Here is a 106,004-nt window from a genome sequence, read left to right on the forward strand (position 1 = left end):
ATTGCAGGTGGCCACTCTGTCACTTGGGACAAAGTTTGGCCTCCACCACCCTCCTCCTAACAATCAAATGCATAAACTTGCACACTTACCCCGGGGTCCAGAGACATGTACCTACCTTGTGGACCCCCTCAAACTTCCAGATGGGGGCCGCTGTAGCTGCAGTCATGACCTCCTTGGAGGGCGAACAGCATCACCAGCCTCGCCGGCCAAGCCGTCCACCTCTGATACGTGGAGCTCCACAACACAGTGCTGTGACACATCCACCTGCACAGCAGGAGGGAGGGCAACCGCAGAGAAAGATGCGTCGCAGAGGGCACTACCCTCGCCACAGGGTCCACAGACCGAGGCTCAGCTTCCTGAGCAGCAGTGCACACGGAGGTTCAGAGTCACTCGACATGTAGTCGTGGACATCTGCAGCCTCCTTGATGCCGAGCTGCTCCTGGTTGGCCCGAGCACCATCTTCTTACCTGTCGCTGTCAAAGTCACCACTGCCCTCAACAACTTCTCCTCCGCATCCTTCCAGGGTGCCACCGGGGACATCGCCGATGTCTCTCAGTCGTTTGCACAAAAAAGCCCTGCAAATACACCTACACCCACTCTGCAGTGACACAATGGGTGGCATCAAGTGTGTGTGTTCATGGTGAACCCCATGAAAGGGACCTATTCCACAAGCCAGTCAAGAATGGGCAAGACGTGGCAGTAGTGGTGATAATAATAATATTTATTGTGCATGTGAAACAAAACAAATATAAATGAAAAACATGACAAATCGTCATACACCCTTGTGCATTCCCTTTGTGCTCACAAAACCTTCGCCTTGCGTTTCCGGGAACCCCTACGTGGTGCTACCCCTGTGGCTTCAGCAGAGATAGTGGCAGGTTGCTCTTCTCCATGCCCTGACCGATGAGATGCTTTGGGCCGACGCCCTCTGAGTTTGGGTGCCTGTGAGGGCCCCTCCAAAGACTGCTCCACCTGCACCTGTGCAGGGGCAGACTCGGCCACCTGGAGAGGGGGCAGCATTGCGGGTACTGGTTGAGAGGGGGGCAATGGGTGAGACGTGGGAGCGCTTTGAGTGGCGTCCCCACTTTCATGTCCCCTTTCACCATCATCATTCTCATGGCCCAGGCCCAAATCACTCCTTCCACCCTGCTGGATGGCAGTTTGGAGGACTTGTGTGAGGCCTTGGAAGGCCACCTGTAAAGTATCTGTTAGCCTGTTCAAGGCGGCAGAATGTTGCTCACCCTGAATCCGAATGGCCATTGTCAGGGCCTGAATGGACTCATTGTTGAGTGCTTGATGCTCGAGGGAGGCTAGCCTTTCCTCCACCGCAGACATTCCCGCACCTACCCGCGACACTATCGCAGCGATGCCTTCACGTCCCTGTGACACTATCTCGGAGATACCCTCCTGTACCTGTGCCACCATTCCCCTCATGCAGGAGTTGGACTCCTCCATCCTCTGCGTGATTGTGGAGAGTGCGCGTGGCACCTGTTACAGTACCTCGGCAATGTGCTGCTGCCCCTCGATGGCTCTCCTTTTCATGGCTGGCCCCCAGGGTTCAGCATCTGGGTCCAGCTGAGCAGAACCTGGAGAAGAGTGCTCCCACCGACGCGGACTCTCCATGGCTGCCCCTGCCACCAGGATCTGCTCGTGCTCACATGTGCGTGGTGACTCACCATGTGCAAGCCCAACTAAGTGAGGACGGGGACCCACCGAGGTGTGTGTATCTGCGCTGGTGGATGCATGGCTCAGATGTGACGATGGACCCTCAGAGACCGGCAGGTCCTCTAAGGAATCGCCCTCCATGGTCACGGCGCTCGCAGATGGCCCTGTAAGAGAACAGAAAGCAATATTAGGCATGTGGACAGATGTTGAGGTGCTGCAGATGCCAAGTGATGCTAAGATCATTCGCTATCATGAGTGCTGAGTGTTAGCTTTCTGTCAACCGGCCGTTTGTGCAATCCCAGCCTCGGCATCCGCCAGGGACAGGCACTCTAGCATGTGGCTGATGTCCAATGCCTGCTGCTCCGAGTCCGTTAGGACCACCTGGTGCGGCGGGCCCCCTCCGGTCCGTGCCCTCTCCCGGCCGTTCTGGCAGCTCTTCTCCTATCAAGGCAAAACACAGAGGTGTGATTGAGTGATGGTTGCATGGTGACCCACTGCATGCATTGGTGTGGGTGGGGGTGAGTGTGAGGGAGATGCATGGGAGGGTGCGTGTGCAACATAGCCATGAGATTGTATGAGGATTGGGTTGCGTGGTAGTGTTCGAATGGAGACAGGGGCGATGAGTACGTGCAGGCAAGGTGAGGATGATAGTTGAGTGGATGTGAGGAGTGATGCGAGAGCGTTGTGGTGGCAGTGCAGAAGGAGTTGTGCGGTGGTGGAGGTGATGTGGAAGACGGAGTGTGGGAGAATGCGTAAGTATACTCACTTTGGCTGACCTGGTTAGGTCATTAAATCTCTTCCTGCACTGGACCCAGGTTCGTGGCACATTGCTGCAGCTGGTGACCTCCTCGGCCACCTCCAGCCAGGCCTTCTTCGTGGTGGAGGGAGGGCACTTCCTCCCATCAGACGGGAAAAATATTTCCCTCCTCCTCCTCACCCCATCCAGCAGCAGCTGGAGTGAGGAGTCTGAAAATCTTGGGGCAGCCTTCCCTCTGGCCTGCTCGATGGTTCAGCATTGGTTGTTTGCTGCAGGAGGAGCATTGGTGGACTGCCCCTTTAAATAGGGCTCCTCCAGCTGACAGACCTTACTGCGCATGCGCAGTCCGCCTGCCGCGCAGCTTACCAGTGGGAAACCCGGAAGCAAAGGTAAGTGGCTCCAATTAGCCTGTAATTGCGTGCGGAGCACACTGATTTCACCAGGCGTGTTACCCACGCGCCCAGTCGACCCCCCGCTGAGAACCCGCCGCCTTGCTAATATCGAGCCCTCTGTGTCCAGAGCCTGCAACTGCATGCCATATCAATCTGATTTTAACCATTAACTGTATGCTACAGCAGCTATTGTTTTAGCAGTTATGTTGCGTGACATTCAACATTGAAAAACTCTATTACATTTGTCATACAATCAACATTCAGTGTCAAGATAAGTAAAAAATGGTGGAGGAGATTGTATTCTGTAGCTTGACCAAACATTTTGCTTCTAACCTCACCATTTTCACACTGAGGCAGAATTTTGCTCTACTGTCACCTATCATTAACCAAAGTTTGGAAGACTATTGTGTTACAAGGTTGAACGATATAAGTTTTATTATTAACCATCTGATTCAGACTTCCTAGAGTTTTTTTGGCTCAATCAGAGAAGATACCAACTGCTTCCATATACTGTAGAAACATACTTACATACAGCATCTGCCTGGCTAAGGGAGGGGCAGGACTGGCAGCTCAATGTTCCAGGGTACAGATGCTATAGGAAAGATAGAGCAGGAGGTAAGAGAGGAGGGGGAGTTGCGTTCTTGATTAGGGAGAACATCACGGCAGTAGTGAGAGGGGATATATCCGAGGGTTCGCCCACTGAGTCCATATGGGTAGAACTGAAAAATAAGAAGGGAGAGATCACTTTGATAGGATTGTACTACAGACCCCCAAATAGTCAACGGGAAATTGAGGAGCAAATATGTAAGGAGATTACAGACAGCTGCAAGAAAAATAGGGTGGTAATAGTAGGGGACTTTAACTTTCCCAACATTGACTGGGACAGCCATAGCATTAGGGGCTTGGATGGAGAGAAATTTGTTGAGTGTATTCAGGAGGAATTTCTCATTCAGTATGTGGATGGCCCGACTAGAGAGGGGGCAAAACTTGACCTCCTCTTGGGAAATAAGGAAGGGCAGGTGACAGAAGTGTTAGTGAGGGATCACTTTGGGACCAGTGATCATAATTCCATTAGTTTTAAGATAGCTATGGAGAAGGATAGGTCTGGCCCAAAAGTTAAAATTCTAAATTGGGGAAAGGCCAATTTTGATGGTATTAGACAGGAACTTTCAGAAGTTGATTGGGAGAGTCTGTTGGCAGGCAAAGGGACGTCTGGTAAGTGGGAGGCTTTCAAAAGTGTGTTAACCAGGGTTCAGGGTAAGCACATTCCTTATAAAGTGAAGGGCAAGGCTGGTAGAAGTAGGGAACCTTGGATGACTCGGGAGATTGAGGCACTAGTCAAAAAGAAGAAGGAGGCATATGACATGCATAGGCAGCTGGGATCAAGTGGATCCCTTGAAGAGTATAGAGATTGCCGGAGTAGAGTTAAGAGAGAAATCAGGAGGGCAAAAAGGGGATATGAGATTGCTTTGGCAGATCAGGCAAAGGTGAATCCAAAGAGCTTCTACAAATACATAAAGGGCAAAAGGGTAACTAGGGAGAGAGTAGGGCCTCTTAAGGATCAACAAGGTCATCTATGTGCGGAACCACAAGAGATGGGTGAGATCCTGAATGAATATTTCACATCGGTATTTACGGTTGAGAAAGGCATGGATGTTAGGGAACTTGGGGAAATAAATAGTGATGTCTTGAGGAGTGTACATATTACAGAGAGGGAGGTGCTGGAAGTCTTAACGCGCATCAAGGTAGATAAATCTCCGGGACCTGATGAAATGTATCCCAGGACGTTATGGGAGGTTAGGGAGGAAATTGCGGGTCCCCTAGCAGAGATATTTGAATCATCCACCGCTACAGGTGAGGTGCCTGAAGATTGGAGGGTAGCAAATGTTGTGCCTTTGTTTAAGAAGGGCGGCAGGGAAAAGCCTGGGAACTACAGACCGGTGAGCCTGACATCTGTAGTGGGTAAGTTGTTAGAGGGTATTCTGAGGGACAGGATCTACAGGCATTTGGAGAGGCAGGGACTAATTAGGAACAGTCAGCATGGTTTTGTGAGAGGAAAATCATGTCTTATGAATTTGATTGAGTTTTTTGAAGGGGTAACCAAGAAGATAGATGAGGGCTGTGCAGTAGACGTGGTCTACATGGACTTCAGCAAAGCATTTGACAAGGTACCGCATGGTAGGTTGTTACATAAGGTTAAATCTCATGGGATCCAAGGTGAGGTAGCCAATTGGATACAAAATTGGCTTGACGACAGAAGACAGAGGGTGGTTGTCGAGGGTTGTTTTTCAAACTGGATGCCTGTGTCCAGCGGTGTGCCTCAGGGATCGGTGCTGGGTCCGCTGTTATTTGTTATTTATATTAATGATTTGGATGAGAATTTAGGAGGCATGGCTAGTAAGTTTGCAGATGACACCAAGATTGGTGGCATTGTGGACAGTGAAGAAGGTTATCTAGGATTGCAACGGGATCTTGATAAATTGGGCCAGTGGGCCGATGAATGGCAGATGGAGTTTAATTTAGATAAATGTGAGGTGATGCATTTTGGTAGATCGAATCGGGCCAGGACCTACTCCGTTAATGGTAGGGCGTTGGGGAGAGTTATAGAACAAAGAGATCTAGGAGTACAGATTCATAGCTCCTTGAAAGTGGAGTCACAGGTGGATAGGGTGGTGAAGAAGGCATTCAGCATGCTTGGTTTCATTGGTCAGAACATTGAATGCAGGAGTTGGGATGTCTTGTTGAAGTTGTACAGGGCATTGGTGAGGCCACACTTGGAGTACTGTGTACAGTTCTGGTCACCCTATTATAGAAAGGATATTATTAAACTAGAAAGAGTGCAGAAAAGATTTACTAGGATGCTACCGGGACTTGATGGTTTGACTTACAGGGAGAGGTTAGACAGACTGGGACTTTATTCCCTGGAGAGTAGGAGGTTAAGGGGTGATCTTATAGAAGTCTATAAAATAATGAGGGGCATAGATAAGGTCGATAGTCAAAATCTTTTCCCAAAGGTAGGGGAGTCTATAACGAGGGGGCACAGATTTAAGGTGAGAGGGGAGAGATACAAAAGGATCCAGAGGGGCAATTTTTTCACTCAAAGGGTGGTGAGTGTCTGGAACGAGCTGCCAGAGGCAGTAGTAGAGGCGGGTACAATTTTGTCTTTTAAAAAGCATTTGGACAGTTACATGGGGAAGATGGGTATCGAGGGATATGGGCCAAGTGCAGGCAATTGGGACTAGCTTAGTGGTATAAACTGGGCGACATGGACATGTTGGGCCGAAGGGCCTGTTTCCATGTTGTAACTTCTATGATTCTATGATTCTATAAAGGAAGTTCTTGAGGTTTCACCTAGAAAAAAGCAGCTAAGACCAATCCTCTTTTTTTGTAAAATCTGTGTGTTTACTTCGGAGTTTGTCCTATTACCTCAGAGCCGGGAGATGGAGAAATCCCAGGACATTTTGTGATACCATAATGTACTATCAATAAAATCCCTTGGTTTATATAAAACAGATGGTGGTCCCAAGGCCAAGGTGCAGCAATGAATAAAGCTTGGGCTACGCCTTCCATAGCCAGGTTTTTTATGAAGGGAGTATTTTGGCAAGTAGCTTCATTCTTCTAAATGAAACCTCAAGAACTGCCTTTGTCGTGCACAAATACCCTGTGCAAGTATGTATACTTGGAGTGTGTGGAAGCAGGCCAGTTTCCTAGGAAACTCTCTGAATGCTTCATCATAGTATGATCATTGTAAAATGTGTGAGCTTACTTAGGAGTTTCTCAAACCGCTTTGGATCCAGGAGACGGTGAAATTCTAGGGCTCTTTGTGGTGAAACAAAGTAATGGGGATAAAACCCCTTTCTTTTCTGCGCAGAGAGAATTTTTTGTTTGAGCGTACAATAGTACATTCATTGCTTTGCATAGGAAATCTCCTCGAACTGAGATTCCTAGGCGATCCAAATGATAATTCCCGCAAATTTTGTAAATCCTAACTTACAATTTAAAAGTTAGTGCTTGTGGATTTTAAAATGGGACTTTATTGCTCTGAATACCTTTGCTGTAAACTGTGCATAAACTCTAGTTGGAATAATGGCAACTGTTAGGAGAGGGCTACTGAGAGTCCAACTCCCTGCATTGGACTGTGCTAAGAATTTTAACTACGGCAGTAGCAGTGGACCAAGAAACCCCTCTTGGCAAGCTCCCTCAACTCTTTTGCAAGAAAGACCCAGTAGCTTTCAGTCTTCAGATCCGAAAGACATTCCATCTGATTGTGGCAAAAACTTGTGAAACATGGACAGATCTTTTAGTTTTCTGTGCAGTGTCCGGTCTGGAGAGGGAATTTTTTTATTTTTATTTATTCATGGGATGTGGGTGTCGCAAAGTGAATCCCTTCCCACACATGGAGCAGGTGAATGGCCTGTCCCTCGTGTGAACTCGCTGGTGTGTCAGCATGTTGGATGAACAAGTGGATCCCTTCCTGCAAGCGGAGCAGTAAACGGCCTCTCCCCAATGTGACTGCGTCGATGAGTTTCCAGCTGGGATGGGTAATTGAATCCCTTCCCATTGTTCGATTTTCTTGAAACACACTGGGTCACTGGAACTTTTAACCAAAACAAGATGACTCAACTGCATTTTGCGAATGTGATGTCAATCAGAAATCTAATAAAGTTAGATATTGTACTTTTTGATCAATAAGTTGCAGATAATAGCAAACACTACAGTACTTTGTCTATAATGATAAATTATTTTCCAATAGATCTTTGCAACAGTGAGTGTATTCTTGAAAGAACTAATTTGTCAGCATTATTCAGTTGCTCTGAATAATCATCATAGGAAAATATAGATATTTAACAATGAATCCTGGAAAGAGCAGCCATAGATTGCACAACCATGGCATCATGGTTTGGTTCATAGGAAGATGGTTTATACATAAAGGACTTGCATGAATAACCTTTCTAAAAGCCAAATAAAAATAATTATAGGAATGAATGAATATAGGAGTACCTGTGGTAAGGAATCGGAGCACCTGAGGTAAGGAGAGTGGATCTGGTTGGAGTTCAGGGGCGGAGTGTCGGATTGCCGGAGCGGATAAAGAGCTAGGCCATGGGAGTAGGCCTCAATCGGAGCGGATAAAGAGCGAGGCCCTGGGAGTAGGCCTCAATCGGAGCGGATAAAGAGCGAGGCCCTGGGAGTAGGCCTCAATCGGAGCGGATAAAGAGCGAGGCCCTGGGAGTAGGCCTCAATCGGAGCGGATAAAGAGCGAGGTCCTGGGAGTAGGCCTCAATCGGAACGGATAAAAAGTTTGGGGCTTCAGGGAGTAGGCCTCAATCGGAGCGGATAAAGAGCGAGGTCCTGGGAGTAGGCCTCAATCGGAGCAGATAAAGAGCGAGGCCCTGGGAGTAGGCCTCAATCGGAACGGATAAAAAGTTTGGGGCTTCAGGGAGTAGGCCTCAATCGGAGCGGATAAAGAGCGAGGTCCTGGGAGTAGGCCTCAATCGGAGCAGATAAAGAGCGAGGTCCTGGGAGTAGGCCTCAATCGGAGCAGATAAAGAGCGAGGCCCTGGGAGTAGGCCTCAATCGGAGCGGATAAAGAGTTCGGGGCTTCAGGGAGCAGGCCTCAATCGGAGCAGATAAAGAGCGAGGCCCAGGAAGTAGGCCTCAATCGGAACGGATAAAAAGTTTGGGGCTTCAGGGAGCGAGGTAAAAAAAAATCAAAAGTGACTCAGCACAAGGGAAGGAGCTGATTGGTGAGTGTTTCTTTTTCTGGTGAGTGCGTCTTTTTTAAAGCTTAGTTTATTTTCAGTTAAGTTTAGTAATAATCTAATAGAGGCATGGCAGGACACCTCAGAACTGTCAAATGCACATCCTGTGCCATGTGGGAACTCCAGGACACTTCCCGTGTCCTGGACAACCACAGGTGGAGGAAGTGTTGTCAGCTGGAGGAGCTCGAGCTCTGGATTTCAGAGTTTGAGTGGCAGCTGGCGTCACTGCAGTGCATCCGCGAGGCTGAGAGCCACGTGGATAGCACGTTTCTGGAGAGTGCAGGCAGAGAGGGACTGGGTGACCGCCAGACAGACAAGAAGGACCAGGCAGATAGTGCAGGAGTCTCCTGAGGGCATCTCATTCTCTAACCAGTATTTGAATACTGGTGAGGAAGAGGGTTCCTCTGGGGAATGCAGCCAGAGCTAAGACCATAGCATCATGGGTGGCTCAGCTGTACAGCGGGGGGGAGGAGACAGGTCAGCAGAGCAATAGTGATGGGGGATTCTATACTTAGGGGAACAGACAGGCGTTTCTGCGGCCACAGACGTGTTTCCAGGATAGTATGTTGCCTCCCTGGTGCCAGGATCAAGGACGTCACTGAGCGGCTGCAGAACATTCTGGAAGGGGAGGGTGAACAGCCAGAGGTCGTGGTTGCTTTTGGTACCAACAACAAAGGTAGAAAGAGGGATGAGGTCCTGCAGGCAGATTTTAAGGAGTTAGGATAGAGATTAACAAGCAGGACCTCAAAGGTAGTAATCTCAGGATTACTCCTGGTGCCACATGCTAGCAAGTATAGAAATAGAAGGATAGAGCAGATGAATGCGTGGCTGGAGAGATGGTGCAGGAGGGAGGGCTTTAGATTCCTGGGGCATTAGGACCAGTTCTGGGGGAGGCGGGACCTGTACAGGCCGGACGGGTTGCACCTCAACGGAGCTGGGACCAATATCTTCGGGGGGAGGTTCGCTAGTGCTGTTGGGGGGGGGGGGTTAATTTGGCAGGGGGGTGGGCACCAGGATGTAGCATTGGAAAGGAGAAACAAGGTGCACAAAGGATTGCGAGAGAAAGATAGCACTAGAATAAGAAATAGTAAGATATTAGGTGGAATCAGACCAAGAGAGAGTATAAGAAAGTCTAAAACTGGTTTGCAGTGCGAGTGTGTAAACACACAAAGCGTGGTAAAGAAGGTTGGTGAGCTGCAGGCACAAATAGCCACATGGGAATATGATGTTGTGGCAATAACGGAGGCCTGGCTCAATAAAGGGCAGGATTGGGTACTAAATATTCCTGGATATAAGGTGTTCAGCAAAGATAGGGAAAAAGATAGCGTAGAGCATAAGAACATAAGAACATAAGAACATAAGAAATTGGAGCAGGAGTAGGCCAATCGGCCCCTCGAGCCTGCTCCGCCATTCAATAAGATCATGGCTGATCTGATCCCAACCACAAATCTAAAGAACACAAGAAGTCGGAGCAGGACCCGGCCACACAGCCCCTGGGCCCTCTCCGCCACCCACAGGGCATTGACCGATCCGAACTCAGCTTCATGTCCAATTTCCTGCCCGCTCCCCATAACCCCTAATTCCCTTTACTTCTAGGAAACTGTCTATTTCTGTTTTAAATTTATCTAATGATGTAGCTTCCACAGCTTCCTGGGGCAGCAAATTCCACAGACCTACCACCCTCTGAGTGAAGAAGTTTCTCCTCATCTCAGTTTTGAAAGAGCAGCCCCTTATTCTAAGATTATGCCCCCTAGTTCTAGTTTCACCCATCTTTGGGAACATCCTTACTGCATCCACCCGATCAAGACCCTTCACAATCTTATATGTTTCAATAAGATCGCCTCTCATTGTTCTGAACTCCAATGAGTAGAGTCCCAATCTACTCAACCTCTCCTCATATGTCCACCCCCTCATCCCCGGGATTAGGATCCGCGGGATTAGCAGCGGAAAGAAAGTGTACTTTAGACACTAGAGATAAAGTGAGAACTAGAAGGCGTAAGGCGATTAACCCAGCATCAAAGATGAAGGTCAGGCTATGGTGTGTGGCCAAATTAAAAGTTCTATATACAAATGCACGGAATATAAGGAATAAATTAAATGAACCACAGGTTCAAATTCAAATTGGAGGGTATGACATGATAGCTATTACTGAGACAGGGCTGCAGGATGGTCAGGATTGTGAACTAGATATACCGGGTTATAAGGTCTACAGGAGAGATAGGGAAAATAGAAGAGAGGGAGGAGTAGCAACTGTCAGAAAGGTAGTGAATTTCTTGAGTGTGTCCGGGATAGTTTTCCACAGCAGTATGTCCTAGAGGCAACAAGGGGGCAAGCCATACTAGATTTAGTAATGAGTAATGAACCAGATTTAGTTAACAGCTTAACTGTGCGTGAACATCGATCCAATAGCGATCATAACATGATCGAGTTCAATGTAGTGTTTGAAAGGGAAAAAAGGAGTCAGCTGCTAAGATTCTAGACTTGGGTAAGGCAGACTTCAATGGGATGAGACAGAGACTGTCCACAGTAAACTGGGCAAATCTGTTAATGGGTAAAACGACTGATGATCAGTGGGAAATGTTTAAAGAAACATTTAATGAGATACAGAACTGGTTTATACCCCTGAGGGGCAAATGCTCTATTTGCCAAAAAAACCAGCCATGGACAACTAAAGAGGTAAGGGACAGTATAAGACGTAAGGAAAGGGCATACAAAAAGGCAAAAAATGGCACAGATCCTGGCGAATGGGAAAGATACATAGATCAACAAAGGGTCACAAAACAGATAGTAAGAGCTACAAAAAGAGAGTATGAAAAGAAACTTGCAAGGGATATCAAAACCAATACAAAGAACTTTTATAGTTATATTAGGAAAAAGAGGGTGGTCAGGAGCAGTGTTGGCCCCTTAAAAACTGAAAGTGTGGATATTGTCATTGACAATGGGGAAATGGTGGACATGTTGAATAATTACTTTGCAACAGTATTTTCAGTAGAAAAAGAGGATAGCATGCCAGAAATCCCAAGAAAACTAATATTGAATCGGGGACAGGGACTCGATAAAATTAACATAAGTAAAGCAACAGTAATGAAGAAAATAATAGCACTAAAGAGTGACAAATCCCCAGGACCAGATAGTTTCCATCCCAGGGTTTTAAAGGAAGTAGGCGAGCACATTGCGGATGCCCTAACTATAATCTTTCAAAGTTCTCTAGATTCCCTCCAGATTGGAAAATTGCACATGTCACTCCGCTTTTTAAGAAAGGAGAGAGAGGGAAACCAGGGAATTGTAGACCAGTTAGCCTAACATCTGTTGTGGGGAAAATGCTGGAGTCTATAATTGAGGATAGGGTGACTGAACACCTCGAGAATTTTCAGTTAATCAGAGAGAGCCAGCATGGATTTGTGAAAGGTAGGTCGTGCCTGACAAACCTGATTGAATTTTTTGAAGAGGTGACTAAAGTAGTGGTCAGGGGAATGTCAATGGATGTTATTTATATGGACTTCCAGAAGGTATTTGATAAGGTCCCACATAAGAGAGTGTTAGCTAAGTTAGAAGCCCATGGAATTGAGGGAAAAGTACGGACTTGGTTAGGAAGTTGGCTGAGCGAAAGGCGACAGAGAGTAGGGATAATGGGTAAGTATTCACATTGGCAGGATGTGACTAGTGGAGTCCCGCAGGGATCTGTCTTGGGGCCTCAATTATTCGCAATATTTATTAACGACTTAGATGAAGGCATAGAAAGTCTCATATCTAAGTTTGCCGATGACACAAAGATTGGTGGCATTGTAAGCAGTGCAGATGAAAACATAAAATTACAAAGGGATATTGATAGATTAGGTGAATGGGCAAAATTGTGGCAAATGGAATTCAATGTAGACAAATGTGAGGTCATCCACTTTGGATCAAAAAAGGATAGAACAGGGTACTTTCTAAATGGTAAAAAGTTAAAAACTGTGGATGTCCAAAGGGACTTAGGGGTTCATGTACATAGATCATTGAAGTGTCATGAACAGGTGCAGAAAATAATCAAGAAGGCAAATGGAATGCTGGCCTTTATATCTAGAGGACTGGAGTACAAGGGGGCAGAAGTTATGCTGCAGCTATACAAAACCCTGGTTAGACCGCACCTGGAGTACTGTGAGCAGTTCTGGGCACCGCACCTTCGGAAGGACATATTGGCCTTGGTGGGAGTGCAGCGTAGGTTTACTAGAATGATACCCGGACTTCAAGGGTTAAGTTACGAGGAGAGATTACACAAATAAGGGTTGTATTCTCTAGAGTTTCGAAGGTTAAGGGTTGATCTGATCGAAGTTTATAAGATATTAAGGGGAACAGATAGGGTGGATAGAGAGAAACTATTTCCGCTGGTTGGGGATTTTAGGAGTAGGGGGCACAGTCTAAAAATTAGAGCCGGACCTTTCAGGAGCGAGATTAGAAAACATTTCTACACACAAAGGGTGGTAGAAGTTTGGAACTCTCTTCCGCAAACGGCAATTGATACTAGCTCAATTGCTAAATTTAAATCTGAGATAGATAGCTTTTTGGCAACCAAAGGTATTAAGGGATATGGGCCAAAGGCAGGTATATGGAGTTAGATCACAGATCAGCCATGATCTTATCAAATGGCGGAGCAGGCACGAGGGGCTGAATGGCCTACTCCTGTACCTATGTTCCTATGAAAGAAAGGAGGTAGGTGGAGGGGTTGGCAGTACTGATTAAGGGGAATATTGCAGTGCTGGACAGAATGTCCTGGAGGGATCAAGGACAGAATCTTTTTGGTTAGAGTTAAGAAACAATAGAGATGCTATTACACTACTGTGTGTATTCTATTGGCCACCAACTAGTGAGAAGGATATAGAGGAGCAAATTTACAGGGAAATTACAGAGAGGCGCAAAAGCTATAGAGTAGGGATAACTGTGGACTTCAACTATCCTAATATAGACTGGGATAACAATAATATAAGGAGCAAAGAGAAGGAGGAATTTTTGAAGTGTGTTCAGGAGAACTTTCTTGACCAGTACATTTCCAGCCCAACGAGGAAGGAGGCATTACTGGATTTGGTTCTGGGCCAAGTGGAGCAAGTGGCAGTGGGGGGAACATTTAGGGAACAGCGATCATATCATAAGGTTTAGAATAGCTATGGAAAAGGAACCACTCTAAAGTAAAAATACTCAATTGGAGGAGGGCCAATTTCAGTGGGATGAGAACAGATCTAGCACAGGTAAATTGGAATCAAAGCAAACTGTAATTGAAACAATGGGCGGCCTTTAAAAAGGAGATGGTTTGGGTACAGTCTAGGTACGTTCCCATGAGGGAGAAAAGTAGGGCAACTAAAGCCAGAGCTCCCTGGATGACAAAAGAGATAGAGAGTAAGATGAAGCAGAAAAATGGGGTGCATGACAGATGTCAGGTTGAAAACACAAGTGAGAACTAGGCTAAATGAAGACAGTTCAGAGGGGAAGTGAAAAAGGAAATAAGAGGGGCAAAGAGAGAGTATGACAATAGACTGGTGTCAAACATAAAAGGGAATCCAAACGTCTTCTATAGGTGTGTAAACAGTACACGGTTAGTAAGAGAAGGGGTGGGGCCGATTAGGGACCAAAAAGGAGGCAGAGGGCATTGCCGAGGTACGAAATGAGTACTTTGCATTTGTCTTCACCAAGGAAGAAGATACTACCAGAGTCTCAGTAAAGGAAGATGTCGTTGAGATACTGGATGGGCTAAAAATTGATAAAGAGTAGGTACTATAAAGGCTAGCTGTACTTAAAGTAGATAAGTCACCCGGTCCAGATGGGATGCATCCTAGGTTGCTGAGGGAAGTAAGGGTAGAAATAGCGGAGGTGCTGGCCATAATCTTCCAAACATCCGTCGATACGGGGGTAGTGCCAGAGGACGGAAGAAATTGCAAACGTTACACCATTGTTCAAAAAAAAGGTGTAAGGATAAACCCAGCAACCAAAGGCCAATCAATTTAACCTCGGTGGTGGGGAAACTTTTAGAAACGATAATCCGGGACAGAATTAGCAGTCACATGGACAAGTGTGGATTGATTAGGGAAAGCCAGCACGAATTTGTTGAAGGCAAATCGTGTTTAACGAACTTGATAGAGTTTTTTGATAAGGTAACAGAGAGGGTAGATGAGGGCAATGCAGTTGATGAATATGGATTTCCAAAAGGCGTTTGATAAAGTGCCACATAATAGGCTTGTCATCAAGAATGAGCCAATGGAATAAAAGAGGCAGTAGCAGCATGGATACAGAATTGGCTAAGTAACAGGAAACAGAGTAGTGGTGGTGAACGGTTGTTTTTCAGACTGGAGGAAGGTATACAATGGTGTTCCCCAGGGGGTCAGTACTAGGACCACTGCTTTTCTTGATATATACCAATAACTTGGACTTTCGCGTATAGGGCACAATTTCAAAATTTGCAGATGACACAAAACTTGGAAGTGTAGTGAACAGTGAGGATAGAGACAGACTTCAAGAGGACAAAGACAGGCTGGTGGAATTGTTGGACACGTGGCAGATGAAATTTAACGCAGAAAAATGCGAGGTGATAATGTCGGAAGGAGAGGCAATATAAACTAAAGGGCACAATTCTAAAAGGGGTACAGGAACAGAGAGATCTGGGGGTATATGTACACAAATCGTTGAAGGTGGCAGGGCAGGTTGAGAAAGCGATTAAAAACGCATTTGGGATCCTGGGCTTTATAAATAGAGGCATAGAGTACAAAAGTATGGAAGTCATGACGAATCTTTATAAAACACTGGTTCGGCCACAACTGGAGTATTGTGTCCAGTTTTGGGCACCGCGCTTTAGGAAAGATGTGAAGGCCTTAGAGAGGGTGCAGAAGAGATTTATTTGAATGATTCTGGGGATGAGGGACTTTAGTTACTGGAGAAGCTGGGGTTGTTCTCCTTGGAACAGAGAAGTTTGACAGGAGATTTGATGGAGGTATTCAAAATCATGAAGGGTCTAGGCAGGGTAGATAGAGAGAAACTATTCCCATTGGCGGAAGGGTCAAGAACCAGAGAAGAAGATTTAAGGTGATTGGCAAAAGAACCAAAGGTGACATGAGAAAAATCTTTTTTACACAACGGGTGGTTTGGCTCTGGAATGCACTGTCTGAAGGGATGGTGGAGACAGATTCAATAATGGCCTTCAAAAGGGAACTGGATAAGTACTTGAAGGGAAAAAATTTGCAGGGCTGCGGGGATAGGGCGGGGAAGTGGGATTAGCTGGATTGCTCTTGCGTAGAGCTGGCACAGACTCTGGGCCGAATGACCTCCTTCCATGCTGTAACCTTTCTATGATTCTATTGCTATGGATTGCTGACATACTTGTAGAGGCTGGCTGGAAGGAGCTACTGGGCCGAACAATGCAAAGGAGATCAATTATACATTAAGTCCGTTCCTTTATGATGTCAGGTTCAGCGACTCCTCCATCTTTCCTCCAATGTCCTTCCTGGCACCACGGGTAGCTCTGCTGCACAGGCTGGGAGGAAAAAGAGTGGCAGAGCTATAATGATAGGGGACTCAATTGTAAGGGGAATAGACAGGCGTTTCTGCGGCCGCAACCGAGACTCCAGGATGGTGTGTTGCCTCCCTGGTGCAAGGATCAAGGATGTCTCGGAGCGGCTACAGAACATTTTGGAGGGGGAGGGCGAACAGCCAGCTGTCGTGGTGCACATAGGCACCAACGATATAGGTAAAAAAGGGGATGAGGTCCTAAAAGCAGAATATAGGGAGTTAGGAGGTAAATTAAAAAATAGGACCTCAAAGGTAGTAATCTCAGGATTGCTGCCAGTGCCACGTGCTAGTCAGAGTAGAAATAGGAGGATATTTCAAATGAATACGTGGCTAGAGGAATGGTGCAAGGGGGAGGGATTCAAATTCCTGGGACACTGGAAACGGTTCTGGGGGAGGTGGGACCAGTACAAACCGGACGGTCTGCACCTGGGCAGGGCCGGGACTGCTGTCCTAGGAGGAGTGTTTGCTAGTGCTGTTGGGGAGGGTTTAAACTAAAGTGGCAGGGGGTTGGGAACCTGAGCAGGGAGAGAGAGGAAAGCGTAACAGGAAGGGACAGAAGGTATGGAGTAATAGGTAAAGTGTTAAAAAAGGAAAAAGCAGGAACTAAGCGTCACAAAACAGATTTGAAAGTTCTTTATCTGAATGCACGTAGCATTCGTAATAAAATGGACGAGTTAACGGCACAAATAACGACGTATGGGTATGATCTTGTGGCCATTACAGAAACATGGCTGCAGGGTGACAACGACTGGGAATTAAATATGCCAGGGTATTTAACAATCAGGAAGGACAGGCAGGAAGGAAGGGGAGGTGGGGTGGCTATGTTAATAAAGGAAGGAATCACTGTAATACAGAGAAATGATATTGGGACAAAGCATCAAGATAATGAAACAGTTTGGGTGGAGATAAGGAATAATAAGGGAAAAAAAACATTAGTGGGCGTAGTATATAGGCCTCCTAATAGTTGCAACTCTGCTGGAAGAAGTATTAATCAGGAGATAGTCGGGGCATGTAATAAGGGAACAGCCATAATTATGGGGGATTTTAATTATCATATTAACTGGACAAATCAAATTGGGCAGAGCAGCCTTGAGGACGAGTTCATTGAGTGCATCAGGGATGGATTTCTTGAGCAGTATGTAACTGATCCTACAAGGGGGCAGGCAACCTTGGACCTGGTCCTGTGTAATGAGTCAGGATTAATTAATAATGTCCTAGTTAAGGATCCCCTTGGAACGAGCGACCACAACATGGTTGAATTCCATATCCAATTAGAGGGTGAGAAGGTTGATTCTCAAACAAGCGTACTGAGCTTGAATAAAGGAGACTATGATGGTATGAGAGCGGAATTGATTAAAGTGGACTGGGAAAATAGATTAAAGGGTAAGACGGTACATGAGCAGTGGTGTTCATTTAGGGAGTTATTTTACAACTTTCAAAATAAATATATTCCACTGAGGAAAAAAGGGTGTAAAAGAAATGACAGCCATCCGTGGCTAAGTAAAGAAATCAAGGATAGTATCCGACTAAAAACAAGGACATATAAGGTAGCCAAACTTAGTGGGAGGATAGAAGATTGGGAATTCTTCAAAAGACAGCAAAAAGTAACTAAAGGATTGATTAAGAAAGGGAAGTTAGATTATGAAAAGAAATTAGCAAAAAATATAAAAACAGATAGCAAGAGTTTCTATCGTTATATAAAAAGAAAAAGGGTGGCTAAGGCAAACGTAGGTCCCTTAGAGGATGAGACCGGGAAATTAATGGTGGGAAACATGGAGATGGCAAAAATGCTGAACAAATATTTTGTTTCAGTCTTTACAGTAGAGGACACTAAGAATATCCCAACACTGGACAAACAGGGGACTCTCGGGGGGGAGGAACTAAATACGATTAAAATCACTCAGGAGATGGTACTCAGTAAAATAATGGGACTCAAGGCGGATAAATCCCCTGGACCTGATGGCTTCCATCCTAGGGTCTTGAGGGAAGTGGCAGTAGGGATTGTGGATGCTTTGGTGATAGTTTTCCAAAATTCCCTGGACTCAGGAGAGGTCCCGGCAGATTGGAAAACTGCTAATGTAACACCGTTATTTAAAAAGGGTAGTAGGCAGAAGGCTGGAAATTATAGGCCAGTTAGCTTAACATCTGTGGTGGGTAAAATTTTGGAGTCTATTATTAAGGAGACAGTAACGGAACATTTAGATAAGCATAATTTAATAGGACAAAGTCAGCATGGCTTTATGAAGGGGAAGTCATGTCTGACAAATTTGCTTGAGTTCTTCGAGGATATAACGTATAGGGTGGATAAAGGGGAACCAGTGGACATAGTGTATTTAGACTTCCAGAAGGCATTCGACAAGGTGCCACATAAAAGATTATTACTTAAGATAAAAAATCACGGGATTGGGGGTAATATTCTGGCATGGGTGGAGGATTGGTTATCGAACAGGAAGCAGAGAGTTGGGATAAATGGTTCATTTTCGGACTGGCAACCAGTAACCAGTGGTGTTCCACAGGGGTCGGTGCTGGGTCCCCAACTCTTTACAATCTATATTAACGATTTGGAGGAGGGGACCGAGTGCAACATATCAAAATTTGCAGATGATACAAAGATGGGAGGGAAAGTAGAGAGTGAGGAGGACATAAAAAACCTGCAAGGGGATATAGACAGGCTGGGTGAGTGGGCGGAGATTTGGCAGATGCAATATAATATTGGAAAATGTGAGGTTATGCACTTTGGCAGGAAAAATCAGAGAGCAAGTTATTTTCTTAATGGCAAGAGACTGGAAAGTACTGCAGTACAAAGGGATCTGGGGGTCCTAGTGCAAGAAAATCAAAAAGTTGGTATGCAGGTGCAGCAGGTGATCAAGAAAGCCAACGGAATGTTGGCTTTTATTGCTAGGGGGATAGAATATAAAAACAAGGAGGTATTGCTGCAGTTATATAAGGTATTGGTGAGACCGCACCTGGAATACTGCATACAGTTTTGGTCTCCATACTTAAGAAAAGACATACTTGCTCTCGAGGCAGTACAAAGAAGGTTCACGCGGTTAATCCCGGGGATGAGGTGGCGGACATATGAGGAGAGGTTGAGTAGATTGGGACTCTACTCATTGGAGTTCAGAAGAATGAGAGGCGATCTTATTGAAACATATAAGATTGTGAAGGGTCTTGATCGGGTGGATGCAGTAAGGATGTTCCCAAAGATGGGTGAAACTAGAACTAGGGGGCATAATCTTAGAATAAGGGGCTGCTCTTTCAAAACTGAGATGAGGAGAAACTTCTTCACTCAGAGGGTGGTCGGTCTGTGGAATTTGCTGCCCCAGGAAGCTGTGGAAGCTACATCATTAGATAAATTTAAAACAGAAATAGACAGTTTCCTAGAAGTAAAGGGAATTAGGGGTTATGGGGAGCGGGCAGGAAATTGGACATGAAGCTGAGTTCGGATCGGTCAATGCCCTGTGGGTGGCGGAGAGGGCCCAGGGGCTATGTGGCCGGGTCCTGCTTCGACTTCTTGTGTTCTTTAGATTTGTGGTTGGGATCAGATCAGCCATGATCTTATTGAATGGCGGAGCAGGCTCGAGGGGCCGATTGGCCTACTCCTGCTCCAATTTCTTATGTTCTTATGTTCTTATGTCATCAGCACTCACTGAAACAAATTGGGCTAGAAAGCTGAAACTAATAAGTGGTTGCCAACATGGTCTTAGAAGACAGGATACACTTCACTTAATTACGGAAATTCTTTAAAATGGTAAGTAAATAGGCCAAGGAACATCTAGTGAATATATTTTCTGAAGGCATTTGTCAAGATTATGCATGAGGATTTTAAAGATAAAGGCCCATGGACTTAATAACAAGTATGAAAATTGCCTATGAAGTACAAAGCAGGTGATAAATGAATAAGACTCCATCAGGTAGGAAGGCAAGCCTAGTGGAATTTCACAACAGCAATATTAAAATTTGTGAAGAGTCTGTTCTAGGTTCTGTGATGTTAACATAATTAATAAATGATATGGATCAAGTTACTTCTAGTACTATCAAATTTGGTGATACCAATTCTAGCATCAGTGATATTCGTTAAAGGAGCTGAATAAATGAAGTAAGTCAAATTTAATGTAGAAAACATTACAGTAAACACAGTGGTAAAACATGTTTACTCTGTTAACGAGCACCTAACTAATGTAAAAAAATAGATTTGAGTTGGTCACTTAATGATTCACCGAAAATGTCCAGTCATAGCAAGACAGGTCAAATTCTGAAATATGGGAAATGGATGTCACAGTAAAAGGAGCTTTATGGTGTGTGTCTGGCTGTGCTGTACCTGACCTGGAAGGTTTGATGTTGACAATGAATGCCCAAACACCCACAGCAATGTGATAGTATGTATATTCACAAATGAGTGACTATACATACTACCACATTACATAACTCATTTGACAGCCTCCTATTCCAACCCATTCTTTCCCAGTGCTTCAAAACTGTGGACCTCCTTACTTCCTTCAGTCTTTGCTTTCAATCCAGTGGCTTTCTAAAAACAAACATGGCGATATCTAAACAGTACTTCTCAACTACGTTGGCTTTACATTTACTCTTTTCAAGCTTAATGACGTCCCACTCCATGGGCCTCGGCCCTTCTCGGATGATTCTGAATGTTTAAAAATAAGGGTTAATGTACTATTTCAGCACTGACATCCATCAGCTTGCTGAACACAAAACAAAATACACCTTTTTTAAAAAGTCACCTGATGCATTTCAAAGGCACTCGATTACAAATTAAAATAGTGGGGGCAAAAATCCACACAGGCAGCATCCTCTCATAAGCACTGGGATGGGGCCACTTTCACGACTGATCCCAAAGTTTGCGGGGTCGGTGGGGAAGTCTCTTCGTTTTCATGCCAACGCCAAGCATCCACACTACAAAGGGCACCCACCTGCTCCCAGAAGCAGTAAACTATGGCACAGGTTTCCAGGTTCCCCTCCCTCGCCCTACCCCCAGCCCTTTTTGTAAGAGGGTCAAATTATCTTTAAAAATTGCTGAATCCTCAGGGGCTGAGGCCATGATCCAAACTTGGATCTCAAGGTGGACCCCACAACTGCCAGCAGCTGGCTAGTGTACCTGGTTTCATTTTGTGTGTCAGCCACTGATGATCTGTCCAGCTATCGAAGGGCTGGGGACACAGGAACATCTGAGTGTCCCGGGTCCCGCTCCCTCTTACACTACTGGCATTGCCTGTGTAGGGAGAGGCTCCACAAAACCCCACGGAATCCCCAACGCAAGACTAGGACCAACGTATTCAGGTTCTGGCCTAATTTGGATCCCTTCTAGTATACTTCCGCTGGAGTTATGGTGGAAGTACGTTGGAAGGGTTGCAGAATTTTGGCCCCAAGATCTTTAACTGTACAACACTGCCCACATTTGAAAATGCACAATTTTAACAGAACATTAATAGATTGGAGAGGTTTCAGAGAGTAATAGCAAGGATGAGTCTGGAATTCAAAATACCAGATTATGAGGAGAGGATGACAGAAGTGAACAACTTAGAATTAAGGTTGAAAGGTGTTATGTTCCATGTCTTCAAAATGCTGAAAAGCACAAATAAGAATGTAATCTGGTTGTTTATCTGAATTTGAGGCGAAGTACAAGCTGGCAAGGCTGAAGCAGGACAACAAATATTTTTTTTTTCTCAAACAGTAGAGATGTGCAACAGACTAACATCAAAAATAGTTAATGCCATGTTGATTAACTCCCTTTTTTAAAAAAGTTGACTATCTGGTTGTGAAAGCAAATCTTAAAAAGGACAAGTACTTGGTAGGAACATGTGACTTTGGACCTATGGTTCCCAAAGCTTTCCACCAATGGGGGATTCCGTGCCTCATTTCTGGGTCTGTGTAGACCAATTGATAAGAGTTTGATTTCTATGATTGGTTAGCAACTATTATCATATCATGTGATTACCAGAATGGTAGATGGTGAACCAGATGGACCGTGGTCTTTTTTCGTCCAGCAATTCCTATGTTCCTACAGGACAAATGGTCAAATACTCTGAAGCGGTATGGCTCTGGCCCTGTTTGAGACCATAGGAACGATATCTATGGAATGCACCCAGTCAGCATTAAATTGCGTGAGATTATCATTGAATTTTCACTCAATTGTGTTAGGGGGAGGGCCAGTGAGCAAATTCAGAGTTCTCTCATTTTAGAGAGGTAACCTGTGGTCATCCTCACCCACCCCCACGAGACACCCATGCAACTACAAGTTAAACAAGTTCATTGAAAGAAAACAGATGGCTTGATGGACAAAAAAAAATGGTATTTTTCAAAAGCCAACTGTCAAATTTCCAAAGTTTATTTTAAAAAAGTAAGCATTAAGGCATATTTAAACTGAAACCTTCTGCTGTCTGAAGTTACAAATCGACTAATTACTACCCAGTTCAACTCAAACCCTGAAGTTGAAGCAAATGGACACAAGAAGTTTTGAAAAAAGTTAGCTGGCCAGCAGAACATAAAATTCAGACTATATGTATTCCTTATGCTTAATAAAATCTTCCACTGCTGAAAACAGAAGGGAAGGTTTGTTGTAAAAGCCCTGGAGTATGTTTTATTTATATAGATACATTTTATCTTTGTAATTCATTTTAATGACCAGCTGGATGACCGCTGAAAATAAAGATTTGGTTTGAGCTATATATGTGCTATTTAAGAGGAAAAGACACAAATGCTTATGTTTTGAGGACTTTAGGTACATGTACTGTCTTCACTTGTAATGGGGGTTTGCTAATTGTGGAGTTGATCTTTAAGCTATCTTTCAAGCACAATTCTAAAATGCAAAACATCCATGGGCTGCTATCCCTATACCAATTCCCCAGGCGTAAAGTTTAGGAAAATGGGGCAGTAACTCATTTCACCAGTTCTCCATCCCATTTATGTTGCTCCAAGATTTCAGGGCATCCAAGAGCACATAACTCAGCCTGAGCCTGCAATAGATTCAGGCCCAGAGTTCACATTAATGAGGTGGGAGAGGGTGTTCCAGGCCTTACAGCCTAATTGCTTCTCATTGGGGCCTGGGGTATATAGGCGCAAAGGTGCCCCAACAGGCTGGCACTAGGCCTTTTGCTGGGATGCCCCTCAGATTTGGAGTCTGATGGGTCAAGCAGCAAGCCAAATATAGGTACTCATCTTTTTCTTAAGTACTCACTAGATCTTCAGGTCCTGGGACCATCTGGTTTCTGCTCTCCAGTAATAGCCAGAAGGCCCCAACGCCAGTGATCAGGCTCTCACCTGGGCTCCACTTTCCTCTCCCATTTGCTGATACAAGGGTGTGCACTAGGGGAAAACTGAGCCATGTAATCCAGTACACCAAATTCAGCCACAGCTGGACATGGATAGGCACAGTGCATTTTGGGCATATGGTGCCTATCCAACGTCAAGGCAGAAGGAGACCAGAAAACTTTAGACCTTTCAAAAATGACTGTACAGAAAAGCAAAGACACTATTTTGTACGTAAACATTTAATTTTATTACACCGAGTGGGAAAAAATACAAATATAAAACTATCATATTTGATAGAAAATACTTACAAAATGCAAAATGTATTACATAGAACTGATTACATTTCTCACCCCTTTTGGCATTTGTTTGTAGACACATCTCTACTAATAAATCATAAACTTGATTTCTTTAACAGCTTTGTTAATAAAAGAAAAAAAGACATTAGATTAGAGCAATATCTATCTCATTCTTGTAACTGACTATCACACTGGTTTAAAATGCTTAGAATGTGCAAAAGATTCTGTCCACCATCATCTTAAATTTGAAAGTAATTTAGGTATGTAATAAAAGGTGCGCTGTTTAAAATTTTATTTTAAAGCAGGAGCTGATATTTATGTGATTATGCAAATAGAGCCACAAAACCTGAAAGAAATAACAAACTTGTTTTTAACTTGCATGCGACTAACTATTGTGGTGAAACTCCAAACGTATACAATCCTTTCCTTTCACAACTACCTAAATTTACAATCTTATAGTTATTACTGGAGCAAATGCCTCATGATTTAGAAAAATCTCAACTACTGGTTCTTAATAAATTTTGGACATCTACTAGTGATAGCTTTGGAAACAAGTTAAGCCTATGTGCAATATACAAAACAAAGCATAATAATGTGGAGTAGCCTGCACATTAATACCTCTGAATACAGTGCGATTTTGACACTAACAACCTCTGGGTTCAAAACACAACTGTAACTGGTCTTTAACTGTAACTAGTTTTATTAAGGTAAAAGTTATATTCAATGTCAAATATGTCAGCCTAGAAACATCTCAATTTAGTCAAATGAAGCATTTTGGGATACAGTATGAATGGTTTTGGAACAATATCAAATTAGAAAATGTGCAATATAAAAATAAAACCAAGAATATGTTGGTTTTAATTCTCACCTTTACCAATACTGTACAAATAAGGCAATGTAGTTAAAGCCAGGAGGACCTCTCAATGCAATCGTCACTCCACTGGAAATATACGATAATCGTGTCAGTTTCTGTATAAAAGTGCAATTTGCCAAATCTGACAGTTGGAAATCAGAAGAGGTACATCAGCTTTCAAGAGACAATATGGCACGTTTCTTACACTGTCGGTCCATTAGAATTTCAGGGCTTTCTATGTTACAAATGCATAAATCATACAAAAGAACCATGATATAAAAATGGCCCATAATTTGATATGATTTTTAATGTGAATGAAGTTTTAGTGTGAAGATAGACAGCTGTGTTTTAACATAAAATGAGATTTATTGAATAGTGGTTTGAAACAGTAGACAGCCACTAAAACCCATTTATCCATTCTTGAAAGTCCAGTAAACGGTCAAATCTCTTTATTCATTCTCAAACCTGCTATAGGGGTGGTCAGATTCCTGAATAAGACCTGTAATTAAAAAAAAATGTTCTTATACCCAGAATAAATCAACACAAGAATTCTTCCACATAATTCAACATAATATTTAACTGCAGTGGGAACATGGTAACCTAGTAGCTCTATTAAATGAGTATTAAACTTTGATTAGGTAGCCTAAACCTCAGCCCTAGCCACTATTTCAATTTCCACTCATTTTTGGTTTGAGACTTTGGAGGAAGAGAAAAAAGGATTTGACACACAAAGCACTCTACAGATTGGCTAACCCACTTGCCCAAATTAGGAAGCACAGGAGTGGAAAGTGGGGTCTAACAGCTTGAGCTTTCTGTGCCACCCCTTGATTGGGGTGTATCTCTAGGAAGGCAGGACTTCTGCCTGTTGCTGAGATGCCCTGATGACCTTGGATGTATTTTCTGCCCAACGACAATTTATACACAAGGAAGGCTGCTTCCCAGCCTCTGCTGGAGAGTCGCTCCAATATGGAGGCAGAGTCTCGCTGCAGCAAGCCTTGGGGGCCTGCCACAATCGAGAATGAAGTGGCTGGCGAGCTGCCCTTTTGAAAAAAAAATTACATTTCATAAACGGGGCCTGTGCATAGCCACGATCAAAGCATTTGCACAGACCCTCTTCAATTTTTGCCCCGCAGCCCCCTCTGTTGATCTCCAAACACTGGATGCTGGGGTCCAACAGGTTGCCCCTACGCCCAATGTTCCAAGAGTGCAAATGGCAGGAAACATAGTAGAGACCACGTTCCCCTCATCTGTAAGTATTTACCACGCACCCGCTCATATGTTGCCAGTGGAAAATGATGGGGATGCAGCAGAGTGCATCCCCAAGTTGTTTCTACCTCTACACACTAGATCTGCTGAAAAATTGGCAACGGTTAGGTGGAAAGTATAAGCCAATAGGTAAGTTGGAGCCCATACTGGAGTACCATCATGCCAATCTATGAATGAAATGGGCAAAATACAGAAACCCCAACAGAAGCTAAATTACAAATAATGAAAAAATGTTTTAAAAGCATAGAAACATAAATATAACTGGTTGGCAACCGGCTCAGATACATACAGTAAAGAGATCCAAACAAAGAACGACAATTTTACTTTGAGAAATATTTTTTGATATTACAAGGTGAGCCAATCACACACAGCGTATTTCCATAAGATCATGAAATAAATTCAACCGTTAATGGATGCCTCTTCGATGGCTCAGCGAATTTATCCGTAGCTAAGCCATACAGACCAGGAAGGTCCCAGTTTTGTCCCCAGTCTATATTAAGTCAGCTGATCTCAGCCAGGTTTCCTGCTCCTGATTGTCATTCCAGGCTGTAAGTGCACATACGTGATGTTAAGTGAGCACTGGATTGGGTTGGTTGCAATGCCCCTGCAGTCAAATAGCTAAAAAAAGCAAACATTGGCCACTTGAGTCAGGTACTGGAGAATGACCAGTACCCACAGAATTACAGCCTAATAGGGTATCAATGACTTCAGGAGAGAAAAGGGAAGAGAAAAAAAGTCAGAAAAAATTGTCAGGATCAGAACAGTCAGGGTCATAGTAGTTACCAGGATTTCCTCAGACCATAGTTCTGGATCTCTCTTTACTGTAACTTCAACTGAAACCTAGTAAAAAAGTTGAACTGCAACAGGAGACACACTTTCACACCCCTATAACTGCAGGAATGGCTGATCAAAAGTCTGGCGAGAGTGTATTGTAGTGCATTAGATATATGCGTTTCCTCTTTCATGATTCCATCAGTCCCTCTTCTCCCCAATTCCCCCCAAGTGGACTCTCCCCACTAAAAACACAAACATTAATTTATAAGATGTCAGCCTTGGCTCAGTGGTAGCACTCACCTCGGAGTCAGAAGGTTGTGGGTTCAAGCCTCACTCCAGAGAGTGGAGCACATCTTCTAGGCTGGCACTTCAGTGTGGTACTGAGGTGCTGTCCTTCAATAACAACTTGCATTTATAAAACGTCCCAAGGCTCTTCTCAGGAGCGTTAGCAAACAAAATCTGACACCGAGACACAAGGCGATATTAGGACAGGTGACCAAAAGTTTGGCCTAAGAGGTAGGGAGGGGTGAGGCCATGGAGGGATTTCAAAACAAGGATCAGAATTTTAAAATCGAGGCGTTGCCGGACGTAGTTAAGCCAACGTAGGTCAGCGAGCACAGGAGCGATGGGTGAACGGGACATTGTGCAAGGATACAGGCAGCAGAGTTTTGGATAAGTTCAAGTTTATGGAGGGTGGAAGGTGGGAGGCTGGCCAGGAGAGCATTGGAATAGTCAAGTCTTGGGGTAACAAAGGCATGAATGAGAGTTTCAGCAGCAGATGAGCTGAGGCAGAGGCAGAGGTGGGCGATGTTACCAAGATCGAAGTAGGCAGCCTTGGTAGCACAGCTCAAGGTCAAATAGGATGCCAAGGTTGCGAACAGTCCGGTTCCGCCTCAGACAGTGGCCAGGGAGAGGGATGGAGTCGGTGGCTAGGGAACGGAGTTTGTGGCGCGGACCAAAGCCATTGTCTTCGGTCTTCCCAATATTTAACTGGAGGAAATTTCTGCTCTTCCAATACTGGATTTTAGATAAGCAGCGTAACAAATCAGAGGCAGTGGAGGGGTCGAGGGAGGAGACGGTGAGGTAGAGCTGGGTGCCGTCAGCATATGGAATCTGAAGTTGTGTTTTTGGACGATGTCACCAAGGGGCAGCATGTAGATGAGAAATAAGAGGGGGCCAAGGATAGATCCTTGGGGGACTCCAGAGAAAACGGTGGGGGAGCGGGATGAGAAGCCATTGCAGGTGATTCTCTAGCTACGACTGGATAGATAGGAATGGAACCAGGTGAGATGAGATTTTAAACTGAGGCCCTGTCTGCCCTCTTAGGTGGACATAAAAGACCCAACAGCACTATTCCAAGAAGAGCAGGAGTGTTCTCCCGGTATCCTGGCCAACATTTATCCCTCAACCAACACCAAAACCAGATTTTTTTTTAACGCAGCGAGTTATGATGATTTGGAATGCACTGCCTGAAAGAGTGGTGGAAGCTGATTCAATAGTAACTTTCAAAGGGGAATTGCATAAATACTTCAAGGGGAGAAATTGCAGGGCTATGGGGAAAGAACAGGGGAGTCAGACTAATTGGATAGCTTTTTCAAAGAGCCGGCACAGGCACGAAGGGCCGAATGGCCTCCTTCAATGCTGTAAGATTCTATTTTACACGTCTATTTTCCTCATCGTCCAGTTCATACTGGCACTTCTCTCTCATCTGCCTCAGTACACTCTGGCATTCTTCTCCCCCCCCCCCCCCTTCAACCCAGTTGAACCCAGGTATTTTTTCACCCCCAAATCTTCCCTTCCCTCTCATTCAAGCTTGCACTCTGCCCACCTCCCTTTAGTTCAAGGTAGCATTCTTCTCTTATCAATTCATACTGGCATTCTTTTCCCCCTGCAAATCTTGCAGGAACTCTTTCATCCTCTTTTCCTGTTGGCATTCTTTCTCTTCTCCCTCCCACTATGCATGCTAATACTCTTTCCTCCCTCCTCCTCGAGTTGGCAATCTCCTTTGTCCCCACCCTAAAGCACCACTCTCAACCTCTGCTACCTTCCCTTTTACCTTCATTGTCATCCATCCTCTCCCTTTCCTTTCCCCATCATTGATGTTGATCCAATCCCCCACACCACTCCGACCAGAGTCCTGCTGCAAAGTGTTTCTAGCTACTGCATACAGCGGGCAGGCACTCCTGCTCTTATAACAAATGCCGCCTACACTACGTAGTGCCGGGAACCACTTCATAGCAGCCCTCTTGTCAGAGTGGTGCTTAGAGGAGAGTGCCCCAGTCTGCACTGGTTTTTGTCAGCAACATTGACGCAGACTGGGCCCATGAAATATTGACAGTTGGCATATGAGACTAGTGTAATTTTAGATTGAAGACGACACATATCTTTGGTTATTTAACACATGCAGGATTATCATAGCTACGCAATATACTTTTCAAAAATATTTGTGAACTTCTCAACTCTAGTATCTACATTTTTAAAAGGAGATAGTTCCTTTTACACTTTAAAACCACTAGGATCATTGCTTGCAATTAAAGGCCTTCATGGCTACAGTCTGAGCATCCATGCCAGAAGCACAGACCACCCTCAGGGCCTCCATGGTGGGAGCTGTTACATACACTCCTGTATTGTCAGCAATACTGCAAAACTATCCATGATGGCGCAGCAGATGTTGGCAGTGGACTCTTCAACTTGTCCTGACATTTGCTGCACCTTCTTGGTGATCGCCCCAAATGCATGTACACGGTAATGCTCTGCAAGTATCTTTCTTTTAAAAATGGGACCCATAAGATCTAGGTCCTGAGATCAAAGGCAGACTTCTGACCACCAGGCAAGAACATCTGCTTCCTCATCTTCCACCCCCAGCTCCTCCTGGTAGGAGGATGAGAGGAAGTTTCGTCCTGCCACATTTATGCCAGTGAGGAAAATTTATATTGTGGTGTTCAAACTGTGGCCCATGAACCATGTATAGCCGAAGCACTGAAAAGTCAACTCTCTAAGCTGAGACAACTCATTCCTATTTGTGTTTATATTTATTGGATGCTAGATTCCCCTATTTGAATTCCAAACGCCTGGAGATTTGGTAAAAAGGCTGTTCTTAGCACGATTGCCTCATTGATAGAAAAGTCCTAAAACCAGAATGCCAAGCTCTTAATATCAGCATCTTGGGACATATATAAATTAATAGGTTTATTTTGACTTTATACATGGCCTCTGAGGCTCCATGGTATGCATACAAGTGACCCACAAAGAGGAAAAGCTTAGACATTCCTGCCCTAGAATTCTCTACAATTAGTTACTTATCCCATAGCTTCTGTTTACAGTCTTTGCACACTAACTCCAGCCTTCAATCTCCAATGTAATAAATGTTTTATAGAAAACCTTATTGCAAACCGATTGCCCATGGGATTTTTATATGTGCTATAAGGTAAATAAACCGTTCATCAGCTCAATGCACACAAGTGAGGAGTTGAGTACATTAATCATACCTCAATCAGGTTCATACACTAAGCTTCTTACTTTAAGCTGAAATATACAAATACATGCCAACCTAGAAAAACTAACCAAAACCGATCAGGCACTTTACAAAAGCTAACAGCCCTAGAAATGATGAGCTTTCAAAACCAGTGCTGAATATAGACCTTATGACACATGAAGACAAGGGGATGCATTGGAAGTGCAGTGGGACATGGGAGGGTCATAACTTAAGCTTCAGTTGTACCCAACACGTGATCACTTTTATCATAGGAGAGAAATTCATAAGTACACAAAAGCAGAGAGTCCAGTCGGAGCATATTTAAAAATTACTGAAAGGGGATGAGAATTCTGAAAAGGTGATATTTATTTTACAAAGAGACCTGGGGGCATACCCCCACACAAAATTCTCCTGGATGGGTTGGAGATATTTCAAACATGAAATGAAAAATATTTGTATACTCTTCAATACAACTTCACAGGGTAAAGTTAAAATAAATAATTTAATGTTTTCTGTTAAAAGAGGAATATGGAGCCCACCACCATAGGTAAACTTCTATTATTGCCAACAATAATTTCTAGCCCTATATTGCTCTTTTCAGCTGGTCAAAAAGGTTTATTATCTACTACTAGAAATAAAAATAATTAAACATTACGATCATTTTTAATAAAAGTAAAGTATGCAAAAATGTGGTCTCCAGGAACAGGAATGGGGAACTGAGTTTTGTGCTCTAAAGTGCCCCTGGCTGACTGCCTCCACTTGGAGGCGGGAATCTTTTATGCCTTTTCAAAATAAACCAATAAGGAGACACGGGGTTGCCCCATACAAATGAGAACCAGGCTGAATATAGAAAGTTCAGAGGGGAAGCGAAAAAGGAAATAAGAGGGGCAAAGAGAGAGTATGAGAATAGACTGGCAGTCAACATAAAAGGGAATCCAAAAGTCTTCTATAGGCGTGTAAACAGTACACGGGTAGTAAGAGGAGGGGTAGGACCGATTAGGGACCAAAAAGGAGATCTATGCTTGGAGGCAGAGGGCGTGGCTGAGGTACTGAATGAGTACTTTGGAAACGAGTACCAAGAAAGAAGATACTGCCAAAGTCACAATAAAAGAGGAGGTAGTTGAGATACTGGATGGCTTAAAAATTGATAAAGAGGAGGTACTGGAAAGGCTAGCTGTACTTAAAAGAAGATAAGTCACCCGGTCCAGATGAGATGCATCCTAGGTTGCTGAGGGAAGTAAGGGTGGAAATTGCGGAGGTACTGGCCATAATCTTCCAATCCTCCTTAGATACGGGGGTGGTGCCAGAGGACTGGAGAATTGCAAATGTTACACCCTTGTTCAAAAAAGGGTATAAAGGATAAACCCAGCAACTACAGGCGAGTCAGTTTAGCCTCGGTAGTGGGGAAACTTTTAGAAACGATAATCCAGGACAAAATTAACAGTCACTTGGACAAATGTGGATTAATAAAGAAAGGCTAGCACGGATGTTAAAGGCAAATCGTGTTTAACTAACTTGATTGAGTTTTTTTGATGCGGGTCGATGAGGGCAATGCGGTTGATGTGATGTATATGGATGTCGCGTTTCCTACATTACAAAAATACTTCATTGGCTCTAAAGCGCTTTGGGATGTCCTGAGGTCGTGAAAGCTGCTATGTAAGTACATGTTCTCTCTTTCTTTATATAGTCTCTTGCACTTTTTTTTAAAAAAAGGTTTACTTCAAAATATTTTCCAACTTTGCAAAGTCATGACATAGATTACTAGTTGCACTTTTATTGCAGCCAACCATCAGCTGTTAGTGGTAAATTAATTGGAGAACACCTAGTGGTACCCAAGTTTCCAGAAAATTTCTGTAAAATTAAGCCATTTGGCCACAGCACCTGATTAATGATCTCCATTGCCATGCCTGTGTGACATTTGATTCTTTTGTTCAAGATAAAGCCAGAGCCATTTCAGCTGGTAGTTTCTTATGATAAATTCCTTATATTTAATACTGCTGCTCAGCTTTAATCATCTTACTTAGTTTGGTATGTATGTGCATGTCAAATTTATGCCTTTAAAATTTAATATTTACTGCAGGAAATCAGTGTCAGAACGTTATTCATCATTACACTCATCTCAAAAGTACTGCTTTATTTGATATTCTACCTAGAGCTAAGGACTTTCACCAAACTAGCCAATTTCCCTGAAGAAAACCTGTTGCTTGATGTGCTGTAAAGTAGATTATGCTATGGCGACACTGTAAACAAATATTCACTGTCTGCAAAGCAGCTGTATAAACTACTTGCTTCAGGAAGCACTATTGTTTTTATCTGACTGCCCAAGATGAATGCTTTTTCAATGCTGTACTCCAAACTGAGATAAACATGATCAGAAATTACCACCTTTTTGTACAGAAAGGTACTCTGGTTTTTTAATGTGTATGTGTACGTTGTGTCAATATTACCTATTTATTATTGTAATTCTTTAAATGTAGCTCAACCTTAACATATAATGCTTTCTTTATTCTTGTTTCTTGCTTGTTTGTCTGACCTGATGTTTGCTGGAGCTTCCTAGTTTTGTTTGTTTTTAACTTCCTCGCTACTGCAATCTGTTGGCTTCACCTTTCAACAGACCTCTGGGATGCATTTCCAAGACAAGCTTCGTGTATGCAAGGGTAGGAGGTCACATAACCAATATAGCCCTATATGATACTAATTCCTACAGAATTGGGAAACAACAGGCAACAAATATCCTCAATACACTTACTTTCTCCACAAGATAACCAATGATATTTGCAGATAAATTGAGCCACAGAGAATGTAAAGAGGGTGTTTTGTATGGCTTCTTTTAAAAAGGAAGAACAGATTATGAACTACACATACATATTAAAAAACCAGAGTACCTTTCCGTACAAAAAGGTGGTAATTTCTGATCATGTTTATCTCAGTTTGGAGTACAGCATTGAAAAAGCATTCATATTGTATACATGCAATGTTGCCAACCATTAGCTTTCCAGCTCATGTCAGCTTGTCAGTGTTTCAAGGGAAAATCAGTTATTCGTCTAGGATGTCAATAGGAACCAATCAGACCAGTTGTAGGAACTGAAGGCTCCACAGACGCACTGTTGGTTGTAAGAACATAAGAAATAGGAGCAGGAGTAGGCCATCCGGCCCCTCGAGCCTGCTCCGCCATTCAACAAGAACATGACTGATCTTCTACCTCAACGCCATTTTCCTGCACTATCCCCATATCCCTTGATGCCTTTAACATCTAGAAATCTATCGATCTCTGTTTTGAATGTACTCAATGACTGAGCCTCCACAGCCCTCTGGGGTAGAGAATTCCAAAGATTCACCACCCTCTGAGTGAAGAAATTTCTCCTCATCTCAGTCCTAAATGGCCTACCCCTTATTCTGAGACTGTGACCCCTGGTTCTAGACTCCCCAGCCAGGGGAAACATCCTCCCTGCATCTACCCTGTTGAGCCCTGTAAGAATTTTGTATGTTTCAATGAGATCACCTCTCATTCTTCTAAACTCTAGAGCATACAGTCCGAGTCTATTCAATCTCTCCTCATACGACAATCCCGCCATCGCTAGAATCAATCTGGTGAACCTTCATTGCACTCCCTCTATGGCAAGCGTATCCTTTCTTAGGTAAGGAGACCAAAATTGTACACAATACTCCAAGTGCGGTCTCACCAACGCCCTATATAATTGCAGTAAGACATCTTTACTCCTGTACACAAATCCTCTTGTAATAAAGGCCAACATACCATTTGCCTTCCTAATTGCTTGCTGCACCTGCATGTTAGCTTTCAGTGACTCATAGACCAGGACACCCAGGTCCCTTTGAACATCAACATTTCCCAATCTCTCACCATTTAAAAAATACTCTGCATTTCTGTTTTTCCTACCAAAGTGGATAACTTCACATTTTTCCACATTATATTCCATCTGCCATGTTCTTGCCCACTCACTTAGCCTGTCTATATCCCCTTGAAGCCTCTTTGCATGCTCCTCACAACTCACATCCCCACCTTGTTTTGTGTCATCAGCAAACTTGGAAATATTACATTTGGTCCCCTCATCCAAATCACTGATATAGATTGTGAATAGCTGGGGCCCAACCACCGATCCCTGCGGTACCCCACTGGTCACAGTCTGCCAACCTGAAAAAGACCTGTTTATTCCTACTCTCTGTTTTCTGTCTGTTAACCAATTCTCAATCCATGCCAGTATATTACTCCCAATTCCATGTGCTCTAACTTTGTTCACCAACCTCCTGTGTGGGACCTTATCGAAAGCCTTCTGAAAATCCAAATACACCACATCCACTGGTGCCCCCTTATCTATTCTACTAGTTACATCCTCAAAGAACTCCAACAGTTTTGTCAAACATGATTTCCCTTTCATAAATTCATGTTGACTCTGCCAAATCCTATTATTATTTTCTAAGTGTCCTGTTATCACATCTTTTATAATAGATTCTAGCATTTTCCCTACCACTGATGTCAGGCTAACAGGTAAATTTGGAGCAGAAAAGTACTGACCCAAGTTGATACTTTGAGACTGTTACAGGTATTTTTACTTAGTGTTTGCTCCAAGAAAAATTGTATGTAACAAACAGCTAAAATGCAGTTTATAAAAACCTTGTTTTCCTCAAAGAAATGTTCTAGGGCATGCCCAATTGTTGCCTTATATGAAGACTTCTTTGCATCAAGACTGGCTGTGCCTAACTCTTTTGAGATAGGATAATGTTCCCTGTTGTGAATCCATTAACTGGCTTTATTGAGCACTGCACTTGTGGAATTGCCAGAGTTTGGAAATCGAGTATGAAAAATGTACTGATGAGTTCTGCTTATGTTAGACAAATTACAATCAGATTTCCATTTTACCAAAGCACTGCCATATGTGATGCAGACTTATTTATGTGTGTGTCTCAGTGCCTCGTCACGTTCATGATCTGTAACTTAAACTGTTTTCAATTTGTTCCTTTGTTACTATGGAGTAACTGTGGAAAGAGCCCACACCACTTCTATCAGAGCAGTCAACTTGGGCAGGGAAATAATGAGAAGTGACGATTGGACAAGACTGTTTTTCATATTTTAGTTGAATGCGAGAGATTGTAGCACCTCTTCCACTATTTGAAGGGGCTGCTCCTCAACTTCTGGCTCCACTTTAGTGCCACGCTCCTGATGTTTGACCACCTGGTTCAGAGTGGGGCGGGCAAGTTGGAGGACATCCTCGTGGGTCTGCTCCTGGGCCTGGTCAAGGTAGCCATCTACAGGTTCAAACTGGACGCGACCCATGGGGGCGGTCGCTCTGGCTGCCTGCCTACACTTCTGCTTCATCTTACTCTCTATCTCTTTCGTCATCCAGGGAAGCTCTGGCTTTGGTTGCCCTACCTTTCCCCCTCATGGGAATGTAACTAGACTGTACCCGAACCATCTCAGGGTTTTAAAGGAAGTAGGTGAGCACATTGCGGATGCCCTAACTATAATCTTTCAAAGTTCTCTAGATTCAGGAACTGTCCCTCTAGATTGGAAAATTGCACGTCACTCCGCTTTTTAAGAAAGGAGAGAGAGGGAAACCAGGGAATTATAGACCAGTTAGCCTAACATCTGTTGTGGGGAAAATGCTGGAGTCTATAATTAAGGATAGGGTGACTGAACACCTCGAGAATTTTCAGTTAATCAGAGAGAGCCAGCATGGATTTGTGAAAGGTAGGTTGTGCCTGACAAACCTGATTGAATTTTTTGAAGAGGTGACTAAAGTAGTGGACAGGGGAATGTCAATGGATGTTATTTATATGGACTCCCAGAAGGCATTTGATAAGGTCCCACATAAGAGACTGTTAGCTAAGATAGAAGTCCATGGAATCGAGGGAAAAGTACGGACTTGGTTGGGAAGTTGGCTGAGCGAAAGACGACAGAGAGTAGGGATAATGGGTAGGTACTCACATTGACAGGATGTGACTAGTGGTGTCCCACAGGCATCTGTCTTGGGGCCTCAATTATTCACAATATTTATTAACGACTTAGATGAAGGCATAGAAAGTCTCATATCTAAGTTTGCCGATGACACAAAGATTGGTGATGTGGAGGTGCCGGTGATGGACTGGGGTTGACAATTGTAAACAATTTTACAACACCAAGTTATAGTCCAACAATTTTTATTTGAAATCTACAAGCTTTTGGAGGCTTCCTCCTTTTTGCCTGAGGAAGGAGGAAGCCTCCGAAAGCTTGTAGATTTCAAATAAAAATTGTTGGACTATAACTTGGTGTTGTAAAATTGTTTACAAAGATTGGTGGCATTGTAAGCAGTGTAGATGAAAACATAAAATTACAAAGCGATATTGATAGATTAGGTGAATGGGCAAAATTGTGGCAAATGGAATTCAATGCAGACAAATGTGAGGTCATCCACTTTGGATCAAAAAAGGATAGAACAGGGTACTTTCTAAATGGTAAAAAGTTAAAAACAGTGGATGTCCAAAGGGACTTAGGGGTTCAGGTACATAGATCATTGAAGTGTCATGAACAGGTGCAGAAAATAATCAAGAAGGCAAATGGAATGCTGGCCTTTATATCTAGAGGACTAGAGTACAAGGGGCCAGAAGTTATGCTGCAGTTATACAAAACCCTGGTTAGACTGCACCTGGAGTACTGTGAGCAGTTCTGGGCACCGCACCTTCGGAAGGACATATTGGCCTTGGAGGGAATGCAGCGTAGGCTTACTAGAATGATACCCGGACTTCAAGGGTTAAGTTACGAGGAGAGATTACACAAATTGGGGTTGTTTCTCTAGAGTTTCGAAGGTTAAGGGATGATCTGATCAAAGTTTAAGATATTAAGGGGAACAGATAGGGTGGATAGAAAGAAACTATTTCCGCTGGTTGGGGATTTTAGGAGTAGGGGGCACAGTCTAAAAATTAGAGCCAGGCCTTTCAGGAACGAGATTAGAAAACATTTCTACACACAAAGGGTGGTAGAAGTTTGGAACGCTCTTCCGCAAATGGCAATTGATACTAGCTCAATTGCTAAATTTAAATCTGAGATAGATAGCTTTTTGGCAACCAAAGGTATTAAGGGATATGGGCCAAAGGCAGGTATATGGAGTTAGATCACAGATCAGCCATGATCTTATCAAATGGCGGAGCAGGCAGGAGGGGCTGAATGGCCTACTCCTGTTCCTATGTTCCTATAAAGGCCGCCCATTGTTCAATTACATTTTTGCCTGCCAATCTTTGATTCCAATTTACCCGGGCCAGTTCCATTCTCATCCCACTGAAATTGGCCCTCCTCCAATTGAGTATTTTTAGTTTAGAGTGGTCCTTATCCTTTTCCAGAGCTAATCTAAACCTTATGATACTATGATTGCTGTTCCCTAAATGTTCCCCCACTGACATTTGCTCCACTTGGCCCATCTCATTCCCAAAACCAGATCCAGCAAAGCCTCCTTCCTCGTTGGGCCGGAATTGTACTGGTCAAGAAAGTTCTCCTGAAAATTCCTCCCCATCTTTGCCCCTTGCACTATTACTATCCCAGTCTATATTAGGATAGTTGAAGTCTCCCATTATCACTACTCTATGGCTCTTGAACATCTCTGTAATTTCCCTGCAAATTTTCTCCTCTATATCCTTCCCACTAGTTGGCAGCCTATAGAATACCCCCAGTAGCGTAATGGCATGTCTATTGTTTCTTAACTCTAACCAAATAGATTCTGTCCTTGACCTCTCCAGGACATACTCTCTCTCCAGCACTACAATAATCTCCTTAATCAATACTGCCACCCCCATCCTTTTTTTCCCCTTCCCTATCTTTCCTGAACACCTTGTATCCAGGAATATTTAGTGCCCAATCCTGACCTTTTTTGAGCCAGGTCTCCGATATCGCCAGATGTGGCTAATTGCGCCTGCAGCTCACCAATCTTGTTTACTATGCTTCGTGCATTTACACACATGCACTGTAAACGTATCTTAGACCACCTTACATTCTCTCTTAATCTGATCCCACCTAATACCGTACTATTTCTTACTGTGGGTTAAACCAGGCCACATTGGAGCCTGGATGCGGTCCCACTCCAAAAAGCTGTTATTTTAACTTCCCCCCTGCCCCTAACCCACCCGTTCTTGGGGGTTAAAATTACCCCCATTATCTCCACAGTATACCCAGTAAGACAGAATGTGCTCACTAACAGCAATCTAAATATTCCAACAAGTGAAATTAAGATTGGGCATCATTGGCACAACGAATGAGATGAATTCCTAATGTCTACCTTGGGATAGATATAGACAGACTAGCAGATTTCACATGATGATGCTAATGGTGAGTTAGAGGAGAACTTGTTTTATACAACAAACATATCCTAAATAAGATGATGAAATAAAAGTAGCAGCAGTTGTATTGGCTATTTAATCTGAGGGGCTTTCCCAAATTAATTAAATAAAAGCATGGAAATTGGGGAAGAGATTCTAACTGCATAAGCTCAGCGGGCTTCTGGGCAGCAGGAACCAAAAGAGAACTAAACATGGGGTAGAAATTCTAAATAAACTTGGAATTGGAATGGGAGAGAAAGAAAATAAATAAGCAAAGTTTGTAAGGAAGAAATTCAAACTGGACACTGGGGTAGAGAAAGAAAGTAAGTGTAGAAAGCTTGTGGGGAAGAAATTTAAACTGAAGTCAACAATGGGCTTTTGGGGCTACAGGGAGTCAGCAGGGAGGTAAAGATTCTTGGGCAGTAGGGAATGGCATGGGAGATATAAATAAAATCTAACTGCCGGTCAGAAGTTGTATTTAGATCTCTCTGGCGTTGCTCTCCTCTTCATCCCTATTGTAGGCATCACAATTCCTTACTCTGATTGCTGCTTATTGACCATTTCATTCCAGTCATGCAACTATCCTGTTGGGAGTATATTATGCAAATATAACACACATCTGCCCCAGGAGTTATTTAAGGTCTCAGTTCTGAGACAATACACAACTGTTCCATCTATTACCTGAGGCAATATTTAGTGCAACAGAATATTTTGTAGTTTGGATAATTTCTCTCATTAATAGGAAGATTCTCCAGTTACACAACAACTATTGCAATACTCCAAGGGCAGTGTTGCAGTAACCAACATCTGCACTGCATAATAAATATGTAATTACCATTTAAATGGAGTGAAGAAAGCCATAGAATGAAGTACAAAGAATTTTCTTTAATGTAAGCTGAGAGTTGACATTTCAAGCATGTCCATCTCAACCTACAGTGGCAGGTTAGCAGAGCTAACATCACCCTGCCATTCATTCGTTATCTCTCCTTTTCCACTCTCCATTTAATCCTGGATATTTTTTACTTTGACATCTTAATCTGAAGTCCTGGATAGCAAAGTAATCCATCCATTTCTTATTTCTGGAAATGTTACTTGATCAGCCCTTAGAAAATCTTAACACTGTAATGATGTGCACAAATTTAGATTTCTAAATTGCAATATTCAGCATGAAACATTGAAACTTGGGAGGCCCAGATCAAAGTAAAATGATCACGATTAGCTTTTACATTACAGTTCACTTAGGGATTTAAATAAATATTAAAAAAGTTTGAATAACAAGATAACCTGTGGGCTTGAAGTTGAGGTACAGAACAATCATGATGTAATAGGATGGCGGAACAGACAAAAGTGGGGGCGGAGCGGAGTCGACAGAAGTGGCGCTGAGCACCGGGGAGGAGCTGCAGGTATCAGTGCAAAAGTGGGAGCGGAGCAGAGTCATTCAACAGAAGTGGCGCTGAACACCAGGGGAGGAGCTGCAGGTATCAGTGCAAAAGTGCGAGCGGAGCGGAGTCAACAGAAGTGGCACTGAGCACCAGGGGAGCAGCGCAGGTATCAGTGCAAAAGTGGGAGCGGAGCGGAGTCGACAGAAGTGGCGCTGAGCACCAGGGGAGGAGCCCCATTCACGAAGAAGAGAGAGAGAATGACATCACAGTGAACAGGGAGGAGGAGATCTGAGACACCCAGAATGAAAGGGTAGGTTAATCAGAGTAAGTAAACAGTAAGTAAATTAATAATAATAGAGTATCTAGAGGGAGTTTAGAAAAAAAAGGTTTCTAAATATAATGGACGGGCAGCTGAGACCCATTGCCTGCAATTCCTGCGCCATGTGGGAACATCAGGACGCTTCATGTGTCCTGGAGGGCCACATGTGCAGGAAATGCCTCCAGTTGCTCGAGCTCAAGCTGAGGGTTTCTGAGCTTGAGGGGCAGCCGGAGTCACTGCAGAGCATAAGGGAGGTCGAAGGTTTCTTGGATCGTATGTTCCAGGAGGTGGTCACCCCGCAGAGAGTTCAGGATAGCAAGTGGTTGGCCATCTGAAAGGGTAGGAAGAGGCAGGCCGTGCAGGAATCTTCTGGGTGTGTGGCAGTCTCGAATCGGTATGCAGCACTGAATAGCAGTGAGGGTGACGACTCCTCGAAGGAGTGCAGTCCTGAGCATGGCGCCATGGGCCAAAGGACTGCACAGGGGCACAGTGAAGTGTAGAAATGCAGTAGTTATAGGGGATTCGATAGTCAGGGGGACAGACAGGCGTTTCTGTGACCACTGACCTGAATCCCGCATGGTGTGTTACCTCCCTGGTACCAGGGTAAAGGACATCACGGAGAGGGTGCAGAACATTCTGCAGGGGGGAAGGGGAACAGCCAGTAGTCGTGGTCCATGTGGGTACCAATGACATAGGAAAGAAAAGGGATGAGGTCCTGCGGTCAGAGTTTCAGGAGCTAGGGAGGAAGTTAAAAAGCAAGACCTCAAAGGTAGTAATCACTGGATTACTTCCAGTGTCATGTGCTAGAGAGTACAGAAATAGGAAGATAAGGCAGGTTAATGCATGGCTAGAGACATGGTGCAAGGGGGAGGGCTCCACATTCGTAAGGTATTGGGACCAGTTCTGGGGCAGGAGGGACCTGTTCAAGATGGACGGGTTGCATCTCAACAGAGCTGGGACCAATGTCCTCATGGGGAAGTTCACTAGTTCTCTGGGGGAGGGTTTAAACTAATTTGGCAGGGGGATGCGCACCAGGATGTAGCATTAGAAAGGAGAAACAAGGTATAAAAAGAATTGGGAGAGAAAGATAGCACTTGAGTAAGAAATAGTACATTATGATGTAAGATCAGCCTAAGAGAGAATACTAGATCTAAGATAGGTTTAGACTGCATTTGTGTAAATGCACGAAGCTTGGTAAGTAAGGTTAGTGAGCTGCATGCGCAAATAGCCACATGGGAATATGATGCAGTGGCGATAACGGAGACCTGGTTCAAAAAAGAGCAGGTCTGAGTACTAAATGTCCCTGGATACAAGGTGTTCAGGAAAGATAGGGAAGGAAAAAAAGGAGGGGGGTGGCAGTAATAATGTAAAGAGCAAAGAGGAGGAGGAATTTCTGAAGTACGTTGATAAGAACATAAGAAATAGAAGCAGGAGTAGGTCATATGGCCCTTCAAGCCTGCTCCGCCATTCAATAAGATCATGGCTGATCTTCGACCTTTACTCCACTTTCCTGCCTGATCCCCATATCCCTTGATTCCCCGAAAGTCCAAAAATCTATCTATCTTAGCCTTGAATATGCTCAATGACTCAGCATCGAGCGCCCTCTGGGGTAGAGAATTCCAAAGATTCACAACCCGAGTGAAGGAATTCCTCCTCATCTCAGCCTTAAATGGCCGACCCCTTATCCTGAGACAATGCCACCTAGTTCTAGACTCCTCAGCCAGGGGAAACAACCTCTCAGCATCTACCCTGTCAAGCCCCCTCAGAATCATATATGTTTCAATGAGATCACCTCTCATTCTTCTAAACTCCAGAGAATATAGGGCCAGTGTACTCAATCTCTCCTCATAGGACAATCCTCTCATCCCAGGAATTAATCTATTGAACCTTCGTTGCACCGCCTCTAAGGAAAGTATATCCTTCCTTAGATAAGACGACCAAAACTGTGCATAGTACTCCAGGTCCGGTTTCACCAAAACCCTGTATAATTCAGGAAAACCTTCTTGATCAGTATGTTTCCGGCCCAACTAGGAAGGAGGCTTTGCTGGATCTAGTTCTGAGGAATGAAGTGGGTCAAGTGGAGCAAGCGTCAGTGTGGGAACATTTAGGGAACAGTGATCACAGTATCATTAGGTTTAGATTAGTTATGGACAAGGACGAGGAGCAATCTAGAGTACGGATCTGGCCGGGGTAAATTTGAATCAAAGGCTAAACTGTAATCGAACAATGGGCGGCCTTTAAAGAAGAGATAGTTCGGGTACAGTCCAGGTACATTCCCACGACGGGGAAAGGTAGGGCAACCAAAGCCAGAGCTCCCTGGATGTCGAAAGAGATAGAGAGTAAGATGAAGCAGAAAAATGGGGCGTATGACAGATATCAGGTTGATAATACAAGCGAGAACCAGGCTGAATATAGAAAGTACAGAGGAGAAGTGAAAAAGGAAATAAGAGGGGCAAAGAGAGAGTATGAGAATAGACAGGTGGCTAACATAAAAGGGAGTCCAAAAGTCTTCTATCGGAATATAAATAGCAAACGGGCAGTAAGAGGAAGGGGATCTATGCTTGGAGGCAGAGGGCATGGCTGAGGTACTAAATGAGTACTCTATCTCTTTTTCCCAAGGAAGAAGATGCTACCAAAGTCACAGTAAAAGAGGAGGTAGTTGAGATACAGGATGGGCTAACATATGATAAAGAGGAGGTACTAGAAAGGCTGGCTGTACTTAAAAGTAGATAAGTCACCTGGCCCGGATGGAATGCATCCCAGGTTGCTGAGGGAAGTAAGAGTGGAAATTGCAGAGGCGCTGGCCATAATCTTTCAATCCTCCTTCATTATGGTGCCAGAGGACAGGAGAACTGCAAATGTTACAACCTTGTTCAAAAAAGGGTGCAAGGATAAACCCGGCAACTACAGGCTAGTCAGTTCAATCTCGGTGGTGGGGAAGCTTTTAGAAACGATAATCCGGGACAAAATTAATAGTCACTTGGACAAGTGTGGATTAATAAAGGAAAGCCAACATGGATTTGTTAAAGGCAAATCGTGTTTAACTAACTTGAGTTTTTTGATGAGCCAGCCAAAGCAGAAGGCAAAAAATTAGTAAGCAAGTTTGGAAGGCAGAGGAAACAAAAGCTAGAAAGTAGGCAACAAAAGAGTTTGGCAGTGCTTAATGGAAATAATTCAATGCACGCAGTCTAGTGAATAAGGCAGATGAGCTGAGGGCACAGATAGACATGTAGAAGTTACGATATCATAGCTATTACTGAAACATGGCTTAAAGGGCAGGAATGGCAGTTCAACATTCCTGGTCACAGGGTTTTCAGATGAGATAGAGAGGGGGATTAAAAAAAAGGAAGGGGGTCACAATTTGCATGTTCCCCTCCGAGTCACATGCCATCCTGACTTGGAAATATATCGCTGTTGCTTCATCATCGCTGGGTTAAAATCCTGGAACTCCCTACCTAATAGCACTGCGGGAGTACCTTCACCACACAGACTACAGCGGTTCATGAAGGCGGCTCACCACCACCTTCTCAAGGGCGATTAGGGATGGGCAATAAATGCTGGCCTTGTCAGCCACGCCCAAATTCCATGAATGAATTAAAAAAAATACATAAAGAGCAAGAGGATAACTAAGGAAAGAGTAAGGCCTATTAGAGACCAAAAAGGTAACCTGGGTGTGGAGGCTGAAGTCATGGGTATGGTTCTTAATGAATGTTGAAGGAGTAATTGGTAGAAGGATTAGAGGGGAGCTGAGGATAAATTTTTTCACCCAGAGGGTGGTGGAGGTCTGGAACTCACTGCCTGAAAGGGTGGTAGAGGCAGAAACCCTCAACTCATTTAAAAAGTACTTGGATGTGCACTTGAAGTGCCATAACCTACAGGGCTAACGGCCAAGTGCTGGAAAGTGGTATTAATCTGGGTAGCTACTTTTTTGGCCGGCATAGACTCGATGGGCCAAATGGCCTCCTTCTATGCCGTAACCTTCATGATTCTATGAATACTTTGCGTCTTCACAAAAGAGGGGGACGATGCAGACATTATAGTTAAGGAAGAGGAGAGTGAATGATTGGATGGCATAAACATAGTGAGAGAGGAAATATTAAGAGGTTTAGCATCTTTGAAAGTAGATAAATCGCCAGGCCTGGATGAAATGATTCCCAGGCTGTATAGAGAAGCAAAGAAGGCAATAGCGGAGGCTCTGACCATCATTCTCCAATCTTCTCTGACTACAGGCGTGGTGCTTGAGGACTGCTAACATTGTACAGTTGTTCAAAAATGGAGAAAGGGCTAGACCGAGTAATTACAGGCCAGCCAGCCTAACCTCGGTGGTGGGCAAATTATTGGAAACAATTCTGATGGACAGTATTAATCATCATTTAGAAAGGCATGGATTAATCAAGGACAGTGAACATGGATTTGTTAAGGGAAGGTAGAGTCTGACTAACTTGATTGACTTTTTGAGGAGGTAACAAGGAGGGTGAGGGTAGCACGTCTGATGTAGCCTAAATGGATTTTAGCAAGGCTTTTGATAAGGTCGCACACGGCAGGCTGGTCAGAAAAGTAAAATCCCATAGGATCGAAGGGATAGTGGCACGTTGGATCCAAAATTAGCTCAGTGACAGGAAGCAAAGGGTAATGGTCGATGGGTGTTTTTGTGACTGGAAGGCTATTTCCAATGGGGTTCCACAGGGCTCAGCACTATGTGCCTTGCTTTTTGTGATATATATGAATGATTTAGACTTAAATGTAGGGGGTATGATTAAGAAGTTTGCAGTTGATACAAAAATTGGCCGTGTGGTTGATAGTGAGGTAGAATGCAGGAAGATATCAATGGACTGGTCAGGTGGGCAGAAAAGTGGCAAATGGAATTCAATCCGGAGAAGTGTGAGGTAATGCATTTGGGGAGGGCAAACAAGGCAAGGGAGTACACAATAAATGGGAGGATACTGAGAAGTGTAGAGGAACAGAGGGACCTTGGAGTGCATGTCCACAGATCCCTGAAGGTAGCAGGATAGGTAGATAAGGTGGTTAAGAAGGCATGCGGGATACTTTCCTTTATTAGCCGAGGCATAGAATATAAGAACAGGGAGGTTATGCTAGAATTGTATAAAACACTAGTTAGGCCACAGCTAGAGTATTGTGTACAGTTCTGGTCTCCACGTTACAGGAAAGATGTGATTGCACTAGAGAAGGTAGAGGAGATTTACGAGGATATTGCCTGGACTGGAGAATTTTAGCTATGAGGAAAGATTGGATAGGCTGGGGTTGTTTTCTATGGAACAATGGAGGCCGAGGGGAGATTGAATTGAGGTGTATAAAATTATGAGGGGTCCAGATAGTGTGGCTTGGTTGGACATACTTCCCTTAGCAGAGAGGTCAATAACCAGGGGGCACAGATTTAAAGTAATTGGCATTTAAGAAGTACTTGGAAATGCACTTGAAGTGCTGTAACCTACAAGGCAACGGACCAAGAGCTGGAAAGTGGGATTAGGCTGGATAGCTCTTTCTTGGCCGGCACAGACTCGATGGGCCAAATGGCCTCCTTCCGTACCTTAAAAGTTATATGTTTCTATATGAGGTATCAGAGAGAGTTGATGAGGACAATACGGTTGATGTTGTATGTATGGACTTTCAAAAGGCGTTTGTTAAAGTGCCACATAATAGGCTTGTCAGCAGAATTGAAGCCCATGGAATAAAAGGGGCAGTGGCAGCATGGATACGAAATTGGCTAAGTGACCGGAAACAGACAGTAGCGGTGAATGGTTGGTTTTCAGACTGGAGGAAGGTATACAGTGGTTTTCCCCAGGGGTTGTTACTAGGACCACTGCTTTTTTTGATGTATATTAATGACTTGGACTTGGGTGTATAGGGTACAATTTCAAAATCTGCAGATGACACAACCCTCTGAGTAAAGAAATGCCTCCTCATCTCAGCCGACCCCTTATCCTGCGATTATGGCTCCTAGTTCTAGACTCTCCAGCCAGGGGAAACAAACTCTCAGCCTCTACCGTGTCAAGCCCCCTCAGAATCTTATATGTTTCACTGAGATCACCACTCATTCTTCTAAACTCCAGAGAGTATAGGCCCATTCTACTCAACCTCTCCTCATAGGACAACCCTCTCATCCCAGGAATTAATCTAGTGAACATTCGTTGCACACCTCTAAGGCAAGTATATCCTTCCTCTGATAAGGAGACCTAAACTGTACGCAGTACTCCAGGTGAGGTCTCACCAAAGCCCTGGACAATTGTAGTAAGTCTTCCTTACTCTTGTACTCCAATCCCCTTTCAATAAGGGCCAACACGCCATTTGCTTTTGTAATTGCTTGCTGTACCTGCATGCTAACATTTTGTGTTTCTTGTACGAGGTCACCCAAGTCTCTCTGAACACCAACATTTAATAGTTTCTCACCATTTAAAAAATATTCTGTTTTTCTATTCTTCCTACCAAAGTGAATAACTTCATGTTTCCCCACATTATATTCCATCTGCCACCTTCTTGCCCAATCACTTAACCTGTCTATATCCCTTTGCAAACTCTTTCTGTCCTCCTCATAGCTTACTTTCCCATTTACCTTTGTATCGTCAGCAAACTTGGATATATTATACTTGGTCCCTTCTTCTAAGTCAGTAATATAGATTGTAAACAGCTGAGGTCCAAGCACTGATCCTTGCAGCACCCCACTAATTACAGCCTGCCAACCTGAAAATGATCCATTTATCCCTACTCTCTGTTTTCTATCTGTTGACCAATCCTCTATCCATGCTAATATATTACCCCTTACCCCATGAGCCCTTACCTTGTGTAACAACCTTTTGTGTGGCACCTTATTGAATGCCTTTTGAAAATCCAACTATACTACAGCTACTGGTTCCCCTTTATCTACCCTGTTAGTTACATCCTCAAAAAACTCTAATAAATTTGTCAAACACGATTTCCCTTTCATAAAACCATGTTGACTCTGCCTAATCATATTATGATGTTCTAAGTGCCCTGTTACCACTTCCTTAATAATGGATACATTTTGGCAGGAAGAATGAGAGGCAATATAAACTAAATGGTACAATTCCAAAAGAGGTGCAGGAACAGAGAGACCTGGGGGTGTACGTGCACAAATCTTTGAAAGTGGCATGACAGGTTGAGAAAGCAGTTAAAAAAGCATACGGGATGCTGGGCTTTTTAAATAGAGGCATAGAGTACAAAAGGAAGGAAATTATGTTGAACCTTTATAAAACACTGGTTCGGCCACAACTGGAGTATTGTGTCCAATTCTGGACACCGCACTTTAGGAAGGATGTGATGGCCTTAGAGAAAAGGTTTACTAGAATGGTTCTAGGGATGAGGGACTTCATTACGTGGATAGATTGGAGAAGCTGGGGATGTTCTCCTTAGAGCACAGAAGATTAAAAGGAGATTTAATAGAAGTGTTCAAAATCATGAAGGGTTTAGCTAAAGTAAATGAAGAGAAACTGTTCCCATTGGCGGAAGGGTCGAGAACCGGAGGACACAGATTTAAGGTGACTGGCAAAAAAAAAAAAAGGTGACATGAGGAAAAACGTTTTTACGCAGCGAGCTGCTATGATGTGGAATGTGCTGTCTGGAAGGGTGGTGGAAGCAGATTCAATCATGGCTTTCAAAAAGGAATTGGATAAATGATTGAAGGGAAAAAATTTACAGGGCTGCGGGGAAAGAGCGGGGGAATGGGATTAACTGGATTGCTCTTACAAAGAGCCGGCATGGTCTCGATGGGCCGAATGGCCTCCTTCTGTGCTGTAACCATTGTATGATTCTATGTTAACAGAAAGATAAACTATTAGATCTGGCTTATATAGTTGCCACCTATTGTTAACCAGGGCATTATTTCAAACAAATAAAAGAACATCAACCTTATCCTATGACATTTATCTGAAATACTTCAAATTTGTTTGAAAGATTTAAATTACTAGGTCAAACTATGATATATTTAGTGGAACAGACTTGATGTAAAATGTAATGCATCACTAAATAATAATGCAATGTGTCACTGACATACCGTATTTTATGCGAATTTCATCATATCGCACTCTCCTTTCAGCCTTTCTGAAAAACAAAAATTTTAAAAATGGTTAGATTTTCAAACCAGGAAAATGAAGCCTCAATGAAAATTACATACTCCAGCACTTAATTGAGTCTTTAAAATGGAGCTAATATCCGGCATGCACCCATAAAGCGAAACAAAATCTTGTGACTGAACTGCTTCTGCCTTCTTCCCCTTTAACTATAGTAAAATTGTATAAATATATCTTTACTTGCAGCAACTGTAGCAAAAGTATAATATTTGTGGTAGAAATTTAGGTTTTCCATTTTAGAAAAAGGGAAGAATTTAAGCAAGTCCCAAAAAAGCATAATTAGCAACCATACTAACACAAGTCCTTTCGCCCCTCTCCATTAACAAGATTTTGTTCAGATCATCGCAGATTTTAAAACCATGGAAAAACAAAAGCACGAGATAAAGACTTGGATATGATACCTTGAAGAATTAGACATCGCATAAAATGAGGAGGCAGAAATAATGAGTACAGGTTTAAACAAAAGACAAATTTTTCTGTTGCCCCATTAAACATTGGAATTGCATAATCTCTTGTTAACATACATACACAGCAATATGCTGTCGTTTTACTTACACCACTTAGATCATATTATACATTTCAAGTGCTGAAGGTGAAGTTAAATTGTGCTGCTCTGAACTAAGTGTCTTCATAACAGTGCAAATAACTGTCACTTTCTCCTCCTATTACATGAAATGGATCCAAATACCAAACAAGTAAATGTAAACAACAGTGGTAACAGAAGTAAACCAAAATGGCAAGTCAAAAATGTTTTTTCTTTCATTTCAAATCTGTCTAGCTAGAATTTTACATAATTATAAAAACAAATCTAGAGTTTCAAAAGTACAGACCACTCCAACAGTTCAAGATCATCAGCTGAGCCCCCTCGACTGTTTTGTAGTCTTGAAACATTCAAACATTCTCCTTGTAATAGAACTAAAGCAAATAGAAAATTCTTTTTGGGCAGAAAATAGAAATAACTCTTTTGAGGACTGAATTATATACTTAACACAAATAAACCCGTAAAGTTTTCGAAAGAATTTCCTGAACCTGTTCAATATGTTACCAACAATTTATGATCTAGTCATGTTTAGTATCACTTTTCCTTCTTCAGATACCAACTAGATTATAGCACAATGAAAAATTAAAGATGACATTAAAGATAATCCTGATTGCTGTCAGCAATTATGGAAATAACTCCCACTATAGAAATTATCCCCTTGCTAAAGAATTACAGTGCCAAAATTACAACACTCAATCAAAAATTAACTAGTCTGAAATATGTATGCATGAAATAATTAGCATTTGATTTATTACATTATAGATGGAAGTCAAAGTTATTATGGAATAAGTGATCAAAGAATGAAGCATGAATAATAAACATTCACTGCTTCAAGGCGAAAATCGTATTGCATTTAAAATCCATTCCCATTTCAGATTTTTTTAAAAAAAAACAACTTGCATTTATATAGCGCTTTTAATGTAGTAAAACGTCCCAAGGCGCTTCACGGGAACGTTATCAAACAAAATTTGACACCGAGCCACATAAGGAGATATTAGGACAGGTTGGTCAAAGAGGTAGGTTTTAAGGACCGTCTTAAAAGGAGAGGGGTATAGAGGCATGGAGGTTTAATGAGGGAATTCCAGAGCTTAGGGCCTATGCAGCTGAAAACACAGCTGCCAACGGTGGAGCGATTAAAATCGGGGATGCTCAAGAGGCAAGAATTGGAGGAGCGCAGAGATCTCGGGGAGTTGTAGGGCTGGAGGAGGTTATCAAGATAGTGAGTGGCGAGGCCATGGAGGGATTTGAAAACAAAGATGAGAATTTTAAAATCGAGGCATTCCTGGACCGGGGACCAATGTAGGTCAGCGAGCACAGGGGACTTGGTGCGAGTTAGGATACGGACAGCAGACTTTTGGTTGAGCTTAAGTTTATGGGGGGGTGGAAAATGGGAGGCCAGCCAGGAGAGATTGGAATAGTCAAGTCCAGAGGTAACAAAGGCATGGATGAGGATTGCAGCAGCAGATGAGCTGAGGCGGGGTGGAGATGAGCAATGTTACGGAGTTGGAAGTATGCGGTCTTGTTGAGTGAGTAGATTTGTGGGCGGAAGCTTATCTCAGGACACCAAGGTTGCAAACGATTTGGTTCAGCTTCAGACATTGGCCAGGGAGAGGGATGGAGTCGGTGGCTCGGGAACTGAGTTTGTGGTGGGGACCAAAGACAATGGCTCTGGTCTTCCCAATATTTAGTTGGAGGAAATTTTTGTTCATCCAGTACTGGATGTCGGATGAGCAGTGTGACAAATCAGAGACAATGGAGGTGTCGCGAGGTGGTGGTGAGGTGGAGCTGGGTGTTGTCAGCGTACACGTGGACCCTGACGTATTTTCGGATGATGTAGCGAGGGGCAGCATGTAGTTGAGTAATACGAGGGGGTCAAAGTTAGATCCTTGGGGGACTCGAGGTAATGGTGCAGGATAGATAAGAATGGAATCAGGCGAGCACAGTCTCACCCAGCTTGACGATGGAGGAGAGACGTTGGAGGAGGATGCTGTGGTCAACTGTGTCAAAGGCTGCAGACAGGTCGAGAATCATAGAATGGTTACACAGCATAGAAGGAGGCCATTTGGCCCGTCGAGTCTGTGCCGGCTCTCTGCAAGAGCAATCCAGCTAGTCTCACTCCTCCGCCCTTTCCCTGTAGCCCTGCAAATTTTTTTCTTTCAAGTACTTATCCAATTCCCTTTTGAAAGCCATGATTGAATCTGCCTCCACCACCCTTTCAGGCAGTGCATTCCAGATGATAACCACTCGCTGTGTAAAAAAGTTTTTCCTCATGTCGCCTTTGGTTCTTTTGACAATTACCTTAAATATGTGTCCTCTGGTTCTCGACCCTTCCGCCAATGGGAACAGTTTCTCTCTATCTACTCTGTCTAGACCCCTCATGATTTTGAACACCTCTATCAAATCTCCTCTCATCCTTCTCTGCTCTGAGAACAACTTCAGCTTCAGAAGGATGAGGAGGGATAGTTTACCATGGTAACAGTCACATAGGATGTAATTTGTGACTTTGATAAGGGCCTTTTCAGTACTGTGGCAGGGTGGAAACCTGATTGGAGGGTCTCAAACATGGGGCTTCATTTTAGCACCCGCTATCAGGTGCGTTCCTGGCAGGGGGGGCTCCGAAAATCGGGGAATTCCCGGAGCGGGTCCGGAGCCCGGCTCCAACCCGCCCACTTCCGGGTTCCCCACAGACACGCCGGCATGCGCGCGCAGCCCCCGCAGGCAGTTAAAGCCAGCGGGATGCCACTTGACAATATTTATCTAGGTATTTCAGGTCATTAACAGGCCTGATTAACGGATTATGTGAGGAGGGTTGGGATTTTACAAACAACTGGGACTGTTTCCCACACTGGGGGAAACACTCCCAGTTGAAATGGACGTGTTGCAGCTGTCAGCCTGTGGCAGCTGCAAAGGTCCATTTGACAGGTGGTGGGGGGGGACCCTCACTCATTGCAGGAGGCCACTCTGTCACTTGGGACAAAGTTTGGCCTCCACCACCCTCCTCCTGACAAGAAAATTCACCAACTTGCACACTTACCCCGAGGTCCAGAGACATTTACCTACCTTGCGGACCCCCTCAGATGTACATCTTCTGGATTGTGGCCGCCGTAGCTGCAGTCATAACCTCCTCAGAGGGCGAACAGCATTACCAGCCTCGCCTTCCACCTCTGACACGTGGAGCTCCACAACACAGTGCTGTGACACATCCACCTGCACAGCAGGAGGGAGGGCAACCGCAGAGAGAGATGCGTCGCAGAGGGCACTACCCTCGCCACAGGATCCACAGACCGAGGCTCAGCTTCCTGGACCTCTCTGAGCAGCAGTGCACACGGAGGCTCAGGGTCACTCGACATGTAGTCGTGGACATCTGCAGCCTCCTTCATGCCGAGCTGCTCCCGGTTGGCCCGAGCACCATCTTCTTACCTGTCGCTGTCAAAGTCACCACTGCCCTCAACAACTTCTCCTCCGCATCCTTCCAGGGTGCCACCGGGGACATCGCCGACATCTGCACAAAAGAGCCCTGCAAATACACCTACACCACTCTGTAGTGACACAATGGGTGTCATCAGTTGTGGGTCTTCATTGTCATCCTCAGGAAAGGGCATTATTGCACAAACCAGACAAGATTCGCAAAGACCTGGCAGTAGTGGTGCCAATATAATATGTAGTGTGAGTTGGTCAGAAATTCAATATAAGTAAAAACCGTGACAAACCCTCAAACACCCTTGTGCATCCCCTTCATGCTCACGACATGTTTGCCTTACGCTGCCTACTGCACATATGTGGAGCATGCCCTGTGGCTGCAGCACAGGTAGCGGCAGGTTGAGTGAGGCTGACTGTGAAAGAGATAAACGAGAGGGTGAGTATGAGATAGAGCCATGAGATTTTATGAGGATTGGGTTGAGTGGTAGTGGCGGGATGAGTACTGGCGAGTTGAGTAAGTGCAGGTAAGATGAGGATGAGGTTTGAGTGGGTATGAGGGGTGATGTGACAGAGTAGTGTTGGCAGTGCAGAAGGAGATGTGGGGTGGGGCGGTGATGTGGCAGATGGAGTGTAGGGGAATGAGTAAGTGTACTCACTTTGGCTGACCTACTTAGGTCATTGGAGCACCTCCTGCACTGTATGCAGGTGGGCGATATGTTGGTGGTGCAGGTGACCTCCTCTGCCACCTCGAGCCAGGCCTTCCTGGTGGCAGAGGCAGGCCGCTTCCTCCTACCCGCCGGGGGGAAGATCTCCGTCCTCCCCCTCCTCCTCACCTCAGCTAATGATACCTGGAGTGAGGCATCATTAAACGGAGCAGCCTTCCCGCTGGGCTGCTCCATGCTGTAATTTTTCCTATTTGTTGCAGCATCTGTCAGTGGAGGACTGCCCCTTTAAATAGAGCTCCTCCAGCTGACAGACCTTACTGCACATGCGCAGTCTGCCCGACGCGCAGATCAGCAGTGGGGAAACCGGAAGACCAGGTAAGTGGATCCAATTAGGCTGCGATCGCGCGGGGGGCAGACTGATTTCGCCGGGCGCGTTACCCACGCACCCAATAGTCCCCCCGCCGTCAACCCGCAGCCCTGGTAACATCGAGCCCATGGAGTAACTTGCAGAGTGAGATGAGAAACAAAGTTTCTCGTGTAACCTCATGATTTCTTAAATCCTGATTTTCAGTCTAATGGAGTTGTAGTGAACATTGGGGTTGTTAGAGTAGGAGCAAATGTATAATGTTGACAGTAACCTGCTGCTCGGTCTGCTCCTCTATTTTCAGGTCACCGTAATAGTAAGATTGCAAATGCAAACTCTTGCTTCCTTTTATTCCTTTTTGTGTTTCTCCTTACAAAGAGGTATATGAAATTCCCTTTTATTCTTTTGCAAAAGGTTAACTTCTTAAAAGGTGATCTAAAAGCATTAGTGCTGCATACAGTAGAACTTTTCATCGAGTCTACAGCACAGAAACGAGCCATTTGGCCCAACTGGTCTATGCCGGCGTTTATGCTCCATACGAGCCTCCTCCCACCCCTCTACATCTAGCCCCATCAGCACACCTTTCTATTCCTTTCTCCCTCATGTGCTTATATAGCTTCCCCTTAAATGCATCTATGCTATTTGCCTCAACTACTCATTGTGGTAGTGCGTTCCACATTCTTACCACTCTTTGAGTAAAGAAGTTTCTCCTGAATTCCCAATTGGATTTATTGGAGACTATCTTATATTTATGACCGCTAGTTTTGGACTCCCCCACAAGTGGAAACATTTCCTCTGCATCTACCCTATCAAGCCCTTTCATTATCTTAAAGACCTCTATCAGGTCACCCCTCAGTGTTCTATTTTCTAGAAAAAAAAGAGGTCAGCCTGTTCAGCCTTTCTTGATAAATATATCCTCTCAGTTCTGGTATCATCCATGTGGATCTTTTTTGCACCGTCACAATGCCTCCATATCCATTTTATAATATGGAGACCAGAACTGTGCACAACACTCCAAGTGTAGTTTAACCAAGGTTCTATACACATTCAACATAACTTCTCTGCTTTTCAATTCTATCCCTCTAGAAATGAACCCCGGTGCTTGGTTACGCCTTTTTAAAAAAAAATGGCCTTATTAACCTGCGTCGCTACTTTTAATGATTTGTGTGTCTGAACCCCTAGATCCCTTTGCTCCTCTACCCCTTATTATCCAAGCAGTATGTGGCCTCCTTATTCTTCCTACCAAAATGGACCACCTCACATTTATATTGAAATTCATTTGCCAAATACACGCCCATTCTGCAAGTTTATTTGTCTTCTAGTATTTTGTCGCATTCTTCCTTTGTATTAATTACACCTCCCAATTTGGTGTCGTCTGCAAATTTTGAAATTGTACTTCCGATTCCAGAGTCCAAATCATTAATGTAAATTGTGAACAACAGTGGTCCCAGCACCGATCCCTGTGGTACACCACTTTCCATCTTTTGCCATACTGAGTTAACTTAATCTAGAATATACCAATGAATAATCTGTCTACTTCCATGGCAACTTTTTCTGGTAGGTCCATTGTGGATATTCAATTAGTATGTCATTTTAAAAAAAAACCTAGGAAACTGAACCACAATTAGGCTCAAGTTAAGATAAAGCATTTTCAAAGTGGTGGGGGGGGGGCATAAACTTCAAATGGAAAGGATTACTATAAAAAGGACAACTGACTCTTACAATCTAATAAGGAAAGGGACACAGACAGAGATAACATTTACTACTTGGCTTGTGGTATGTTTAAGGAAATCTAAAATAGAAAATTGAACAGCAATTCAATTCAATTATGCCGATCTGTAATGGGATACTTCATTACATTAAAAGCGCAGTACAAAGACAAGTTACTGTTGTTATAATAACAACAGTATTGTTATAATACATGCCTGGATGTATGGAGAATCTATTGGATCATCAAAGTACAGTCAGGACGTTGATGCAGAATGACACAAAAGCACTTCAATGTGCAGAAAAAAATCTGGTGCTATATCATGGCTTTCTTTGGGTTGTTAACAGAATAGTAAAAGTCTACAGATCCTACATCTTAGATAGTTACCTTGGTGTGTCTTTGCATATACACAATATTGACACTCTGATTCTATTTACTGGTACATAAGTGAATGTCTGACTCTGTCTGATGCTAACACCAGATTTTATTGCTGTACAGCACATATGGTAATAGAGTCTACGTACTGCTTAGACTCAATCTTCATAGAATCATCACATTGCTTAGGTACAATTGACATTCTGTGTATTGATCAAAAAAGTTTGATTTTTCTCATTTTCTTTTTTTGTTTTGCCAATATACTGATTAGTTTTAATTAAATCAAACTAAATGAATTTTATAAACTATTTAAACATCCTAAACAGCCTTTAAAGATAGGAGTTGCACAAAATCCCGCCCCCCCCCCCCCCCACAACTAAGTGAATCTCATATGGGTTACATTAGATGTTTTTGCTCTATTTCATTTTTAAAACATTTTACTCGGCTTTTATAAATATCCTGTTTTTTTTTACCGTGCACTGAACAGGAGTATTTTTTTCTTGTCTATCCCCGTGCACAGCTAAGAGCTGCTAAGAACCAAATCTCAGGAGCATTAAAAAAAATCAAGGGAAATGGCATGGGTTAGCAAATCTGTCAAATCTTAGGTGAAAGACATTAAAAATAGATTTAGAACACTCTTAAATCGAAGAATTTAGAAGCTAAAATCAGGGAAGACTGAAGAAGAAACCTTATGTGTGACATCCATCAATTTGCAGATATAACATTTAGAATTTACATTGTTGAAGTTCCCCAAGTTTAGAATTGATAGCTGAAAGGAATACATGAAGGATGCTAGAGCACACCAGCCAGCCTCAGAATTCGGATCAAGAAATGAATTACGAACACAGAAAAGGGATACGGTGGCAGGAGGAACAAGTTTTCAGTATTGTGGACCACCAGGTAGTGGTGGTAATAATAATAATTGGTTGGCAAACAAGTGAAAAGGGCAAGATGTTTGTTTCAAATCAAGGGAATCAAAAAGATCAAGTATGCCCAACTAACGGAGGGTAGAACTGGTTGACAGTGAGAGTGAGATTGAGAGAGAAACCTGCATGAGAAAAAGGGAGAGGGAGGGCCAGGCGCGCGCACGTGTGAGAGGGAGGGTAGCGCATGAGAGGAGAGCTGAGCGCGCGAGACAGCGAGGGAGGGCAGCGCAAGAGAGGGAGGGCGCAGCGAGAGGGCAGAGTGCGCACACTAGCAGGAAGCGAGAGCGAAAGAGAGCAGGCATGCGAGCAGAGCGAGAGGGCAGAGTGAGCGCGAGAGGGGCAAGGGGACTATATTGATTAGATTGAGATCTACCTAAACATAATTTGCACCGCTGAATTTGGGATGTAACAATTACCACCAAAATGGCAACAGCAAGAGGTACTTAACCTAGACACAGGCATGGTGGATGTGTAGCCAACAAAGCAGAATCCCTGGTAATACAATATAAAATTGGAGATGCAGGCTGCAAAACCAAAATAAAAGGCTATAAAGGAGGTAAAAATCATCCATTTCAAGTAGTGTTTCAAACTATTTATTTTTCTGCATGAACAAAGCAAGCTAATCAGCATCTTTTGGGTGGTCAGGTCCGTGTGTACAGATGACATATCTGGGCCCCTTTCCGCTCAATACCACTACATGTGTTTCTGACATGAAATGATCCCAGCAACTGTATAGAGAGGATAGGAATTCTCACGACAATAGGAATTCCTGTCCTTTACATGCAGTAACCAGAATCACATCATGTCGCAGTGGTGTTGAAGGCAAGGAAATGGGAGAGAAGGTGGAATTGCTGCTTTTGGGGTGGGGGAGGAACAAGCATACTAGCTGGAACTGGTAGGAGGGGTTGGAAGAGTACAAGCTTGAACTGGGTTAGAGGGCAAGAAGAGTGCCAGGTTGGGTGGGGTTGGGGAAAGAGGGAGGAGAGCGCCAGAGCAAGAGAGCGAGCAGTTTGAACTGAAGAGGGTTGAGGGACTGATTAGTTATGGGAGAGCAACTACCGAGATAGCAAGTAATACCTAGATAGTCTGTTGAGAACTCAAATGTCACAGTTCTTTTTGTAAGATTAAATCCCATCACTAATGGAGTATAAGTGTGTTAAAAGTTAGCCAGAATGCAACATCTTAATGCGAAAAATCAACTTTTTTGCAAGGTGGGGGGGGGGGGGGGGTGGGGAAGGGGGAGGGGGAGGGGAGGGGGCTTGCTCCACACACCGCCAGAAAATAAATGGTTTCAACATCTGCATTTCTCCATCGGCCTTTAATGTACTTATGTTTTCTCCCCTATAGCTTAAGTTAACAGCACATGTAACAGCTCTTTTTTTTTTTACTTGTCATAAGCTTGTAATAAACACATGCTCAACATATAAATCTAAATTGCCAAGATTTTGCTGTAGCAGGGCATGGTATCCTAGTAGGTACAGCACAGGAGGAGGCCATTCAGCCCATTAAGCCTGGGCTGGCTCTTTGGAAGTTATCCAATTAGTCCCATTCCCCTGCTCTTTCCCCATAGCCCTGTAAAATTTTTCCCTTCAAGTATTTATCCAATTCCCTTTTGAAAGTTACTACTGAATCTGCTTCCACCACCCTTTGAGGCAGTACATTCCAGATCATTACAACTCGCTGCGTAAAAAAATGTTTCCTCATGTCGCCTCTGGCTCTTGCCGATCACCTTAAATCTGTGTCCTCTGGTTACCGACCCTTCTGCCACTGGAAACAGTTTCTCCTTATTTACTCTGTCAAAACCGTTCAGGATTTTGAACACCTCTATCAAATCTCCCCTTAACCTTCTCTGTTCTAAGAAGAACAACTCCAGCTTCTCCAGTCTCACTACATAACTGAAGTCCCTACATCGAACAGCATGTGTTGTTAGTTAGACTTGCCCTTGCATGTTTAAGTTTTAAAATTTTTTGCATGGCAAGTTGCTGAATGTGCGAACTGATGGAAACAGGGCAAGCAACTGTGTATCTCCTTAACCAATCAGATTGATGGATTGAGAAATTAACCGCACAAGGACTTTGAAGTGTAAATTAGAGTTGGTGAATTCAATGTCAAATAAGATACAGAAAGAAAGATAAAGAGAAAGATTGGATTAAGAGGGAGAGAAATAAAAGACAAAGGGCTCGATTTTTGCACCCCCGAGCGGGTGCATTCGCATGCGGGACTCCCGCCGGCAATTAAAGCCGGCGGGGTACCACTTAAAGTACTCATTAAGGTATTTCAGGTCATTTACAGACCTGATTAACATAACATTTTACGAGGGGTGGGATTTTGCAATAAACTGAAACTGTTTCCCGTACTGGGGGAAAACACTCCCAGTTCAAATGGACGTATTGCAGCCATCAGCCTGTGGCAGCTGCAAAGGTCCATTTGACAGGTGGGGTGGAGACCCTCACTCATTGCAGGAGGCCACTCTGTCACTTTGGACAAAGTTTGGACTCCACCACCCTCCTCCTAACAACAAAATTCACCAACTTGCACACTTACCCCGGTGTCCAGACACCTTGCAGACCCCCTCAAATGTACATCTTCCGGATGGGGGCCACCGTAGCTGCAGTCATGATCTCCCCAGAGAACGAACAGCATCACCAGTCTCGCCGGCCACGCCGTCCACCTCTGACATGTGGAGCCCCACAACACAGTGCTGTGACACATCCACCTGCACAGCAGGAGGGAGGGCAACAGCAGAGAGAGATGCATCGCAGAAGGCACTACCCTCGCCACAGGGTCCACAGACCGAGGCTCAGCTTCCTGGACCTCTCTGAGCAGCAGTGCACACGGAGGTTCACAGCCACTCGACATGTAGTCGTGGACATCTGCAGCCTCCTTCATGCCGAGCTGCTCCCGGCTGGCCCGAGCACCATCTTCTTACCTGTCACTGTCAAAGTCACCACTGCCCTCAACAACTTCTCCTCCGCATCCTTCCAGGGTGCCAGCAGGGACATCTCTCACGTCTCTCAGTCGTCTGCACAAAAGAGCCCTGCAAATACACCTACACCCACTCTGCAGTGACACAATGGGTGGCATCAGTTGTGGGTCTTCATAGTGATCATCAGGAAAGGGCATTATTGCACAAACCAGACAAGATTCACAAAGACGTGGCAGTAGTGGTGACAATATAATATGTTATGTGAGTTGATCAGAAATCAAATATAGGTAACCACCATGACAAACCCTCAAACACCCTTGTACATGCTCATGACACGTTTGCCTTACGTTTCCTACTGCACATATGTGATGCATGCCCTGTGGCTGCAGCACAGGTAGTGGCAGGTTGAGTGAGGCTGACCGTGAAAGAGATGCATCAGAGGGTGAGTATGAGATAGAGCCATGAGATTGTATGAGGATTGGGTTAAGTGGTAATGGTGGGATGAGTACTGGCGAGGTGAGTAAGTGCAGGTAAGATGAGGATGAGCTTTGAATGGGTGTGAGGGGTGATGTGATAGAGTAGTGTTGGCAGTGCAGAAGGAGATGTGGGGTGGGGGCGGCGACATGGCAGACAGAGGTTAGGGGAATGAGTAAGTGTACTCACTTTGGCTGACCTACTTAGGTGATTGAAGTGTCTCCTACACTGTATGCAGGTGCGCGATATGTTGGTGGTGCAGGTGACTTCCTCTGCCACCTCGAGCCAGGCCTTCTTGGTGGCAGAGGCAGGCCACTTCCTCCCATCCGCCGGGGGGGGGGGAAGATCTCTGTCCTCCCCCTCCTTCTCACCCCATCCAATGATACCTGGAGTGAGGCATCATTAAACCTGGGAGCAGCCTTCCCCCTAGGCTGCTCCATGCTGTAATTTTTCCTATTATCTGCAGCATCAGTCAGTGGAGGACTATAAAATAATGAGGGGCATAGATAAGGTAGATAGTCAAAATCTTTTCCCAAAGGTAGGGGAGTCTATAACGAGGGGACATAGATTTAAGGTGAGAGGGGAGAGATACAAAAGGGTCCAGAGGGGCAATTTTTTCACTCAAAGGGTGGTGAGTGTCTGGAACGAGCTGCCAGAGGCAGTAGTAGAGGCGGGTACAATTTTGTCTTTTAAAAAGCATTTGGACAGTTACATGGGTAAGATGGGTATAGAGGGATATGGTCCAAGTGCAGGCAATTGGGACTAGCTTAGTGGTATAAACTGGGCGACATGGACATGTTGGGCCGAAGGGCCTGTTTCCATGTTGTAACTTCTATGATTCTATGACTGCCCCTTTAAATAGGGCTCCTCCAGCTGACAGTCTATGCTGCGCATGCGCAGTCCACCTGCTGCGCAGATTTCCAGCACGAAACCCAGAAGCACAGGTAAGTGGATCCAATTAGCCTGCGATTCCGTGCGGAGCACCCCGAATTCACTGGGCGCGTCCGTTACCCACGCGCCCAGTCGACCCACCGCCGCGAACTCGCCGCCCTCCTAATATTAAAATTAAAAACTTTAAATTTTACATTTTTGAAATCTCCAACAATTAATACCTGAAGGAATGAGACTCCACACTTGTAATAGTTAATTTTCAGTACCAGCGAGGTTGATTGGCACTTATCACGTAGTTAAAAGGGTACTTACACTTGAAATGACATGACTTAACTTTCTGTGGCAAGTTTAGTTTGTATCCACCGTGCAAATACAGCAACTTCACAACATTCAATTCATGTCAATGGTGAGGCAGACAGCGAAATGCCATTTTCGGGAAGCTAACAGCGGTGCAGTGCAACTCGGACAGCAACTTTTGGATTTAGCATTTAAACGCGCATCTGCTCCTCGCCTGAAGTTGCTGTACAATTTGCACATAAATAGCGGCAAACGCCATTGGCCTCACCGTTATTTTGACAGCAAAATCTGGCCCGTTATTAGGGTGAACTCAACTGTAAACATCCTAACTCTTCTACTAGCTGAATTTACACAACTACTAACCATCTGCTTCCCCTTGTTTTTGGAATTAACGTTATTTTCCTACAATGCTCGACAGATAAGAAGAAAAGTAGCAAAGGATGCAAATTGGAAGAGGATTCATTGGTATTCTTGTATGGGCAGAGGTGTCCGGGGTACGCTATCTGCAATCATCTATTCATGTGGCAATCTCTTTGACTAAGTTGATTGTTCATTTGACCATATGATGAATCAGTACACAAAATAATTTGATGAATTCAATTTTACAGTTCTTGGGCATATGGACAATAATTTCTGAAGATAGAAATTTCTAATCATTTTAATACAGTACTAATAAGGAAGTTTCTAGGTCCATGAAACCTCATTAGGAAATCTGTATTACAAGGAAAGCAGAACATAAAGGAGATAGCACATTCTCAGTTTACTAGGTTGATCAAAAGCTTCAAAGTAAACCTAGTCAAACTTGAATGACTTCAATTCTTTTCTTAAAATTAAAAAGCACACCGGACATTAAGGAGAAACACATCACCATGCATCCTACAACCCAATTAGCTAATCTCTATTTAGTGATTGATTGTCCAGGGTTGTGTCACTGAACACAATTACTGCAAGTACAAAAGCAAAATACTACAGATGCTGGAAATCTGAAATAAAAACAGAAAATGCTGGAAAACACTCAGCAAGTCAGGCAGCATCTGTGGAGAGAGAAAGAGTTAACATTTCAGGTCGATAACATTTCAGAGTGCTTCTGTTTTCCAGCATTTTTTGTTTTTATTTCTATTATTACAAGTGTTTTGTGCTATTTAATTAGAACACCAAGACTTTGAAAATCAACAGAATGATACTGCCTTTCCAAGAGACATGGTGGGTGATGGAGGAGGAGCAGAAGAGAAGGGGTACTTCAGCACTATTAATTTCTTAGAGAAATTAAACTTGCATACTACCTTAAGCAAGAGCAATATACGAGGTCTTACAACTGGCCTATCCAAATGCCAAAATTTTAAAATATATAAATTTCAAATGCTTTAGATAAGGACAACTCTTAATAGAGTTTAAACCAGCACTTCTGACACTAGAACATGGTGTTCACTCATCCCACAAAATGAAATAACCAGAGTAATAGTCTTAGGAAACCACAGGCTCAAATGGGTCTGATACAAGTTTACTCAAGATTAAAACATGCAAAGAGAGAACCAGGTGAGACTTCAAATATGTAGTTACTGTAGAAATTTAGAAATTCTTTGCAATTAAAAAAGTTACAGTTATAAATTCAGGCCTTCTCAAAATCGGTGACATCAGTCACTCCCATAAGCAGTCTAAGCGTCTTACTTTTATGGGAGTTGACACATTGTCATGCATATCGTAACCTGAGGGTGTAACAATATCCCTTGTGACTTGGGCTGGATATTTGTGCTTCTTGCGCATATACTTATTCAACTTCTCCGAAGGTGGATCAATCAAACACGGTGAGTTGAGACCAGATACAACCATTAAGCTGTTTTATTTCATAATAGGCCATTATGATCGGACTCACTTAATTCAATCTGTACAATTTATCTTTATGTAATAATACAACAAAGAACACTCCACACTAGCCCTTATTTAACTTAAACAAGATGGCTTCTAACTATCCTCCAGAATTTCTAAACTCTCTGCCTCAGCGAAAGCCCTCACAGCTTTCCCTTTAACAAATCTGATTGCCCTCACAGTCTTCTAGTAACAAAAAAAAAGCTCTCTGCCAGCATCCATCTTATATCTCTTTGTTCACAGGCAAAAGGAGTGAAGCAGGTTTTTTGACTGCTGAGACAAGCTGAAGAAATACTTAATTGGAGTGAATGTGGAAACATCAAAACTACCTCATTAGTGCCTTAATTACCTATTGTCCAAGCATATTTTAAAACTTATCTGAATATACTACACTTTTAAAAAAAACTATTAAAAGTAACTCCTTTTTTCCAGATCCTTTCTGTGGAAACATGATAAAAAAATTCCAAAATGTGACAATTAGCTTCTTGCACTTCAAGTAAAATTGTTTTCTTTTGATTGTTGATTCTATTGTTAAAGATGACGTTAGCTGTATTGAGAAACACTGCGAGAACAATTTTACAAATGCACGTCACCAGTGGGAAGCCTCTCCTGTTAAGTGCACGCATCAGAAAATTCCAGAAGTGCTACCCATGATTTTCACCCATTAATTTTAATAGGTGTAAAATCTGGGGTAAAGTACCTGTGATTTCCTGAAATGAGCAGCTGAGAGACACTTCCTGCTGATAGTGTGCATTCATTATACATAAATAAAATCAGTCTTTATATGTAAACATTCACCTTTGTTTTTCCAGTGCTTTGAAGCTTTCTAAAAATGTTGCCCCAGTTCAAACAGCTTGAATCTGGCAATAATTGGTAATACTCAATGTCTCTTCAGCATACCATCTGTGACAATTATGTTAAAAGTAACCATACCCTAACCCAATTATCCTCAACCAATTTGAAAACATTGGATGCAGCCAATGAGAAGACTATTTTCAAAAGGACAACTGATCTTTTGGAGATTTCCTTATTCTTTGAGCAGCAGCAAGCATAATAGTAATTCTAAGTTGCTAACAGGAAAACAGAAGGGCAAAGTCCCTAGAAAGCATCCTTTATTAGGACATCATGACATCCCTCTTGTAACACTGCTACCATGCTATATAAATAGTACTTCTCTTGGCAGTCAGTTCTTTCCCTCCAACCCCCCTCCCACCTCCAAGGAGACTGCATGAATAAGTCGGTGAAAAGCACATAGAGAAACAGCATTTTTAAGAAAATACACAAAAAATAAATCCAGAGGAGAGAGAGGTGGGACCAAGAGGCCAGGTGGCCTGGACAGTCTACTGTATAAAGGATACTTGAATTCAAAAAAAAATGTGAAAGACCGTAAAGGGTAGTAATTTTCTTAATTTGGTACCCTCCATATACTGAAATTGATGACTCACTGTTCACAGATAGCCCTTAAATGAATAATGAACTCTCAAAGGAAGCCTTAAATGAAGTATTAACTAAAGTTAACTGCTGTCTTGGTTTCAATATAGGCAAATAGTTATTCTAGAGAAAAAAAAACCAAACACCTCTATCTCAATGGATAACAGACAGAAATCTATTAAATTTGGTATGTGGGCCACGAGTTTCATAGAAACTCCCTGGGCCCGATTTTATCAGGGGTGCGGGATCTCGGCGGGTGGTCATTCGGGCGCGTGAAAAACGCGCCGTCCGAATTGAGTGCGTTGCGCGCGCGATCGCGGGATAATTGAAGCAATTAGCCGGCAGTTACGGGTTCTCCGCTTCTCAGCTGCGCGCCGGCGGACTGCGCATGCGCAGTGACGTCTGAGCAATGGTGGAGCTCCATTTAAAGGGGCAGTCCAACAAAGCCCCTCCAGCCACAACCAAGAGTCCAGGCAACATGGAGGAAGGCAGGGGTAAGGCTGCTCCCCGATTTACGGACCACGCCCTCCAGGTGCTGCTGGACGGGGTCCGGATGAGGAGGGAGACGCTGTTCCCGAGTGATGGAAGGAGGTGCCCTGGCTCCGCCACCAAGAAGGCATGGGAGGAGGTGGCGTCGGAGGTCACCAGCAGGGGCAACACCACCCGAACTTGGATGCAGTGTCGGAAGAGATTCAATGACCTCACCAGGTCCGGGAAAGTGAGTACACTAACGCACTCTGCTTCACTCCGTTTTCCACATCACCTCAAACACCTCACAACCCCATCTCCACTGACAGCACAGCGCTCCCGCACCAATCCTCACAGCCACCCAACTATCATCCTCACAGTGCCTGCACGTACCCACCGTCCCTGTCCCCACTCGACCACTACCACACACCCCAATGCCCATACAATGGGATGGCCATGTGGCACACGCATCCTCCCATCCATCTGCCACACGCTCAACCCACTCACATCAATGCTTGAAGCGTCTCACAATGCAATCTTCAATAACGTTTTTGTGTTTTGCCCTCACAGGAGAAGAGTTGCAAGAACGCCCGGGAAAGGGCCCGCACCGGAGGGGGCCCGCCACACGAGGTGGCGGCGTTGGAGATCAGCCACACGCTACATTGCCTGTCCGTGGCGGATGGCGAGGCTGGGTCTGGCGAAACGGCCGGTAAGGGAAAGCTGACACTCAGCACTCATGATCGCGAATGATCTTAGCATCACATGGCATATGCCGCACCGCCACATTTGGTCACATGCCTGATATTGCCCTCTGTTCTCTTGCAGGGCTGTCTGCGAGCGCCGTATCCGTTGAGGGCGATTCCTCAGAGGACATGCCGGTCTCTGAGGGTGCATCGTCACACATGAGCCAAGCATGCACCAGCGCAGATACACACACCTCGGTGGGTCCCCCCCTCAGTTAGTTGGGATTGCACATGGTGAGTCACCGCGCACACGTGAGCATGAGCAGACCCTGGTGGCAGGGTCAGCCTCGGAGGGTCCGGGTCGGTGGGAGCACTCTTCTCCAGGCTCTGCTCAGCCGGACCCAGATGCTGAACCCAGGGGGCCACCAGTCAAAAGGAGAGTCGTCGAGGGGTACCAGCACATTGCCGAGGTACTGGGAGAGGTGCCACGCGCACTCTCCACAATCGCACGGAGGATGGAGGAGTTCAACTCCTGCATGAGGGGAATGGTGGCACAGGTGCAGGAAGGTATCGCCGAGATAGTGTCGCAGGGACGTGAAGGCATCTCTGAGATAGTGTCGCGGGTAGGTGCGGGAATGTCTGCGGTGGAGGACAGGCTAGCCTCCCTCGAGCGTCACGCACAGCTCAACAATGAGTCCATCCAGGCCCTCACAACGGCTGTTCGGATTCAGGGTGAGCAACATTCTGCCGCCATAAACAGGTTGACAGATACATTGGAGGTGGCCTTGCAAGGTCTCATACACGTCATCCAAACTGCCGTCCAGCAGGGTGGAAGGGGTGATGTGGGCCTAGGCCATGAGAGGGAAGATGGTGAACGGGGACATGGAAGTGTGGACGCTACTCAAGGTGCCCCCACGTCTCACTCGTTGCCCCCCTCTCAACCAGTGCCCGCAATAGTCCCTCCTCTCCAGGTGGCCGTGTCTGCCCCTGCACAGGTGCAGGAAGAGCAGTCTGTGGAGGTGCCCTCACGGGCACCGAAACCCAGGGGGTGTCGGCCCAAAGCATCTACCCGGTCAGGGCACAAACAGGAGCAACCTGCCACCACCTCTGCTGCAGCCACAGAGGTAGCACCACGTAGGGGTTCCAGAAAAAGAAAACCCAAGGTTCTGTGAACACACAGGGATTGCACCAGGGTGTTTGACGATTTGTTATCTTTTTATTTCTAGTCCTTGATTGGCACCACACAATAAACTCAATTTTTCTCACCAATGCTGCCACCTCTTGTCCATTATTCTGCGGCTTGTGCAATAGGTCCCTTCTGTGCGCCTCATCATGACGACGAACACCCGGTCCCACCCATTGGGCATAATACAGTGGGTGCAGGTGTACAGGCACCACTCTTCTATGGAGGGAGCCTGTATGGACCCTCGTCTGTGCACGTTATGATATGTGAACGCCTCACACAGTGTGATGTTAGGAGAACCGTTGGCATATGAGTGCCTCCCTGGCCTGACGAGCACGCAGGTGAGCCGGTGTTCGGCCCATGGGTGGTTCCTCCTCCTCTCGCTCGTACTCCTCCTCTTCCCCCTCCTCCTCATCATCGTCCTCAATATGGGTGGCGGGTGTGCATGGGGCCTCCTCCAGCGGCACCCCTCTCTGTTGTGCCATGTTGTGCAGGGTACAGCAGACAACTATAATTCGTCCCACTTTGAGTGGCGTGTATTGGAGCGCTCCCCCGGAACGATCAAGGCACCTGAAGCGCATCTTGAGCAGCCCTATAGCCTGCTCAATTGTAGACCTGGTAGCAATGTGGCTGTCATTATATCGACGCTGCAGCTCGGTAATGGGGTTCCTCAGAGGTGTCATAAGCCACGTGTGCAGGGGATATCCCTTGTCGCCGAGGAGCCAGCCGTTGCCGGTGTTGGGTGCATGGAATAGGGGTGGGACGGTGGACTCCCTGAGGATGAAGGCATCGTGGCAGCTGCCAGGGTATCTGGCGCACACGTGTAGGAATCTCTGGCGGTGGTCACAAATGAGCTGGGCGTTCATGGAGTGATACCCTTTCCTGTTGATGAACAGCCCTGGCTCATGTGGAGGTGCCCGTATTGCTATGTGGGTGCAATCGATTACACCCTGCACCCGTGGGAAGCCAGCCACATCATGGAATCCAACCGCCCTCTCCGTCTGGCTGCGGTCATCCATGGCGAAGTTGATGTAGTTCGAGGCCCTGCGGAACAACCCATCGGTGACCTGCCTTATGCACTTGTGTGCAGACGACTGACAGACCCCGGTGATGTCCCCCGTGGCACCCTGGAAGGATCTGGAGGTGAAGAAGTTGAGGGCAGTGGTGACTTTGACGGCGACGGGTAAGAAGATGCTGCTTGGTCCATCCGGGAGCAGCTCGTCATTAAGGAGGCTGCAGATGTCGGCGACTACCTGGCGAGTGACTGAGCCTACGTATGCACTGCTGCTCAGAGAGGTCCATGAAGCTGACCCTCGGTCTGTAGACCCTTTGCGGAGGGTAGTGCCTCCTGCGACACATCTCTCTCCGCGGTTGCCCTCCATCCTGCTATGCAGGTTGATGTGCCACAGCACCGTGTTGTGGGGATCCACGTCTCTGAGGCGGACGGCGTGGACTGCGAGGCTGGTCATGCTGTTCGTCCTCCGAGGATGTCAACACAGCACCCATCTGGCAGGTGTAGGTCTGAGGGGTTGTGCACGGTAGAAAAGCGTGTCCTCGCACAGGGGTTGCGGTTCCACGCCGGTGAATCTTCTTGATTGGAGGAGGGTGGTGGAGGGCAAGCGTTGCCCAATGTTACGGAGTGTCCTCCTGCGTTGGTGAAGGCTCTCCCCCCCCCCCCCCCCCCACCTGTGGAATGCACCTTGGCAGCTGCCATAGGCTGCTGGCTGCAACACGTCCGTTGGGAGTGAGAGTGTTTCCCCCAGTATGGGAAACAGTCTCAGTTCAACGTAAAATCCCACACTTGGTAAAAAAAACAGCTCAATCAGGTCAGTTAATGGCCTGAAATAGCTACATAAATACTCTCAAGTGGAACCCCACTGGCTTTAAGTGCCTGCGGGATTCCCACCTGCGGGGTCTGCGCGCGCACGCCGGCGTGGAACCCGGAAGTGGGCGGGATCGAGGCGGGATCCGGTCGGGGTCGTCCTTTTGCCGATTTTCGAGGCCCCCCCGCCGAGAACGCACCCGAGAGCGGGTGCTAAAATCGGGCCCCCTATGTCAAAATTTGTCTATGGATAAAACCCATTCTAAATACTTATAACACCTGTAGGTGGTGCTGCAATAGGAGTTTCCAGTGTTAAAAGTGTCACAGATATCACACAATAGTTCCTATTTTATACTTAGTATTTTTTCAACAGCAAATTTTTGAGCTACCAGATTTTTCAGTAACTGAAAATTCAAATGTCCAAGGTGTGGTTTAAATAAAATAAATTCAAAAATATATATTTCGCAATAATATGATGAGATTTCTCTATTAAATTTGATTTACAGGCCTATAAATTCATCAGCGCAGCGCCCGTTTATCAGGCAATAACTGGTCTACTAGGCCCCCAATATGGTGGGCAGGAAGCGCGCGACATTTCTGGTCATGAGTGTTCATATTGGAAAAGGAAAAAAAATAGGCATTCTTTACCCAGGCCTGCATATGAAAATAAGAGGGCCAATGCCTGTTCGAAGACCCCCAATTCAAGATTGGTTTGCCCTGAGGGTGCCGGTGGCAGTGCCTTGGAAATGCCTATGACCTACAAGGTTAAGTTTTTCACATTTACTTACCTGAATGTGGTGCCCAAAAGGTGCAGGAGTGCTCCTCCTGCCCCTACATTTAACAAAAGCTCACCACCATTCCCTATCCTGCATCCCCTGCCCTTCGATTCTGTGGGTGGTGGCGCATGGCCGTTCTGAGATGGCCGCTGCTGGGCACCTATGGGAATGGAGGGAATGAGCGAGGAGCTGCCAAGGGCCAGGTTTTCCTTACAACCCCCACCCTAAATTCAGCCTGCAGATGTTTGTAGCTCCTTTCCCTACTGCACCACACCACCCAAAAGGATAGAAAAGAGAGAAACAGCAACAAAAAACGAAAGAGCAAGAGCAAATGATAAAAACAGCAAGAAAAAAAGAATATTCTCAGAATTACCATCTGCAACATTACAGGAAATCCAATAGTAATTAAATAAATTTAAACCTTCAATGTTCAATTGTAACCTCACTTACCTTTCCTCATTGCGTTGCTTTCTCTCCTCTTGCTGTCTAGCCAGTCTCACTTCTTCCTGGTCAGGACTGTGACAAATAAATTGGTAGACAATTTATGTTTCTAATTATGCTTTTGATAATCTATTATAGGCAAAGTACAACTTGTGAATATTCATTTTACTATAATGTACCCATTTTTGTTACTTAAGGTTAAATGGCTATAGACAAAATGAACGAGGCTGCAATGTTCAGACTGAGACTGCACTCTTCCCATTTTTTGTTATTTCCAGATGTTTCAAGATAAATTAAATATTTGAGTAAATGTGACAAAAAGGTGGAGTGTATCAAAAGGGGTTTGATGAAGCTGCTTACAACCTCTGTCATTGAATAATACAGCACAGGAGGCTGCCATTTGGCCCATGCCTGTGCCGGCTCTTGGAAAGAGCTATCCAATTAGTCCCACTCCCCTGCTCTTTCCAGGAAGTCATGATGAACCCTTATAAGACACTGATTCGCAACAACTGAAGTAGAGTCCAGTTTTGGGCACAGAACTTTAAGAAAGATGTGAAGGCCATAGAGAGAGTGCAGAAGAGATTTACTAGAATTATTCCAGGGATGAGGGACTTTATTTACGCAGATAGACTGGAGAAGCTGGGGTTGGTCTCCTTGGAACAGAGAAGGTCAAAAGGAGATTTGATAGAGGTATTCAAAATCATAAAGGGTCTAGACAGAGTAGATAGAGAGGAACTGTTCCCATTGGCAGAAAAGTCAAGAACCAGAGGACATAGATTTAAGGTTATTGGCAAAAGAACCAAAGGTGATATGAGGTGATACACAGTGAGTGGTTGTGATCTGGAATGCACTGCCCGAGGGGGAGGTGGAGGCAGATTCAATCATGGCCTTCAAAAGGGTAATGGATAAACAGGGTTTGACAGTTGAAAAGCAATGGCAAACATTTAAAGAAATATTTCTATATTCTCAACAAGTATACAGTCCATTGAGAAATAAAAACTCCACGGGAAAAGTGATGCACCCGTGGCTAACTAAAGAAGTTAAGGTGAGTATTAGATTGAAAGAAGAGGCCTATAATGTTGCTAAGAAGAGTAATAAGCCTGGGGATTGGGAGAGTTTTAGAAACCATCAAAGAACGACCAAAAAGTTGATTAAAAGGGAGAAAATAGAATATGAAAGTAAATTAGCAAGAAATATAAAAACAGATTGTAAGAGCTTCTACAAATATGTAAAAAGGAAGAGAGTAGCAAAAGTAAACGTTGGTCCCTTAGAGGCCGAGACAGGAGAAATTATAATGGGGAAATCAGGAAATGGCAAATGCGTTAAACAAATATTTTGTATCTGTCTTCACAGTAGGAGACACAAAAAGCACACTGAAAATAGTGGGGAACCAAGGGGTAAATGAGAGTGAGGGACTTAAAACAATTAACACCACAACAGAAAAAGTACAGGACAAAATAACAGGACTAACAACCATCAAATCCCCTGCATCTGATGGCCTACATCCTAGGGTTCTAAAAGAGGTGGCTGCAGAGATAGTGGATGCATTGGATATGATCTTCCAAAATTCTCTAGATTCAGGAATGGTCCCAGTAGACTGGAAGGTAGCAAATGTAACCCCACTATTCAAGGGAGGGAGAGAGAAAACAGGGAACTACAGGTCAGTTGGCCTGACATCGGTCGTTGGTAAAATGCTGGAATCCATTATTAAGGAAGTGGTAAGAGTGCACTTAGAACATCATATGATTAGGCAGAGTCAACATGGTTTTATGAAAGGGAAATCAAGATTGATAAATTTATTAGAGTTTTTTTGAGGATGGAACTAGCAGGGTAGATAAAGGGGAACTAGTGGATGTAGTACATTTGGATTTTCAAAAGGCATTCAATAAGGTGCCACACAAAAGGTTGTTACACAAGGTAAGGGCTCATGGGGTAAGGGGTAATATATTAGCATGGATAGATGATTGGTTAACGGATAGAAAACAGAGAGTAGGGATAAATGGATCATTTTCAGGTTGGCAGGCTGTAATTAGTGGGGTGCTGCAGGGATCAGTGCTTGGGCCTCAGCTATTTACAATCTATATTAATGACTTAGATGAAGCGACCGAGTGCAATGCATCCAAGTTTGCTGACGATACAAAGCTAGGAGGGAAAGTTATCTGTGAGGACACAAAGAGCCTGCAAAGGGATATAGACAGATTAAGTGATTGGGCAAGAAGGTGGCAGATGGAGTATAATGTAGGGAAATGTGAGGTTATTCACTTTGGTAGGAAGAATAGAAAAACAGAATATTTTTTAAATGGTGAGAAACTATTAAATGTTGGTGTTCAGAGAGATTTGGGTGTCCTCATACAAGTAACACAAAAAGTTAGTATGCAGGTACAGCAGGCAATTAGGAAAGCAAACGGCATGTTGGTCTTTACTGCAAGGGGGTTGGAGTACAAGAGTAAGGAAGTCTTACTTCAGTTGTACAGGGCTTTAGTGAGACCTCACCTGGAGTATTGCGTGTAGTTTTGTTCTCTTTATCTAAGGAAGGATATACTTACCTTGGAGGCGATACAACGAAGGTTCACTAGATTAATTCCTGGGATAAGAGGGTTGTACTATGAGAAGAAGTTGAGTAGAATGGGCCTATACTCTCTGGAGTTTAGAAGAATAAGAGGTGATCTCATTGAAACATAAAAGATTATTAGGGGGCTTGACAGGGTAGATGCTGAGAGATTGTTTCCCCTGGCTGGAGAGTCTAGAACTAGGGGGCATAGTCACAGGATATGGGGTCTGCCATTCAAGACTGAGATGAGGAGGGATTTCTTCATGCAGAGGGTTGTGAATCTTTGGAATTCTCTACTCCAGAGAACTGTCGATGCTGAGTCATTGAATATATTCAAGGCTGAGATGGATAGATTTTTGGACTCTAGGGGAATCAAGGGATATGGGGATCAGGCGGGAAAGTGGAGTTGAGTTTGAAGATCCGCCATGATCTGAATGAATGGCGGAGCAAGCTCGAGGGGCCGTATCACCTACCCCTGCTCTTATTTCTTTTGTTCTTATTTGAAAGGAAAAAATTTGCAGGGCCACAGGGATAGGATGGAGGAGTGGGACTAGCTGGATTGCTCTTGCATAGAGCCGCCACGGATTCGATAGGCCGAATGGCTTCCTTCCTTGCTGTAACCTATGATTCTAAGTTGTACCTTTAAAGTGCACTTAATATAATGAAACATCCCAGACCACTTCACACAGGTGGGGTAAAAAAAGACAACGAGCAGTGGTGAGGCAAGGGTTAGAAGCGGTGACAAAGTAAGATCTAAGAGGTAGGTTTTAAGGAGACTATTGAAGGAAGAGAGAGGGGTAGCAAGATGAGGGGGGGGGGGGCTAAGATGTTGGGCTAAGATGGCTAATGGCTTTGTCCCAAGGGGGAATGCAAAGGAGGCTAAAGCTAGAAGAGTTAAGGGGGTATGCTGGAACATGGTTGAAGCAGGTAGGGAAGGGGGGCCATGGAGGGATTTGTAAATAAGGATAAGGGTTCTGAAATGGATGCTTTGGGGAATAGGAAGGCAATAAGCTATGTGATGACAGTGGTGATGAGCAGCAGGATTTACTGGGGATAAGATGCCAGTGGTGAAGTTTTAGACAAGTTGCGATTTATGAAGGGCAGATCTCAGGAGGCTGGCAAGAAGTGCACTTAAGTAAATCAAGCCTCGGAGGTGACAAAAGGTGAATAGGATTTCAGCAGCAGCAGGACTGGAGGCAGGCAATGCTGCATGGTAGGTCTGCTCTACTTCTGAAACTAGGTTACAGCTACAGAGCCCTCTTGGCTTTCTTCAATTAAGATGAATAGCTATTGGAAGAAATCTGAGGAAAGCATACAAGATCTTTGCCAAGAAGTGGCAGGAAATTGCATTTAAAGAATGTACTGTTCTTTCCATTTGAGCCAATTAAGGAAACTAGAGAAAGCTGAATGATGCAGAAAAAAAACTCAAATTGAGCAAGTTACAGAATCAGCAACTGACAAAAGGGGAAAAAAATCCAAAATGATTTAACCTCCAGAAACAATTGCTGGACCACAGTTCTGGTGAGGGGTAATTTTACTCAAGTCTTTCTCTTACCATTTTCCCCTCCTAGTTTTAAGTTCCTCATTTGAATTGCTACACCTGAATGAGGATTGGTAAGAGCTCGAATACTAGCTGATGCTGTTTTCTAACTGGCCCCAGATGATTCACCCACCAGTTTTTATCTTCAACCCACTGGTAAAGCAACTCACGAGACCACTTAACTGCTCATTTTAGGCCCAACTGAGCTACTTAATTTGTACACACAAAATCTTGGTAATGTGCACTGGACCAGCACCTCGCTGCTCTATGGATTTCAGTAGTACATATTTGTTGTTCTAGTGCTATATTGGACATGCAATTAAACTATCACACAGCCAAAGAAAGTAAAAACTGCTCAACTGGTTACTTACTAACTTTATCGACTCCAAAATGTATATACACAGAATCTTATGATTTTGTGACATTTCAAACAACAAAAATATTGAAATGACCTTATTTGGCTTATCTGATGAAATTAGACATTTCAATAATTTGTTAAAGGCAAATCGTGTTTAACTAACTTGATAGAGTTTTTTCATGAGGTAACAGAGAGGGTATGTGAGGGCAATGCAGCTGATGTGATGTATATGGAGTTTCAAAAGGCATTTGATAAAGTGCTGCATAATAGGATTGTCATCAAGATTGAAGCCCATGGAATAAAAGGGGAATACCAGTATGGATACAGAATTGGCTAAGTAACAGAAAGCAGAATGTAGTGGTGAACGGTCGTTTTTCGAACTAGAAGAAAGTGTACAGTGGTGTTCCTTATGGGTCGGTGCTAGGACCACTGCTTTTCTTGATATATATTAATGACTTGGACTTAGGTGTACAGGGCACAATTTCCAAGTTTGCAGATGACATTTTACTCAAGTCTTTCTCTTACCATTTTCCCCTCCTAGTTTTGGAAGTGTAGTGAACAGTGAGGAGAATAGTGATAGGCTTCAAGAGGACATGGTGACATGGGCGGACACGAGGCAGATGAAAATTAATGCAGAAAAATTCGAAGTGATACATTTTGGTAGGAAGAATGAGGAGAGGCAATATAAACTAAAGGGCACAATTCTAAAAGGGGAACAGAAACAGAGAGATCTGGGGGTATATGTACACAAATCGTTGGCAGGACAGGTTGAGAATACGGTTAAAAAAGCATACGGGATCCTGAGCTTTATAAATAAAGGCATAGAGTACAAAAGCAAGGAAGTCATGATGAACCTTTAAAAAACAGTGGTTGGGCCACAATTGGAGTATTGTGTCCAGTTCTAGGCACCGCACTTTAAGAAGGATGTGAAAGCCTTAGAAAGGGTGCAGAAGAGATTTACTTGAATGATTCCAGGGATGAGGGACTTTAGTTACGAGGATAGATTGGAGAAGCTGGGGTTGTTCTCCTTGGAACAGAGAAGGTTGAGAGGAGATTTGATAGATGTATTCAAAATCACGAAGGGTCTAGACAGAGTAGAGGGAGAGAAACTGTCCCCACTGGCAGAAGGGTCAAGAACCAAAGGACATAGATTTAAGGTGACTGGCAAAAGAACCAAAGATGACATGAGGAATAACTTTTTTTTACTCAGCGAGTGGTTAGGATTTGGAATGCACTGCCAGAGGGGATGGTGGAGGCAGATTCAATCATGGCCTTCAAAAGGGAACTGAATAAGTACTTGAAAGGAAAAAATTTGCAGAGCTACATGGATAGGGCAGGGGAGTGGGACTAGCTGGATTGCTCTTGCATAGAGCCAGCACGGACTCGAAGGGCTGAATGGCCTCCTTCCGTGCTGTAACCTTTCTATGATTCAATAAGCATCCCTCACAAAAACTGACTATTTAAAAGGCTTATAAACTCCATTTCAGTTTTGTAATACGAGCCCTGTGTTTTGGGGGGTGGGGGGTGGGTGGTTGTTACATGGTGTGGATATAATCCTATTATGAAAAATAGGTCATCAGCAGTTTCACTTAGTTTGGTCTATCAACATTAAATTAGCAAGTCTGGTTCACAAAACTGACATCATCCTATGTCTTTCAAAGTTGATTAGCCTGAAAAATAAATTCATATGCTGCCCATTGGCTTAATGTATATATTTTTTTTACAGTATACAATATGTAGGCATTTGTGCTCCAGCTTAATGTTCTTAAATGAGACCTGTGGTTTTGGAGAGCTGTCATTGCCTCAGACTAGACTACAGTACATGCTCAGAATATTTCTAAAAAGACAATTACCCGTGGGATTTCTTCTTGCAACAGCGACATACTTTCTTCTTGCAACAGCAATAACAGCAGCAACATACCAAAGGCAGCAGTATGAGTCCTCCAACTACAGACATTGTAATGATCAAGAATTCAAAGTTCACTGCAGAAAAATAAAAGATTAGCAGAATTAAAGAGTGTAACTCAGTATCTTAGTCATTATACACCACTGTTGATCACCACTCTTCATAGGCTCCAGCATTTTGTTTTCAGTACTTCATCATGCTTTCCATTATAGTATCTGCTGTTGACGTCATTTTCTTTACTGACTTCAATAAAATCAAGTTGATCCTACTTTGGTTTATGGCTGTGCCTGCCATCATATTTAGCAGGATTCTCATGAACTCACACTCTATTTATGTTCAGCCATAGAACTGGAATATTGTGGAAGGGAGGGGAAGGAAAAAGGGTTAGAATGAAAACAAACCAACGCACACATCCACGGAGAGGGCAGGTCAGGAGAAGTATATAGTCTGCATGTTGCTATGTGTATACATTTCCCTCTGCTTTCTCCATTGCCTTAATTTTAATATGGTCAGGAGACTCATTTAACAGTTTAAACATTAAGCCAGAAGGAAAATAATCTGAATGATCAGACAGTAGTAACTGGACGGCTAATACGACAGTTTCTTCCATTACCAGGTATTTGGAGTTCCATAAACTAGGTATAAGAAACCAACTTACAATAAATGCTTATTTCAGGTAAAAGAAGTCTGTCGAGTGAGAAGACAAAAAGGACAAGATTCTTGAATCTGCTTTGTTTCACTTTTAAAATACTGAGCAAAAAGGTGAAACCAAAGCTCCATTTTAAATATGCAAAAGCAGTTCTGAGATTTGCTTATAGTACCATTTGTTCCTCCAAAAGTCTTCGCGTCCCATCCACTAAAGCAATGGAGAATTGGACTCACTTTTGGTTCCAAAAGCAAAAACTGTAGTATTACCAGATCACGAACGCGAGTAAAGTTTCCTTTATTTCTTGAAAATTACCACATTTTTAAAAAACGTCAATTTAAGAGCCCGTTAGAAAAGTTTTTTTTAAAATAAACTCTGCCTAATAATACACTTTCACTTCTGAGACAATACTCAGCCAACCTACTTCAGGTCTCTCCCAACATTCCTCTGAATCAACTGTTAGAAGACACACAAAAGTGGCCTCAGGATACTGTTCCTCCAATTTCCTCCCCTTACTGTAGTCTGAAATACTAGAGCTGTACTCACCACTTTCCCAACTGAAGAGGCTGAGAGGGGGGAACCATTTCAAGCACAAGCCCAAATCTCACTTTACAATGCTCCACATACTGAATATTGTAAGCTCCACCTGTGCTAATTTGTATAGTTTTTAAAAATCCCAAATTACGGACATCTGAAATGAAAATCTGAAAATGGAGACTAGACAAAACAACATCTGAAAGGGTCATTATGAAATATTAACTTATCTTTCACTTTCAGATGCTGTGTGCTTCTAGCACTTTCTACTTATTTTTGTCATAGTATATGGTGCACTTGAAGGTCTGTCTCCTTCTCCCAAACTTTGGAAACGAGCAAGATCAGTTTGTAAATACATTATGCTAACATTTTCATTTTGAAATGTGCAACAAAATTTATAGAGAATTATTTCATTGGCCCATTTTTAAATCAGGTCCACACTAAAAAGAAAGCTCCTTCAAACAACCTAACATTTCTGCAGTTTTCCCACATTTAAAAACATGTCCATCAAGCTGAAAATACTGACATTTTTTGTTGCCCTCTGTTCTGACCCAAAGGGATCCAACTGAGTCTATTGAGGAAGACACCGTATTATTAAAAGCCTCAGAAACCTATTTTGTAGAGGTTAAATAAGAGCAGCGAACAGAGACTGTAATGGAAAAAACATTTCTAAGACTACAGGCTTGATTTTGTATATTGCAGTGCAGTGCTGCCACCCAGTGCATTCCCGTATTTATTAGCAAAAATATTTTGCAAAAGTGATTTTACTGATGTGCTCCATTGCATACTTATTACTGGATTAAATAGGTAATCCAAAGAAAAAAAAAGACAAGAACAGTACATTAGTTTATTTTAAAACTGCCCGCTTGTCCTGAGCAACACAATTTCTTCTGTATTCAAGTGGCTTGCCACGGTCATTTGGTCGATTGCACAAGCTAATTCCCTCTTACTACAGTTTTTATTCCAGCCCTAGACTAAGCTGTGCCATTATCTGATCCTTCCACAGTTTATACAAAAAGATGCACAAATGGGAGGAAAAAACCCTTTTATTTTCCTTTCAGCCTGGTGACAAAACACACGCTTGCTGCTGTATTACTTCCAAACAGTATGGAGGATTGAATTTAAAATGCTTCAAGAATTGCAGCAGGACCAATCTACAAGGTCAATGTGCAATATTTTACAGGGTTTCTGGACATTGTTTCTGAAGTCCTTTTAAAGTATCAGGAAGTAGCATTGCTCTGAAGTGCCACATGGTTTTTAGGTGATCGGGAATAAATGTGAATACATACACAATTTTTTCCATTCTCAATTGTATTTAGATCACAACACAGTCAGAAAGGTGTTGATTAGTAGAACTTATCAAACTATGAATACCTTTTATGATGTGGAGATGCCGGTGATGGACTGGGGTTGACAATTGTAAACAATTTTACAACACCAAGTTATAGTCCAGCAATTTTATTTTAAATTCACAAGCTTTCGGAGATTTTCTCCTTCCTCAGGCAAATGTTTATCTTGAAACCTTTTATGAGGCAAGATTTAAAACTTTAAAAAGCAATAACTTGAACTTTTACTGAGCACGAGCTTTAGAAACAAAAATGTTTCAATATATTTTGAATCTCGGCTGCAGTATTGGACATTTATCTGACATCCTGCTGTATGCCTAAAATCTGGGAGACTATTTATATTGCTGCCTACAAAGTGAAAAATAGCTCTGAATCCTCAAACTTTACTCCTCATATTTCACTATACAACAGAATGAGTTCCCCTGCACATTTCTCTTCCTTGGACTCCTAACATAATCTGTAATGCTGCGTGCAGGGTAGGCCAATAAGAGATTTAGCACCAGGGTTCCCTCCCCACTCAGCTAAATTGTAGGATCTTGTATTAATCACATCCTCAGATTCTTGAGAGGAGATAGTGCATATGCACAGTTCTAACCATACCACAGAGAATTGAGGAATAAGCTGGAAGGAAGTTTTAATTGTCAATATTTGACTATGTTCAATGAATGAAGTAGGCCTAATCTCCAGTATATAATCTAATCAGCTTCATCTAACAGTCTCCACAAAGACTAACAAAGATACCAACTTTGAGGAGGAGAATATTGAATGCTCGTCCCATCTGAGATAATTGTCTTTGCCTTGGGCTGGGCAGGCTTTTTGCCAGAATGTGGCATCTGGCAGCCTGCTTGTCTTTTGCAGCCAGTGAAATCAGACATTCCAAACTTCCTGTGCTCAAACAGCCACTCCTATCAGTCACTACAGCTCCCTGGAGCATGCAAAATTTTAATTGACTGATTTAAGTGACTGCAAAGGAGATGCAGGTCACCAGCTGGTAAGTTCTCGCAATCAGCCCACCCTGCCTGAGCTCCATATAAGGGGGGGGGGGGGGAGGGGAACATAAGAAATAGGAGCAAGCGTAGTCCATACAGCCCCTCAAGTCTGCTCCACCATTCAATCAGATCATGGCTGACCTTCGACCTCAACTCCACTTTCCTGTCCGATCCCCACAAACCTTGATTCCCCTAGAGTGTAAAAATTTATCTTTCTCAGCCTTGAATATACTCAATGACTCAGCATCCACAGCCCTCTGGGGTAGAGAATTCCAAAGATTCACAACTCTCGAGTGAAGAAATGCCTCCTTAGCTCAGTCCTAAATGGCCGACCCCATATCCTGCGACTATGCCCTCTAGTTCTAGTATCTCCAGCCAGGGGAAACAATCTCTCAGCCTCTACCATGTGAAGACCCCTCAAAATCTTATAAGTTTCAATGAGATCACCTCTCATTGTTCTAAACTCCAGAGAGTATAGGCCCATTCTACTCAACCTCTCCTCATAGGACAATCCTCGCATCCCAGCAATTAATCTAATGAACCTTCGGTGCACTGCCTCTTCGACAAATATATCCTTCCTTAGATAAGGAGTCCAAAATTTAACGCAGTACTCCAGCTGAGGTCTCACCAAAGCTCTGTGCAATTGTAGTAAGACTTCCTTACGCTTAAACTTCAGCCCCCTTGGAATAAAGGCCAACATGCTATTTGCCTTCCTAATTGCTTGCTGTACCTGCATGCTACCTTTTTGAGTTTCTTGTACTAGGACACCCAAGTCTCTCTGGACACCAACATTTAATTGTTTCTCACCATTTAAAAAATATTCTGTTTTTCTATTCTTCCGACCAAAGTGTCCTCCTCACAGCTTACTTTCCCACCTAGCTTTGTATCGTCAGCAAACTTGGATACACTACTCTTGGATACACTACCCTTCATCCAAGTTATTAATATAGATCGTAAATAGCTGAGGCCCAAGCACCGATCCTTGCGGTACCCCACTACTTACAGCCTGCCAACCTGAAAATGACCCGTTTATCCCTACTCTCTGTTTTCTGTCTGTTAACCAAACCTCTATCCATGCTAATATATTACCCCCAACACCATGAGCCTTTATCTTGCATAACAACCTTTTACGTGGCACCTTATCGAATGCCTTTTGAAAATCCAAATATACTACATCCACTGGTTCCCCTTTATCTACACTGCGAGTTACATCATCAAAAAACTCGACTAAAATTTGTCAAACACGATTTCCCTTTCACAAAACCATGATGACTCTGCCTAATCATATGATGTGATGTGGAGATGCCGGTGATGGACTGGGGTTGACAATTGTAAACAATTTTACAACACCAAGTTATAGTCCAACAATTTTATTTTAAAATTCACAAGCTTTCGGAGGCTTCCTCCTTCCTCAGGTGAATGTCAAGAAATCCTCGAACCTCTCGCATTTATAAATCACAGAGCAATACCTGGTGATTACAGATAGTCTTTTCAACTGCCCGTTGCCAAGGCAACCAAAGTGTTCAGACAGATAGGTGTTACCTACAGGGCCACCGAATATACAAACGGCCAGAACAAAAAAAAAAGAGGCAGAAATATAGAAACATCCGGAAGGAAAAGACAGCAATTGACCCGTTATATTAAAAACAGTTAACTTTTGTTCGCTGGTGGGGTTACGTGTAGCGTGACATGAACCCAAGATCCCGGTTGAGGCCGTCCTTATGGGTGCGGAACTTGGCTATCAATTTCTGCTCGACGATTTTGCATTGTCGTGTGTCTCGAAGGTCGCCTTGGAGTACGCTTACCCGAAGGTCGGTGGCTGAATGTCCTTGACTGCTGAAGTGTTCCCCGACTGGGAGGGAACCCTCCTGTCTGGCGATTGTTGCGCGGTGTCCGTTCATCCGTTGTCGCAGCGTCTGCATGGTCTCGCCAATGTACCATGCTATGGGGCATCCTTTCCTGCAACGTATGAGGTAGACCACGTTGGCCGAGTCACAGGAGTATGAACCATGCACCTGGTGGGTGGTGTTCTCTCGTGTGATGGGGGTATCTGTGTCGATGATCTGGCATGTCTTGCAGAGGTTACCGTGGCAGGGTTGTGTGGTGTCGTGGACGCTGTTCTCCTGAAAGCTGGGTAATTTGCTGCGAACGATGGTCTGTTTGAGGTTGGGTGGCTGTTTAAAGGCGAGTGGTGGAGGTGTGGGGATGGCCATAGCGAGGTGTTCGTCGTCATTGATGACATGTTGAATGCTGCGGAGAACATGGCGTAGTTTCTCCGCTCCGGGGAAGTACTGGACGACGAAGGGTACTCTGTTGGTTGCGTCCCGTGTTAGTCTTCTGAGGAGGTCTATGCGATTTTTCGCTGTGGCCCGTTGGAACTGTCGATCGATGAGTCGAACGTCATATCCCGTTCTTACGAGGGCGACTTTCAGCGTCTGTAGGTGTCCATCGCGTTCCTCCTCGTCTGAGCAGACCCTGTGTATTCGCAGGGCCTGTCCATAGGGGATGGCCTCTTTGACATGGTTAGGGTGGAAGCTGGAAAAGTGGAGCATCGTGAGGTTGTCCGTGGGCTTGCGGTAGAGTGAGGTGCTGAGGTGCCCGTCTTTGATGGAGATTCGTGTGTCCAAGAAAGAAACTGATTCTGAAGAGTAGTCCATGGTGAGCTTGATGGTGGGATGGAACTTGTTAATGTTATCGTGTAGTCTCTTTAGTGATTCTTCGCCGTGGGTCCATAGAAAGAAAATGTCGTCGATGTATCTGGTATATAGCGTTGGTTGGAGGTCCTGTGCAGTGAAGAAGTACTGCTCGAACTTGTGCATGAAAATGTTGGCGTATTGGGGTGCGAATTTGGTCCCCATGGCTGTTCCGTGTGTTTGGGTAAAGAACTGGTTATCGAAGGTGAAGACATTGTGATCCAGGATGAAGCGGATGAGTTGTAGGATGGCGTCTGGAGATTGGCTGTTGTTGGTGTTGAGTATTGATGCTGTCGCATCGATGCCGTCATCGTGGGGGATACTGGTGTAGAGTGCCGAGACGTCCATCGTGGTGAGAAGTGTTCCTGGTTCAACTGGTCCGTGGGTACTGAGTTTTTGTAGGAAGTCTGTAGTGTCGCGACAGAAGCTGGGGGTTCCCTGTACGATGGGTTTCAGGATGCCCTCGATGTATCCAGAGAGGTTCTCACACAGGGTTCCGTTGCCTGATACGATAGGACGTCCGGGTGTGTTGGCTTTGTGTATCTTTGGGAGGCAGTAGAAGTCTCCCACACGGGGAGAACGTGGGATGAGAGCGCGTAGGATGCTTTGAAGGTCTGGATCGAAGGTCTTGATCAGTTTGTTGAGCTGGTGGGTGTGTTCTTTGGTCGGATCTGCGGGTAACCGTCTGTAGTGTTCCTGGTTGTCCAGTTGTCGGTATGCTTCTTTGCAATAGTCCGTTCTGTTCTGTACGACGATGGCTCCTCCTTTGTCCGCTGGTTTGATGACGATGTTGCGGTTGGTCTTGAGAGCGTTGATGGCGTTGCGTTGTGCTCGGGTGACATTCTGGACTGTCTTCTGAGTGCGGCTGATGAATCTGGCATTGATGCATTTCCTGACAGCTTAAGCATACATGTCAAGCGGAGGGCAGCGACCCTCCGGAGGAGTCCAGTTTGATTCTTTCCTCTTCGGTTGCTGTACCACAGATCCCTCTGTCTGCTGTTCCGGATCGTTGATTGTCTCATTGGGTTCGCTGCTGGAATTTTGGGGTTTGTGGAAGAATTCCTGGAGCCTCATTCTCCTGATGAATTCCTCTGTGTCCGCCGCGAGACTAATGGGGTCCATTTTGGTAGTGAGGCAGAAATTGAGCCCTCGGCTGAGAACTTCGATTTCGTCTGGTTGAAGGGTGTGGTCGGACAAATTGACGATAGACTTCCCTGTGGTTGCAACCGTGGTTCCAGGGGAAGCTTGGTCGATGCTGGTGGTGATGCCGAGTTTCTCAAGCTTCCTGCTCTTGGTTTTCATGTAGGCAGCGTAGTTCCGTTGCCTCGTCTGTTTGGCGGTATCTCGTAGCTGGTCTGCTGCGTCCTGAGTACAGGTTGAGAGTATGGACTCTATCTTAGTTTCCAGGTTGCGGCGTCTGCTGCAGAGTTGGTGTATGAGATGGTTGCGGAGTGCGCGAGAGGTACGACGGCAGAGTCTCTCAGCGTAATCCGAGTTGTAACAGGGCACTTAGAACATCATAATCATATGATGTTCTAAGTGCCCTGTTACAACTGCCTTAACAATGGATTCCAGCATTTTCCCGACAACTGATGTCAGGCTAACTGGCCTGAAGTTCACCGTTTTCTCTCTACCTCCTTTCTTGAATAGCAAGGTTACATTTACTACCTTCCAATCTGCTGGGATCATTCTAGAATCTAGGGAATTTTGGAAGATCATAACCAATGCATCCACTATCTCTGCAGTCACCTCTTTTAGAATCCTCGGATGTCGGCTATCAGGTCCAGGGGATTTGTCGGCTTTTAGTCCCATTAGTTTCTCAAGTACTTTTCCTCTACTGATAATAATTACTTTAAGTTCCTCACTCTCATTAGCCCTTGATTCCCCACTATTTCTGGTATGCTTTATGTGTCTTCTACTGTGAAGACAGATACAAAATATTTGTTTAACGCATCTGCCACTTACTGATTCTGCATTATAATTTGTCCTGTCTCAGCCTCTAGGGGACCAACGTTTATTTTTGCTGCTCTCTTCCTTTTTACATACTTGTCGAAGCTCTTACAATCCATTTTTATATTTCTTGCTAGTTTACTTTCATATTCTATTTTCTCCATTTTTATCAATTTTTTGGTCGTTTTTTGCTGGTTTCTAAAACTCTCCCAATCCTCAGGCTTACTACTATTCTTGACAACATTATAGGCCTCTTCTTTTAATCTAATACTATCCTTAACTTCTTCAGTTAGCCATGGGTGGATCACTTTTCCTGTGGAGTTTTTATTTCTCAATGGAATGTATATTTGTTGAGAATATTGAAATATTTCTTTAAATGTTTGCCATTGCTTTTCAACCGTCAGACCCTTTAATTTAATTTCCCAATCTACCATAGCCAACTCGCTCCTCATACCGATATAATTGGCTTTATTTAAGTTAAGATTCTAGTTTCGGACTTAAGTACGTCATTCTCAAACTCAATGGGAAATTCTATCATATTGTCATCACTCTTCCCCAGAGGTCCCTTACTGTGAGATTACTAATTAACCCTGTCTCATTACACAGTCCAAGATCTAAAATAGCCTGTTCCCTGGTTGGTTCCATGACGTATTGATCCAGGAAACTATCTCGAATGCATGCCATGAACTCGTCCTTCAAACTACCATTGCCAATTTGATTTGCCCAGTCTATATGAAGATTAAAGTCCCCCATGGTTACTGCATTACCTTTGTTACAAGCTCCTATTATTTCATGATTAATGCTTTGCCCAACGTGCAGCTACTGTTAGGGGGCCTATAAACTACTCCGACGAGTGTTTTCTGCCCCTTGTTATTTCTTATTTCCACCCATACTGATTCTACTTCCTGATCTTCTGAGCCAAGATCCTTTCTCACCACTGTCCATATGTCACCCTTTATTATTAAGGCTACACCCCCTCCTTTTCCATTCTGCCTGTCTTTTATAAACTTGATGTACCTTGGAATATTTAGTTCCCAATCTTGGTCACTTTACAACCATGCGTCTGAAATGGCTACTGGATGAAACCCGTTTATCTCTGGGGAGGGACGGGCAGGACGAGGCGGGGAGGGACGGGCAGGGCGAGGCAGGGAGGGACGCCCGTCCTTAAATGTAGACAGATAGAGATTATATACATACATATATAGATACATACGTAGACACATTTACGACAGTTTTATGCTGTGGGCTTGTCCAAATATGAACTGGTTATGGGGAACCCTTAACACCAGCAATGACTACAACAACTTGCATTTATGTAGCGCCTTTATCCTGGTAAAACATCCCAAGGCGCTCCACAGGAGCGTTAGCAAACAAAATTTAACATCGAGCCACATAAAGAGATATTAGGACAGGTTAAGGAGCATCTTAAAGGAGGAGAGAGAGGTAGCGATGTAGAGAGGTTTAGGGAGAGAATGCCAGAGCTGAAGGCACGGCCGCCAATGGTGGAGCGAAAAAAATAGGGGGTGTGCAAGAGGCCAGAATTGGAGGAGCGCAGAGATCATAAGAAATAAGAACATAAGAAATTGGAGCAGGAGTAGGCCAATCGGCCCCTCGAGCCACATAAAGAGATATCGTGGAGGACTGTCGGGCTGGCGCAGGAGGGGCGAGGCCATGGAGGGATTTGAAAACAAGGATGGTAATTTTAAAATCGAGGCGTTGCCAATGTAGGTCAGCGAGCACAGGGGTGAGGGGTGAACGAGCCTTCATGCGAGTTAAGGTACGGGCAGCAGTGTTTTAGATTAGCTCAAGACAGAGGTTGCAAGGTGGCAGGCCAGCCAGGAGAGCATTGGAATAGTCAAGTGAACTGGGGCATTGGCGGAGACGGGCAATGTTACGGAGGTGGAAGTAGAGGAATTTTGCATCCCATCATTCTGGGCTTGATTTGAACCCAGATACCAGAGCTGAAATGCCAAAGTCTAAACAACTCCACCATAAAATTTCTTTTTCCCTTAATTTAATGCTAATTATCTGTAAAAATCCTAATCCAGTTTTCTAACACTAGAAGAGACTCTGCAAAAGAGTCCAAGCACGTCTTCCTCATTACCTTAAGTACTTATGTAATGATACATCATACTCTTGACAAAATATTTACAAATAAAGTAATACTAATACAGTAGTGTGGTGGTTATCTTACTGGACTAGTAATGTCGAGGCCTTGATAATTAATCCAGAGAACATGATAGTTTGAGAATTTTTCAGTTTTTAAAAAAATTTGTAATTAAGAAAAAAATTGGTAGTAGTGAAAGTGACCATGAAACTATCGAATTATCATAAAAACCCAACTGGTTCCTTTATGTCCTTTAAGGAAGGAAACCTGCCGTCCTTATCCTGTCTGTCTGTACGTGACTCCGGTCCGACACCAATGTGGTTGTCCCTCTGAAGTGACCTAGCAAGCCACTCAGTTGTATCAAATTGCTACAAAGAAGAAGCCTTGCGAGACCACCCTCATCACATGGACTGCAGTGGTTCAAGGCGGCGGCTCACCACCACATTCTCGGGGCAACTAGGATGGACAATAAATGCCGGCCTTGCCAGTGACGCCCACATTAAGAACAAATTTAAAACTACAAATCCTAGTTGAAATAAAAACCCTTACCCAAAACATACTATCTTGGAACCTTGCAAATACCAGAGTAGCCGTAATAAGATACATCATGATTTCTTGTAGCTTCTTCACCACCAGACCTTTGCATCCCTCTGAATGCTGGTCCGAAGGAACCATACTACCTTGAACAATTCAGATTGCTACCCCTACAGTTTAATTACACTTCAGATGGTGTTGGACAGGAACAGGGACAATCATTATGTCTAACCCAGGAAGAAGATCATGTTTACAATATAAAATACCTCATTCCACTTTTAAATTGCATGCAGTTTAAAGTCTTACTAAATATTTGGATATTTAGTGCAAAATATATGTTACGCTCTTACCCCAGCAAATTCCCCAGCGAGCTTGGCGCAAAGGACATATTGAATTCGGGGGAATTATACTTTGAACGGGGTACTTCATACAACGTTGGTCAACGAAACACCACAGACACTGAAAGACAAGATTTTAAAGTGTGTGTTAAAACTAAAACTATCCAAAATGCTCACAATAATGGCCCAGCGAAATGCACAGATTTTTATGAGCACAATTGCTGTGTTAGCTCCACTCTGCAATATAAGCCTACTTGGATCTGTGCCTCAGGTTCAAATTACTGTTTCAAAGCTATATCCTCAAAATCTACCACTGTTTTAAAGTTAAATAATGATTTTTTAAAAAACACAAAACTTCCAAGTCACATCAGGGATTTTACTAGGCAATAATTAGAAATGATGCTGAGAACTAGCATTATACAGCTCAAAAATTAGTTTCAGTATTAATGCAGTACTTTTATTAACAGTTTCTGTTCAATATTCAATCTTCTCTACAATGTATTAACCTGTTAAGTTTGGAATCCTAAACTTTAAATTGTGACTAGATTTATGGTGTATAGCCTTTTTAAAAAAAAAATCTAAGAATGCACTCCCATATTGTCCACATTTTATTTTCGTGAACTGCAGTGTTAAGATTTACTAAAATGGTTTATTCCATGAAGAACAATCTTATTTACATATCTCAAAAGATAATAGTGTTAAAAATAGTGGTACACTAGTTCAGAGGTGTCCAAACTGTAGCCCATGGGCCATGTGGCTCCAACCCCTAACAGTTCAGCTCTGAAAGCCCAGGCAACCCAGTCTTATTTGCACTTATTTTTTTTTAATTTGCTGGTTTGTCATGTTTGAATTTTGTGGGGCCTTAAGGTTAGGAAAGGGCTGTTGCAAGTACTAGAAACGTGAGATATGTGCAAGTCAATGGAAACATGGATTTAAACTTTACATGATGTCCCTGATGCTCAGTGATATGCACCTGTGTGGCCCAAATGGAAAAATGCTCGAACGCTCCTGTTCGAGTTCACTTGAAGTTTTGCTGAACAGATGTGTTCTTCTTTAAGATGCAAAAGAATGTATCAAACCTAGGTTCTTACAAATCTAATCTCTGTTTAAAAAGATGACGGCCAAAACAAATGAATGGAGATGCTTAAAGGTCCTAAATGGAGTGAGCTTGCATAGTACCAACAAGATTCTTAACAAATGCAAATCCTCAGCCCAAAACTTCCCCAAATCCATTTGTAATTATACTAATTTTGCAACCTCACTTCAGGCATTGAAGGAATTTACATTTGTGTATTATAGGATGCTTGCAAGGCTGGGTTTCAAGCCTATTGGCAGAGAAACTTTGGATAGGTAATGATGGGATTTTCTGCACCTGTGTCTCTTAATGGAGGACAACCATAAAATTGTTTCTAAAATCGTGGTCAAATCAACTAGTATACTTGAATAAAATGTGCCTTATAAACACGAGAAGGATTGAATAAAAGCAGGAGTGATGCTGAAACCATTAGCCTTTTCCACTGATGCAAATACTGCGAAAGCTGGTAAAATCCTACAAACTTGCACCTAAATTCTAAGACATCACAGTGATTGATGGGAGTCATCTGTTTACATTCAGCTGTGTGCATCAAAAGTAAACAGATGATCTCCATCTAGCACAATGACAGCTAATCCAGCTGTCAAAAATTGGGTGGCTATGGCAGGTTCAATGAAATCAATGACACTGTGATTAATAGGCATTTCCTTTCTTAAAAAAAAAATTCTTATTGTTCATAAAGGAGTATTTGTTTGAGATAAAGAACATTCGCTGAAGAAACCAACTTTTACAGATAACAAAATAAAGTAAATTTAAAACAATTGTGCAGAAGAATGTAATACAGTGCATCGAAATTACTGCTACAGGAAAGTCAAACTGCCACATTTAAAATTAAAATTAAATGCTTGGCATCTTATAAGATACTAACTCTAAATATTTGCCACTTCAAAGCCAATTAATGTCCTGCAAGTTGCAGTGGCTATTTGTGGTCTGGGGAATCTGATTTTCAAAACTGAAATTAACTGATTAAACAAGCATTGTTATACACGGTGTAACAATCCTGGGCTGTGGGAAAGTGCTGTTGTAGTGCCTCCCACCCTGAGGTCAACTTTATGAGCTGAGCAAAAGAATGCAACAGTACTGACATCGTTATTGCTAAATACACTCTGTTCTATATACTTGACCATGTTTGGAGCCTTGTCTGGAAGAAGCTGAACACTCTGTTATCTGGTGCTAATGTAGGTTTTCACATAGCTAAAGAAGTGAATTATTTTTTCCTCACACAAGGTGAGTAAATACTCAAACTATAAATTCTAGGACATTCCTCCATAAATCATGATAAAATTGTCATACTTACATTGACATTTGCCAAGCACTCTTCACAAGATGTATTTGTAAAATCCGAGCAATCTATACAAATAAACAAATCAAAAAGTTAGCTGTAGAAGGTACAACTTTTTTCTCTTTCTCTTTAGTTGTTCAAAACCTAGAACAAAAAAGGATTTAGGGTAATGCTCAAAGAACAAGTATCTGTACAAACAACAGCAATGGATATCCACAGGGTCTGAGCTGTATTGTAAAAACACTTAAGAATATAAGAAATAGGAGCAGGAGTAGGCTATATGGCCTCTTGAGCCTGCGCCACCATTCAATCAGATCGTGGCTGATCTTCAACCTCAACTCCACTTTCCTGCCCTATCCCCATATCCCTTGATTCCCTTAGTGTCCAAAAATCTATCGATCTCAGTCTTGAACATACTCAACAACTGAGTATCCACAGCCCGCTGAGGTAGAGAATTCCAAAGATTCATAACCCTGAGTGAAGAAATGCCTCCTCATCTCGGTCCTAAATAGACGACCCCTTATCCTGAGACTATGCCCCCTAGTTCTACACTCTCCAGCCAGGGGAAACAACTTCTCAGCAACTATCCTATTAAGCCCTCTCAGAATGTTCTATATTTCAATGTAAGCATAGGCCCAGTCTATATAAGAACATAAGAGATAGAAGCCGCAGAAGGTCATACGACCCCTTGAGCATGCTCCACCATTTAATAAGATCATGGCTGATCTTCAACCTCAACTCCACCTTCCTGCCCGATCCCCATATACTCCCTGGTTCTAGACTCTCCAGCTTGGGGAAACAGCCTCTCCGAATCTACCCTGTCAAGCTCTCTACTCAATTTCTCCTCATAGGACAACCTTCTCATCCCAGCAATCAATACGATACAAAGCTAGGTGGGAAAGTAAGCTGTGAGGAGGACACAAAGACTCTGCAAAGGGATATAGACAGGTTAAGTGAGTGGGCAAGAAGGTGGCAGATGGAGTATAATGTGGGGAAATGTGAGGTTATTCACTTCAGTAGGAAGAATAGAAAAACAGAATATTTTTTAAATGGTGAGAAACTATTATATGTTGGTGTCCAGAGAGACTTGGGTATCCTGGTACAAGAAACACAAAGTTAGCATGCAGGTACAGCAAGCAATTAGGAAGGCAAATGACATGTTGGCCTTTATTGCAAGGGGGTTGGAGTACAAAATGTAAGGAAGTCTTACTACAATTGTACAGGGCTTTGGTAAGATCTCACCTACAGTACTGCGAAGAGCTTTGGTCTCCTTATCTAAGGAAGGATATACGTGCCTTAGAAGCAGTGCAATGAAGGTTCACTAGATTAATTGCTGGGATGAGAGGGTTGTCCTATGAGACGAGGTTGAGTAGAATGGGCCTATTCTCTCTGGAATTTAGAAGAATCAGAGGTGATCTCATTGAAACATATAAGATTCTGTGGGGGCTTGACAGGGTAGAGGTTCAGAGGTTGTTTCCCCTGGCTGGAGATACTAGAACTAGAGGGCACAGTCGCAGAATAAGGGATCAGCCATTTAAGACTGAGATGAGGAGGCATTTCCTCAGTCAGAGAGTTGTGAATCTTTGGAATTCTCTACCCCAGAGGACTGTGGATGCTGAGTCGTCGAGTATATTCAAGGCTGAGATAGATAGATTTTTGGACTCGGGGAATCAAGGGATATGGGGAACGGGTAGGAAAGTGGTGTTGAAGTTGAAGATCAGCCATGATCTGATTGAATGGCGGAGCAGGCTCGAGGGACCGTATGACCTACTCCTGCTCCTGTTTCTTATGTTCTTAATCTGGTGAACCTTCGTTGCATTGCCTCTAAGGCAAGTATATCCTTCCTTAGGGCTCTTCGTTAAGATAACATTTTCTGTACGGTTGCCCACCCTAGAACAAATACACAAATTAAATCACTGTGGGCTCCTTCACTCAAATCAAATGATTCCAACAAATGGTTCAATGAAAGAAACAATACCAGACTAGGAAACTTCACATTTGAAGGCTCTCTTCTGTTTACAATTAATTCTTAATGGTTTACATTTAATGATGGTTGTGTAATTTGAATACAATATCTGGCAAATACTGCAAAATTTTGGAATCCCTTCCTTCTACCAGTTACTAGAATTGATGTTTTCATAAGTGAAAATATCAACCTGTAGCTGTTCTTAAAATCTGTATTCTTTCATTTGAGCCAGTCAGTCTTTTTTAATGATAGACACAGTTATTGTTTTACTCATTACACTCGTAGCCCTTTATTGCAAATGACTTACACTCCAAGTAATTGAAAGCATCGCTGGTACATTTTTTTTTCAGTTTTGTCTCCCATTAAACATTTCTCAATCAGGTACAACAAAGCCAGATGCAAAACAAAACTCATTTATTGAGCTGAAAGCACTGTCGCATTTGGAAAACAAATGAATACATTTCTAACTGTTTCACTAGTAAATCTATTTGCAGAACCCTGTGAATTGTTGATTAATGTAACAGTGCAAAGATAAACCTGCTTGGAAAATAGCCACTTTCACACTTTGCGAGTGATGTTGATCGTTAATGTGCAGGTTTCCCTGTAGTCAGCAGCACTCTAAAGATAAAACATGTTGGTGTGCCAAGACCCAGCAGCAACGTAGACCCACTGTGGGTCTCGCCTTCTGCCACTGGAACAAACAATCCTGCAGCTGAGCTGCTAAACATGCAAAGCTACTTCAGCACATCAGCATGTTTGGCATATGACATAAAATTGCATCATCAATATATATTTATTGGGAAAGCTCAACATCTGTTTCCAGGCCTGTAACTCAAAAAAAAACTATCTATATTGTTCTTTGTCTGTTAGTCTATTATAAACCCATTGGAGGCCTTTTGGAAAACAGAGAGCTAGGGTCTCAATTTTCCAAATCAATCACAAACAGGCCAACAGGAGAGCGGAAACAAAAGATAATATAAATATGGGATAGCAGTGCACAGAGGTAATTTTGGTGTCACTCCACTGCAACCGATACAGAAGGTGACAGAGCCTTAAGTCTCAGACTTGGAACGAACACTCTCCTCCATCCCCGCCACTTCCCACGCAATGGAGAGGTTTTCTGCGACATTTAGTCATATTTTGACAGTATTCCTTCAATTTTTTTTTTGTTCATTCTCGGATGTGGGTGTTGGTGACAAAGCTAGCATTATTGTCAACCCATTGCCCAGAGAAGGTGGTGGTGGTGGTGGTGGGCGTGCAGAGGGTGTGGGTGGAGGCGACGGGGCGGGGGGCGTGCACAGGGCGACGGGGCGGGGGGCGTGCACAGGGCGACGGGCGTGCACCGGGCGACGGGCGTGCACCGGGCGACGGGGCGACGGGGCGTGCACGGGGCGACGGGGCGTGCACGGGGCGACGGGGCGTGCACGGGGCGACGGGGCGTGCACGGGGCGTGCACGGGGCGACGGGGCGTGCACGGGGCGACGGGGCGTGCACGGGGCGACGGGGCGTGCACGGGGCGACGGGGCGTGCACGGGGCGACGGGGCGTGCACGGGGCGACGGGGCGTGCACGGGGCGACGGGGCGGGGGGCGTGCACGGGGCGACGGGGCGGGGGGCGTGCACGGGGCGACGGGGCGTGCACGGGGCGACGGGGCGGGGGGCGTGCACGGGGCGACGGGGCGGGGGGCGTGCACGGGGCGACGGGGCGGGGGGCGTGCACGGGGCGACGGGGCGGGGGGCGTGCACGGGGCGACGGGGCGTGCACGGGGCGTGCACGGGGCGACGGGGCGACGGGGCGTGCACGGGGCGACGGGGCGACGGGGCGTGCACGGGGCGTGCACGGGGCGACGGGCGTGCACGGGGCGACGGGCGTGCACGGGGCGACGGGCGTGCACGGGGCGACGGGGCGGGGGGCGTGCACGGGGCGACGGGGCGGGGGGCGTGCACAGGGCGACGGGCGTGCACAGGGCGACGGGGCGGGGGGCGTGCACAGGGCGACGGGGCGGGGGGGCGTGCACAGGGCGACGGGGCGGGGGGCGTGCACAGGGCGACGGGGCGGGGGGCGTGCACAGGGCGACGGGGCGGGGGGCGTGCACAGGGCGACGGGGCGGGGGGCGTGCACAGGGCGACGGGGCGGGGGGCGTGCACAGGGCGACGGGGCGGGGGGCGTGCACAGGGCGACGGGGCGGGGGGCGTGCACAGGGCGACGGGGCGGGGGGCGTGCACAGGGCGACGGGGCGGGGGGGCGTGCACAGGGCGACGGGGCGGGGGGCGTGCACAGGGCGACGGGGCGGGGGGCGTGCACAGGGCGACGGGGCGGGGGGCGTGCACAGGGCGACGGGGCGGGGGGCGTGCACAGGGCGACGGGGCGGGGGGCGTGCACAGGGCGACGGGGCGGGGGGCGTGCACAGGGCGACGGGGCGGGGGGGCGTGCACAGGGCGACGGGGCGGGGGGCGTGCACAGGGCGGGGGGCGTGCACAGGGCGGGGGGCGTGCACAGGGCGACGGGCGTGCACAGGGCGACGGGGCGGGGGGCGTGCACAGGGCGACGGGGCGGGGGGCGTGCACAGGGCGACGGGGCGGGGGGCGTGCACAGGGCGACGGGGCGGGGGGCGTGCACAGGGCGACGGGGCGGGGGGCGTGCACAGGGCGACGGGGCGGGGGGCGTGCACAGGGCGACGGGGCGGGGGGCGTGCACAGGGCGACGGGGCGGGGGGCGTGCACAGGGCGACGGGGCGGGGGGCGTGCACAGGGCGACGGGGCGGGGGGCGTGCACAGGGCGACGGGGCGGGGGGCGTGCACAGGGCGACGGGGCGGGGGGCGTGCACAGGGCGACGGGGCGGGGGGCGTGCACAGGGCGACGGGGCGGGGGGCGTGCACAGGGCGACGGGGCGGGGGGCGTGCACAGGGCGACGGGGCGGGGGGCGTGCACAGGGCGACGGGGCGGGGGGCGTGCACAGGGCGACGGGGCGGGGGGCGTGCACAGGGCGACGGGGCGGGGGGCGTGCACAGGGCGACGGGGCGGGGGGCGTGCACAGGGCGACGGGGCGGGGGGCGTGCACAGGGCGACGGGGCGGGGGGCGTGCACAGGGCGACGGGGCGGGGGGCGTGCACAGGGCGACGGGGCGGGGGGGCGTGCACAGGGCGACGGGGCGGGGGGCGTGCACAGGGCGACGGGGCGGGGGGGCGTGCACAGGGCGACGGGGCGGGGGGCGTGCACAGGGCGACGGGGGCGGGGGGCGTGCACAGGGCGACGGGGCGGGGGGGCGTGCACAGGGCGACGGGGCGGGGGGCGTGCACAGGGCGACGGGGCGGGGGGCGTGCACAGGGCGACGGGGCGGGGGGCGTGCACAGGGCGACGGGGCGGGGGGCGTGCACAGGGCGACGGGGCGGGGGGCGTGCACAGGGCGACGGGGCGGGGGGCGTGCACAGGGCGACGGGGCGGGGGGCGTGCACAGGGCGACGGGGCGGGGGGCGTGCACAGGGCGACGGGGCGGGGGGGCGTGCACAGGGCGACGGGGCGGGGGGCGTGCACAGGGCGACGGGGCGGGGGGCGTGCACAGGGCGACGGGGCGGGGGGGCGTGCACAGGGCGACGGGGCGGGGGGCGTGCACAGGGCGACGGGGCGGGGGGCGTGCACAGGGCGACGGGGCGGGGGGGCGTGCACAGGGCGACGGGGCGGGGGGGCGTGCACAGGGCGACGGGGCGGGGGGGCGTGCACAGGGCGACGGGGCGGGGGGCGTGCACAGGGCGACGGGGCGGGGGGCGTGCACAGGGCGACGGGGCGGGGGGCGTGCACAGGGCGACGGGGCGGGGGGCGTGCACAGGGCGACGGGGCGGGGGGCGTGCACAGGGCGACGGGGCGGGGGGCGTGCACAGGGCGACGGGGCGGGGGGGCGTGCACAGGGCGACGGGGCGGGGGGCGTGCACAGGGCGACGGGGCGGGGGGGCGTGCACAGGGCGACGGGGCGGGGGGCGTGCACAGGGCGACGGGGCGGGGGGCGTGCACAGGGCGACGGGGCGGGGGGCGTGCACAGGGCGACGGGGCGGGGGGCGTGCACAGGGCGACGGGGCGGGGGGCGTGCACAGGGCGACGGGGCGGGGGGCGTGCACAGGGCGACGGGGCGGGGGGCGTGCACAGGGCGACGGGGCGGGGGGCGTGCACAGGGCGACGGGGCGGGGGGCGTGCACAGGGCGACGGGGGCGGGGGGGCGTGCACAGGGCGACGGGGCGGGGGGGCGTGCACAGGGCGACGGGGCGGGGGGCGTGCACAGGGCGACGGGGCGGGGGGCGTGCACAGGGCGACGGGGCGGGGGGCGTGCACAGGGCGACGGGGCGGGGGGCGTGCACAGGGCGACGGGGCGGGGGGGCTGTGCACAGGGCGACGGGGCGGGGGGCGTGCACAGGGCGACGGGGCGGGGGGGCGTGCACAGGGCGACGGGGCGGGGGGGCGTGCACAGGGCGACGGGGCGGGGGGCGTGCACAGGGCGACGGGGCGGGGGGCGTGCACAGGGCGACGGGGCGGGGGGCGTGCACAGGGCGACGGGGCGGGGGGCGTGCACAGGGCGACGGGGCGGGGGCGTGCACAGGGCGACGGGGCGGGGGGCGTGCACAGGGCGACGGGGCGGGGGGCGTGCACAGGGCGACGGGGCGGGGGGCGTGCACAGGGCGACGGGGCGGGGGGCGTGCACAGGGCGACGGGGCGGGGGGGGGCGTGCACAGGGCGACGGGGCGGGGGGCGTGCACAGGGCGACGGGGCGGGGGGGGCGTGCACAGGGCGACGGGGCGGGGGGCGTGCACAGGGCGACGGGGCGGGGGGCGTGCACAGGGCGACGGGGCGGGGGGCGTGCACAGGGCGACGGGGCGGGGGGCGTGCACAGGGCGACGGGGCGGGGGGCGTGCACAGGGCGACGGGGCGGGGGGGCGTGCACAGGGCGACGGGGCGGGGGGCGTGCACAGGGCGACGGGGCGGGGGGCGTGCACAGGGCGACGGGGCGGGGGGCGTGCACAGGGCGACGGGGCGGGGGGCGTGCACAGGGCGACGGGGCGGGGGGCGTGCACAGGGCGACGGGGCGGGGGGCTGTGCACAGGGCGACGGGGCGGGGGGCTGTGCACAGGGCGACGGGGCGGGGGGCGTGCACAGGGCGACGGGGCGGGGGGGCGTGCACAGGGCGACGGGGCGGGGGGCGTGCACAGGGCGACGGGGCGGGGGGGCGTGCACAGGGCGACGGGGCGGGGGGCGTGCACAGGGCGACGGGGGCGGGGGGCGTGCACAGGGCGACGGGGCGGGGGGCGTGCACAGGGCGACGGGGCGGGGGGCGTGCACAGGGCGACGGGGCGGGGGGCGTGCACAGGGCGACGGGGCGGGGGGCGTGCACAGGGCGACGGGGCGGGGGGCGTGCACAGGGCGACGGGGCGGGGGGCGTGCACAGGGCGACGGGGCGGGGGGCGTGCACAGGGCGACGGGGCGGGGGGCGTGCACAGGGCGACGGGGGCGGGGGGGCGGTGCACAGGGCGACGGGGCGGGGGCCGGGGCGTGCACAGGGCGACGGGGCGGGGGGCGTGCACAGGGCGACGGGGCGGGGGGCGTGCACAGGGGCGACGGGGCGGGGGGCGTGCACAGGGCGACGGGGGCGGGGGGCGTGCACAGGGCGACGGGGCGGGGGGCGTGCACAGGGCGACGGGGCGGGGGGCGTGCACAGGGCGACGGGGCGGGGGGCGTGCACAGGGCGACGGGGCGGGGGGGCGTGCACAGGGCGACGGGGCGGGGGGCGTGCACAGGGCGACGGGGCGGGGGGCGTGCACAGGGCGACGGGGCGGGGGGCGTGCACAGGGCGACGGGGGGGGGGCGTGCACAGGGCGACGGGGGGGGCGTGCACAGGGCGACGGGGGGGGGCGTGCACAGGGCGACGGGGGGGGCGTGCACAGGGCGACGGGGGGGGGGGGCGTGCACAGGGCGACGGGGTGGGGGGGCGTGCACAGGGCGACGGGGTGGGGGGCGTGCACAGGGCGACGGGGTGGGGGGCGTGCACAGGGCGACGGGGTGGGGGGGCGTGCACAGGGCGACGGGGTGGGGGGCGTGCACAGGGCGACGGGGTGGGGGGCGTGCACAGGGCGACGGGGTGGGGGCGTGCACAGGGCGACGGGGTGGGGGCGTGCACAGGGCGACGGGGTGGGGGGCGTGCACAGGGCGACGGGGTGGGGGCGTGCACAGGGCGACGGGGGGGCGTGCACAGGGCGACGGGGGGGGCGTGCACAGGGCGACGGGGGGGGCGTGCACAGGGCGACGGGGGGGGCGTGCACAGGGCGACGGGGGGGGCGTGCACAGGGCGACGGGGGGGGCGTGCACAGGGCGACGGGGGGGGCGTGCACAGGGCGACGGGGGGGCGTGCACAGGGCGACGGGGGGGGCGTGCACAGGGCGACGGGGGGGCGTGCACATGGCGACGGGGGGGCGTGCACAGGGCGACGGGGGGGGCGTGCACAGGGCGACGGGGGGGCGTGCACAGGGCGACGGGGGGGCGTGCACAGGGCGACGGGGGGGCGTGCACAGGGCGACGGGGGGGCGTGCACAGGGCGACGGGGGGCGTGCACAGGGCGACGGGGGGCGTGCACAGGGCGACGGGGGGCGTGCACAGGGCGACGGGGGGGGCGTGCACAGGGCGACGGGGGGGCGTGCACAGGGCGACGGGGGGGGGCGTGCTCAGGGCGACGGGGGGGCGTGCACAGGGAGACGGGGGGGGCGTGTACAGGGAGACGGGGGGGGCGTGTACAGGGAGACGGGGGGGGGCGTGTACAGGGAGACGGGGGGGGGCGTGTACAGGGAGACGGGGGGGGCGTGTACAGGGAGACGGGGGGGGCGTGTACAGGGAGACGGGGGGGGCGTGTACAGGGAGACGGGGGGGGCGTGTACAGGGAGACGGGGGGGGCGTGTACAGGGAGACGGGGGGGGCGTGTACAGGGAGACGGGGGGGGGCGTGTACAGGGAGACGGGGGGGGGCGTGTACAGGGAGACGGGGGGGGGCGTGTACAGGGAGACGGGGGGGGGGGGGCGTGTACAGGGAGACTGGGGGGGGGGGCGTGTACAGGGAGACGGGGGGGGGGGCGTGTACAGGGAGACGGGGGGGGGCGTGTACAGGGAGACGGGGGGGGGGCGTGTACAGGGAGACGGGGGGGGGGCGTGTACAGGGAGACGGGGGGGGGGGCGTGTACAGGGAGACGGGGGGGGGGCGTGTACAGGGAGACGGGGGGGGGCGTGTACAGGGAGACGGGGGGGGGGCGTGTACAGGGAGACGGGGGGGGGGCGTGTACAGGGAGACGGGGGGGGGGGCGTGTACAGGGAGACGGGGGGGGCGTGTACAGGGAGACGGGGGGGGCGTGTACAGGGAGACGGGGGGGGCGTGTACAGGGAGACGGGGGGGGCGTGTACAGGGAGACGGGGGGGGCGTGTACAGGGAGACGGGGGGGGCGTGTACAGGGAGACGGGGGGGGCGTGTACAGGGAGACGGGGGGGGCGTGTACAGGGAGACGGGGGGGGCGTGTACAGGGAGACGGGGGGGGCGTGTACAGGGAGACGGGGGGGGCGTGTACAGGGAGACGGGGGGGGCGTGTCCAGGGAGACGGGGGGGGCGTGTCCAGGGAGACGGGGGGGGCGTGTACAGGGAGACGGGGGTGGCGTGTACAGGGAGACGGGGGTGGCGTGTACAGGGAGACGGGGGTGGCGTGTACAGGGAGACGGGGGGCGTGTACAGGGAGACGGGGGGGGCGTGTACAGGGAGACGGGGGGGGCGTGTACAGGGAGACGGGGGGGGCTGTACAGGGAGACGGGGGGGGCTGTACAGGGAGACGGGGGGGGCTGTACAGGGAGACGGGGGGGGGCTGTACAGAGAGACGGGGGGGGGCTGTACAGAGAGACGGGGGGGGGTGTACAGGGAGACGGGGGGGCGTGTACAGGGAGACGGGGGGCGTGTACAGGGAGACGGGGGGCGTGTACAGGGAGACGGGGGGCGTGTACAGGGAGACGGGGGGCGTGTCCAGGGAACATAAGAACATAAGAACATAAGAAATTGGAGCAGGAGTAGGCCAATCGGCCCCTCGAGCCTGCTCCGCCATTCAATAAGATCATGGCTGATCTGATCCCAACCACAAATCTAAAGAACACAAGAAGTCGGAGCAGGACCCGGCCACATAGCCCCTGGGCCCTCTCCGCCACCCACAGGGCATTGACCGATCCGAACTCAGCTTCATGTCCAATTTCCTGCCCGCTCCCCATAACCCCTAATTCCCTTTACTTCTAGGAAACTGTCTATTTCTGTTTTAAATTTATCTAATGATGTAGCTTCCACAGCTTCCTGGGGCAGCATATTCCACAGACCGACCACCCTCTGAGTGAAGAAGTTTCTCCTCATCTCAGTTTTGAAAGAGCAGCCCCTTATTCTAAGATTATGCCCCCTAGTTCTAGTTTCACCCATCTTTGGGAACATCCTTACTGCATCCACCCGATCAAGACCCTTCACAATCTTATATGTTTCAATAAGATCGCCTCTCATTCTTCTGAACTCCAATGAGTAGAGTCCCAATCTACTCAACCTCTCCTCATATGTGCGCCCCCTCATCCCCGGGATTAACCGAGTGAACCTTCTTTGTACTGCCTCGAGAGCAAGTATGTCTTTTCTTAAGTATGGAGACGGGGGGGCGTGTCCAGGGAGACGGGGGGGGCGTGTCCAGGGAGACGGGGGGGGCGTGTCCAGGGAGACGGGGGGGGCGTGTCCAGGGAGACGGGGGGGGCGTGTCCAGGGAGACGGGGGGGGCGTGTCCAGGGAGACGGGGGGGGGCGTGTACAGGGAGACGGGGGGGGCGTGTACAGGGAGACGGGGGGGGGGCGTGTACAGGGAGACGGGGGGGGCGTGTACAGGGAGACGGGGGGGGGCGTGTACAGGGAGACGGGGGGGGCGTGTACAGGGAGACGGGGGGGGGCGTGTACAGGGAGACGGGGGGGGGCGTGTACAGGGAGACGGGGGGGGGGGCGTGTACAGGGAGACGGGGGGGGGGGGGCGTGTACAGGGAGACGGGGGGGGGGCGTGTACAGGGAGACGGGGGGGGGGGGGGGCGTGTACAGGGAGACGGGGGGGGGGGGGGCGTGTACAGGGAGACGGGGGAGGGGGGGCGTGTACAGGGAGACGGGGGAGGGGGGGCGTGTACAGGGAGACCGGGGGGGGGGCGTGTACAGGGAGACCGGGGGGGGGGCGTGTACAGGGAGACCGGGGGAGGGGGGGGCGTGTACAGGGAGACGGGGGAGGGGGGGGCTTGTACAGGGAGACGGGGGAGGGGGGGCGTGTGCAGGGAGACGGGGGGGGCGTGTACAGGGAGACGGGGGAGGGGGGGGCGCGTACAGGGAGACGGGGGAGGGGGGGCGCGTACAGGGAGACGGGGGAGGGGGGGCGCGTACAGGGAGACGGGGGAGGGGGGGCGCGTACAGGGAGACGGGGGAGGGGGGGCGCGTACAGGGAGACGGGGGAGGGGGGGCGCGTGCAGGGAGACGGGGGAGGGGGGGGGCGTGTGCAGGGAGACGGGGGAGGGGGGGGCGTGTGCAGGGAGACGGGGAGGGGGGGGCGTGTGCAGGGAGACGGGGGATGGGGGGGGCGTGTGCAGGGAGACGGGGGAGGGGGGGGGCGTGTGCAGGGAGACGGGGGAGGGGGGCGTGTACAGGGAGACGGGGGAGACGGGGGAGGGGGGCGTGTACAGGGAGACGGGGGAGGGGGGCGTGTACAGGGAGACGGGGGAGGGGGGGCGTGTACAGGGAGACGGGGGAGGGGGGGCGTGTACAGGGAGACGGGGGAGGGGGGGCGTGTACAGGGAGACGGGGGAGACGGGGGAGGGGGGCGTGTACAGGGAGACGGGGGAGGGGGGGCGTGTACAGGGAGACGGGGGAGGGGGGGCGTGTGCAGGGAGACGGGGGAGACGGGGGAGGGGGGGCGTGTGCAGGGAGACGGGGGAGGGGGGCGTGTACAGGGAGACGGGGGAGGGGGGGCGTGTGCAGGGAGACGGGGGAGGGGGGGCGTGTGCAGGGAGACGGGGGAGGGGGGGCGTGTACAGGGAGACGGGGGAGGGGGGGCGTGTACAGGGAGACGGGGGAGGGGGGGGCGTGTACAGGGAGACGGGGGAGGGGGGGGCGTGTACAGGGAGACGGGGGAGGGGGGGGCGTGTGCAGGGGGAGGGGGGAGGGGGGAGGGGGGGGCGTGTGCAGGGAGACGGGGGTTGGGGGCGCGCGTGTCCGGGGGCGGGAAAGATGATGTCCGGGCTTCCCCCGCAGCGTCTCTTGACTCAGCAGCTGGGGTTCAGCCAGTGTCTCCACCCTCGGGCTCTCACTCGGGTGTCGGTGCCATTTGACACCGATTGACATTTCACGGCGGGGCCCCGGACCGTCCCTCCCGCGGGCGGCGCTCTTACCTCTCCTGGCCGGGCCGACGGTGAATTGGCTGCAGCCGGAGGGAACGAAGGAGCCGAGGAGGATGATCCATAAGGCGCCGGGCCCGAGAAGCACCATTTTCACTCCCGCTTCTCCGACTTTCGGTTCCTGCTCCTCGCTGAGTAACATGGGAAACCCCAGCACCGCGCAGGACGCATGCGCGGGGCCGCTGGCACGTGCCGGGGAGATTCGCACCCGGAGCTCGAGGTCCTGGCCCCAGAGCAGAGGAGCAAAGTACGAGTTTGCTCAGTGCTCAGCCTGTTGCATGGTCGGATCTGGGCTTGGCGCATCCACAGATACGCCTAGCAACTTTGAAAGCCTGCAGGTGTGGGTGCCGAGATGTGGTAATCAGTGGGGAAGCTGGACTGAGTCATACTGTGTAAACGTGTTCTGCATCTAAGTTTAAAACGTAAACGATCCCGTGGCACTATTCCAAGAGGAGCAGGGGAGTTCGCCCAGGTGTGCTGGCCAATAGTTATCGCTCAACCAACATCACTAAAATAGATGATCTGGTTATTATCACGTTGCTGTTTGTGGAGCCTTGCTGTGCTCAAATTGGCCGCAGCATTTCCTACATTGCAACAGTGACTAGACTTCAAAAGTACTTCATTGTTTGTAAAGAGCTTTGGGAGGACCTGAGGTTGTGAAAGGTGCTATATAAATGCAAGTCTTTCTTTACTAGTTGATAATTTTCAACAAGGGCGGGTGGTAGATACAGGCAGAGACTTATGATTCTAATGGGCAGATTCTGAGAAGTAGAGGATAGAATAGGTCCAATGTCGTGGTGCGAGGCGGACTGGCTCCCCCGAAAGGGCACAAGATTCTTGGAAATTCTGAGGGGGAAAGGGAAGAGCCGATAATAAAGCATCCTATTTCCCACGTTGCCAGTCCATCTCTGATTATGGATGACTTTCACCTGTTTTGCTCGCCTCTCCATGGCCAGTCTCCATGTCCCAGTCAGCCTTTATATTCTTATGCCCATGGGCTTATCTGTTATAAGGCCTATAGGAAGGATAGGGAAACTGGTAGAAGGGGAGGAGTATCCTTAGTGTTTCAGAATGAAATTACTTCAATGATAAGAGAGGATATAATGAGTGGTAAGCAGGTAGTGGAGACTTAATGGATAGAATTAAGAAATAGACAAGGATTTAAGACTGTAGTGGGAGTTGTGTATCGGCCTCCTGGCAGCAGTTGTGAAGTGCTAGGTTGTATAAATGCAGAGATTGGACAAGCATGTAGCAAAGGCAGAGTGGTTTTTGATGGGGGATTTTAACTTTTATATTGATTGGGATAAGCAGATGAGCTCATGCCAGAAAGATACCATATTTCTTCAGTGTGTTCAGGACAGCTTTCTGCAACAATATGTCCTAGAACCAACATGAGGGCGGGCCATATTAGATTTAACAATGAGTAATGAGCCAGATTTAGTTAATAGCCTAACGGTGCGTAAAAATTTATCTAATAGCGATCATAATATGATCGAGTTCAACATTGGGGAAAAACTGGTATCAGCTTCTACAACTCTAAATTTAGTTTAAGGCCAATTTCAATGGGATGAGACAGTGACTGTCCACAGTAAACTGGGCAAATCTGTTAATGGGTATAACGACACAAGATTAGTGGGAGGTGTTTAAAAAAAAAAGAATTTAACATGATACATGATCAGTTTATACCCCTAAGGGGCAAGAGCTCCACTTGCCAAAAAAAACAACCATGGACGATAAAGAGGTAGGGGACAACATAAAACTAAAAAGAAAAAGCCTACAAAAAGGAAAAAAATAGCCCAGATCCTGGCGACTGGGAGAGATACTAAGAACAGCAAAGAGTGACTAATCAGATAATAAGAGCGACAAAAAGAGAGTATAAAAAGGAAACTTGCAAGAAAGACAGAAACTTCACTGGATACAGGCATAGTGCCAGAGGACTACTAACATTGTACTGTTGTTTCAAAAGGGAGCGAAGGATAGAGCAAGTAATTACAGGCCAGTCAGTCTAACCGTGGTGGTGGGCAAATTATTAGAATCAATTCTGAGGAACAGGATAAACTGTCACTTAGAAAGGCACAGACTAATCAAGGACAGTCAGCACGGATTTGTTAAAGGGAGGTTGTGTCTGACTAACTTGATTGAATTTTTCGAGGAGGTGACAATGAGGATCGATAAGGGTTGCGATGTAGTCTACATGGATTTTAGCAAGGCTTTTGACAAGGTCCCACATGGCAAATTGGTCAAAAAAGTAAAGGCCCATGGGATCCAAGGGAATGTGGCAAATTGGATTCAAAATTGGCTCAGTGGCAGGAAGCAAAGGGTAATGGTCGACGAGTGTTTTTGCAACTGGAAGGCTGTTTCCAGTGGGGTGCCGCAGGGCTCGGTACTAGGTCCTTTGCTTTTTGTGATATACAGTAACGATTTGGACTTCAATGTAGGGGACATGATTAAGAAATTTGCAGATGACACAAAGATAGGCCGTGTGGTTGATTGTGAGGAGGAAAGCTGTAGACTGCAGGAAGATATCAATGAACTGGTCAGATGGGCAGAAAAGTGGCAAATGGAGTTCAATCTGGAGAAGTGTGAGGTAATGCATTTGGGGAGAGCAAACGAGGCAAGGGAATATAGAATAAATGCAAGGATACTGAAAGGTGTAGAGGAAGTGAGAGACCTTGGAGTGCATGTCCACAGATCCCTGAAGGTAGCAGGACAGGTAGATAAGGTGGTTAAGAAAGCATATGGAATGCTTTCCTTTAGTAGCCGAGGTATAGAATATAAGAGCAGGGAGGTTATGCTGGAACTGTATAAAACACTAGTTAGGCCACATCTTGAGTACTGCACACAGTTCTGGTCACCACCTTATGGGAAGGATGTAATTGCACAAGAGAGAGTGCAGAAGAGATTTACGAGGATGTTGCCAGGACTGGAGAATTTTAGCTATGATGACAGATTGGATCGGCTGGGGTTGTTTTCCTTGGAACAGAGAAGGCTGAGGGGTGATTTGATTGAGGTGTACAAAATTATAAGGGGCCTTGATAGAGTGGATAGGAAAGACCTATTTCCCTTAGCGGAGGGGTCAATAACCAGGGGGCATAGATTTAAAGTGATTGGTAGAAGGATTAGAGTGAAAATGAGGAAAAAGTTTTTCACCCAGAGGGTGGTGGGGGTCTGGAACTCACTGCCTGGGAGGGTGGTAGAGGCAGAAGCCCTCAACTCATTTTTAAAAAAATACCTGGATGTGCACCTGAAGAGCCGTGACCTGCAGGGCTACGGACCAAATGCGAGAAAGTGGGATTAGGCTGGGTGGCGCGTTTCTCAGCTGGCGCGGACACGATGGGCTGAATGGCCTCCTGTGCCGTAAATTTTCTAAAAATTTTCTAAAAGATATCAAAATCAACACAAACATTTTTTACAATTATATTAGGAAAAAGAGTGTGGTTAAGAGCAAAGTGGGCCCCTTAAAAACTGATAGTGGTGATATTGTAAATGAAAATAAGGATATGGCGGACTTGTTAAATAATTACTTTGCATCAATATTTACAGTAGAGGAAGAGGATAGCATGACAGACATCCTAAGGAAACTAATTTTGAATCGGGGACGGGGACTCACCATAATTAACGTAAGCAAATTAACAGTAACAAAGAAAATAATGGCACTAAAGAGTGAGAAATCCCCAGGACCAGATGGTTTCCATCCCAGGGTTTTAAAGGAAGTAGGTGAGAACATTGCAGAAGCCCTAACTATAATCTTCCAAAGTTCTCTTGATTCAGGAACCGTTCCTTTAGAAATTTGCACATGTCATTCCTCTATTTTAGAAAGGTGAGATGGGGAAACTAGGGAATTATAGACCAGTTAATCTAACATCTGTTGGGAAATTACTAGAATCTATAATTAAGGATAGAATGACTGAACACCTTGAAAATGTTCACCTGATCAGTGAGCCAGCATGAATGTGTAAAGGTTAGGTTAGGTCATGCCTGATGAACCTGATTGAAATTTTTGAAGAGGTGACTAAAGTAGTGGACAGGGGAATGTCTATGGATGTTGTTTATATGGACTTCCAGAAGGCATTCGATAAAGTCCCTCATAAGAGACTATTAGCTAAAATTGAAGCTCATGGAATTGAGGGCAAATATTGCTCTGATTGGGAAATTGGCTGAGAGGAGACAAGGAGTAGGGATAATAGGCAGGTACTCAAATTGGCAGGATGTGACTGGTGGTGTCCCACAGGGATCTGTGTTGGGGCCTCAACTATTCACTATTTATTAATGACTTAGATGACGGGATAGAGAGCCACATATCCAAGTTTGCCGATGA

The 106,004-nt window shown here is 46.8% G+C and overlaps 1 protein-coding gene across 1 annotated transcript; it reads right to left on the reverse strand.

The window, feature by feature from the left end:
• Positions 1-23,595: 23,595 nt before the first annotated feature.
• On the reverse strand, positions 23,596-101,937 carry LOC137342612 (pituitary tumor-transforming gene 1 protein-interacting protein-like). The gene is made up of 7 exons (XM_068006635.1): positions 101,681-101,937; positions 89,283-89,335; positions 86,905-87,013; positions 75,703-75,832; positions 69,410-69,475; positions 48,068-48,114; positions 23,596-25,020 (listed from the first exon to the last, which is right to left on the reverse strand). The coding sequence occupies exons 1-7, from the start codon at positions 101,826-101,828 to the stop codon at positions 24,971-24,973; spliced, it is 603 nt and encodes a 200-aa protein (XP_067862736.1). The 5' UTR covers positions 101,829-101,937; the 3' UTR covers positions 23,596-24,970.
• Between the last annotated feature and the right edge of the window lie 4,067 nt (positions 101,938-106,004).

The sequence above is a fragment of the Heptranchias perlo genome, chromosome 2, assembly GCF_035084215.1.
Source record: "Heptranchias perlo isolate sHepPer1 chromosome 2, sHepPer1.hap1, whole genome shotgun sequence".
NCBI classification, from domain to species: domain Eukaryota; kingdom Metazoa; phylum Chordata; class Chondrichthyes; order Hexanchiformes; family Hexanchidae; genus Heptranchias; species Heptranchias perlo.

Excerpts from the sequence above, each read along its gene's own strand:
- LOC137342612 (XM_068006635.1), bottom strand. The coding sequence starts at position 101,828 with ATGTTACTCAGCGAGGAGCAGGAACCGAAAGTCGGAGAAGCGGGAGTG. Across the intron at positions 69,476-75,702 it reads TGCAAGAAGAAATCCCACGG|TCCTGACCAGGAAGAAGTGA; the intron begins GTAATTGTCTTT and ends TATTTGTCACAG. Across the intron at positions 25,021-48,067 it reads TGAAATTCGCATAAAATACG|GTCTTATTCAGGAATCTGAC; the intron begins GTATGTCAGTGA and ends TTTTAATTACAG.